Source organism: Schistosoma haematobium, chromosome 7 (genome assembly GCF_000699445.3).
Source record: "Schistosoma haematobium chromosome 7, whole genome shotgun sequence".
In the NCBI taxonomy this organism is placed as follows: Eukaryota; Metazoa; Platyhelminthes; class Trematoda; order Strigeidida; family Schistosomatidae; genus Schistosoma; species Schistosoma haematobium.
This window is the reverse complement of record NC_067202.1, coordinates 707,090-851,268: the sequence shown is the minus strand read 5'-3', so window position 1 is coordinate 851,268 and position 144,179 is coordinate 707,090. Positions and strand designations below refer to the sequence as shown.

General features: G+C 36.0%; 2 protein-coding genes across 3 annotated transcripts in view; both read left to right on the top strand.

Annotated features, from left to right (window-relative positions):
- The window catches only part of ELOVL7_1 (Elongation of very long chain fatty acids protein 7), a gene marked incomplete at its 3' end in the record, with an annotated part of 13,007 nt that extends 2,654 nt beyond the window's left edge, over window positions 1-10,353 (top strand). The window contains exons 1-2 of one of the 2 annotated variants that reach the window (XM_012936932.3): window positions 1-4,201; window positions 9,875-10,353. The exon at window positions 1-4,201 is cut by the window's left edge and continues 562 nt beyond it. In XM_012936932.3, coding sequence (XP_012792386.3) covers window positions 3,655-4,201; window positions 9,875-10,353 — 1,026 coding nt within the window. In that variant the 5' untranslated portion in view covers window positions 1-3,654. Of the gene's footprint in view, window positions 9,165-9,874 lie in introns of those variants that run through there. The other variant, XM_051217754.1, reaches the window with a different exon arrangement.
- Window positions 10,354-83,162: 72,809 nt separating this feature from the next.
- On the top strand, window positions 83,163-126,850 carry CHRNA7 (Neuronal acetylcholine receptor subunit alpha-7). The gene is made up of 6 exons (XM_051217753.1): window positions 83,163-83,526; window positions 111,437-111,481; window positions 115,973-116,082; window positions 118,159-118,356; window positions 122,922-123,000; window positions 126,334-126,850. The coding sequence occupies exons 1-6, from the start codon at window positions 83,188-83,190 to the stop codon at window positions 126,598-126,600; spliced, it is 1,038 nt and encodes a 345-aa protein (XP_051064177.1). The 5' UTR covers window positions 83,163-83,187; the 3' UTR covers window positions 126,601-126,850.
- Window positions 126,851-144,179: the final 17,329 nt, after the last annotated feature.

Below are 144,179 nucleotides of genomic sequence, written 5' to 3'. Positions count from 1 at the left end.
TGAGTTTGGCTGGTGGAAGATTTATTTTGGTTAATTGTTTCAGTCTTTCACAAATCATTCCAGTAAATTCACTTGTTATTGTTAGGCTTGTATCTTCCCATTGAGGTTTAAGACTGCAATTAATCAGTCTGTTATTGGCATATGTGCATACTGTGCGTATGCTTCGATATTGCCTTAATTCACAAGCTTTTTGTAAGCATTGATGGATAGTGGCTAGCAGTGGAATCGAGGACGCGCGTTTCGTCCTATTTGGGACTCGTCAGCTGGATGTACCTGCATCTCAGAGTTGATGTCCACTGCATACAGAAATTCCAGTAAATATTTTTCTTATCGTGTCAAGTAGGAATATACCTTGATATTTACTGGGAACACTGCATAGTCCTTTGATTTTATAGATGCTGATGATGCCTTCAGGGCCGCAATTTCATTTGAGTTTTGCCATACATTATTAATTAGTTGTAGTAGCATTGTTTCAGCTTTATTCAATCTAGCTTAATCATTTCTGTAGTTATGCCATTATAACCTGGGGATTTATGGTTTTTGATTTGATGTATGGAATGCTCTAGTCCTCTCAAGGTTAGTAGGGGTTCAGCTGTTTGCCTTGGTTGACCGGGATTTTCGATAGGAGTAGATATTTGGTAGTTGAGCAGTATTTGATAGTCTTATAAAAGTACTACTTCATTTTATAACTGTTATATGACTGGTTCCGTATGGTGGTCAGTATTTATTTGAGTAGCTTATATGATTGATGTTTTTCATGTCTTGAAAGAGTGTTTAGTTCATCCATTTCGTCCAGAATATAGGTTTTTTTCGCTTCTCCTGTCCTTTTGTAAACATTCTTGCAAGTTTTTTCGTTGTTTAGCTCACTCTCTTCGGCTGCCTTGTTTAACCATTCCTTTTTTATTATATTACAGCTTTCAACCGGTTATCTACTATCTCTTGCTAGAGTTTAGAGATTGACTTAACTGAAGAAGTAGTTCCATTTGCAGCTTGGATGAGGACATTCTCTATATGTTGTAGATTCTTAGTTTTATCTAGAAGTTGTACTAGCTTGACTGTGTGTGTTTTAGTTGATGGATAAATTGGTGTTTTTGCTGTTTGGCGACTAGTCTTAAGTTTACGATATCTATTATTTGGGGTTTTACCTGACCTAATCACTGTTGTCTGAATTAGCTTCAGTGGATTGACAAGCATGTATGTCACATACGACGTTTGACTTAAATTCAGCTGTTGTGAGGTCTATCATTTGACTTGTATTTACGCCCGGGTGGACCCACGTATGTCTCTTTATCTTAGGTTTGTTGATGGTGTTCATTATTTTTAAGCTTGTCTTATCACAGACGTTTGTCAGCCTGAGGTTAATAACTGACTAAAGCTTATGTAAAAAAATACTGTTTGACACATCACTGAACGGTAAGTCGATGTAGAGGGGTAATAATTTTGTGCCAAAGATGTAGTAGCTCTCAATATATTATCAACTTTCCATCGATTTATGAATATAGGAGAATAACCAATGTCCTGTCTGTCAGTCATCGAACGACTGAAAAATATTGTGACTAATACTATTTTCCAATTCACAATATCCTTCTCAAAATATAATAATGAACTATGTAACTAATGGTAATAACCGATTGAAATGAAATACGATTAACGACAATGTTCCACAAACCATAATTCTTCTAATTACTATCTAACAATCATTATTTCTTTTCTAATTTCTCACGAACAAGTGATCTTGATGGAGTTTTCTTCTCTGAGATGGATCGTTTGGTCGTGGAGATTTCATCCTTCTTCCCAACGATATTATCTTCACCATCTCAACAAGTGATGTACTAGACACTTAGAACTAAATTGTAAATTGGTGGACAGTCACGTTTCAATAATAGAAAGACGACTTTGGTGTCAAGTGATTGTAGTTTAACAATCAGATATATTTTCTCTAATTAACATTTATCATCCCTGGATTGTGAAATAGTCTTGAAAGGTGCAGTGCTGGGATTACTGCAGCTCAGCGTCTAAACTTTGTATAACAGATTTTTGAAATCCCATTTATCCTTGTTAGTTTTTTACGAAAACCATTAATATAACTTTTAATCAAGTCGATGATATTGGTATATCTGATGAACATGTGAACTTGACAGATATTTATAACCGATTGATCTCATTGATAAAACTCTGATAATCATTAATGCGCTGAGTGTAACATTAGTTACTATGATCAAGAAACAAGAAGAGTTAATAAATTAAGACGAAATGTACAACCTCAAGATATATATGTATTGACTATACGATTAACTGAGATATTACACTATGGATACAACCATTTGATAAGTAATGTACAAGTCAAATTAATATAAGACGATCCAATGCATATCATTTCCCAAAGAAATCTTAAACAAAAAGAAGATCAAAAGGGGTTTTGTGGAGATTTTAGAAATTTCACTGATTAAAGTCATGAGTCAGTTGGAGCTAAACCACCATGGAGAACCTTGAAGAACTGGACGGCCGTTTCGTCTTCGCATGGGACTCCTCAACAGTGCGCATCCACGATCCCACACCCCGCGAGATTCGAACCCAGGACCTATCAGTCTAGTTCGTCTAGTTGTTTAAGCGCCTGGTGCGAGACTGGATGCGCACTGCTGAGGAGTCCCATACGAGGACGAAACGGCCGTCCAGTGCCTCCAGGTTTTCCATGGTGGTCTAGCTTCAATTGACTCATGATTTCAATCAGTGAAAAAAAGATCGACAATTTCCACTTCAATAAGACGTTTTCATGAAATTTCTTTGAATTATACTTAGATTTGAAAAAGCTATTTTAGGGAAAACTATTAAGAATGGAGAGATAACAGAAAATTAACACTAGAGTTGAATATACTATTGACAACTACTATAACGTATATGAAAACACAAGTGTTTTACTTTTTGATTAAGATCATGAACTGAATGATGTTTGACTAACATTGAAAATCTGTGAGCACTGGACAACCGTTTTGTCCTAGTATGGGACTCCTCAGCAATACGCATCCACATTAACATCATTGGGTACCGGCTCAATGGTTTAGAGCTTAGGAGTTCGTGAGCGAGACCGAAGGTTCTGGATTCGAATTCCGCGAGCGGGATCGTGGATGCGCACTGCTGAGGAGACCAACAATAGGACGAAATGGCTGTTCAGTGCTTCCAGGTTGTCGATGGTGGTCTAATACCAATCGGTTCATGATCTCAATCAAACACATAATAATCTCTACAACCTCATACTGACAAGTGTTTTACATTAGACTAGTATGTTTACTTTAACAGTAAGATAAAATTGAGTAAAATTTAGAAGATATAACATTGCTTGCTTACTGACTTATTTATTTACGCCTGTTAACCCTCATGGAGGAGCATAGACCGCCCACCAACACTGTTAGCCATCAAAATATACCACGCTTACACTAATTTACTAACCTTTATTGATTTCTTTACTAATTTTGCACAGATAACATACACTTGAATTTGATTGGTTATTCATTTATGAGTCATTCAAAATTGACCAATCAAATATTAATTTATTTTAAGAAATCATTATCCAATTAAATTTAGACAAAAATGAATATTTAACACTTGGTCATCATAGATTTTCTGAGGTTTCAAATTAGTTCGTTAATTTTGTTTATGATGAACATTTTCGAATGGTTATCAAAAGGATTGTTACCACCGAAACCAGATCCTAGACTGGATACATTTCCTTTAATGTCTTCATGGACTCCTACAGCTTTAATTACATTAACTTATGTTATTGGAGTATATGCATGGAAAGCTGAATGTTTGAAAAGACATAAAAATCAACTTAAAAACAAAGAGGAGTTTAATTCTATGATGAAAAATACTAAAACATCATCGAATAACATGATTAAACAACTTATGATTCTATATAATGTGATAATGGTTATCTACTCTGCTGTTATCTCATTCAGCACTATGTGGGCTGTATATAATTTGGGTTATGGATTAGGTTGTGCAGAACTACCAGATCCTAATGATAAAAGAACTGATATACTTGTATGGGTTGGATATTTTTTCTATGTTTCTAAACTTGTAGAATTGTTAGATACTGTTTTTTTCTTATGGCGAGGTAAAGTTGATCAAGTCACATTTCTACATGTATTTCATCATGCAACTATGCCACCATCAATTTGGTGGGGAGTAAAATATGCACCGGGTAAGTTCAACAATCATCGTTTTCTTTAAATTAATTTACATTCATAATTAAACGTTGGAAAGTATTTACTTGTCTATATAGATAGTTAATATTGACTAGACCTAAGTGAGTATAGATTATGAGATCTAGTGACTTATTTATTTATTTGTTTGAACACATCAATATTTGTACAAACGGGCACCGAATACATATGTGTCACACAAGTCACTTAATATGTTTGCGGGCTGGGAAACTGCCCAGACCGAAACAGGCAGTTTTCTTAGTGGACAACACCCTGAGCCTTCGACTTAAAGGTCTAATCCGCAAAGCAGTGGAGCAATGGTAGCCGGTAACCGATAATAGGTTGATATGCCATTTGTTCCCTCAGAATCCTGTAGTCCATGTGCAGTATTGGTTTGTAGTCAGTGTTTTCCGATTCCCCTAAGTGGATCCTCCGTGTCTACCGATCCAGTTAAAGCGTCGGACATACTTTTTTCGTTCTCTCGATTTCGTAAACAATACCCTCTTCACACGAAGTCAGTGATTAGGACTTCCCTATCAGTGGCTGTATACGTGTGGCCATGTGAACGCATTTTGAGATGGAGATTTTCCAGATAGTGTGTGCGTGTGTGAAAACCATATTTAGCAAATTATTAAGTACTTCGAATATGATCAAATTAATTTCTCAATGTAAGAGTTAGATTCTGTTAGATATTGATAACTAACGAGAATCTTCAACTGACCCATTATTATGATGTATACTAAACATGAATTTGTTTAGACATACCTTTGCTGCTCATTTATTGTATTGGGTTTATGTCTTCATTACTTAAGGTGAAATGAGTATAGACAATGTTCCTTTTCTATGTAATCCATTTGATGAAAGGTGAACACGGAAATGTGCTTGATGAATAAGTTACATTACAGGTGACTTTCATGACCATTGGACAATTCAGGGATGATGAATGATAATTAAGGCAAATACATCTGATTGTGTAACTACAATCATCTGACACCAAAGTCGTCTTTCTATTATTGAAACGTGACTGTCCACCAATTTACAATTTAGTTCTAAGTGTCTAGTACATCACTTGTTGAGATGGTGAAGATAATATCGTTGGGAAGAAGGATGAAATCTCCACGACCAAACGATCCATCTCAGAGAAGAAAACTCCATCAAGATCACTTGTTCGTGAGAAATTAGAAAAGAAATAATGATTGTTAGATAGTAACTCGAAGAATTATGGTCTGTGGAACACTGTCTTTGTGCATATCTCATTTCAATCAATTATTACTATGAGTTTTATAGATTTTGAGAAGGATGTTGTAAAATGGTTCGATGATTGCTTATAGTATTTCATTGTTCACTTAAAAATCTGTAACATATATAGACCAATTGATTAAGTTGCACTCAAATTGTAATTGACTTTTGAGATATCACATGTTCTTCGATTGACTTTTCTATCTAATGTGACCTAGTAAGTATATCTTTTTTCTATTCATGATATGGAATACATGCTGCAGAACAAAAAGTGCACTGATTAAAGTGACCACTATTTGTAAAAACAAAATTGAAAATGTATTAAATTAGCGGAGAGAGCGAGACTGAAGGCCCTGGGTTCGAGTCCCGCGAGCGGGATCGTGGATGCGCGCTGCTGACGAGTCCCACAATAGGACGAAACGGCCGTTCAGTGCTTCCAGATTTTCAACGGTGGTCTAACATCAATCGGTTCATAATCTCAGTCAAAAACTTAATCTTTACAACCTCTCTACCAGAGAAGAAAAGACCGAGATCATTAAGAACCACAAAATTTACGTGCTCTAAAATCTCATCAGTAAATGCGTCATTGCGATAAACAATGAGTTGTATCATTTTAAAGAAAATATCCACTTCACTATCGTGAATACTAAGGAATCCATGATCTGATATCATTATAGACATCATTTAAAACCTTATTTCTTAAAATCCATGATTGTAGGAAGGTGATGAATTGTCATGTGTACGAGTGTTGATCATCTTGACTACTTGAAGTCGTGTATACTCACCACTTGATAAAGTGACTCACGTTTGTTATGTGAAATGCCCTTCTTGATGAATGTATATATATATTGTTGAAATAGTGGCTTTCACTTCATATGTAATAGTTATTGGTTAGTATTGTTGGATTGTGTGTTTTGTTGTTGAGGTTGTCCGTTATCAATGTTATCAGTCCTAGTTTACCAACCTACTCTTTATTCAGTATACCATTAATAAAGTATCTCTTTATGAGTTTATTAAAGGAATTGATATGAAAACTATATGATTCATGCCTTGTGTAATATCTATGCTTGGAAGTGATGACCTAAAATGTTTAACACTGTAATTTTTGAGAACTATGTAACGGTATTCCTGTTTCATAACTTATGTAACTACGAAGAGTTTTCAGTATAGGGTTGTGGAGATTATTAAGTTTTTGATTGAGATCATGAATCAATTGATGTTAGACAACCTTGAAAACGTGGAATCACTGGACGGTCGTTTCGTCTTAGTATGGGACTCCTCAACAGTGCGTATTGGTCGATTCATGATCAAAAACTTAATAATCTCCACAACCTTATGCTGATAATTACCATGTGCTCACTAGTGACTGGCTTCGTGAAGGAATTCTCGTAGTTCTAGTGAGAAGCTGTGACCAGTGGAGATAATCCGTGTCGGGTAGAGACAGGTACCTACCTCGGTACAATGGATGATGGTCGCGCGATTTCGTGGATTGGGTGAGTTTAGACATTAACACCATTAGATTGCCGACTCAGTGATCTAGAGGTTAAGCGTTCGCGCGGGATTGAAGGCCCTGGGTTTGAATCCCGCGAGTGGGGTCGTAGATGCTCACTGTTGAGGAGTCTCAAACTAGGATGGAACGACCGTCCAGTGCTTCCAGGTTTTCAATGATGGTCTAACATCAATCGGTTCATGATCTCAATCGAAGAATTTTCAGTCAGTTTTATCCCGAATCAGAAAACAGTCTTTTTAAGTGACTTATTTGTGTGAAAAAGACAATAATATTACAAAGAATTTTCAATAGATTTTTCTGCTTATGAAAGCATATGAATTCGTCTTTATGGATATGGATTATTGATCCTTTCCAATCCTTATAACGACCCGTATAGATTTTAACGAGTCCACATATTGTTCTTGGTTAGGGTTAGTTATTTAAGCTAATGATTAACGATTTAATGTTGGGATTTAGGAACAGAGTCGATTTATCTGTTAGATATAGTTTATATAAGAAAAAGCCAAACATTACTAGTTTTACTCTATTTTGCCACGAACCAATTTGTCGTTTTCATTTTAATCATTTTAAGCATTATTTGAAAGTATTATTTATATATTTATTTGAAAACATAAACATTGGTACAAGGAGGCATCAAATAGATATGCGCCACATAAATCATTCGATTTATGTGAGGACTAGGATATTGCCCGGGTACCAAGACCGAAGCAGGTGATTTTCTTAGGGGAACACACCTGGAGCCTTCCACCTAAAGGTCTGATCTAAAAGTCAGTGGAGCAACTTAAGGTGATGCAGTCCCATTGTAGTCGGTGACCAGTAATTGGTTCATACGCTATTTGTTAGTTTCAGTTGGAATCAGGGTTTTTCTACTTCCCTAGATGAACCTTCCATGTCCATCAACACGGTGAAAACGCCGGATATTCGCTTTTCGTTCTCTCAATTTCGTAAGAAACACCCCGGAATCGAAAAGGTAGTGAGGGGGACCTCCCTGGGCGTGGTTGTATACGCGTGGCCATCTGAGAGTATTTCGATAGGTAGAACGGACTCTCCCCACTCTCGACCGTACCAGGGGATATAGCAATGTAAACTGTGGTTTTATTAACAATGTCAAGTAAGTCAGTCTCAAGTTTGTCTGACTTTGAAATCGATTGACAAGGGATTATTCACAACGTTTTTCACTGTTCAATAAACGTGTTGTATGCAATAGTTGCAGACAATTTCCCATTCATTTAATGGGTGGATGTTGCATATCGGAGTGTGATTTTAACAGAAAAATTTCATTTCAAGTGTCTGTAAATGTACACAACTATCTTTGTCCATATTAGTTTAATGTAGTCCAATATTCCAGACGACTATCATATGCAGCACATACCCCCTAAGTATGCGGCAAATTTCCCGAAAACATGCAACATACTGATTTGACATTTATAATGTTGCAGATAACATCCCCGATTAATCGCACAAAGTCAAATCAACAAACATCGATTGATCGTTTCTAAAGTGAATCAACACTCACATTAGTCAGAATGGTGGCTGAGTTCATATTTGTAATTTTGCAACCCTTTAAATTACGTACCTGTGAAGCATCATCGATGAACAAGGAGAATCTCATGCAAACGTAAAGGTGAGGATTGGCAAAACAAGAGCTGCATTCCTACAATTGAATAACATATCGAACTCAAAACAACTGTCAACCAATATCAAATTCACAATCTTCAATACGAACGTCAAGACAGTTCTGCTGTATGGAGCTGAAACTTGGAGAACTAATACAACCATCATGAAGAAGGTACAAGTATTTATAAATAGCTGTCTACGTAAGATACTCAACATCCATTGACCGGATATTGTCAGTAACAGCCTATTGTGAGAGAGAACAAACCAGCTTTCAGCTGAAGAGGAAATTGGGAAAAGACGATTGAAATTGATAGGCTATACATTACGCAAATCATCAGACTACACCACGAGATAAGCCCTGACTTGGAATCCTGAATGGAATGTGAAAAGTGGAAGGCCAAAGAACAAATTACATTGGGAAATAGAATCATATATGAAAAGGATGAATAACAACTGGAAAGAACTGGAAAGGATTGCTGAATACAGGGTTGGATGAAGAGTGCTGATGGCCGGTCTATGCTCCTCTACGAAGAGTAACAGGTGTAAGTAAGTAAGTAAGTAAGTAAGTAGTAAGTAGTAAGTAAGTAAGTAAGTAAGTGAGTAAGTGAGTAAGTGAAGTGAAGTAAGTGAAGTAGTGAGTGAGTGAGTGAGTAGTAGGTAAGTGAAGTAGTGAGGAGTGGTGTGAAGTGAGGTGAGTGAGTGAGTAGTGAGTGAGTGGTGAGTGAGTGAAGTGAGTGAGTGAGTGAGTGAGTGGTAGTGAGTGAGTGAGTAGTGGGTGAGTGAGTGAGTGAGTGAGTGAGTGAGTGAGTGAGTGGTGAGTGAAGTGAGTGAGTGAGTAGTGAGTGAGTAGGTGAGTGAGTGAGTGAGTGAGTGAGTGAGTGAGTGAGTGAGTGAAGTGAGTGAAGTGAAGTGAGTAGTGAGTAGTGAGTAGTGAGTGAAGTGAGTAAGTGAGTAAGTAAGTAAGTAAGTAGTAAGTAAGTAAGTAAAGTAAGTAAAGTAAGTAAAGTAAGTAAAGTAAGTAAAGTAAGTAAAGTAAAGTAAGTAAAGTAAGTAAAGTAAGTAAAGTAAGTAAAGTAAGTAAAGTAAGTAAAGTAAGTAAAGTAAGTAAAGTAAAGTAAGTAAAGTAAGTAAAGTAAGTAAAGTAAAGTAAGTAAAGTAAGTAAAGTAAGCAAAGTAAGCAAAGTAAGTAAAGTAAAGTAAGTAAGTAAGTAAGTCAAAGTTCATATTGAAACATCCCATTGTCTTAATAATCAATTCCATAATCATATGTTTTTTCTGTTGTTGTTGTTGTTGTTGAACATTTCAGGTGGTATGACATTTATGTTTCCATTGATCAATTGTTTAATTCATGTTGCTATGTATACTTATTATGGATTAGCAGCTGCTGGTGCAAATCGTTATTTATGGTGGAAAAATTATTTAACGTTAGCTCAAATGATTCAATTTATTATTTTTATCTTTCATCAAGGTCAAATCTTTCTACAATCTACACCATGTAATTATCCTAAAATATTCCCAGCTGCTATTGTATTATATGCTACAGTATTTTTAATATTATTCTCTAATTTCTATATTAAAGCTTATTGGCATAAACAACGATTGGCTAAAAGTTTAGAGAAACGTCAACAGCAGCAGCAACAACAACAACAACAGAATGTTCATTTCATTGACACAATACAACATAATGGTGGACAATTGTTTCATGAGAAGAATGGTACCATTAAACAAATGAATGATTATGATAAATCTTATATAAATAAGTCAACATTACATAAAATTGATTAATAGTCAAAACATGATTTGTTTATCTTTCACAAAGTAATCAGTTTTATTTGTAACCATGTTTGTTTTTGTTTGTTTTGAAGAAGAAGAAGAAGAAGAAATTGCTTATTTTCCTTTGTCTCCCCCCTCCCTCTAAGTCAAATATATAAGTGATGAGTTCTAGGAGATTTGTAATTTCTCTTACAATTACTCACTAAACAATACATGTACACATATCATCTATTATTTTCTTATATCATATAACAATATGATGATATGAGATCTTTTTAAGAAAGGAATCAAAGTTTATTTAAATGACCCCTCTGTGAAACTGTAATCGGTATGTATGAGTTATATAAAGTAAGGAAGATACTTACTTTTTTATCTAATCGACTATTGTTTGACAAAAAAAAAGATCGATGAGGGTTTTGATCATCCATCTTCAAATAGACGACAGTATATCCACTGGAATATCTATGAATGTATGTATGTGTTTGCTTTGTTTGCAAATCTCCTTCACATTTCATTTGTTGCACTTTTTTCAATCTTTGTAAAATTGTACGAATTGTGTATAAATTATTAGTACTATATGTATCTCTTATCTTACGTCTGTTACTCCTAATGCAGCATAGGCTGCCGACCAGCATTCTTCAACCCACTCTATCCTGGGCCTTCTTTTCTAGTTCCATCCAATTCTTGTTCATGTTTCTCTTGTTTATCTCCATTTTCCGGCGTTAAGTGTTCTTTGGTCTTCCTATTTTCCTTTGGCCTTGAGGATTCCATGTGAGGGCTTGTTTTGTGACGCAGTTGGGTGCTTTCCTCAATGTGTACCCTATCCACTTCCAGAGCTTCTTCCTAATTTCTTCTTCCGCTGGAGTAGTATATGTATACATATCATAAAATATTGTAAGTATATGTATATGTATAATAAAGAATTTTTGATTTCTACTATTGTTAGGTTTGTTTGATTTTTCAATTCTGTAGGCGATTTTTTAAGCGTGGAGATGAACTGAAATTGAATATCCATGTGAACAAATAACGGATCACATTTTTTAAGTTATATGATCGGGTTCGTATGATTTTAAGCGCAGTCACTGGTGGGTGATACCAACAAGATTTTATGGAATACCAAGCATCTCACTAAAATATAATGATCAATAAATATGTGAGGATTGTAGAGATTGTTTGATTTGAACACAAGTAAGATCATGGACACATATCATCTATTCAAATATTATTTTCTTATGTCATATCACAAGATGATGATATGAGATCTTAATATGCCCCCAAATGCCCTGGTACGGCCGAGGTTGGGGAGATTCCGCTCTCTCTCTCTCGAAATGCTCTCACATGGTCATGCGTATATAGCCTCTGCCAGGGAAGTCCTACTCACTGACTTCTCGTAGCATTATTATTGTTTACGAAATTGAGAGGATGAAAAGCGAATGTCCTCCTCTTTAACCGGGTTGGTGGACATGGAGAATCCACCTAGGGGAGTTGGAAAACCCTGGTTTCAAACCAATGGTGCACATGGGCTCCAGTATCCTGAAGGGACAAATGGCGCATGAACCAAACGTTGGTCACTGGCTACCATGTGACTACATCTCCTTACGTTGCTCCACTTCCTTGTGGATTAGACCTTCAGGTCGAAGGCTCCAGGTGTGGTCTCCTAAGAAAACCACCTGGTTCGGTTTGGACACCTGGGTAGTATCACAGCCCTCACACATGTCAAATGAGATCTCTGTGGCGCATATGTATTTAGTGCCTTGTACCAATATCTTTGTGTTAAAATAAATAATAAATAAATGGATTAATATTAGTTAAGGACACTTGGAAGCTATTACTTTGTAGTATGGAGCTCGGTATTACAAATTTATGTAAACTGTCTTTAAATTAATCAATCCTTTCGATAGACTGGAGGAGTCTAGACATTTCACACCACTGTGCTCACATGATATCTCAAGGTTAAACAGTTGGTAAGATGATGAACAAAACAGTCTACTGTAAACTGATTATGTACCTAGTCAAGGTCTCAGCTAATATTATTGTCTTGATCACAATAAAAGATGTATGTGTGTACCTATCGTTTGTAGACCATTTTAGTTCATTTAACAATCTTAACTTTCTAGTCATTTCTTAATCTCATTGGTATCACTGAATCGGTAAGCGTATGGGAATTGTGTCTGAATTGAACGGTCACAAGAAGTTATATTTCATAAGTTTTTCATTATGATAATTATTGTTTGCTCACCAGAGGTAGGTTTTGAGACGTTTCAGTGAGAGAGGCAGTACCTGGAAAACCTCAATCATATTGAATATCTAACAAATGACACCAGTAATAGGGAATTATACTTGATAAATACCTCCAGTTGACTGAAGTTGGGACTGTGCCTCATTGTGTGAAAATTCCGATAGTTTATTGGGTTTGATCCCCACCTGGATTTAAGTTCGTACCGCTGAGGTGTTCTACATTGATTAAACGGTCATCTATTACTTCATAATTAAATTAAGGTCATAAGTGTGAATATATATTGAAAGATTCATCATGATAAGTACGTTTACAATGAATAAAAACAGGTCTGTATGAAAGCTGAACCCACAAACTTCAAACATTTGAATCATTGTATTCAGAGGGATGTAAGTATGAATTATATTGTATATTTCCACAGATTAACCATAGATTCTTCAAAGAGAAGGAACATATACATTCCAGAAAATGTCAATCCAACGTCTATATGTACGGGTGTATAAAGCCAGTTATATTGAACAGTCGTCAGGATCAAATTTTCTATATCAACTAACTTTTATTACGCAATGATGGACAGTGGCTAGCAGTGGAATCGAGGACGCGCGTTTCGTCCTATTTGGGACTCGTCAGCTGGATGTACCTGCATCTCAGAGTTGATTTTCACACTTTTATTACACTATTGTCAGAAAACTATAATTTAGATATTTCAAGCTTAGAAACCACATGGTACTCTTGAGTATGAAATGTTGAAAGTATATATCAATTTCCTTACGTTTTAAGTGCTAGATTCTCAACTAGAACAATCGGTATGATCATTGGTCCAAAATCCAAAAAATCTTATCATGGTCTTTTGTAACGTCCTTCATGATCATTTACATAAACTTTAGATCCACTCTTTACATATATCAAATTTCGAAAATGTTAATTAAGTATAGATGAGATTCACACTAGAGACGGTATTCAGGGATCAATTTTCTTCCTATTTGCAACTTATCTATTGGGTGTACCTGTTTCTCCATACTGAAGTTATCGTATGTACTCGATCCGACAAACTTCAGCTTTTAATCTCAAGACCTTTGTCTACTGAGTTTAGATAACCATTAATTCATTCAACATCCAAGGAGCGAATGTGTTAACGAAGATTCATTGTGATTAAGTCTTTCATCTCGATAACATGATATTTCAGACGTTTGCTACTAGTAAAAGACAAGTTAAAGAAATGGAAGGTCTGTGGAAATAACTAGATAATTATTAAACTATTCAATTGTACAATTTCACGTTCATTAGAATTTGTTTCAATCACTGTGAATTAAAACCGAAGTATTTAACAGACTATTTCTGAAACAATTCTCTATAAAGAATAACAGTTATGTGCTCACTAGTGACTAGCATCATGAGACAGTTCTCGAAGTTCTAGTGAGAAACTGTGTCCAGTGCAGCCAATCCATGTCAGATAAAGACAGGTATCTACTTCAGTACAATGGAAGATGATCGCGCAATTCTGTGGATTGGTTGAGATTAGACATTAACACCGTTGGGATGCCGGCACATTGGTTTAGAGATTAAGCGTTTGCACACGAGACCAAAGGTCATGGGTTTGAATACCGCAAGCGGGATAGTGGATGCGCACTACTGAGGAATCCTAGAATAGGGTGGAACGGCCTTCCGCTGCTTCCGGGTTTTCCATGGTGATCTAGCTTCAATGGACTCATGATCTCAGCTATTGAAATTACTACAATCTCCATAGAACCCTTTCTGATATTATGTAATTATTAAAAAAAATTTCGAACCAACAAGCTATTAACTATTCGAACTCAGTAGCTTAGTGGATAACGTTTTGATTTTGGAACAAAAGGTGATGGATTCATGTCTTAATAAGAATATTAACATGGGGAAAGAAATATATTCAACTGTCAAGTTTATAGGTTACTCTATTTGCAAGTCGGAAAAAGACCACGCTCATTCGTCGCTATGAATAAAGACTATCCATCTTCTCCAATCCTTAGAAATATACAAACAGACTTCTAAGAGATCACATATTGTTCTTGATTACGATTAGATATTTAGGGTAAGGATTAAAAGGTTAGGCTTTTTGTGTTGTCACTGTGATCTGACTAGCTATCATGCAAAATTACTTACTATGTAGCCAGCCATATATAGATGGAATCATTTCACACAACAATGTAACAGACTCTATTTGAGCAATTCATTCCTGAACTATTGGAACATTAGATTGAAGTTTTTCTAAGCATTAAATGTATCGAGTTAAGATTTAAGAATAGTGTTGATTTGTTTGTTTTATCCAATCAATAGATACAGAATTAAGCATATGATACATCTTGCAATATCATTTTTACTACATGTTGGTGGTTCAGTATTAGCAGTGAGATTAACTGAGGTATTAGGTAGGATTTGGGAACTGGACGCAATCACATCTGACTGGTCTTAATCACTGATTCTGCCAGTCTATAAGAAAGAACAAAAGTCCACTTGTGACAATAATAGAGGAATCAGTTTGACAAATATAGTGTCCAAAATATTAGCTTCAATAATACTTCGACGCCTAACTAAAGCTCGTGAAGAACAGACTAGAGAAAATCAGGTTGGTTTTCGATCTGGACGTGGTTGTATAGATCAGGTTCTAGAACACAGACACACATTCAGACGCCCCACAATGGTAGTATTTCTCGACCTTAAAGCAGCATTCGACTCTGTTGATCGTAAGGTTCTATGGCAGTGTTTCTCACTGAAAGGAGTACCAAAGAAGTACATTAACCTTATAAAGGCTCTCTACTCGAACACAACTGGTAGAGTGAGAGCTTATGGCGAACTGTCATCAGAATTGATTACCTCAAGTGGTGTTCGTCAGGGCTGTCCACTCTCTCCATTCTTGTTCAACTTTGTCATTGACGTACTTTTAGAGATAACACTCTCCTCATCTAAATTTCCAGGGGTTGAACTTCTACCGGGAGGTTCACTTGTTGACTTAGAATATGCTGATGACATCGTTTTATTTAGTGAAGACGCTGACAAAATGCAAAGTCTTCTGACCACTCTAAGCAACAATGCAAGCATGTTCGGGATGCGATTTTCTCCCTCGAAATGCAAAACGTTGCTTCAGGATTGGGTTACATCGACACCCGAACTAGTGGTAGGGAGTGAAGTAATTGAGCGTGTCGATCGCTTCACTTATTTTGGAAGTCTCATCAGCCCTTGTGGTCTGGTGTGTGACGAAATCTCAGCACGGATACAGAAGGCTCGACTAGCTTTTGCCAACTTGCGTCATTTATGGCGTAGGCGAGATATCCGTCTATCAACCAAAGGACGGGTGTACTGTGCAGCAGTTCGTTCCGTCCTACTTTATGGCAGTGAAACATGGCCGGTAAGAGTAGAGGATATTCGTAGGTTACTAGTATTCGGTCATAAATGTCTTGGAAACATTGCTCGTATATCATGGGACCATCGAGTAAGTAACACAGTTGTTAGGAAACGGGTACTAGGTAAGGATGGCAAATCGATTGATGAAGTAGAAAAACTTCACCAGTTGAGATGGCTGGGACACGTGTTACGTATGCCCAACCACCGACTGCCTCGATGTGCGATGTTCAGTGGTATAGGAGTAGGTTGGAAGAAAGCTAGGGGCGGCCAAACCAAAACATGGCACAAGTCCATGAAGTCACTGACAAGTGAACTGAGTCATGTTGATAGGTGTAGACTACCTGGTTGGGGACCGCGAGATGATAGCAACCGATGGTTAGAGACCCTGAATGACATTGCTAAAAATCGTTTGCAATGACGTAGGTGCATACACTCTTAGTGTTCTCCCAAATTCTAATCTCCTGAATCCTCCTTGTCTCTTTTTTCTTTGTTTCCAAATTTATTTCACTGGATTATACTCCTTGAATAACATCTCCAAACCCTAATCTTCACGATTACTGCTTATACTCTTGCTACCTCTACCACTACGGGATTTGAATGGACCACTGCATCTCTGTGCTAATGTGGTGTGGGAACTCGAACTGATGTACGTGCGTACGAAGTTCTACGTTGTTACTGACTGACTGACTGTTGGTGTGACGGGCTTGTTTGAAGGAGATTTTTGGCATGAATGTCAGATCTGTGACTTACAAGTAACTGAGCATCCTGTTGATTGATAGCTGGTTATTGATCGAATCATTTACTGAACTGATTGTGCTTTATAGACCTAATTGTACCTCCTAATTATTGTGTAAACAAAGGATTCTTAAATCAGGACTCCCTCTTCCCTAATTGTGACCGTATACCTCGTAGGAGAACTGTTACACATTACCAATCTCCATACCCCTATACTGATTACTATTGATTTGTTATCTTTCACTGTTATCTGACACACTGAAAACAATTTGTAAATGAGAATTCATCAGATACATCTCATGAACACATTTTCTTATTACCATCCATTCACATATTTGGTTTTAATGATCATTTAGTTGTAAAAGGACACACTTCCCTGTTTTAGAAAGAAGTTACATAATCACAATAATAACAACTAGAAATAACATCTAACGTTATTAAAACACAATAGAAGTAGGTGAAGGTGAACAATTTGTTTAGAATATTGTTTTGAATAACATTGATTCTGGCAAATTGTAAAGCAAACTATGTGGTTTTTCTTTTTCATAAGAACAGAACAGACAAAATGAAATGATTGAATTGATGAGTTGATTAGAGCTAGACCACCTTGGTAAACCTGGAAGCATTGGACGGCCGTCTCATACTAGTATTGGACTCGTCAACAATGAGTATCCACTATTCTGTTCGTAGGGTTTGAACCCAGGTTGTCTAGCTTTAATCGACTCATGAATTCAACTATTAAATTACTACAATCTCCATAAAACCCCCCTTTCTTGTGTTAATCATCATGTACTCACTAGTGACTGTGTTCAAGAGGTAATTGCTAGATTTCTAGTGAGAATCCTTTACCAGTGTATTTCAACCGTGTCTGTAGTCAGGCAGTAACCCACTGAAGATTGTGGTGGACGGTAATCGATTTCATGTATTGGTTGTAGTTAGACATTAACACAGTTTAATGATGGCTCAATGGTCTGGAGATTGAGTGTTCGCACACGAGACCAGCTGTCCTGGTTTCGCGCATCTTTGGTTTAAAATCATGGATGAGCAATGTTGAGATGACCCATTCTAGGATCAAACAACCGTTTAGTGCTTACAGCCTTTTAATGGTGGTCTAGCTTCAATCGACTCATGAATTCAACCAGTAGAATTGCTACACTCTCCACAAAACCCCTTCCTGATAAAATCAAATAAATTGATTAGATGAACAAATGTTAAGAAAAAAATATGGCGAGACTGTAATCTATGAATGAACCAATCACTTATAAGATAAATGGTCTTGGATTTTGGCGTTTCAGCTAATGTCAGTTCGTGATGAAAAAACCCTAAATTTAATTCCTAACCTTAATCATCAACTGTAAATCATAATCTTTATTCTTCACACACGTTTATAACTCTTATTTAGCCTTAGCAATTAGATAAACATTTCAAGGTTATTTTAATGTTGCTGAGAGGTCGTTCATAAATTATGGTTTCACTAAAAGTATTTCTGTTACAATCATAAAGAATAAAAGGAATTGTGGTCAAGGTCATTCACTACATTTATTGAATATTGGAAAGTGTTTAATCTTTCAAGAAAATATTTATTTAAACACATAAACATTGATACAATAAAGCACCAAATAGATATACGCAACATAAATCATACGATTTGTTTGAGGGCTGGGATACTGCCTGAGTGCCTAAACCGAACCAGGTGGATTTCTTAGGGGGGCCACACCCGGAGCTTTTAACCTAAAGATCTAATCCACAAAGAAGTGGATCAATCCCATGGTAGCCGGTAACCAACGATTCGCTCAAACGCTATTCGTTCCTCCAGGATACTAGAGTTGATGTGCACAATTGGTTTGTAATCATTGTTTTCCAAATCCCCTAGGTTGACTCTCCGTGTCCATTGTCTATTGGTGATTGAGGATTATTAACAGAAGTGGATATTTATAAAAATGATTTTTATGATAAATACATATAAATTGTATTATTGAAGTTGATTTTTTGTTGTTAACTTTATTCTTCAAAGAATAATCTCGGTTGAAGTACTATTGAGAATCATGGAATACTTGAGATGTGTTTCATCCCAAAGTTTGAGACTCTTCAACAATGCTTATCTATCAACACGCCGCTAATACATTCATATCTCGTGAAAAATACTTACCCATTAACATTAGTTGTATGGTGTACAGTTTTAGTCAATTTGTGGTATAGTTCAACGATCATGCAATACAATCGATAACAACTAATTTTCCGAATTCCATTAGTCACTACTTCTTACTAGAAATTCAAGAACATCTTTCAATAAATGACGAGTGGTTTGACTATCATAGATTATTTGCAGAATAGATTGATTTAATTTGTAGGTTAGATTTGACTTTGAATTCTTGAGATCGATCCCCGATTGGATTGTTTATGTGCACTGCTGGGGAGTCTCATGCTGTAACGAAACTGATATCTCGTACTGTCCGATTTTCAATGATTACTCAAATCAAATCAATCTGTGCTGAATTTCATCTACAAATGATACTAATCTTCATAAAACCTCTTTAATCATGCTAATAGAATTTTCTCTGAAGCATCAGAAACGCGCTCATACAATTCACGAGATGTTGAGATGTTTGAAAGAAGGTAAAAAGTAGATCAAACGGTCCAATTAGGGTTGTGAAGACTACAAAAATGATGAAATGTCTAGATGACTGTCAATTTTGTTGTATGAAGTATATACAGAATATGAGCGATTCTTTTCCATTTTTCAATCACCGTCCAAAATGTTGATTAATCTACTGAATTTCAGAGAATTATCTGAATACATGATTCCAGTAAAGCACATTAGAGATTAAGAAAACTTTATGAAATTAATGGCTATCTAAACAGTTTGACATCTGAGAACTTTCATAGATATTTTTGAACAGATGAAATGATCCAAGTGCATTGTCACAAATGGAAGTCAATTTCGATATGAACAATTTCAATGATTGAGATCATGAATCAACTGAAGTTAGATCACCATGGAAACCTTAGGCATCTATTCAACTATTAAACAAAACATCAGTTTTTGTGCTGCTGAGTTAGATCTTATCAGCAACATTACGTGAAATTTTTGACTTTGAAACAGATATTTCAGCGGACATAATCGACTATGTACAATGATTAAAACGGCAGATGGAATCTATTGAATCCATCAAATCATGAACACATAAAACAAGATCATTCATACTTAAAGATTTAGACAAATGCACTAAAAAATACAGTGGACAGCTCCGAACCAATTAGATGATTTGGACTTCGCAGATGATCTAGCCCTCCTATCGCATACACACGAACAAATGCAGATAAAGACAGGTAGTGTAGCAGCAGTCTCTGGATCAGTAGGCCTCAACATACACAAGGGGAAAACCAAGATCGCCAAATACAACATGGAGAACACCAACTCAGTCATACTTGATGGAGAAACTCTAGAAGGTGTGGAATCTTTCACTCACCTAGGAAGCATCACCGATGAACAAGGAGGATCTCATGCAGACGTAAAGATGAGGATTGACAAAGCAAGAGCTGCACTCCTACAATTAAAGAACATATGGAACTCAAACAACTTTCAACCAATATCAAATTCACAATCTTCAATACGAACGTCAAGGCAGTTCTACTATACGGAGCTGAAAATTGGAGAACCAGCATAAAGAAGGTACAATTATTTATAAATAGTTGTCTACACAAGATACTCAATATCTATTGGTCGGATATCATCAGTAACAGCCTACTGTGGGAGAGAACAAACGAGCTTTCAGCTGAAGAAGAAATTAGGAAAAGACGATGGAAATGGATAGGCCATACATTACAAAAATCACCAAACTACACCACGAGACAAGCCCTGACTTGGAATCCTGAATGGAATGGGAAAAGTGGAAGGCCAAAGAACATATTACATTGGGAAATAGAATCAGATATGAAAAGGATGAATAACAACTGGAAGGGGTTGGAAAGGATAGCCCAGTACAGGGTTTGATGGAGAATGCTGGTGGGTGGCCTATAGTCCTCCACGAAGGGTAACAGGCGTAAGTAACTAACTAAGTAAGTAATTCCAATTCCTTACTCTAATTTATAATCACATGTTGACCTTAGTGGGTGGTTAATAATGTTCAAGGTCACCTCATCATCGCTCAAGGTTATCCATAAATGCTAGTCTCCTTTATAACTATAACCCTAACAGTCAAATGAATTAATCCCACCCTTCCTATACTTTCCTAAGTTAAAAGTGACTTTGTTTATGTTTACCAAAAAAAAAATAGGGAAATTAATCTCCAAGTCATTAATGTCGATTTTGTTTTACTTCAGTTGTTGCCAAGTTAACATTTTTTAAAATTATTATGTAACATGGAAACATAAATTTTTCTTCTTCATGAAATCAATAAATCATGTTTTTATAAAGTGTAAAAAAGAAACGCCTAACATCATTCAATGATCTCTCTCTCTCTCTTTCTCTCGCTTTCTGTCTTTGTTATAGTGTATACCAATCGAAAAACCATTTTGTCTTAAAATGAATCCCTATTTGATCTCTTTATAAGGACAGTTAGAAAACCGTTAAATGAAGTATTATTAGTGTTTTTCTATTGTTTTATAGAAGGTAATATTAATAATGATTTTTCTTTTGTAGAAAAAGAAAGGGTATTGATGATAGATTTTTAGAAGAAAAATCTATTTTTTTTTGTTGTTGCATGAATGACAACAAGTGATTGATAAGTCATTTCAGTTGATTTTAAGCATGTACTAACGTCATGGCATAATCACCTACATCGCATCCAAATGTTATGGTACGACTGAGAGTGGAGAGAGTCAGCTCTCACATGGCCATGCGTATACAATCAGTGAAACAAAGTCCTACTTACTTACTTCTTGCTGCAGGGATGTTCTTTATGTTATTGAGAGGACGAAAAGTGAATGTCCCACGCTTTAAGCAGGTTGATAGGTATGGTGTATTTATCTGGAGAGCGGCTGGAAAACCCCGATTCCAAATCAATACTGCACATGGGCTCCAGGATCTTGAGCGAACAAATGACGTGTGAACCTATTGCTGGTCACCGACTACCATGAGACTGCATCTGTTTACGTTACCTCACTACCTTGTGCATCAGATATTTAGGTCGAAAGCACAGGGTGTGGCCATCTAGAAAAAACCACGTGCTTCAGTTTGTGTACCCGTGCAGTATTTCAGCCCGCACACAAATCGAATGATTTATTTGGCGCATATCTATTCAGTGCCCTCTTGTACCAATGTTTATGTGTTTTATTAGAGAATAAATAAATAAATATGTATCAGTACAGGGTGGTGAAGATGATTAAGTTTTTGACTGTGATCATGAACTGATTGATGTTAGAACATCACTGAAAACCTGAAAGCATTGGACGGCCGTTTCGTCCTATTGTGGGACTCCTTTGCAGTACACGTCCATGATACCGCTCGCGGGATTGGTTGAGGTTATATATTAACACCGTTGGATGCCAACTCAGTAGTCTAGAGGTTAAGCATTGGCACACGAAACCGAAGGTCCTGGGTTCGGGTCCCATGTGCGGGGTTGTGAATACACACCGCTAATGAATCTCATACTAGGACGGAACGGCCGTCCAGTGCTTCCAGGCTTTCCCTGGTAGTCTAGCTTCAATTGACTCATGATCTGAACCATTAACATTTTGAGATTTATTCATTCAAGATTTTCACAGCAATATCTCTTTTAAAATCAAGTTTAAAGGGTTACGCTTCAAATCTCTAAACAGTTTATGACGTGATCTCTTCCTATTCTTCTACAGATTCGTATGTTTTTAATGTAACATGAAAACAAATTCACTTGATATCGTTTACTTGAATCTTCCCATAGATGTTTAGGACTGCGATTTATCAGTTTCATGTTGGCATATGTGCATATTGTTCTCATTGCCTCACATCATAATCATTATAAGTAAAGATGAATAGTGGCTAGCAAAGAAATCCAGGACGCGCGTTTCGTTCTGTTTGGGACTCGTCAGTTAGATGTACCTGCATCTCAAAGTTGATGTTCACTCTGGGACTCGAACCCAGTACCATTCGCTTCAAATAGGTGATAGGTGAAGATCATAGATGAGGTGGTACTATCAAAACATTTGATATTATCCTTGGTATATTTAATGAACATTAATTAAGTAAAACATTCAAAGATATTTCTGGTGTATTATGTACATAGAGCTATGTCTCCGTTGAATTTGGAAATATCTAATAGATTAACAGTTTGTTTAATCCTTGAAGAATAAATGATGATCCAGAGTAAGATATTCTCTTCATATACTTATCTCTATATGGTTACAATTATAAATTAAAATTAATCATTTGGATGAAATATGAACATTTATGTCATGAATTGATATCATTTATATCTAAAGATTGAGAATTAGGAAGTACTAGAGAGGTATTTAGTCCTGTTATTGAAATTTATCCACGACCCCATCAAAGGTTGAATGAACTCTACATTTGTTAACGGTAGTCTGCACAAAATCCACAAGTCATTTGATTCCCACAATCACAAATAAAAGAACTTCTTAGTAGTCTCATTTGTTGTAACCGCTCAATGATCAGGTTTTCTCTACAATCTTATGTGAACCGGTCGTACATGAACGAACCTCAAATACTGAAATTAGCGCCATAACCTTGAAACCTCTGAAACGCTTCTGATTGGTTAGTCTATAAATTCTAATCTTGTCAATATATATCGATTGAAATGAATGAGATCAACAAATAAATATTGAAGATTTCGAAACTTACCGTTACAAACCGGTCAGAAATTCAATATTCATATTGATGAATAATGATCATGGTAAACTGTTCTCTATCTATGATTAGTATTATCATTATTATTACTATGACTATATAAACTGTAATGTATTGTATTGTATTTGATCATGTATAAACAATCATTTATTAGGCTAAAACATGTTTATACATGAATATAATATGGAATGTGTATCATCATCATGTATATTGGTTCGGTTATATTAAGTAGGGCATCATTGATAGATTGACCGTAATTGATAATAATCACATAATAGTCATATAAATATGAACAATATTCTTATATTTGAATCTAGTCCATATTAACTGGTCATAGTGACTAATGAATATTACACTAAAGAAACATCAGTTAGTTATTGAATAGAATGAACTTTCATTTTGTATCTATCCAATTCATCTTATGAATAGAATAAACATTTTGTGAAATGTTGATCATTTCTTATATGAAAGAATAAAATAAACATATTCTCATTGAAAGGCTATATAGTTTGTCATACATACATTTGGTTACTATGATAATCTATCTTATAAGACTAGAGTTTTACATCACGGAATGACCTTAGTTATACAATTGTACCGGTAAATAAATGCCCAAAATCAATAGCTCTGTAAGTCTTCGACATTGGATGCTGACCATATTAGTTTTAATAGACTCACCTTTAGATGAAGGTGCTCGATCATGCATCTGCACCAAGTCACAAGTGGGAACACTGTGCTCAACTTCTTCTGCAATTGCTAGGCAGGTTAGATCAGTCGATTATCGATATATTGATAGCCTACCAAATATATCTTCGAACCTTCTTGCTTCTGACTTTTGATTTCACTGGGTGGGCACGATTCATAGTAGAAGGTTGTTAAACTCCAAATACCTGTGGTATCTTCACAATCATTGAAAAATAGGAAGCATCGAACATTTGCTTAGTCTTAGTGTGAGAATCCTTAAAAAGGAGTCGAAACCAGAACCGTTAAGGTATAATAAAAGTGTTTAGCCTTCAGACTATTAGGGTGACATCTGATAATTTCCATTCCTAACTTCCGTCAATTCGCGATACTGATTAATCAATAGGTTCTAACCCAAATCCTTCCAGTGTTAAAATGATCGAATAAATAGACATTATGAAATAAAAACAGGGGCTGACAAACAGGACTTCGAATTTCATGGAGAACATCGGTCTCGTCTAGGCCGTAATTAGACCTTAATGACGAGTACCGAATCGACCTAAAGTCAAGGTGTAGAACTTCCTGTTAATTGGTTTCAATTAATTAAAATCAAACGAATCGCTCTATGAAATTCATTTTGTTAAATGAGTTGATTTAAGCTAGATCACCATGAAAAGCCTGGAAGCACTGGACGGCCGTTTCGTCCTAGTGTGGAACTCCTCAACAGTGCACATTCACGATCCTGCACGCAGGACTTGAACCGAGTACCTATCGGTCTCCCACGCGAACGTTTAACCTCTAGGCCACTGAGCTGGCCGCAGTCCAACGGTGTTCATGTCTAACTTCAATCAATCCATGATATTACGCGACCATCCACCATTGTCTTCATTGAGTAACTCACTCACAACAGACACAATTGAATTCCATCGGTCACAGCTTCTTATCAGAACTTCAGGAAATAAATCTTGAAGCTAGTCACTAGTGGGCACATTAATATAAAGAACATATTTTCTCTTGCATTACAGATTAGTTTATATCACTGACTTTAACTTTCCAGCCTTAAAACATTATTCAACAACGAATAATCGTTTCTTCCTAGCATAGGACTCATCAGTTGTACGTGCCCACTATCACAAATAAGAGTATTCTAATGGTAAGAAAGAAATTTCTAAGTTATTAAGGCATAATTCAATTATTCACAATCCGAAAATTCAGTTTCTATAATATATAGGACCATAATCATAAACTGCTTATGGCGAGACTATAATTTATGGACAAACCAATCAGATATAAGATAACATGTCTCGGATTTTGGCACGAAATTCACTCATCCATTTGGCAGTATAGAATTTTGGCATTATAGCTGATGTCAGTTTGTGATGAAAACCCCGAAATCTAATTCCTCGACATAACCATCAACTACAATTCAATCCTCATTTGCCCCTAGTTATTCGGCGGATACTTTCAAGATCAGTTTAGAGCCACTCGAAGGTTGTCCATATCTTATAGTCTCACCCTACTTATTATTGCCAAGAATAACATAATCATCATTATGATGCATTGGTTTAGAATACCTACATAACACTGAAGAGTTTTCTTATCTAATTTACACAAAACCTTATCAATTGTTGATTGATTAATTTAAAAGAAATGAATAAAGAATCAGTTAGGTGTGTTTAATTATACAAATTCTCTCTATAGAATGAAACTTTATTGAGGTCAATGATGTGAGAGAAAAGTTTCGATGAAATACACACACACACACACATTCACACATACATACTTAAGTGTAACAATGAATGAATATGGTACATACCTAGGTGCATGAACTAAGACCACAATCTAATCAATACATGGTCTAGTTCATGTTTGTGTATAATTGATAAATGTGATTATGTTGGTATAATCATGATAGTTGAAGGTGAATTTCTTTTTAAATGAATGTTTATTGAAGGTAGATAGAACTTTATAATGTACTGGATGGTTTCATTTTACGTTTTGGGTACCGGTTCATGTAACACTTGAATAATAAAATAAAATGCTATTCTCACTAGTAAAAGTGATTGAAACATTTATTTCTTGAATATCTGGTTAGAGAGCTTTATTCTGTAGATTTATCTTTTGTAAAGACTAATTGAATATCACATCATAGATTCGTTCGCTGTAAAGACCGGTGTCAGGCTAGGTTGTTTACTCTCCCTCTTTCTCATTCTTCTGGTGAACGACTGGAGTACAAAGACGTCAACATCTGGGGGGGGGGGAAGCACGAGATACAGTTGGACAATGAAGACTTCGCAGATGATCGGGCTTCTCTATCGCACACGCAACAAAAAATGCAGGAGAAGACCAGTGTAGCGGCAGCCCCCAAAACAGTAGGTCTCAACATACACAAAGAGAAAAGCAAGATTCTCCGATACAACACAACATTCACCAATCAAATCACATCTGACAGAGAAGCATTGGAGGATGTAAAAACCTTTACATATCTGGGCAGCATCATTGATGAGCACGGTCTATGATGAATTCGTCAGTTATGTGTATCTCTATTTCAGTATTGATATTCTTATCAAGTACCTGATACTTCTGAGTCCAGATAGTCACTAACTTATTCGATGGATTTAAAATTAAGGGTTTGTTTATTTTCCTGTTGTATTGTATGATACTGATGTCAATAGATATAAGTAGTATGTATCATCGATCGAAAGTGAAATACCTGACAGTAGAAAGTTAGGAAGATGGAAGAAAAGTGAACGAGAACAGAGAACGATTGGTATGGAAACGAAAGAACAATGAAGTCTGAAACAATTGATTGACATTTGGTAAAATGAAGTATTTACTGTATAGTTCTTAGATCTTTTTCTGGTTAGCGTTTTAGAAAAAATGTAGATAAAGACAGCCAGTGTAGCAGCAGTCTCGGCATCACTAGGCGTCAACATACACAAGGGGAAAACCAAGATCGCCAAATACAACACGCAGAACATCAACTCAATCATACTTGATGGCGAAACTCTAGATGATGTGGAATCTTTCACGTACCTGGGAAGCATCATCGATGAACAAGGAGGATCTCATACAGACGTATAGGCAGGGATTGGCAAAGCAAGGGCCGCATTCCTACAATTGAAGAACATATGGAACTCAAAACAACTTTCAACCAATATCAAAGTGAGAATCTTCAATACGAACGTCAAGACAGTTCTACTGTATGGAGCTGAAACGTGGAGAACTAATACAACCATCATGAAGAAGGTACAATTATTTATAAATAGCTGTCTACGTAAGATACTCAACATCCATTGGCCGGATACTGTCAGTAACAGCCTACTGTGGGAGAGAAGAAACCAACTTCCAGTTGCAGAGGAGATTAGGAAAAGACGATGGAAATGGATAGCCTGTACAGTACAGAAATCTTCAAACTACATCACGAAGCAGGCTCTAATTTGGGAAATTGAAGGGAAACGAAGAAGAGGAAGGTCAAAGAACACATTACGTCGGGAAATAGAATCAGACATGTAAGGGATGAACAACAACTGGAGAGGTTTCGAAAGGATTGCTCATGACAGGATTGGATGGAGAATGCTGTTGAGCGGCTTATGCTCCTCCACGAGGAGTAACGAGAGTAAGTAAGTAAGTCTTAGTATTTGCTAAGATTGTTTTCACTTGTGTATTCTCGTTCACTAGAGTATGAACACAATACTGGACTGTTGTTCTCAATATCGTTTGCATTAATATTAAATCAGTCAATCAGTCAGTAACAACGTAGAACTTCGTACGCACGTACATCAGTTCGAGTTCCCACACCACATTAGCACAGAGATGCAGTGGTCCATTCAAATCCCGTAGTGGTAGAGGTAGCAAGAGTATAAGCAGTAATCGTGAAGATTAGGGTTTGGAGATGTTATTCAAGGAGTATAATCCAGTGAAATAAATTTGGAAACAAAGAAAAAAGAGACAAGGAGGATTCAGGAGATTAGAATTTGGGAGAACACTAAGAGTGTATGCACCTACGTCATTGCAAACGATTTTTAGCAATGTCATTCAGGGTCTCTAACCATCGGTTGCTATCATCTCGCGGTCCCCAACCAGGTAGTCTACACCTATCAACATGACTCAGTTCACTTGTCAGTGACTTCATGGACTTGTGCCATGTTTTGGTTTGGCCGCCCCTAGCTTTCTTCCAACCTACTCCTATACCACTGAACATCGCACATCGAGGCAGTCGGTGGTTGGGCATACGTAACACGTGTCCCAGCCATCTCAACTGGTGAAGTTTTTCTACTTCATCAATCGATTTGCCATCCTTACCTAGTACCCGTTTCCTAACAACTGTGTTACTTACTCGATGGTCCCATGATATACGAGCAATGTTTCCAAGACATTTATGACCGAATACTAGTAACCTACGAATATCCTCTACTCTTACCGGCCATGTTTCACTGCCATAAAGTAGGACGGAACGAACTGCTGCACAGTACACCCGTCCTTTGGTTGATAGACGGATATCTCGCCTACGCCATAAATGACGCAAGTTGGCAAAAGCTAGTCGAGCCTTCTGTATCCGTGCTGAGATTTCGTCACACACCAGACCACAAGGGCTGATGAGACTTCCAAAATAAGTGAAGCGATCGACACGCTCAATTACTTCACTCCCTACCACTAGTTCGGGTGTCGATGTAACCCAATCCTGAAGCAACGTTTTGCATTTCGAGGGAGAAAATCGCATCCCGAACATGCTTGCATTGTTGCTTAGAGTGGTCAGAAGACTTTGCATTTTGTCAGCGTCTTCACTAAATAAAACGATGTCATCAGCATATTCTAAGTCAACAAGTGAACCTCCCGGTAGAAGTTCAACCCCTGGAAATTTAGATGAGGAGAGTGTTATCTCTAAAAGTACGTCAATGACAAAGTTGAACAAGAATGGAGAGAGTGGACAGCCCTGACGAACACCACTTGAGGTAATCAATTCTGATGACAGTTCGCCATAAGCTCTCACTCTACCAGTTGTGTTCGAGTAGAGAGCCTTTATAAGGTTAATGTACTTCTTTGGTACTCCTTTCAGTGAGAAACACTGCCATAGAACCTTACGATCAACAGAGTCGAATGCTGCTTTAAGGTCGAGAAATACTACCATTGTGGGGCGTCTGAATGTGTGTCTGTGTTCTAGAACCTGATCTATACAACCACGTCCAGATCGAAAACCAACCTGATTTTCTCTAGTCTGTTCTTCACGAGCTTTAGTTAGGCGTCGAAGTATTATTGAAGCTAATATTTTGGACACTATATTTGTCAAACTGATTCCTCTATTATTGTCACAAGTGGACTTTTGTTCTTTCTTATAGACTGGCAGAATCAGTGATTAAGACCAGTCAGATGTGATTGCGTCCAGTTCTCAAATCCTACCTAATACCTCAGTTAATCTCACTGCTAATACTGGACCACCATCCTTAAAAATCTCAGGAGTAAACCTATCAGGGCCTGCTGCTCTCCCTCGCTTCAGATTTCCTATGGCTTTTTCAACTTCATAAAGAGTCGGAGGACCTACAATTACTTGCCATTCAGGTTGACTTGCGATCGTGGGAAACCGAAGTGTGGCTGAAGGCCAGTTGAACTGATCCCTAAAGTGTTCTGCCCATCGATCCAATCTCCTGGATTGAGAATGAATAATATGTCCATCTTTCTCTGAGATTGTTTCGCTAACGGTCGGGTTCCTAATACCGGTTTCCTTGGCAAGTCTGGACAATTGTCTGCTATTACTTATTGCCAATGCCTTTTCCATCTCTCTTGCTTTCGCTACCCACCACTGTTCACGATCATTGTGTAGACTTCTTGTCAGCTCGCGCTTAAGCTGACTCCGGTCTTCATTATGCTCAGAGCCAGGTGGAATGAGTTTCCGAGCATCTATCAGTGCGATAGATGCTGCTGAGATCCACTGTTTCTCCCTAACCTTGTGGTTTACCTTACTAGCAGATATCACTGCTGTTTCCACAGCTTTTCGGATATCATTCCATGCTGCCTCGGGGTGGGCATCATATACATGGCTGCCTATCTGTTTTCCTAGTTGTTCCTGAAATATACTCTTAGCTTGACTATCATTAAGTAGGACCCTAAGAGGTTTCCTTGCAGCGTCTTTCCTACGTCCAGTAAGACGCAAGCAAATGCGCGCTCGCACTAGAGCATGACCTGAATCTAAGCATGTGCTCCAGAATGAGCGACAGTCTTCTATTGAGCCCCTCCATCGGTGGCTGATAGCGATGTGATCTATTTGGGTCCAACATTGGGACGAATTCGGGGGTCGCCATGTTAAAAGATCTTTTTCCTTAAGCTTAAAGTTGGTATTTGCAAGAAAGAGGCGGTTATCTGAGCATAGCTGCAACAGACGGTCGCCATTGTCTGTTCTTTGAGCCACGACACCATAAGATCCACCTAGGTGTCTTTCCCCATCGCTTAGTTTACCTACTTGAGCATTAAAGTCACCGGCCACTATTACTACATCAGAGTGCCTAGCTTTTCGGAGAAGGTCGGAGAGCTTTCTGTAAAACTCATCCTTTACATCATCTGAGCTGCAGTCAGTGGGAGAATAGGCAGAAGCGACGAAGAGGCAACGACGAGTGTCCCTATCTTTTCTGATCCTTACTGTTCCGTTTAGTCGGGCAGCGCACAAACGACTGTCTACTGGGATCCAGTCTAAGAGAGCTAGTTCTGCCCTAGGACTCAATGCGATACCTACGCCGGCGAGGCCACGGGAAGCAGAATCAGGGCTTCCAGATACACGAAGTGTGAATCGAGTTGGTTCTTTGTTTTGACATGGTGATGTCGAATGACTGACGCTACTCGGATCCTGTATGCGCGTTTTGGAGACGCAGCACACATCGATGGCGCGGGATTCTAAAGTCCTGTCTAAGGAAGCCTGCTGTCCTATTTGGCACAGTGTTCTGATGTTAAAAGCTCCTACGTGTAGTTTAGAGCGTGGTTTCAAGAGACCAGGAATAGCGTCCCGCGTACTCGAGTCGTTTGCCTCAGCGGTGCGAGGTGATAAAGGGACGTGAGAAGGGTTGGTCGTGGAGATAAGAGAGGTATTATGAGGTGTAGGAAGGATTTGAATGTGACCAACTTGGTCTCGTGTGCTGTTACGGATATGAGGGCTGATATCACTTCCCGGCTGCTCACACCGTGGAAGGGTATTTCTTGAAGATCCTGAAAAGGAAATCGGATTAGTGTTGGTCTTAACGACCTTAGCTCCGTTCTTCAAAAGGCCTTACCGCCGGAGACGGAAATCCGTGAGGTAAGGTGAGGTGTGACATTCTTAGGGTCGAACTTTTTAACCCCACCCCTCCTTGTGGGAAGGCAGCATCACTGCAGATGCTGGTTGTCTGAAGGAAACACCTTACTGCTGTCACACCCCTCTACAGTCAGAAGTACGACTTCGCCCTCAGACCTTGAGTTGCTGCTTTTAGTCCTACTGTTCTCCAATCGACCTGCCTGGCATGGGAGAACCTACAGGAACATATGTTCCAGCCAATATAGCTCGGTTGAGTGATCACGATAGTCAAGTCCGACCACCGCGTCAAGTTAGCAGCTTCGGTCGGGATTAATATTAAATAAGTGATTGCTGTTTACCGAAGGGAAATCATCAACTAGTCAGCCTTGATTAGACTACTGAAATTCCAATGTATTACACAATGATACTGTAAATTAAGAGAAAATTATTGAGATGAAAATTTACGAATGTTATATGAAGAACTGAAGTATTGAAATGATGATAATGTTATCATTTATTTGATAATGTATTTTGACGGAGTTTTGTTCTCTGAGCTGAATGATTTAGTCGTGGAGCTTTTATAGTTCATCATTAGCCTTCTATCTGAAGTTGATGCTGATGATGTCGTTCAGCATGAATGATGAAAGCTGCACGACCAAACTATCCAAATCAGAGAACAAAACTCTGTCGAAATCATCCACCTGAGCAACAAATCGTCACTATCTGATGATGTATTCCAAAGTGGTGTTAATGTCTCACTTTAACCAGTTCACAGTATTGCGCGACCATCTTCCATTGCCTTCGATGAGTAACTGTCTCATACCCAACACACTTGAATCCCACTGATTGCGGCTTCCCACTAGAACTCCGGAAATTACCTCTCGAACCCCCACTAGTGAGCACATGACATTTATCAGTATAACCTTGTGGTGATTTTTTGAGTTTTTACTGAACTCATGAAACGGTCGTCCATTGTTTCCAGGTTTTCAACAGTGGACCGACGTTGGTCGGTTTTTGATCTCAATGAAAATGCTATATACCTCAATGTAGATTACACAGGATAACACCAGACTCATTATTAATAAGAGAATAATTCAAATCCTTAACAAAAATGGTACGGATTTCACATTTGTCGAGCGAATTGTAGACTATTTGGACTTAATACTTCAATGAATATTGAGTTGTATTTTGAATTGGAAAGTACTTAATACGAGTCTTGAATTTCATTTCTGGTCACAATCTATTTATTCAATAGCGTCGTCACTTATTTGAACTCTGTGACGACGGACCACGGGTGAACTCGAGGAAGCTGTAGGAGGCTCAGAAGGAGCCGAAGATATTCCATCCATCCACCTTTCAGAAGAATATTCTAGAATTCCAACGTGTAGCCTCCTGATTGGACAATGCTAATAACCCCCTGTATGCGGATTGGAGGACTGTAATGATGATTTCGTTCTTACTAGAAACTATAAATACCTGACAATTTTGTACTATTATTGACACTGTTTGGAATAATATTCCTTTCATTAGTCTTCTGTCTTCTTATTGAGACTTGGAAGGGTTCTGGCGTTCTAGTGCTCACGTTATACGCGGTATACCAAGAACAACCTTCTAGATATAACAAACTCTTTTAAAACAGCTTTACGCACATTGTCTTAAGAATTACCTGAACATTATCTCATGAACGAAAATCGTAGAATCCCTCAAAAATATGTGGTATGCATGAAAGAATCAGTGTAATTGAGATATGCATTTGATTCCTACAACAACCATTTAAATTCAGAAAACAGCCATATACATATTTTGGTGGAGTTTTGTACTCTGGGCTGGACAGTTTGGTCGTGGAGCTTTCATCATTCTTCTGAATGACATCACCAGCACAAACTTCAGGTAGAAGTGAGGTGTTCGAATTTCACCACACATGACTTACAGTTTGTCCTGTAGACCTTTACACTGATTGGTTCTTGTTTATTTCTTTGTTTTGGTTGTATTTCCTATTGATTTGATTCTTAATCCTACATTTGTCCATAATTTTTCTGATTGGTTGATTTCAATGTGCTTGTTGATTGCTGATTGACCTGGGTACGAAGCCCTTAAAGATTCCCTAGTGGTTTTTTAGAATTGCAGTCGAGTGTGTGTCCACAGTTGTCCATATGCATTGATATAAGTGAGGATATATCATGACTTATGACCGCTTATTGATGTTCATGTCTGTGAAGATGAAGAGGGTATCCATTTTGTTCGATATAGTGTTCTTCACAGTTGGGACAATTTATTTTGTAGATGATGTTTGGTTTGTCTTCTCTTGTCATTTCTTTCTTTGGTTTGCATAGGATTGATTGAAGTGATTTTGTTGGTTCATGTGCTACACCTATTCCAAAAAGCTTCAACAATTTCATTGTAATTTCTGATATGCCTCTTATAATATGCTAGAATGATCCGTATATTGGTTTCTGTATTTGATTTTATTCAATAATAAGTCATTGATAGTAGTGGACGATCGTTTCTTCCTAATATGAGACTCAGTAACGTGCATCGATGACTCTGGATCCAGGAATCGAACACACACATGCATGAACACTCAAGCCCTCCATAAAACCCCATTATATCAGCGGTAATCATGTGCTGACTAGAAACTAGATTTGGGATGCAATTCTTGAAGTACTAAACACAAGCCATGACCAGCGGAGTTCAACCATCCCGGGTGTTTTTATTATTATTATTAATGGCTTTATTCAACATTCTATTATGGTACAACATAGAATTCTCAGCACCAGGTATTTCAACAAGTTTCTTTTACACAAAAACTAAAAAATAGGTGGAGAGGAGATCTGAATCTGTACAACATTCCAAATTAGAAGCATGTTTAGGGATACAGGTTATTGACTAGGTTAACTCTAATAACCTGTTCATCACAGAGTATGTTTGCTAGGTAAGGTATTATAGAACTTTTATACTTTTGCCTGCGTGCATGGATGTTAATGTAATTAAGTCTCGTTCTACCAGAAGAAGATATACAAGGAGAAAGATAAGACTGAAGGGGATGGTTAGTATCTGATAAAATAACACCTGCCAGGAGTTTGCATGACTTTAGATTTTTATCCAAAACCATTTTAATTATGACCTCAAAGATTCACCACACACCATGCTAACTGCCTTCAACACTCTCCGCAATACAGCAAAGTCTTTTCTCAAAAGCTCGAGAAAGAATAATGGAGAACAGTAAAGAATAATAGCAAGAATTGGCAAATTGTAAGAGTAAATGACGAGTAATCCCAAGAGCATGCAATCTCTTTATGTAGTAAGTCAGACGAAAACCTCCTTCATAACAATAAAACGTGGGAAGACCAATAGAGATCAGAGGAAAAGGTAACACCAAGATAGTTGACCCTCGACACTGTGTTTATCAAAGAGTCTCCAATGGTACAAGCATTATGGGATCCCAACATGGTGCTCTTAATTTCTCTGGTTAAATTAACAGCTTGACATTTAGACGGATTAAGTATGAGACCATTACCAACAGACCATTGGTGACACATTCATTTTCAATAGAACTATGACATTGATCTCAATGAATAACAAACTTAGGAATACCATTTTTGTAATGAGTCTATTCAAAATGGATAATGGAAAAGAACAATGTAGATAAGATGGTTGTCCAAATGTTTATGAAATATCAAAACAATATAATTTGATTCCAACTTTTTTATCAATCGGTCAAGAAAAAATTAAGTCATTTCATAATACTACTATAAAGAGTGGAATCAGTAGTTCGAATTTTAAGACTAAATATTATGTGAATGGGTTTTATGGAGATTTTAGAAATTTCACTGGTTGAAATCAATAGTCAATTGAAGGTAGACCACCATGGAAAACCTGGAAGCACAGGACGGCCGATTCGTCCTAGTATGGGACTCCTCAGCAGTGCGCATCCACGAAACGGCCGTCCAGTGCTTCCAGGTTTTCCATAGTGGTCTACCTTCAATTGACTCATGATTTCAACCTGTAAATATTATGTCTTGAGATATGTGATAATTTGTTTTAAATACATATCCAGCTATCCAGGCATACCAGTTCCCTTATAAAATCATTTCTGAACATGCTTCATAAATGTGTGAGTTCTTAATAGCCAGGTGAATACTCATTTACGTGTTGGCGTATGTTAACCCTCAAAGAGTATAAACCATTGACAAGGATTCTCCAACCAACTCTCTTTAGAACTCTCCTTTACAGTTGTTTCCAAGCACTGTTCATTCTTTTAATGTCTGACGGTAATTCCCTCCTTTATATATTCTTTGGTCTACTTCTCATTTTTTCCTTCAGGATCCCGTGATAGGGTTTGCCCCGTGATGCAGTTTGATGATTTCCACAATGTGTCATATCTGCATCCAGCGTCTTTTCCTAATTCCTTTTAACTGGAAGACAGTTTGATCTCTGTAACATTAGTCTGTCACTGACATGGTCTGTGCGGCAGACATGGAGTATCTTATATAAACGACTATTTATGTATACTTGTACATTTTTGATGATGGTTGTGGCAGTTCTCCAAGTATCAGCTTCGTACAATAGAACTATCATGACACTTGTATTGAAGAATTTGACTTTGATATTAGTTGACAGTTGTTTTGAGCTCCATATGTTCTTCTTCTCCTCATTCGTCGATGATGCTTCCTAAATACGTGAAAGATTCTACATCTTTCAGAGCTTCTCCAAGTATGATTGTGTTGGTGTTCCCTGTGTTGTATTTGACGATCTTGCTTTATCCTTTGGTATGTTAAAGCCGACTGTTGCGGAGGCATCTTTTACACTGTTTGTATTGACCTGCATTAAAAATTTTTGTATTTTAAATAGCTGGAACTAAACGACGAAATGGTATGAAGTCATATGATTTTACCTCAGTTGTTGTTCCGCCTTTATTCAAATTCGAAATGGGACTACTTTTATGAAAGATCATTATTACATCTAGAGGTTAGATTCTTACTATGCCGCGTATAAATTGAGCACTCAAACGTTAGAACCCCCCGAAGTTGCAAATGAGAAGACAGAAGTCAAGTGAAAGGAGTGTTATTGTGAACAGTGACAATTATAGTACAAAACTGTCAGGTATTTATAGTGTTTTTTGTAAAAACGAAATTATCATTATAGTCATCTAATCTGCATACAGGAGGTTATTAGCATTTGTCCAATAGGGAAGCTACATATCGAGATTCTGGAATATTCTTTCAAACGATGATTGGATGGAATATCTTCAGCTCTTTCTGAATTTCTTAGAGTTTTCTCAAATTCATTCGTGGACCATCCTCACAATCATGTATGTTTTCTATTCAACGAACTTATGATATTAATCATAAGTTTTATCACTATTTATGCAATTTCATTGAAATATTTACAATTTTGAATTGAATTGAATTGAATACTGAAGGTTTGTATCATGATTACATGAAATGCAAAATATCTTATTGAATCTAGATTGAATAGCCTATGGTTCAATTGTTAATTCAGATTATCAAATTGCTACATTAACTTGGGGAGGGGATTACTTCTACAAGTACTGCGGTGTTTTATTATTGTTGTTATGATTTTGCTATGAATTTTATTGATTGCTAACTAGTATGCATTATTATTAACTTTTTTTTTAGCATATTAGTGGCCAGAGGAAACCCTGCTTAACTAATGTTATCAAAGTAGGATCTCATATTATGTCATAGAGATGATCTGGAGTGCAGTAACTAAATCGATTGGGGTGGGAATGATGCATGGAATTGAATGTTATATATCTACTGTTAATTACAGAGCGTAGTGGCTGGCGCTATGTCAAGCCCATATAGATTGTTCTAGCCTCTGGACAGATCAATCTATTCATTCTTCTCAAGCCACACTTCAGCGTTGTCATTTATTCGCTTAATAATCATGTCTATCTTGTTTATATGATGATGATCCATCACATGTCCGTAATGTGTTTTTGTCTGATTATGAATATTGAGTCATGCTTGGTTAAATGAAGTCGGCTAACTCACCTTTACCACTGAGCGTCGATTCATCTTACTTCGCTTCCTTCACACCGTTTCCTTGATTGTCTATCCTATTCAACAATTGTATAAAATATACGTATTCGAAATTCATTCTCATATTTAACATATTTAATTCCGTTATTGACTAACGAGAGTTAATTCGATGGAAATATATGAAAGTTGGCGTCATGTACATTTCGTTAACAATCAGTAAACAGTTCAATTGAAGTCAGATACACGGCCACTAAAGCTGATGAGCCCATCGTTAACATAGTCCTCTGATCTATTTGACCTCTAAATAAAGGGTCATCAAAGGAGGAATGATTCCAATTATTCAGCATTGTACATTTAACAATAGAACTGTGATGCATGCTACTGATGTCGACAAATATAAGTATTATGTAACATTAGTCGAAAGTGAAATGCCTGGTGGCAGAAGATTAAGATGATCGAAGAAAAGTGAATGAGAACAAAGAATAATTAGTGTCGAAACGAAAGAACAATGAAGTCTGAAACAATTGATTGACATTATGCAAATGAAGAATGTATTGTATGAATTCACTTGGTGTTGTTTTACTTGTATCTTCCCATCATTATTTAGGATTGCAATAGATAAGTCTTTTATTGACATATTTGCATCCTGTCCGGATTGCCTCGACATTACCTTAAGTCACAAGCTTTTTAAACAAAGATGGATTATGGCTAGTAGTGGAATTCAGGACAAGCGTTTCGTCCTATTTGGGACTCGTCAGTTGGATGTACCTGCATTCCAGAGTTAGTATGGAAATGTAGAGACAATGAAGTCTGAGAGGATTGATCGACACTTGCAAAAGGAACAGTCAAGTTTGAGATCATTGATTGACATTTTTCAAAATGGAGTATTTACTGTATGGTTCTCAGATTTTACTAAGATCTTCTGTAATTTAGTATTCAAATACATTCGATTGTCACCCACACCTCACTTATGTGTTCTCATTCACTACAGGACTATTGATTATTTACTAGGAGTTTGTATAAACAGCCTTTAAGTAATGAAATTGATAGAGAATATATATGTATGTATCTATTGCATGTTTACAAGTAATTAATTATTTACAAGATAAGTAAACATTTAGTTAGATTAAATAGATTGAAATAGAATAAACAACAATAAGTCGATGGAACTAGAAAGGAATACCTTGGAAAAAGTGAGTTGGAGGAGAATGCTAGTCAGCGACCTATACTCCATCAGGAGGGGAGGGCGGGTAACAGGCACAAGTAAGTAAGTAAGTAAGCAAATTGAAATGTCCCCCTTTCGTTTTGATTAAATCTATTTAACATTGTTAATTAGAAATTTGTATATAAAAAAAAAACAAGTAATGAATATTGTGTTATTATTTGAAATAAACTAGAGGGGGGGGCGGGTTATATATGAAATGATGATGCAACATGATATTGATTATTCATCACCACCACCATCAGCATCATCATCGTCATCGGAAAAAATGGGTATACAATTTGTTGCTTTGTATAATTCTATCGGGGGGGGAGAGAGAGAAGAGATTGAAGGAAGAAAAAAAACGAAAGACGATATGAAACTATGTGAAAGACAATAGTGTGAAATTGTTATGATATGAGTTAACATGAAGGATCCATTTAAATAACTATGATTATTTAAACAGGTGAAAATCATATTATCCATTGTAAATCAAATAAATGTGATGTATCTTAGTGAAGATTAAATGACGGGTAACTTCTGAAAACTAGTAATGGACTAATATTTTATGTATATTCTTACTGTATACCTAATCAGCAAATACATTATGTATATCTACATTCCTCTTATTATAAGCTTCATTTTGATCTATAGATTATTATTATTATACGATTTACCGTTTTTACGTTATGTTCAGTTTATTGATTACAGTCTCCCACATTCACAACCACTTCCTATATTGTTGTGTAATGTGATCTGTTTGGATGGTATATAAACCAAGTAGATATGTTTGAAATGAATGATTTGCATAGTGGAAGGTGTTATTGGTGATTTAAACTCAATCGACAGGACTAGGTGGCTAGATTGTTCATGTTGACCGAACATCAGTGGTTCGACACAGTACTAAGATTGTATAAATCGTATTTCGACTGACGAATAAATCACATGATAATGAACCGGGTTTAAAATCACAACAATATGACTTTGCAATTCACTTATTTATGTCAATGGTAATGTTTATAATCTTTCAATACTTATTCATAATTAAACATCTTTCTCTTGAATGTATTCTTGTTCTCATTTTCACTTATAAATTGGTTGGATACGATAAGCTATTGATTCATCGGTTATGCGTTCAATTAAGTTATAGGTTATTAAAATATCCATACATGAACTAATGTAAGAGTCATCTATGTTAAAATAGGGTGCACTGGGATACAGTGTGGTGTGTGCTACTTATATCAATATAAGTAGTACATAGCGCTAGTCAGGAATACAATGAATAGCAGCAGAAGGTTGAGAAGATGGAGGAGGGAAGAACGGAAACAGAAAGCAATTGGTATGTACATGCAGGAACAATGAAGTATTCGAGTATGGTTTTTCTATTTTACCAAGTAACTGCAATTTAGTCCTCACCTGTGTTCTCCTCCACTACAATGGTAGGTAATCTATCTTTAATGGAGTTGGTATATTCGCCTTCTCCGTGTTACTTCATTTCCGATTTCTCCAACAACAATCACCGCTTCGATTCTCTATTCTACTTTTCATTAGGCTCTGCATTCGTTCGTGCATACTAGCTTTTCTGCTTGAATTCGCTTGACGTACTTGTGGCTTATTGAACTATGCTATTAAATAATAAACTGAAATCAGAGCTTTGTGTTACCTTCTGAATTCATACACTAATATAACTTGTGACCTTGTGCCCTATTAATATATGTAACGTAATGATGATTAGAGAACAGTGAGATTATCGACCGAACTAATTACAGATAAAACTCGTACGAGCAGTCGAAAGTGTTTACAGGTCACGCTTCGTGCCCAGCCCTGCCTGTTAAGTCCAGAACACCAATCTCAGCCTCGGCTATATGAATCACTTATTTCAAACATACTGGGTTTATATACACTATCCAAACAGACCATATAGTACCCCATAAAATAGGAAACAACATATGTACAAGATCTAGCCAAATGTGTCTGTGCATGTGGGAGACTGCAATGAATAGACTGGGCATAACTCAATAATGGTAGATCGTATAATAATAGTGTATGGGTCGAAATAAAGCTACGGTGGCCTGTTTGAATATCTGGGTAATCTGTTTCTGCCATCTAATTATTTCAACAAGTTATCTGTTTTTTTTTATTTTGTTTTAACGTCTCATTATGTCCGTTGATCGTATAACCTATAGAGGCGCGTTTATGAAATGTCTGTAACCTTTTGCTGCACAAGTTACAAAAAAGTACTATAAAAGACATCGTGGTGGTTGGCAATATGCGTTAAACAGAATGAACATCAGTCGTATGTCGATTCCCGAGCTACTAAATTCTAACTGCCGATCACTAATCAACAAAGTGGACTATCTGCAATTCCTGCTTAGTCAAAATACGTATCGTAATTGTGGTGTCATCACAATTCAAGAATCTTGGTTGAATGATTTACAGGATGACTGCCTTGTATCACTACATGATTTCAAAATTTATCGTCAGGATCGATCGAACAATAAAAAGAGGTGTGGTGGCTGTGTAGCTACGTTTGTAAACATAAACTGGTGTCGATCTTCGTTTGTGTGTTTTAAGTTTTCAAATGACTTTATCAACTGTCTAACTCTAAGATGTCGTCCAAAACATCTGAATAAATACAAATATGTTCATGTTACCAATATCTACGTGACTCCAGATTGCGCATCATCTGCACTATCTGTTTTTGCTGATGAATTCACTGAGTTCGCTGTTACTGCCTTCAGTGATTCACTTTCAGTTGTATGTGGTGATTTCAATTCATGTGACTGTAGCTTCCTTACGTCACTAGGTCACTAGGTATATATGCGACTCGTAAACGTGCCCCATTGTCTAGCTCGGATCACTGTATAATTCGTGTTCTACCTAAAGTATATGAAAAGCATGGGAAGAGTACACACTTACATCAAACCAAGAAAGTCAAATATAGGAATTACTCAGAAGAAAATATCCGAAATCTGAAAAACATATTTTATACAACTAACTGGGAATTATTTACAGATGACTCACTCGAAAACACTACTGATGTTATCACTTGTTACCTTAAATTCTGTTTTGATATTTGTTGTCCCACTGAAACCATTTTTTAAAAAGTTTTGATCGACTTACATCTACACAACCAAAACCACTACTGAGGATGAAAGAAAGAATGTACAAGGAGAAGAAGTCTAATGAAGTTCGTAGGCTAAATGGTCTAATAAACTTAGAGATTAGATGTCTCAACTCTATGTTTACTCGAAAACTCTTGTCTTGCAAAAACTCTCCAAGTATGTGGGAACTCTTTAAAGAACTTACAGGTGACAGACGGATTAGGAGCGATAACCAGCTGAATGTTTGTGACTTAAATAAATCTTTTTTCTTCAGTCATCTGATGTGATGCTCCCTTCATCCACAGGTTTAAATAATAGCTGTGTTCCCAGTTTCACTGAAACTAATGTCCGAAGATGTCTCCAGTCACTTAATTCATCCCGATGTTTAGGACCTGATGGTATCACAAACCCTCTTTTTAAAAAATGTGCTGACGTCCTATGTTATCCATTCACGACTATCTTTAACAGATCCTTCTCATCTAATCTCATACCGAAAATGTGGAGACAGATGAAGATAATTCATGTACCCAAGAATGCATCTGGTGATAAGAATGTGAAATTTAGACCTATTGCAATAACTTCACCCTTCCTCAAAACAATCGAGAAATTATTAATACTTCCACTTCAGTCTGCGATAAAAGGGCATATCGATCCATATCAGTTTGCTTACAGACGCAAAAGAAGAACTTTAGATGCTGTTGCTGTTCTGCATCACATTATAGTGTTCAACTTAGAAAAGGGTAACAAGTATGTTCGATGTGCTTTTCTTGACTATACTTCAGCTTTTGATTCTATACCACGACAACGTTTACTTAACAAGTTAATCGGCGTCAACACTGACACCTGGATAACCAACTGGCTATGTTCCTACCTCTCTGGAAGGGGAGAGTACACTGTACTGGGAGGAAAGTGTTCAGAGTCTCTACTGTCTCATGAAGGTGTACCACAAGGAGCTGTTCTTCCATCTCTTCTTCTGCATGATCTGCCATCTTCCACAGAAAACACTTTTGTGGAATATGCGGATGATCTCACTGTATGTATACCTATCTCTTTCTCTTTACATCCCATAGAAATGAATGAGTTTTTGTCTCGTATTGATTGTTGGTCTGTTGGTAATGATCTTATACTTAATCCGTCTAAATGTCAAGCCGTTAACTTTAGCATGAGACATGAACGGCATCTAAACACCATTTTGAGATCCCATAATGCTTGTACCATTGGAGACTATTTGATAAGCACAGTGTCGACGGTCAATTATCTTGGTGTCACCTTTTCCTCTGATCTCTCTTGGTCGTCCCACGTTTTATCGTTATCAAAGAAGGTTTTCCGTCTGACCTACTACATAAAGAGATTGCATGCTCTTGGGATTACTTGTCATTCACTCTTACAATTTGTCAATTCTTGCTATTATTCTTTACTGTTCTCCATTATTCTTTCCCGGGCTTTTGAGAAAAGACTGTTATATTACGGAGAGTGCTGAATGCAGTTAACAAGATGTGTGGTGAGTCTTTCGAGGTCATAATTAAAATGATTGTAGTTAGACATCTAAAGTCGTGCAAACTCCTGGCAGATGTTATTTTGTCAGATACTAATCATCCCCTTCACTCTTATCTTTCTCCTTGTATATCTTGTTCTGGTAGAACGAGACGTAATTACATTAACATCCATGCACGCAAGCGAAGATGTAAAATTTCTATAATACGTTATCCAACAAATATAGTTTGTGACGAACAGGTTGTCAGAATTAACCTAGTCAATAACCTGGATTCTTACTATTGAATAAAGCCATTAATAAGAGGAGCAATTATATAATAAAAATTTATGTATAGTATTAGTCCATGAATAGATCCTAATAGTTAACATTCAATATTCTGATCGGGATATAACATGCACCTTTGGGATTTACTTAATAACGATTGTTGAGGGCGATTGATATCCGAAGCTTAAAGAATTGTCTCGAAGCTAATTCAAAACAAAGTGGTGGTGACGTTGAGTGAGAATTCATTGAAAAAAGAGAAAAACATGAAGTTCATTGAAATGATGGTATAGAAATTCGGAGTATTCTATTGACTTAGTAGATTCTTTCAAGCTGCCTACAACATTCACATTCTGTGGTTTCATTTTGATTACCAAGAATTTCATATTATTAATAGAACCTGCTACTTGGTTTGTTCTGTTAAAATTTAAATTATATTCGTATTATCAGGATGTGATAGCGGTGATTGATGAGTTTTATTAAAATCACGAACTGATATCAGTTAGTTAGTAGTTGAATTCATGAGACAATTAAAGCTAGACCACCATGAAAAACCTGGAAGTACTGAACGGTCGTTTCGTCCTAGTATGGAACTCTTCTGTAGTAGGCAGTCACGACCCCGCCTGATGAGATTCGAACCCAGGACTTATCAGTCTCTTGCGCGAACACTTATTTTCTAGACCACTGAGCCGGAATCCAACGGTGTTAATGTCTAACTCATGAATTCAACTATTAAATTATTATAATATCCACAAAACTCCTGTCTGCTTATAATCATCATATGCTCACTAATGACGGTCTCTAACTGGTATTTCCTGGAGTTCTAGTAAGAAGCCGTGACCAGTGGAGTTCAACCGAGTCTGTTTTGAAATAGTAACTCACTGAAAATAATGGTGGATGGTCACGCAATTTCGTGGACTCCTTGATGTTAGACATTAACATCGTTGGATGGCATGTCAGTAGTCTAGAACTTGAGCGTTCACGCGCGCGAGACCCGTAGGTCCTGGATTTGAATCTCGCGATCGTAATCATGGATGCTCCCTAGGACATCCAGATTTTCCATGGTGTTTAGATTTGTAGATAACCTAATTTATAAATGATATACTTGATGAAATGTAGTATGTGACTTGTTGTTTTATCTTTAAAAATAAATAGGATCAATGTTTTGAAGTACTGTGCCAAATAAATTTACAAGATATACTACTGCAAAGCATAGTTAGTAGTAAGACAGTAAGTGTTTAAGTCAAACTGTTGGTTACTGTTAAAATAGAAGGGAACAAATTTCCTTCTAGCATTTAAGATTCTTGAGTCACACAAACAAGTGATAATCATATTACGATCTAATCTATTGAACTGAATCAAGCCTAAGAATTTAGTAAACATTTGGATTCTACAGATCAGTTACAACTCGAACTATTCAATAGTCATGTTTTTTGACTATGGGCTCTAGGACTCTAAAGAAACAAAAGACGTGTGAACCTATTGTTGGTCACCGACTACCATAGGACTGCATCCGGGCAGTATCACAGCCTACACAGAAATCAAGTGACTTTTGTGGTGCATATGTACTCAATGCCCCTTTGTACCAATATTTATGTGTTCAAATAAAAAAATATTTACCTAGCCCTTCAGTATTAGTTGTACTTTATTAGTTTAATAGCAACTTGGTCACCATCATAAATAACTCGACTTCGTTTGTATTTTGTTGAGGCTCTAAATGATTTAAGGTAATTGGTATAAAACCCTGAACTTAGGTTTCGTGATAGTTTGTACTCGTCAGCAAGGTATTCTTGTAATCTTGAAGGGACTGATGATTCTTCTAGGACTCAGCCCCTAGTCATCCAATACCACATTCTGAGATATTATTGTTGATTTATTTGAACTTCAACTGAGTTCCTATAGGATACACAAAGTCTCTCTCTCTTTCTCGATATCTCTATTGATTGCTGATTGATCCGGATGGAATTACTTATTGATTCTTTGAACATTTTTTCGATCTGTAATGAACATTTTGCTTTATTTATGATTTCATCAATAAGAATCTTATAATATCTATCATGTATCAGTAGTAAAGGAGTTTTAAGTTAGCAAGCATTCCTGTCATTATCCATTTCATAAAGCATTTCTATACTCAATAAAGTATACTTAACACTATTTGATTAATAAGGAAGAAGAAGATGATGATGATGATGAAGATGCATCAGAATAAATTACAATAATATTTTAAATACTACTTTAATCTAACATGGTGAAGAAGATTTATAGCCCAGATAGTGAATCATTTTGATAGAGTTTTGTTCTCTGAACTGGATGGTTTGGTCAGAGAACAAAACTCCATCAAAAACTTACACCTATAATTCCCAATAAAGCATAAACCGTTGACTAGAATTCTCCAACCCATTCTGTCCTGGGCCTTCCTTTCTAGCACTACCCAATTCTTGTTCATTCTTCTCACGTCTGTCTCCGTTTCCCGACGTAATGTGTTTTTTGGTCTTCCTCTTCTCATTTGGTCTTAATGATTCCAAGTGATGAAGGCTTGCCTTGTGAAGCAGTTAGCAAGAGGAAAAAAGAACTCTAACCATTATAAACTAATCTAATCTTAAATTTCATAATTGATATCATAAATTTAATACATAGTAGTAGTGTATTTCTATGGGCATATTGACTTTTTCCCTCTAATCACAAAAGTTGAAATCAATTCTCCCCTTCTTTCTTTCTTTCTTTCCTTCTTTTTATCCAAGACAAGTATATAAATAGAATTGAGACAGATTGATCTTTTTAAAATGATTAAAGTATCCATTTTATATTCGTTTCATTTTAACTGAATGAGTACTTGACAATAGTTGACTGTCTATCCATAGAGATATAGACATAGTTTACTTTATATTGGAGTAGATACAGGAGAGAAATAGTTTGGATTTCAAATCATCCTATTTATTGAATAGTAACAAAATAGATTGATTTAGGTAGGAATTATAATGCGAATATGTCACTACTACTACTACTACTACTACTACTACTACTACTACTACTACTACTACTACTACTACTACTACTACTACTACTACTACTACTACTACTACTGCTACTGCTGCTGCTGCTGCTGCTGCTGCTGCTGCTACTGCTGCTGCTGCTGCTGCTGCTGCTGCTGCTGCTGCTGCTGCTGCTGCTGCTGCTGCTGCTGCTGCTGCTGCTGCTGCTGCTGCTGCTGCTGCTGCTGCTGCTGCTGCTGCTGCTGCTGCTGCTGCTGCTGCTGCTGCTGCTGCTGCTGCTGCTGCTGCTGCTGCTGCTGCTGCTGCTGCTGCTGCTGCTGCTGCTGCTGCTGCTGCTGCTGCTGCTGCTGCTGCTGCTGCTGCTGCTGCTGCTGCTGCTGCTGCTGCTGCTGCTGCTGCTGCTGCTGCTGCTGCTGCTGCTGCTGCTGCTGCTGCTGCTGCTGCTGCTGCTGCTGCTGCTGCTGCTGCTGCTGCTGCTGCTGCTGCTGCTGCTGCTGCTGCTGCTGCTGCTGCTGCTGCTGCTGCTGCTGCTGCTGCTGCTGCTGCTGCTGCTGCTGCTGCTGCTGCTGCTGCTGCTGCTGCTGCTGCTGCTGCTGCTGCTGCTGCTGCTGCTGCTACTATACTACTACTGCTACTACTACTACTGCTACTACTACTACTACTACTACTACTACTACTACTACTACTACTACTACTACTACTACTACTACTACTACTACTACTACTACTACTACTACTACTACTGTGATGTGTGCTACTGATGTCTCGAGATATATGTAGTATGTATTATCAGTAGAAGAGAACAGTAAATGATTGATGTGGAAAGGAATGGACACTGAAGTCTGTGATGATCGGTTGACATTTTTGGAAATGAAGTATTTATTGTATGGTTCTCAGAATTTTCTAAGTTGTTCTGTAATTTCGTATTGAAATAGATACGATTCTCCCCATTTGTATGCTCTCGTTCACTACACTATAACCATTATTACTGTAATGATCGAGGACATAGGTGGGAACAACACGTTGTATTTTTAATCCTGGTTAATTATCATGTGATTTGGTAACTGATCGAAATACGACTTGTACAATCTTAGTACTGTGCTAAACCAATGAATTTCGACCGGTATGAACAATCTAGAATCCTTATTGGTCCTTTTTTGACTCCAGAACATTAATACCACATCACAGCACAAAATAGAAAACAACATTTGTACAAGATCTAGCCTAAAGTGGATGTGAATGTGGGTAACTTTAATGAATAGACTGGACATAACACAACCAAATGTATTTTAACTCGAAATTATGGAATTCTTTCATCAAATATGAAAACTATACGTTCAATACTTCATTTGAAAGTCCTCCATCAATTGCCTCTTTGTGCCCGTTCTCTTCGATTCGATCTTCCTAGACTTCTTTTGCTAGGCATATCATTTCTGATTGATGTTTTATACTACTTATGTCGACATAAGTAGCATACAGCACACAACTATTCACACTAATACTACTGCGGCCGAAAAGTGTGACTGATAGTAATCTTATCATATGGACCTGTAAACATAATGTATTACACAGGCCTAATGATATTCCATACTGATGACTATCAACTGATGAAAGAGTGTCACTCGGAGTTATCTAAATGTTGGCGACAACACATTCAGTAAATTTCTGAAATATGTGATTCATACAGCGGAAGATGATATTAGCGTTCTGAACTGGCTGAATTAGGCGTGAAGCTTCTATCTCGAAGATACAATATGAACTCTGAGTGACACTAGGCTGTTTGTACAGGTTTATACGTTATTGGTTTGGTTATATAAATTGGTGTTCTAATTAGGGAACATATCATATGATAATTAAAAGACATAACACATAACCCGTACCTCCTAATTGTCATTACTTTCACAATTGATACTACATTGTAATGTTCATTTATTTTATATGAAACAAACACTTGAAACAGCTCTTAATCTGAAGTGGACACTTCAATTAATGAGTTTAACAAAATAATTATTAAGAAATAATGATTTTTCTTGTCTCCTAGGAACTATGTTGTAGTGAATGAGAACACACAAGTAGGGACAACCAAGTGTATTTGAATACATCTGAGAACTATACAGTAAATACTTCATTTGCAAAATGTCAATCAATCGTCTCTGACTTCACTGTTCTTTCATTTCCATATCAATCATTCCGTGTTCTCGTTCTCTTCTCTCCAAACTTCTTAATCTTCTGCCTTCAGGCATTTCATTTCCGATTAATGATACATACTACTTATATCCATTGACATCAGTAGCATATATCGCAGTGTGACTTGAAGTTATCCATTTCAATCTATAAATAAGTAAATTGGACAAATGATTAATAGGATGTTGGAAATATTGTCAATAATATAATGGGAGTCGGTTATTACATTATGTTTTCGATGTATGTGTTATATTACGATGACAATAATGAATGTAACTGTTGGGATCTATTTATAGACAATTACGATATATATATCTGTATTGTGTACTTGTTAAGTAACTAAAGTACTCGTATTCATGTTCCTCTTATCATAAGCTTAATTTTGACTTATAAATTATGATTATACGATTTACCATTCTTGAGTCTATTCGTTACAGTCTACCACATTCACAGACACATTTGGCTAGATCTTGTACATATGTTGTTTCCTATTCCGTGGTACTGTGTGGTCTATTTGGTCGGTGTATATAAACCCAGTATGTTTGTAATATATGATTCATATCGCCGAGGCCGAGATTGGTGTTCTGGACTTAACAGGCAGGGCTGGGTAGGAAGCGAGACCTGTAAACACTTTCGACTGCTCAGACGAGTTTTATGTGTAATTGGTCTGGTCGATAATCTCACTGTTCTCTAATTGGCGTTTGAAGCGAACAGTACTGGGTTCGGGTCCTAGAGTAAAACTCAACGCTGTGATGCAGTTAAATCCAGCTGATGAATCCTAAATAGGACGAAACGTGCATCCTGGATTCCACTGCTAGCCGCTATCCATCTTTACTAACTAGAAAATCTTAAAAAATAACAAAAAATTGGATAGTTAGACAAAAGCAGATTTGTTTTTTCTCATCTGTTTTCGAAATCTAGTGGTGAATATTATTTATCATTCCTCAGGTTTTTCAAGAAACTCCGCCTGTAGCTCTTCTAGAGTTACTGCCGGTCCCAAGCCCGGGTAAAGGAGGAGGGTTGGGCATGGGGTTAGCGTCCCCATCCCGTAGAAAATTAACTCGCTAAAAAAACGCTTACCAGAAAAAATAATTCAAACCATTTTAACTCTGCCCTGAGAGTTAGAAGGTCTTCATTTAGAAGAATTATGACGCTTCATGGTGAAAGCCGAATTCCTTCGGAAGCCACGAGGCCGATGCCCCTTCTAACAACCAGAGCAAAAATTTTTATAGGTACATGGAACGTTAGAACAATGTGGGAAACCGGGAAGACCAGCCAAATAGCAACGGAAATGAGGAGATACAACTTGGCAGTACTGGGAATCAGCGAAACCCACTGGACCCAAGCTGGACAGAAAAGGCTAGCTACGGGAGAGATGCTGCTATACTCCGGTCACGAAGAGGAAAATGCTCCACACACTCAGGGAGTTGCTCTTATGCTGTCCAAAGTAGCACGAAATGCACTTGTAGGATGGGAATCCCACGGATCCAGAATCATCAAAGCATCATTCAAAACAAAGAAGGAGGGGATCTTAATGAATATTATCCAATGTTATGCACCCACCAATGATAGCAACGACGACATTAAAGATCAATTCTACGAGCGGCTGCAGTCAATCATAGAGAAATGCTCAAGAAAGGACCTCACCATTCTGATGGGAGATCTAAATGCCAAGGTCGGAATAGACAACACTGGATATGAAGATATTATGGGACGACATGGACTGGGAGAGAGGAACGAAAATGGAGAAAGATTTGCAAATTTGTGTGCATTCAACAAATTAGTCATAGGAGGCACAATATTTCCACACAAACGTATACACAAGGCTACATGGATCTCACCGGACCACACTACAGAGAACCAGATAGACCATATTTGCATCAACAAAAAATTCCGAAGGACAATGGAAGATGTGAGAACCAGGAGAGGAGCTGACGTAGCTTCAGATCACCACCTAGTTGTAGCCAATTTAAAACTGAAGCTGAAAAAGAACTGGACAAGTGGACAAACAGCACTACAAAGGTTCAATACAGCCTTCCTTCGAGATACTGACAAACTCAATGAATTCAAGATAGCTCTCAACAACAGATTCCAAGCCTTTCAAGATCTACTGAAGGAAGAAGAAACTAGTATGGAGGACAACTGGAAAGGCATCAAAGAAACATTGACTTCAACGTGTCAAGAGGTTCTGGGCCTAAAGAAACACCATCATAAGGAATGGATCTCTATAGAAACACTGGACAAGATCAAAGAAAGGAAGAACAAGAAGACAGCAATTAACAACAGCCGAACACGAGCAGAGAAAGTCCAAGCACAAGCTGAATACATAGAAGCAAACAAGCAAGTGAAGAGGAGCATTAGAGCCGACAGGAAGAAATACGTGGAAGAATTAGCAACGACGGCAGAAAAAGCTGCTAGAGAAGGAAATATGAAACAGCTCTACGATACAACGAAGAAACTAGCAGGGAAATACAGTAAACCAGAGAGGCCGGTCAAAGACAAAGAAGGCAAGCCAATCACTGAAACTTAACAACAGCGAAACAGATGGGTAGAATACTTCGAGGAACTCCTGAATAGGCCGGCTCCAATGAATCCACCGAACATCGAAGCAGCACACACAGATCTTCCTATAGATGTCAACCCACCAACGACGGAAGAAATTAGAATGGCCGTCAGACAAATCAAGAACGGGAAAGCAGCGGGACCCGACAACATACCAGCTGAAGCACTGAAATCAGACATCGAAGCAACCACAAGCATGCTTTATCTTCTATTCAAAAAGATTTGGGAGGAGGAACAAGTGCCGATGGACTGGAAAGAAGGACACCTCGTCAAGATTCCAAAGAAAGGAGATCTGAGCAGATGTGAAAACTACAGAGGCATTACACTACTGTCAATAACAGGGAAAGTCGTCAACAGAGTGTTGCTGAACCGGATGAAGGATGCAGTAGACGCCCAACTTCGAGATCAACAAGCTGGATTTCGTAAGGATCGGTCGTGCACAGACCAAATTGCGACACAACGGATCATCGTCGAACAATCAGTTGAGTGGAACTCGTCACTATACATCAACTTCATTGATTATGAAAAGGCATTCGACAGTGTAGATAGGAGGACATTATGGAAACTTCTTCGACACTACGGAGTTCCTGAGAAGATTGTCAATATTATCCGGAACTCATACGACGGACTACAGTGTAAAGTCGTGCATGGAGGACAGCTGACAGATGCATTCCAAGTAAGGACCGGAGTCAGACAAGGCTCTTTACTCTCTCCCTTCCTCTTTCTTCTGGTGGTCGACTGGATTATGAAGACCTCGACATCTGAAGGAAAACACGGAATACAATGGACAGCTCAGAACCAATTAGACGATTTGGACTTCGCAGATGACCTAGCCCTCCTATCACGTACACGTGAACAGATTCAGATAAAGACAGCCAATGTAGCAGCAGTCTCTGCATCAGTAGGCCTCAGCATACACAAAGGGAAAACCAAGGTCCTCAAATTCAAAGCGGAGAACAGCAATCCAATCACCCTTGATGGCGAAACTCTGGAAGATGTAGAATCCTTCACATATCTGGGAAGCATCGTCGATAGACATGGAGGTTCAGATGCAGACGTAAAGGCGAGGATTGGCAAAGCAAGGGCCGCATTCATACAATTGAAGAACATATGGAACTCAAAACAACTTTCAACCAATATCAAAGTGAGAATCTTCAATACGAACGTCAAGGCAATTCTACTGTATGGAGCTGAAACTTGGAGAACTACAACAACCACAATCAAGAAAGTACAAGTATTTATAAATAGCTGTCTACGCAAGATACTCAACATCCATTGGCCGGATACCATCAGCAATAGCCTTCTGTGGGAGAGAACAAACCAACTTCCAGCTGAAGAGGAAATTAGGAAAAGACGATGGAAATGGATAGGACATACATTACGCAAATCGTCAAACTGCATCACGAGGCAAGCTCTAACTTGGAATCCTGAAGGGAAGTGGAAAAGAGGAAGGCCAAAGAACACATTACGTCGGATAATCGAAGCAGATATGAAAAGGATGAATTACAACTGGAAGGAGCTGGAAAGGATTGCCCAGGACAGGGTTGGATGGAGAATGCTGGTGAGCGACCTATGCTCCTTCACGAGGAGTAACAGGTGTAAGTAAGTAAGTAAGGTTTTTCAAGAATCTCTTGATAAATCTTCTAATTGAAAGCTAGATTTAGTTTCCTAAGCTCTTCCTTCTATTAACACTCAAGCAAAATCTACACAGAGACTTGAACATGAGAAAAAAGGCACGAAATACAGAAGAAAATCTTTACTCCAAGGTTCGTTTATGTACGGAGAATGTGGGGTATTTATAGCATTTTAGATGACCATGGGCTTCTAGAAATTTGCACAACGCTACTCAGCATAGTAACAGTATAGGTAATCATCCAATCAGAAACGCGATATGTGAGTTTTCACATCCCAGATATTTCTGGTAAAACTTCTATTGAATGCTGATTGGATAAAAAGTTTCTCAGCGTTTACAGCTCCTTTTTTGGCGTATCGTAGAATTTTCTGGATCTTCCCAATACCTCTTAACAAGACAATTGTAATATTGATTAACAATTATAATTCATAATGACATTGAACAAACAACTAAAAAAATGTTTAATAAATCTAGAATTGATAGAGTTTTGTTCTCTGAGCTGGATTGTTTGGTCGTGGAGCCTTCATCGTTCTTCTGAACGACGTCACCAGCATAAACTTCAGGTAGAAGTGAAGTTTTTGAATTTTTCCATATATGACTCACAGGTTGTCCTGTAGACCTCGATGTTGATTGGTTCCTGTTGATTTTAAATTCGTCATTGTTTCCTTCATCAAAATCGTCCACATGAGTTACAAATCTTCTTCATCATCTCACATTTAAATGTATTCGTCTTATGAAGAAAATTTTATTCTGTAGATGGTAATCGTTACTAGCTGATTTCATTTGTAGCATCCTTGATAAGCAAAAATAAAACCGTTGAATGGTTGTTTCTTCATAATATGGAACTCTACAGTCATATAGATACAAAATACCTTCATAGGTCAATAGTACCCTAACTGAGATCAAACTTTGATGAATATCACTAAAATTTAATGAATTTGAGAAATATAGAAGAAAAAAATAGCCTTGTTTTCTAGTAAATAAATAATTCCAATCGTTGAGATCATGAGTCAGTTGAAGCTAGACCACCATGGAAAACCTGGAAGCATTGAACGGCCGTTTCGCGTTCTCTCACAAAACCGATAGGTCTCGAGTTCGAATCTCACGAGGCGTGATCGATGATGCTCACTGCCACAGAGGAATCCCACAATAGGATGAAACGGTCATTTAGTGCCTCCAGGTTTTCCATGGTGATATTTCCCTACAAACAAAATATACCATCTTATACGTGAAGCATTGACATTCAACTTAATTTTAAATGGATGAAGCTGACAGAAATCAACTAGATAAATGACAAACAAGTATGTATTTGTTTTTTGTTCAAACGATTATTTATTTTCAGAATGGGTTTTTGTGGATAGTATAGCGATTTCAATAGTTGAGATCATGAGTCAGTTGAAGATAGACCACCATGGAAAACCTGGAGGTACTAAATGGCCGTTTCGTCCCATTGTGGGATTCCTCTGTGGCAGTGAGCATCATCGATCACGCCTCGTGAGATTCGAACTCGAGACCTATCGGTTTTGTGAGAGAACGCGAAACGGCCGTTCAATGCTTCCAGGTTTTCCATGGTGGTCTATCTTCAACTGACTCATGATCTCAACTATTGAAATATGTATTAATCATATATAGCATAAATTTACATCTTAAATGGCTGAATTCATCAGTCAATCTAAGCTAGACAACATATGAAAACCTAGAAGAATTGGATGGCCGTTTCATCATAATATGGCACTTCTCAAAAGTGCACATCCACAATTCAACACGTGTGACTCGAACCCAAAATCTTTAGTCACGAGTGCAAACACTTAACCAGTGTACCGGTATCCATTGGTGTTAATGTCTAATTTCAATCCATCGATGATCTTGTGCAACCCTTCATTTATTCTCTGAAGTGTATAACTGTCTTATACGTGACATGTATTGAATTCCATTGGTCACAATTTCTCCCATGATATATTGACATTTAGATTAAATATAACAACAATGATAACAAGCTCATAAACTTCATATTTTCAGTAAACATGCCAAAAATGCAACTCTAAATATTAAATAACAATTGAAAAAATATAAGGAATTAAGATGACAAATTGAATGAAAAGAAGTTGGAAAGTTACAAGTTGATGGGTTGATCTCTCTCTCCCTCTCTCTTCCCACCTCTCTTCTTCCCTCCCTTCCTTCCTTCCTCTCCATCCCTCCCTCCGTTTCTGTCTCTCTCTCTCTCTCTCTTTCTCCTGTAATGCAACATTCTCAAGTTAATCTCATAAGATTATCTATAAATCAATTTGTAATTTAATTCTGTCAATTTGTTATAGTAATATTATCTATATTCATTATAATAGAGTAGATTGAGATTTGTTTAGCATCAATGAGTTACAAGAAGAATAAGGTTGTTGTTATCTTATCAACCACTTTGGTATGTACATCAATGAATAATCATATTCGAAGTGACGGTAGGTCGATCTAATGATTTATACATTATATCATTGAATTGAGAAATGGATGTTCGAATTAGGTATATTCGTTTATTATTCAGATATCACAGTCTTTATCAGGTATCATCGTTGTGTTTATGCTTCATGTTGGAAAGATCAAGAAAATTCCTCGTAAAAGCCAAAAAGAAAAGGAGCCGAAAACATTGAGAAACCCATTATCCAATCAGCATTCAATAGAAGTTGTCCTAGAAACATCTAGAAAGTGAAACGTCACATGTCGCGTTTCTGACTGGATGATTGCTTATACTGTTACTATGTTAAGTAGCGTTAAAGAACTTTCGGGAAGACCAAGGTCATCTAAAATGCTATAAATACCCTAGATTTTCTGTACATAAACGAACGTTGGAATAAAGATTTTCTTCTGTATTTCGTGCCTTTTCTCTCGTGTTCAGGTTGCTGTGTAGATTTTACTTGAGGGTACTAGAAGAAAGACCTTAGGAAACCATATCTAGCGTTCAATTAAAAAACTTCCGATGTAGCATTATTGTACTTCGTTATAGTATTTTAATGAACGATAACATAAGTGGGGACAATTGATTGTATCTAAATACAAAATTACAGAACGTTTTAGTAAAATCTGATATGGGGCCCTTTATTTTGTCATCATTTAGATCGAACGATGCTGTCGAAAGGGCCCTCCACTTTAGTGGACCGGGATCTGACGTCAAAGAGATTGTGATGATGATTGTTGTTGAAACATATATGTCGCCTATCCTTGTATGTAATCATCGATTTTAATCGCATTAGTCAATAATAGATTTAGAGAATGAACTTTTGAATACATATATTTTGTATATGAGGCGAATAGAATAGAGAGAACAGAAACGACACGCAGTGAGATGGCGCGTAAGCTAACTCCCCTTTAGTCAAACGTTAATCAATATTTATAGGCATACAAAAATAAGTTGCAGACATGTGATGAGTAATGGGTGAAGAAGTGTACACACACCAACACGCTCATACATAAACAATCAAGACTGATAGGCGAATAATTAACAAGGTTAAAATGTGACTCGAGTAAAATGAATAGATTGGGCTATCCAAAAGCTAGAATAAAATACATGGGCTTAACAATAATAACTGACACTACACTGAGAACTACACAGTAAATACTTCATTTGCAACATGTCAATCAATCGTCTCAAACTTCATTGTTCCTTCATTTCCACACCAATCATTCTCTGTTCTCGTCCTCTTTTCTTCGGTCTTTCTAACCTTCTGCCTCCAGGTATTTCACTTTCGATTGACGATATATACTATTTATATCTGTCTACATCAGTAACGCACATCACAGTATCGATTAATTAAATTAAGTGGCTACTATCAATTTCATATAAAGATTTGTTTAAATTTGGACGGATGGTTTCATGGCAGTTAGGAATCGAACCAGTCGAAAGGAATAAAAACAAATAGTAATTGTATAAACCTCAGTAATTAAATACTTACTTACGCCTGTTACTCCCCGTGGAGGAGCATAGGACCAACACCAGTACTCTACATCCAAACGTGCCATGGCAATCCTTTCCAGCTCTTTCCAGTTGTTATTCATTCTTTTCATATCTGATTTTATTTCCCAATGTAATGTGTTCTTTGGCCTTCCTCCTTTCCATTCCCAATCAGGATTCCAGGTTACGGCTTGCGTTGTGATGCAGTTTGATGATTTGTGTAATGTATGTCTTATACATTTCCATCGTCTTTTCCCATTTTCCTCTTCAGCTGAAAGCTGGTTTGTTCTTTCCCACAGAAGGCTGTTACTGACAGTATCGGGCCAATGGATGTTGAATATCTTGTGTGGACAACTATTTATAAATACTTGTACCTTCTTGAAGATGGTTGTGGTAGTTCTCTAAGTTTCAGCTCTATACAGTAGAACTATTATGACGCTCGTATTGAAGATTCTGATTTTGGTATTGGTTGACAGTTGTTTTGAGTTCGATATGTTCTTCAATTGTAAGAATGCTATCCTTGCTTTGACAATCCTCGCCTTTACGCGTGAATGAAATTCTTCTTGTTCATCGATGATGCTTCCCAGTTATGTGAAGGATTCCACATCATTCAGAGTTTCGCCATTACGTGTGACTGAGTTGGTGTTCTCCGTGTTGTATTTGAGGATGTTGGTTTTCCCCTTGTGTATGTTGAGGCCTACTGATGAAAAGGCTGCTGCTACACTAGTCATCTGCATCAGCATTTGTTCATGTGTATGGGATAGGAGGGCTAAGTCAACTACGAAGTCTAAATCGTCTAATTGGTCCTGAGCTATCAATTGTATTCCAGGTTTTCCCTCATATGTCGAGGTCTTCATAATCCAGAAACCTCAACATCTAGAATTTAAATAATTCCGAAATATTTCTCAGCAATTTTGTTCGTAGTTTTTTAGAAGAGTCAAACTGACAAACAAGACATTGGAGTTATTTTTTTGTTTCATTCAATGAATCTTTTACAAATATAATTTCTATGAAGTTTATCAAACATTTAATAGATTTGATAGTGGACACAGAAAAGGTCATAAAGTGACACTAAGCTGATTCACGTTGTACAGCTCTGATGGCCCTCGGTTCGAATTCCGCCAGCGGGATCGTGGATGAACACTTCTTAGGAGTACCATGATAGGACAAAACGGACGTCCAGTGCTTCCGGGCTCTCCATGGTGGTCTAACATCAATCACTTCATGATCTCAATCAAAAGCTTAATAATCTCCATAACCCTATACTGAAAACATAATTATCCTTAAATACGTTCATATAGTGAATAATTCCGTACGTTTTGCCGGTTCATTGATTAGTTAGGGGTTAATTATATGTTAATTATGTCGTTCAGTCATATAATAACTCATGAATTCACCTCATAACCTTAACGTTTTATGGTTAGATGTTTCAATGATGGATAATTAGTTTTGTGAGCAGATAGTTCCAATTTCCAAATGTACAGTATTTTTAGTTAACTGGAGGTGATGTGATAGAATGAAGAACTGCAATGAATTGATATAACTAACAGCTAATAGTTTGATAGTTTACTAAATTAGTATATCTGTCATATTACAAGCGCTGTTATGGGTGTTAAACAACAAAATTAAAAATCTTTTGGTATAGTGGCGGTCACAATACTTTTGGTCCGTATACATACTACTTCGGTCAGTTTATAGCATAGCTTGATCTTGTGTTAGATCCCTGATCGAGTTGTGAGTGCAAACTGATGAGGAGTATCGTACTAGCACAAAACAGAAATTCAGTACTTCCTCATTATCAACAGTTGTCCAACTTCAAACTGAATTAAGACAAAATATGTAGGTCATCACTGTTATAACTTGTGGTCTTGTGTCTCTATCAATATATAACGTAATGATACCGCCAATTAGAGAACAGTGATTTATCGACCGGACCAATAACATGTAAAACCCGTACGAGCAGTCTAGAATCCTTATCGGTCCTTCTCCCTACCTGTTGAGTCCAGAACACCAATCTCAGCCTCCTTGATATTAATCCTGTATTTCAAACATACTGGGTTTACATACAAACTAAACAGACCGCATCGCACCATAAAATAGAAAATAACATTTATACACAATCAAGCCAAAAAAGTGGCTATGAATATGGGAGACTTTAATGAATAGACTAGGCGAAACTCAAGAATGGTGAATCGTATAATAATAATCTATAGTTCGAAATAAAACTTGTAGTAAGAGGAGTATAGATATACATAATCTAGCTACTGAATAGTTATACATTAAGTATATACATATAATGTTTGTCCATCGTTTCCAAACGTTACTGTTCATAATTCTCATCGGGATATAACAATGACAAAGACCTACTGGTTTCGCGCGCGAGCACTTAACCAACGGTGTTAATGTTGTTCCTGGGTTCAAATCTCACAGGGAGCGAGGTCGTGGATGCGCACCGCTGAGAAGTCCCACAGTAGGACGAAACGATCGTCCAGTGTTTCTAGGTTTTCCATGGTAGTCTAGCTTCAACTGACTCGTGATCTTAACCATTGAAATTACTATAATATCCACAAAACCAATCTGATACTTATTGTATTGTTAAACATTAACCATATACTTTAAAAATGTACATCTATCAAATGACTTTAGACAGAACTCATAGTTACAATATACAAAAAGTAATCATCGAAACTACATAGATCATTTACATAGAGAATATCTTGTTCCAACTTCAATTGATGCCTATCCAGTAATAGCGTGACTGTCAGTAATTGGATTGAAAAAAAACAATAAACTTGTGTTGTTGTTTTTGTTTTTAATCTTGTTTACTTTCTGTTGATCCAAATTGACATTCATTGTGCCCAACTAACATATAATACAACACATACATACATACATACATGCATACATACACGCATACAGAGATACAATACAGTACATAAGATGTTCTGATAGAATGGAATTTCATTGACAATTAACTATCAATTTATCAACTTTCGACAACAAACAAACAACCAAACAACAATTAAAGATGAAGTGATCTTAATGTCAACAGTTGTATAAGAAAATAAACTTGATAAAAATATATGAGATTGTAACTTAAGACAATGGTGGATCGTAGCGCAATATAGTGGATTGGTTAAAGTGACTCCAGGCAATATCGATGCAGTCGGCACAGTATGCCCATATACCAATAAGAGACTGATCAGTTACAATCCTAAATAATAATGTGAAGATACAAGCAAACAATACCAAGTAAATTTAATAACTTTAATTCAACATTAAACCGTTATGTTTTTGTTTGACAAAACGTATGTAACATATTATGGTATTAATAGAAAGTTCCGGATTCAATTACCAAGTGCATGATTACGAGTGTGTACTGCTGAGAACGACCATCTACTATCATCAGGGCTTTAATAGTTGTCCAAAATAGATCTATTCGTCATTTCAATGATAATAATAAAACAGTCCTAGTCATCTGCCCCCAAATGCCTTGGTGCGGCCGAGAGTGGGAAGAGTCCGCTCTCCATCTCCACATGCTCTCACATGGTCACGCGTATATAGCCTCTGCCAGGGAAGTCCTACTCATTGCCTTCTTGTGACGGGGGTGTTGTTTACGAAATTGAGAGGACGAAAAGCGAATGTCCGGCGCTTTAACCGGGTTGGTGGATATGGAGAGTCCACCTAGGGGAGTTGGAAAACCCTGACTTCAAACCACTGGTGCACATGGGCTCCAGTATCCTGAAGGAACAAATGGCATATGAACCTGCTGTTGGTCATCGGCTACCATGGGAGTGCATCTCCTGACGTTGCTCCACTGGCTTGTGGATCAGACCTTCAGGTTGAAGGCTTCGGGTGTGGTCCCCTAAGAAAACCACCTGCTTCGGTTTGGGCATCCGAGCAGTATCACAGCCCTCACACAAATCGAATGATTTATGTGGCGCATATCTATTTGGTGCCTCCTTGTACCAATATCTATGTGATAAAATAAATAAATAGTCATAGTCACCTACTATTTTCATAATTTATCAGTAGTATTACTGGTTGTCAAAAAAAACAACCAACCAACTATTTAACAATAACAAAAGAAAAGAGGGGAGGGGATGAAAAACATCCCAATTTTCTCGAACAAATTTTTGTCAGGAAAAAAATTGGGTTCAGTCAACAAACACTAAAATGAATAAAACTTTGTTTTATTTAGATAAATTTTAGGCAGTATGCGATTACCTTGGTGACATAATGGTTCTTCTAACGGAAAAAAGGCATAGACACAGATGTTAACTAGTAATTTGTAAGTGAATTACCAATACATTACATTGTATTGACTCCATAGAAATTATAGACAAATTTCATATATATATATAGATACGTGTACAAATGTACAGTGTTGAAGCTGTGATGTATGCTACTGATGTCGACAGATATAAGTAGTATGTATCATCAATTGAAATTGAAATAGCTGGCGGAACAAGGTTAAGAAGTGGATGAGAACAGAGAATGATTGGTGTGAAAATGAAGGAGCAATGAAGTTTAAGACGATTGATTAACATTTTGCAAATAAAGTATTAACTGTATGGTTCACAGATTTGACTAAGTTGTCCTGTAGTTTGTGAATCAATCACATTCGATTGTTCCCATTTGTGTGTTCTCGTTCACTACAATACTACTGGCTACAATTGATTGCAAATTTAAGATAAATAAAATTTAAAACAATTAGTTCCATATGATAAGCTTCGATAATGCGAATGATAACGAAGACGATTTCAACAACCAGGGATAAAGAAAATCATACTGATCTAAGTGAAATTATAAATGAAATCAGCGCTACTACTGCTGCTAATACTACTTACTACTACTACTACTACTACTACTACTACTACTACTACTACTACTACTCACACTACTATTGTTGTGTATGCTACTTACGCAGACAGATATAAGTGGTACGTATCAACAACTGAAAGTGGAATGTTCACCAGCAGAAGATTGAAGAAAAGAAAAGAGAAAGAGAAACAAAGAGCAATCAGAATAACAACAGAATTGAAAGAAAAAATGCCGAATTATGTCAAGGTCAACTCAATAAAAATGTGTAAATGATGTATTCAATGAGGGATTTTCATGTTTTATAAAAGTGCTGTAAAACATCTAGTTTTTTTATGATTGATCAAATTCTATCGATTTTGTCTTGTGCACACTGCCTTTAACATGGTACACGTAACGTAAAGTCACGTGGTCAAATTACAGGTCGATCAATGATGTTTAATCAGTACTGTAAAACTAGAGAACTATCACATGGGTCATCACTTAACAACTAATCAAATGTGAACGTTTCAGTTTTCAGTAGCAACCAAATATCTCAGTTATCCATGTAAATATTTCACATAGGTTATTATTCACCCTGTGGTATGTGCTACTTATATTGATATAAGTAGTATATGACGCGAGTTGAAGAACGTAATGTCTGGCAGCAGAAGATGGGGGAAGATCAAGAAAAGAAGAGCAATGCAATTTGTAAAAAAACGCATGAACAATGAAATGTGACACAATGGAATGATATTTTGCAAATTAACGATTTACTGTTTGGTTTTTCTACTTTACCGAGTAACTCTGTAATTTGTGCGCTAAATACATTCGATTGTCCTCACTGGTGTTCTTGTTCACTACAACACTTCTTTTTACATAAAATTGTATTGATTATATGAACCAAAATATACTTCATTTGTATGCTATTTATATAACAACTGGTTGTTGTGAGCAATACCATAGTAACTAAAGTTATAACATGCGCTGAAAAATGAAATCGTCTAGGTAATTGAGTTATTAGAAGCCAAGTTATGAAGTCCAATTTCTAATGAGATTTTGGTTTGAAATGATGAGTAGTGTTACTGATCAAACTGTTTTTTGTTGTATGTGATTCGATGACATGAGTGTTTTCTTATTGTGACACACCAAACTTGTAGTATCGGTTACTATGTTATACTCACATAGCTTATTCTGGCTTCTGGACAGGCCAATCTATTCATTCTCCTTGAGTTACGTTTTGACCTTGTTAATAATTGGCTTATCGATCTTAACTGTTTTTATATGTGCTTATGTGTGTACACCTTTTGTCCTATTCATCACATACTTACTTACTTAAGGTTTTTCCTCCTGATGGAGCATAGGTCGCTGACCAGCATTCTACAACCCATTTTGTTCTGGATCTTCTTTTCTAGTTCTATTAAACTGTTGTTCATTCACCTCATATTTAACTCCGTTTCTCGGCGTAATGTGTTCTTTAGTCGTCCTCTTATACTCCTTCGGCCTTGAAAACTCCATGTGATCAGGGAATGACCTGTAACGCAGTTGGTCAATTTCCGCAATTTCTGTGTTTTCCACTTCCAGAGCTTATTCCCAATTTCTTCCTCCATTGGAATCTGGTTTGTTCTCTCTCACAGTAGGTTGTTGTTGATAGTGTCTGACCAACTGGTGGGAAATACTTTGCAAAAGACTACTCTTAATAAACACTTGTGTCTTCTGGATCATCGTTTTAGTGGTTCTCCAAGTTTCCACTCCATATAGTAGAACTGTCTTGACAGTTGTATTGAAAATTGTGAATTGTTTGTTGGTTAGCAGACAGTTGTTTTGAGTTGTGGATGTTCTTCAATTGTAAATATGCTGCACTTTATTTACCGATCCTCGCCTTCACATCTGCATCAGATCCATTGTGTTCATCAATGATGCTTCGCAAGTATGTAAACGTTTTTTCCATCCTGAAATGCTTCTCTGTCAAGTGTGATCACATATCTGTAACCTGTTTTTGTTTTGCTATAAATATTGAATAACATTTGATTAAAGAGAGTTAGCTAACTCATTTCGCTTCTTTCTCTTTTCTTCACTTCACCGCTCTGGTTGTTTGTCCAGATCAATGATTGTATGAAATATACGTACACGAACTCTTTTCTCGTATTTGACTTATTTAATTCTGTTAAGTCGATGATCACGTACGAGGATTGGTGATGTGTATATTTCAATAACAATCATTCATACAATCCAAATTGTAGTCAGATCTTGAGACACATAAAGACTACAAACGAAATGTTTCCATGATATTGTTATGTTAACTTAATACGACACTTCATAATTGTCTTCAATAAAAAGCCACATGAAAATATTCATATTCACATTTAACCATGTATTACAACATAGTTCATTCATAAATAAAAGAGGTGAAGAACTTTAACGGAAATAAAAAATAACTGATAGAATGGAAGTACTTATTACACGCAGGATATGTATGAACTCAAACCCATGTAAACATGTGGAATTAATTATATAGTCTACAATAGTTGCGTGCAATTCAGTATCTTTTTTTCGGGGGGGGGTAAGGGTTACTTTAGTTTCCACCATTACGAATATTATTATCAGTTATATATATATGGTGGCGTGTCTACAGAAGAGAAGAAACGGAATGTAGTGAGGAAGGAAAGAGAAGTATGAAATGAATGAATATCAAATTCGCTGTATTTTTCCCCATACCCCTACGGATTACTAGGTCAGTGTATTATGTGGTGTTTAAAAAAAAATTGAGAAAAACAAAACCGCGACAAATAATCATGGAGGAAAAAAAATTGAGAGAATTCCATAAGTTTTTATATTTTTCGGGCATAATATACACACTGTTGTTAGCTAAAGTCAATTTTACATCTATATAGAGTATTTCTAAAATTTGAATAGTTGGATTGAAACTAGACCATCATGGGAAACCTGGAAGCAAAAGAGAGCCTTTGCGTCTTATTGTGGGACTTTTCACGTCATACTCGAACCCAGGATCTATCAGTCTCATATGCGAACTCTCAACCTCTAAACCAGTAAGTCGACATTCAACGGTGTTCATGTCTAACTTCAACCAATCCACGATATTGAGCCAAAGTTCACTATTTTTCTTCAATGTGGGACTATCTCACAACAGAACTATAAGTGATGTAGTAGGATCAAAACATATTGATTATCAATTTTATTTCATACACATAGTTCCCTTTATCATTTTGAAAAGAGCAAGAACAAAGATTCTAGCAGAATAACATGAATTCATTTCTATTTCGTAGGTTCTCGTCAGCTTCTTACAACCTGTGATATTTAAAAAGATAATAATTACATAATGGATTTAAATTGCTTACATGAGAGGGTTTATATTGAAGAAATATTCGTGAAGTATGTCATGGATGTAAATGAAATTAATAGGCTGAATATTGTAAATATATACTTAATGTGAAAGAATATTCTAGAGCATTCATCGTAACAGCAGTTCAAAAGTGGGTTAGAAACAATTCATTACATAATGAATAGACATTGATAGGAATACAGTGATTAGAGTTCAGTTGAGAGATTATTAATTTGAAAGATAGTTGAAAAAATAAATTAGAATCAATGACGTAATAAATACAAAAGAAAAAAGAAAAAAATTTAAGGTACAGTGAAGGAATATTTGTCACCAGGGCAGAGAAAGATTAACAATCATCTCCTTTTAAACACATAAATCAGGTTTTTGGCGCCTGATAGCAACTGCTTCAACAAACTTCAGAAGACAGAAGTTTGGCTGCTTACTAATCACCTTGAATGATTTTAGGGTGTCAACCTGATGTCCTGTGTCAAGGAGGTGTTTAGTGATTGCACTACTTAGAGTCTTTCTTCCTCTTGTTCTGAAGCTTTTTGGAACATGTTCAAAAAATCAGAGATATGCTCTCCTTTCAGTTCGGCCGATGTAGCTGCTTTGGCAGGTACAAGTAAATTTATAAATACAATTGGCGGTAACACGAAAAGGATGCTTATCAACCTTTAATTGAGTTATTGAACAGGTTGCTTTATACAGAATTCGAAGTTTGGCCGCCTGATAGGTTCTGGCTTGCGCAGTATTAAGTCTCCTGTTGATTGTGTTAGCAACGTCATCACCTTTGAAGTTAAGACTTATAGTTATGGGTTTTTTATTGACAGTAATTACTTCAGTATTATTTTCTTTACGCTTTTTATATTTGTCAATAAACTTTTGTGGGTAATAGTTGTCTCGTAGGCATTTTTGCACGTTCATCAATTCTTCTTCCAGCTTATCAGTGGTATATATCTTTTCTGCCCTATAAAATAGTGTTTTAACTAGTGTCTTATTGTAACTGAGTGGACAAAAACTATCGAAATTCAGGTAATGGCCATTCCAAGTACTTTTTCGATAAACCGAACGTTAGACTGTCCTGTCTCTCCTACGTTTTATAGCAACATCAAGAAAGTGGAAAATGTCATTCTGTTCGTGTTCCATAGTAAATTGTATGTTAGGATGTGTAATATTGAAGAGTTCTAGCAGGTGGATTGCATGCTGTTTATTGTTGCAGACAATGAACGTGTCATCAACATATCTGGAATATTCCGTCGTTTAGCTAATCGCCTGATTAAGCACCATGTTTTTAAGATACCCCATAAAAATATCTGCCGGAATTGGACCTAGTGGGCTTCCCATTGCTACACCGTCGATTCGACGATATATGGTGTTAATAAACTGGAATTGGACGTCTGTTGTGCACATTAATAGTAGTTTTTTGAATTCTGGGGCTGGTAAAGGTAGGAGATCATAATTCTGACAAATCATATCAATAGTTTCAATTTTATAATACTGTTGGGATATTCAGGAAAATATCCCAAAAATTATTCTATTAAGTCTAATGCTATTCTTGGACTTGGAGATGGTATTATTCTCTTATTGGTCAGTGCTTATTTCACGTGTCATTTTCCTACTGGTCAATATTGTACATTGTTATTTTCTATTTTATGGTACGATGTGGTCTGCTTGATTAGTATATAAACAGAGTGTGTTTGAAATATAATGATTCATATATCCGAGGCTGAGACTTGCGTTCTGGACTTAACTGGCTGGGCTAGACAGGGAAGTGGGACCAATCAGAACCCTAGGTCGTTCTACGTGTTTGCGCGTCTTTGGTCCGATCAATAATTCGCTACCCCTTAATCAGCAGCATTTTCACAGTTATAACAAATACATATTGTTTCAAAAAGGTTATATATTATGGTTTGACCCAAATGTCTCCTATTATTACTGTTATTGAACACAATGAATGCTCTCATTTTTTTGGTATCACATTGATCAGATAGGTTCATATTCGATCATTTTAAAGCTAATCTCAGATGGGCTTTTGTGGAGATTGTAGTAATTTCAATGGTTAAGATCATGAGTCAGTTGAAGCTAGACCACCATGGAAAACCTGGAAGCAGTGGACAGCCATTTCGTCCTATTGTGGGACTCCTCATCAGTGCGCACCCACAACCTCGCCCCCGGCGAGATTCGAACCCAAGACCTACTGGTTTCGCGCTCGAGCAATTAACCACTAGACCACTGGGCCGGCATCCAACGATGTTAATGTCTAACTTCAACTAATCCACTAAATTGAGCGACACATTCACCATTGTCTTCAGTGAGTTACTATCTCACAACAGACCTGGTTGAACTCTACTGGTCACTACTTCTCACTAGAACTCCAGGATATACTTCGTGAAGCCAGTCACTAGTGAGCATATGTTGATTAATATCAGATGGGTTTTGTGGAGATTGTAGTGATTTCAATGGTTAAGATCATGAGTCAGCTAATCTGTTTTAATGGAATGTGACATTTATCTAATAATCACATAAGTAATATAAATAGTTGAATTCATAAGTCGATGTTAGCTTCAAGATGGATTCCCTGAAGCTCTAGTGAGAAATAATGACCAGTAGAGTTCAACCAGGTCTGTTTTGAAGACAATTGTGAACAGTGACGCAATATCATGGATTGATTGAAGTTAGACATTAAAACTATTGAATGTCGGCTCACTGATCTAGTGGTTCAGTGTTCACACGTGTGACTGAAGGTTATGGGTTCGAGTCCAGTATGCGGAATCGTGGATGCGTAATACTGAGGAGTTCCATACTAGAATGGAACGGCTTCTAGTGATTCCAGGTTTTTCATAGTAGTCTAGCTTTAATCAACTCATGAACTTAACTGTTTAATTACTAAAATCTCGATAAACCCTCATTTCGACATGAGTGATTAGTTGAAAGATACTCAATTTGAGTGATGCTTGTTTTAGTTTATTTTCAATGAGTTAAGATATAGAGTGTGAAACAAAACGTATAATTTCTCTGAGTGAACACATCATTCAATATATTAGTGTACAAGCAATACAGGTGAAACTATAATTTATGGACGACCATTGAGTAACACAAAGATGACCTTCTGAGTATCCACCTAATAACTAGTACTAAATGAAGGTTATACACCGGTGTGAGGAATTAGAATTATCATTTACAGTTGATGGTTAAGGTTAAGAATTAGATTTAAGGTTTTCATTACAAACTGACATCAGCTAGAATGCTAAAACGTCATTTGATCAAATGAAGGAATGAATTTCGCGTCAAAATCCAAGATGTGTTATCCTAAATTTGATTGGTCCGTCCATAAATTATAGTCTCGTCGGTGGTTCTACCCGTTAACTGAAATTGGCTGAGGAAAACAAAATATCAAATAGCATTGGACCATTGTTTCATTCTACTTTAGAACTTCTCATGATTGTTCACTTACAACTGAATTCACACCTCCTGGCTGATATATCTAGTCATTGAGAAGAAACCGTTTTCTTGAAAATCTTTTCTATGATTGGATTATGAGAGAAGAGCGATTCTCCGATACAACACAGCATGCACAAATTAAATCACAATTGACGGAAAAACATTTCAGGATGGAAAAAACGTTTACATACTTGCGAAGCATCATTGATGAACACAATGGATCTGATGCAGATGTGAAGGCGAGGATCGGTAAATAAAGTGCAGCATATTTACAATTGAAGAACATCCACAACTCAAAACAACTGTCTGCTAACCAACAAACAATTCACAATTTTCAATACAACTGTCAAGACAGTTCTACTATATGGAGTGGAAACTTGGAGAACCACTAAAACGATGATCCAGAAGACACAAGTGTTTATTAAGAGTAGTCTTTTGCAAAGTATTTCCCACCAGTTGGTCAGACACTATCAACAACAACCTACTGTGAGAGAGAACAAACCAGATTCCAATGGAGGAAGAAATTGGGAATAAGCTCTGGAAGTGGAAAACACAGAAATTGCGGAAATTGACCAACTGCGTTACAGGTCATTCCCTGATCACATGGAGTTTTCAAGGCCGAAGGAGTATAAGAGGACGACTAAAGAACACATTACGCCGAGAAACGGAGTTAAATATGAGGTGAATGAACAACAGTTTAATAGAACTAGAAAAGAAGGTTCAGGACAGAGTGATTTGGAGAATGTTGGACGGCGGCCTATGCTCCACTGGGAGTAACTGACGCAAGTAATTATCGAAGTAAAGACAGAATCTAAACATAGAAACTGTCTGATTAGTCTCCGAGTTGTCTGGTTTTTATCATTTTTAGTTCGTTTTTTTTCTAAAATCAACTCAATAAAACATAAATAACTCTAATCATAGTCATTCTAGTTATAGTTTGCCTTTTATAAATCTAAATTGATCTATACTCATCTAGATCATTCGATTAGATTATGTTAAATGAAGAGAGAATTTCAACGAGGAACTTTGTTCATTTGATTTATTATTGAACATTGAATGATCAATCTAATGAATTATGATCTGCCTATTCAGACTATAACTGATCAAAAGAATAAGATTCAATAAGTATTGAAAATAAATTATGATTAAGTATAGAAAAGATTAGATTAAATAGATATAAAATTAAATGATAGAAGAAAAGATGAATAGTGGCTGGAAGTGGAATCTAATATGAGTGTTTCGTCTCATTTCGAGACTCGTCAGCTGAATGTACCAGTGGCACAGTGTTGACGTCTACTTGGGGATTCGAACTTAGTGGTTATCAACTCTGAGATGACGATATATCTAAATGACGAGTCACAAATAAGATGAATTGCACTTCCTGGATTCCAATGCTAGCCCCTTTCTATATTCGCTTATACTGCTTGTGAATTAAGACAATACCGAGGCAGTAAGCACAGGATGCAAATATGCCAAAAAGAGACTGATCAATCGTAGTCCTAAACATCAATCAAAAGATTCAAGTAAACAATATCAAGTGAATTTAAACTTCACCCCATTTTACAAGAAAGTGGCTATCAGGACTCAGTAGGCTCAGTGAATAACGCGATGGTATTTGAAGCGGACAGTAATAAGTTCGAGTCATTGGGTGAACATGAACTTTGAGATACAAGTACATCCATCTGACGAGGCTGAGATAGGATGAAATGCGCTTCGTGGATGAGTTATTTCCATAAATTAGCTTGTTTAAAACCTAGGATTGCAAATGAACTGTTTCATTGTAAGATAGTTCAAGACGATTCTATTATATTGGTAATGTCAATGGTTGAGATCATGAGTCATTTGAATCTAGACCATCATGGAAAACTTGGAAACACTGGACGGCCGTTTTGCCTTATTGTGGGAGGACTCCTGCATGGCATGGCGATTCCGCCTTACGAGATTCGAACTCAATTGATTCATGATGCAACCATTGAAATCACTATAATATCCACAAGAACCTTTCTGATATCAGTAATGAATAAATAAATTCACCATGTATCGATTTCTTGATGAGATTACAAATCATCTTATTCAAATGTAAAAACTTCTATTGCGTGTTATGCATCCTCTTAATTAAATTCTCTCATTAGAGTAAGAATAACACATAGATGATTAAATTCTTGGTTGCTTTTTCTTCTAATCACAGACGGATCTTAATTAGATATGCATTGAGAATTAGAGAGAAACACTAGACAGATAGGACAATCGATGAATGTATACTTGTTGTGTGTCTGCTACTTATATCGATATAAGTAGTATATAACGCTAGTCAAGAATACAATATCTGGAAGTAGAATCTCAAGAAGATCGAAGAGGAAAGAATGGAAACAGAAAGCGATTGGTATGGATATGCATGAACAATGAAATCTGAGACGATTGACTGATATCTGCAGAAGGGACAGTCAAATTTGAGACAGTTGATTGACATTTTTGCTAATGAAGTATTTAATATATGGTTCACAGATTCTACCAAGTTATTCTGTTATTTTCTGTGCTCAAGTACATTTGATTGTCCCCACTTGTGTTCTCCTTCACTAAATACTTACGATTTCACCAGAGAATCGTCCACTGTTATACTGAAATAAATTTCCACTTATCTATGCCTATCTTCAATGATGTAGTCGGTTGACAGTCCTCATATTTACGAACAATATGGTGACAGGTAGGAGTTATTATTTTGTTTACATACCTTTATGAAAATGCTGAATGATTTGCTGCTGGCATCGAAGTACTATTTAGAGTTATGGATCTAATGAAGAAGTCACTTTTACCTATTATGTAATCAATATATCATTGATAAAGCGTCAAGAACGACGAGGGTTTTACTTTCACATTGTCTACCTTCTTAGTAAAAAAACTGTTTTGTTCGATACAAATAATTTTGTCAGAAGGGGTTTTTGTGGATATTATAGCAATTTTATTAATTGAGATCATAAGTTAATGAAATCTAGACCACCATGAAAATCCTGGAAGTACTGGACGGCCGTTTCGTCCTAATTCAGGTCTCGTCTGTGTCAGTGCGCATCCATGACCTCGCCTAGTGAGGTTAGAAGTTGGACATTAACACTGTTGGATGCCAGCCAGAGCAGTGGTCTAGTGGTTAAGCGCTCGCGCGCGAGACCCTAACGTCCTGGGTTCGAATCGTGCGAGGTGAGAACGTGGATGAGCGCTACTGAGGAGTCTCACAATAGGACGAAACAGCCGTCCAGTGCTTCCAGGTTTTCCATGACGGTTTAGCTTTAATTGAACAGATGAGTAATTCATTGCTAACCAATTGTGCTTTTATGTAAATGAATAAAAATAAACAATCAAACAAGACGACTAATGAGTATTTTGATGATTGAATAAAGTAATAGAATAATGTAAACTGTTTATTATTTTGATTTTGAATGAAGTGTTCTTCATGAATTAGAAAAAGTGATTTGTGATTCATTTTTCCTGATATACTTTCATCTTTGTAATACAATCAACCAAGCAGATCACGGCTAAATGATGTACTCACACTGTTGTCTTAAATTTGACCTCATTCTCTAAGGGATACGATGAACGCTATTGGTTGAACACATGGCTCAAATCTCCAATAGAACAAATATATCTATTCACTTGGTATTGTTTTACTTGAATCTTCCCATTGATGTTTTAGGACTGAAATTGATCAGTCTCTTATTGGCATATGTGCATACTGTGCGTATGCCTCGATATTGCCTTAATTTACAAGCATTATAAGCAAAGATGGATAGTGGCTAGCAGTGGAATCCAGGACGCGCGTTTCGTCCTGTTTGGGACTCGTCACAGTATGCACATATGCCAATAAGAGACTGATCAATCTCAGTCCTAAAACATCAATGGAAAGATTCAAGTAAAACAATACCAAATGAATTAAACTTCATCTCATTGCACAAGCAAGTGGCTATCAGGACTCAGTAGCTAAGTGGATAACGCGATGGCGTTTGAAGCGAACGGTACTGAGTTCGAGTGACGAAGTGAACATCAACTCTGAGATGAAGGTCCATCCAGCTGACGAGTCCCAAACAGGACGAAACGCGCGTCCTGGATTCCACTGCTAGCCACTATCCATCTTTGCTTATAAATATATCTATGTATAGATATATATATCATTGAGTGTACCAATGTTTCTTATCTGGATTTGACCAATAAAGTTTCATTCACATTTTCAGTGTTCTCACAACAAGTAGTTGGCCAAAATTGTTTATGAGAAGCGCTGAATAGAAAAAGGTACTCTATTTTAAAATTTGTTGTGGAATCTATGGGATTATAATCAAAAAGGTGTAATTAAAGTGTTAAATAGTTTATGTAAGCTTCTGAGCATAGTTGAACATTATGTTATTGACTGAAGCTACCAAGATTCAAAAAGGTATATGTTTGAAATATTGTGAATAGAACGAAGATAATGATTTTAATATACCATTTTCTGTGGTTTAAAATTATTTAGTTACTTAATAGACTGATTGATTAAAGAATTTCTCATCCTCATCATGTTACAAAATAGATATTTGTTTAGGTTATTGATTATCCAGTTTGTAGTTTTCATCACGAACTGATCATTATCAGGCATAACCTAATCTAAAGCCTTTAAATCTTGTAGTATTCGCGGTGGATACAGACTTTTTGGTGAGACGACTTTCGAGCGACGCTAAGGTGACCTTGAGAATGTCCACCTACATACTACGGTTAAATGAAAGTTACAAACCTGTTTAAGGAATCAGGATTAATATACACAGACGATAGTAAGGGTTAGGAACTGGATATTAGGGTTTTTAATCAAACACTGACTAGCTATATCAATTTCGCTCCAATATTCAAGACCTATTGTCGTAAATCTGATTGGTTTGTCCATAAATTATAGTCTCTCCGTTTTTATTTTTAGCCAAATATTAATGATCTTCATTTGTATTTTAATCAAATTGAAAGTGTGGCATATAGAATAATGATTATTCAAATGGTCTAAAGTTAAAAATCATAAGACTATATGGTAAACTGAACTATTTACAATGGAAAAGATGGATGATGGCTAGAAGTGGAATCCAGGACACATATTTCGTTCTATTTAGGACTCGTCAGCTAGATGTGCCACATCACAGAGTTGATGTCAATTCCGGAACTTAAACTTTATCCCATTGTACAAGCAGGTGCCCAACGGGACTCCGTAGCCAGAGGGATGACGTGATGGTGTTTGAATCGAATGGTACTAGATTCGAGTCCAAGAGTGAACATCAAGTCTGAGATGCATAAATATTCAGCTGACAAGTCCCGAATAGGACGAAAGGCGTATCCTGGATTCCATTCCCAGCCACTATTCATCTTTCCTTATAAAGTTTGTGACTTAAGACAATATCGAGAAAATCCATACACGATGCAGTCCTAACCATCAATGTGAACATTTAAACAAACAATGCAAAATGTAGTTTCAATAGCTTTCTACAATAAACGAAAACATCTTTGCATTATATCCTTCAATGAATTTATCACTTGATCAACATGCTTATTACACTTATATCTGTTATAACTTGTGACTGCCGATTAGAGGGCAGTGAATTATCGATCGGACTAAGGACGCGTAAGACACGTGCGAGCAGCCTAGAGTCTTGATTGGTCATGCTTTCCGCCTAGCCCAGTCAGTTAAGTCCAGAACACCAATCCGAACCTTTGCGATATGAATCATTATATTTCAAACATACTGAGTTTATATACCGATCAAACAGACCACAAAGTACCAATAAAATAGGAAACAACATTTGTACAAGAATTAGCCAGATATGGCTGTGAATGAGGGAGATAGTGATTAACAGACAGGGAATAGTTCATGAATGGTAATAATTCATAGGTCAAAATAAAGCTCATAAAAAGAGGGACATGAATATGCATAGTTTAGTTACTTAATAATTATACAATAGAAATATACGTTCAGTATTGGTCCATCAATAGATCCCAAAAATTACCATTCATTAATCTTGTTGGGACATAACAATATCACAATTGACTAATCGATATTCCAATAATGAAGAAACAATCTGAAAATATTATGGTTGATTCTATCAGTTCTGTAATATCAATCAATAATATTACATAATCTATGTGTACATGAATCTGTTGCACCACACAAACAAACAACCATTCAATGGTGATTATAATCATCATCATCATCATCATCATCATCATCATCATCATCATCATAATAATAATAATAATAATAATAATAATAATAAACAACTTTACCACATATTTCTACATTCATTTATCATTTTCATTTACACTTGTATTCTTACCTCATTCATTCATTCATGGGAACATCAACAATAAAACTAAATATCTACTACTTATCATAAATAACATTGATTTTAGAAGAACTAAAACTGAACTAGTTAGAAACATTCATAAATTTAGTGTTGAATTACTTCCTTACTTGCTTATCTGTTGAGTTACGTCGATCACCCCTTATGGAGGAGTATAGATCACTTACTAATAATGAATAGAAAGATTTATTTCTCTTCTAAATGAAGAAAAAAGAAGAAGAATCTAATCAAAGAGTTTCGCCTGAAGTAATCGAAGACAATTGTTTCATTGACCTTTATATTGAGAAATAAATAATCATAAGTTGGAGAGGGGGGGGGTTGTAAAAGTAAGGTAATAAATAAATAAAATAAAGAATGATTTGGAAGCGGTTAAATTGAAAAAAGAGGGTAGGGGAGGTGAATATATAGAGATTAAGTTAAAAAAATAATCAAGTTTTTTAGGCATGACAACAAACATTTACTAGACTTAGAAACAAACAAACAGTGTTCATATGAAATCGAAGGAAAAAAATATGTGTTTCTATGCATCATATGTGTTAAAGGAAGTTCATTTTTATTCTTGCTTGGTAATAATCTCACTTTACATTGTTCTAACATTTCAAATTCTTTAAATTACTAAGTAAGTAATGCAGTTAAACAAAATAGTTCAATGTATTAATAGTTTTGTAATCATCTACAATAGAATGAATAGATTCCATATAACTTAATTTATTCGATCTATGTAACAACTGATAGATCATAGGAGAATATTAAACTTACAGTTGATTGATCACTGGGTGGTGGGTGAACAATGTCATGTATATCAGGTCCTTCTTAGTGCAGATCGAACTCTATCGACTAAGTTGCGATGTGGCCACCAATCTCGGTGCACTATGTTAAAATTATATGGTGGTTGGAGTTAGTCAAAAGAAAACCCTGAATCTAGGTTTCGTGCTACTTGGCACTCGTTACATACCTGCGAAGCATCATCGATGAACAAGGGGAATCTCATGAAGACATAAAGGCGAGGATTGGCAAAGCAAGGATACCATTCCTACAATTGAAGAACATATGGAACTCAAAACAACTGTTTGTTGACCAATATCAAAGTCACAATCTTCAATACGAACGTCAAGACAGTTCTAATATACGAAACTGAAACTTGGAGAACTACCACAACCGTCATCAAGAGAAAACAAGTATTTATAAACAGTTGTTTACGCACGATATTCAACATCCGTTGGCCCGATACTGTCAGTAACAGCCTTCTGTGGGAAAGAACAAACCAGCTTCCAGTTGCAGAGGAAATTAGGAAAAGATGACGAAAATGTATAAAATATGCATTACACAAACCATCAAACTGCATCACGAGGCAAGCCGTAACCTGGAATCCTGATTGAAAGCGGAAAGGATGAAGGCCAAAGAACAGTATTTCGGGAAATAGAATCAGATATGAAAAGGATGAATAAAAAATGGAAAGAACTGGAAAGGATTCCCCATGACAGAGTTGGATGGAGTGTGCTGATGAGCGGTCCATGCTCCTTCACGAGGAGTAACAGGCGTAAGTAAGTAAGTAAGTAATTACTGATTACATAATCTAGTTTTATGCCGGATTATTGATTTTTCAATCATTAAGTAAAGTTTTTGTCATTTACATTTAATTATATAATCTGTTATCATCCGAACAAAGAATAAATGAATAGTGGCTGTTAGGAACTATTTATCTATTATTAGTGGGTGGTTTTCTTAAGTGAGGCACACTGCTAGCCTTTGACGTAAAGGTCTAATTCACAAGGTAGTGGAACAACGTTAGGAGATACAGTCCCATGGTAGCCGGTGACTAACAATTGGTTCATATGCCATTTTTTCCTCAGGGTCTTGAGGGCCATGTACACCATTGGTTTTGAATCGGGGTTTCCCAACTCCCTCTGGCAGACCCTCTGTATCCAACAACCGGGCAAAAACCCCTGACATTTGCTTTCCGTCCTCTCAATTTCGTAAAAAACACCCGTGGTGCGAGAAGGCAGTGAGTAGGACTTCTCTGTCAGTGATTGTATGCACGTAGACATTTGAGAGCATTTCGAGATGGATAGCTGACTCTCCCCACAATCGGCCGTACTAGGGCATTTAGGAGCACACATTTTTTTAATGGATAACTATTCAGTAATTATATTATATCTATATTCATATTGCTTTTATCATAAGCTCCCATTTAACCTAATGGCTACTGTTATACCATTCATTAATCTTAAGTTAGTTATGGTATCTCATACTCACAGCCACCTTTTAACTTGATCTTGTATAACTGTTATATTCTATTTTATAATATGATACTATCTAATTTGTTTGTACGTCTACGACATGTGTCTGAACTCTATTCTTTATACTATGTAGGCTAACAATGTATTCTAAATTCAGAGAACAGAGTTTAGGTGAAGAAGGACCAATCAAGATCCAGACTTGTTATATTACTGCTAATGTTAGCTGATATGTCATTCGTTCATCACAAGAATAAAGTCATATTCGTTGATATTCTAATGGAAGATTTGGTTATGTAATAGTTGATAGAGATAAATGTCAATATAATCTTTTATCTCTACGATGTATGGCATTGTTTCTAATGTTGTTTTATATGTCATAATCTTTACATCAGCTTCAATCTAGTCGGTTAAATTATATCAGTTGTTGACTGAGATCATGAACCGATTGATGTTAGACCACCGTCGAAAACCTGGAAGCACTGGACGGCCGTTTCGTCCTATTGTGGGACTCCTCAGCAGTGTGCATCCACTACCCCTCTCGCGGGATTCGGACCCTGGGCCTTCAGTCTCGCTCCCGAACGCTTAACCTACTGAACCACTGAGCCGGCATCCAATGGTGTTAATGTCTAACCTCAACCAATCCACGAAATTGCGCGACCATCATCCACTGTACTGAGGTAGATAGCTGTCTCTACCCGACATGGCTTAGCTCCACTGGTCACGGCTTCTCACCAGAACTCCGAGAAATTTCTCACGAAGCTAGTCACTAGTGAGCACATGGTAGTTATCAGTTTAGGGGTTGTGGGATCTCACAATAAGACGAAACAGCCGTCCAGTGCTTCCAGGTTTTCAATGGTGGTCTAACATCAATCGGTTCATGATCTCAATCAAAAACTTAACAATCTCCACAACTCCGAAATTGATACATCAGTTGTGTCCTTATTATCTTGTTGATTATCGTAACTGTTTACCATTGATAATAGAACATCAAAAAGAAACATAGAATGATGATGTGACCCTTAACAGTTCTTTCTTATTTATATATTAGAAACAATCGACTATCAAGGGGAATCAACAGTCTGATTATTTTAGATTGACATATTATTTATATTATTGACAGATTGACAGATAAAATGCGACAATTAGATATAGCTATGAATATGGATAATTTATTAGTAAATTATTCAAAGATTATTAGATATAAATAACATACAAAATAAACTATACATGATAAGCAAAGGAAGATAGTAGTTAGTAGTGGAAGATAGGATACGTGTTTCGTTCTATTTGATACTCGTCAAATGAATGTACCTAGAGCCAACAGTTGATGTTCACCCCGGGACTCGAATTCACTACCGTTCGCTTCAAAAGTTATCACGTTATCCACTTAGCTACTAAGTATTTATTGACTTGAACTCATTACCGTTTGATTCAAACACAGTCGCATTATCCACTTGGCTATCGAGTCTAGATAGCCACTTGCTTGTACAGTGGGGTGAAGTTTAATTTCACTTAGGATTGTTTAACTTGAATCTTCCTATTGACAATTAGGATTACAATTGATAAGTTTCTTATTGGCATATGTGCATACTGTGCGGTCTGCCACGATATCACCTAAAGCCATTCTAAGCAAAGATGGATAGTGGTTAGCAGTGAAATCCAGGATGCGCGTTTCGTCCTACTTGTGACTCTATAGCTGTATGTACGTACATTTCAGAGTTAATGTTCACTCTGTGACTCGAATTCAGTATTGCTTATTTTAAACGCCATTTCTGTATTTTGATTTTTACTGACAAGTTACATACAAAACGCTGTTCATTCTAACGCCCCTTATATTTATAGTCACAAAATAAGATTCAAAGTTTAGTGAAGGAGAACACAAATGGGGACAATCGAATGTATTTGAATACAAACTTACAGAACATCTTAATAAAACCTGTCAACCATATAGTAAATACTTCATTTGCAAAATCTCAATCAGTCATCTCAGACTTCACTGTTCCTTCATTTTCTTACCAATCATTCTCTGTTCTTGTTCTCTTTTCTTCAAACTTCCTAACCTTCTACCACCAGACATTTGACTTTCTATTAATGATGCATACTACTTATATATATCGACATCAGTAGCATACAACAGAAGAGTACATCAATCTTATTCTATCGAACAATTCTCCTAACTTCTATTTGTTAAATTTCGTTTTTCATCTGCTAAATCAAATTTTTGTTGCTTCAGTTACTGTATCCTAATGAAACAACACTCAGTACAACAATATACATTACCTTAACAAATACAATATTTCTACAATTGATAATAAATATATTTTTTTGTTATTTATTTGTCCTGAAGAAGTAACTTATATTAAGGGACGAAACTTCCGTAAGACAACTTTTCTACTCATTGGGATATAACAAAATATAGATTTTTCTTTATTGATTTTCTACACAATACTCAATTTCTTTGAAACTGTCAAATTCAACCCTGGTCTCTATAGTTATGTTTCACTTTATTTTAAGATATAAATTTCAATAATTGAAATTATGAGTCGATTTATCCTAGATCACTATTGAAAACCTGGAAACATTGAACGGCCGTTTTGTCCTAGTATAGGACTTCTCAGCATCGGAAATCCACGATCCCATACACTGAGATCGAACCTAAAACTTTTGATCTTGTGCATGAACATTTAATCTCTAGACCACTGAGCCGGCTTCCAATTGTATTAACATCTAATTTTAACCAAATGTTATACTTTCTTCATAAACTATTTTTACATTGACAAGTATATACTACTTAACATATACAGTGAGAATGTTGGTTTGTGGAAATTGTAGTAATTTAATGGTTGAATTCATGAGTTGAATAAAGCTAGATCACCCTAACAAACCTAGAATCACTGAATGGTCGTTTTTTTTTCTAGTATGGATTTCCTAAACAGTGCGCATCCGCGATTTCGCACATTAGATTTGAACACAGAACCTTTGGTCTCGTGCATGAAAACTTAACCTCTAAACCACTGAACTGCCATCCAATCATATTAATGTCTAACTTCAACTAATCTACGATATTATACGACTATCCACCATTGTCTTCAATAAATCATTCCATTACAACAAACCAGGTTGAACTCTACTGGTCACATCTACTCACTAGAACTCCAAGAATCACATCTTGAATTAGATATTTATTTAAGAAGATGATAAATGACATAGTAAATTACAAAGTTGATTACTGAATAAAAATAAAGAAGCATCTGGTCCAGATCCAAACTGTTTTCAGTGACATATGTTAACAAATCAGTTTAAATGTTCTATATATTCAAATCATAAACAAACTTTAAAAACACATACTACTAATATAAATAATCAAATTCTAATCTAATAATAATAATAGTAACAAATCATTTATCAATGATAGATAAGGTATTCAACTAGTTGAAAGGGAATAATGATAACATAATGTGTACAGGGATCTAGCTTTAATCAATATTATATCCTTTTGGTACAATATAGAATTCTCCACTTAAAGTATCTCAACACGATTCCGTTACTTATTGATTGATTGAACCTGACGATAAAATATTGAGCGGTCGTCAGTTAGATGTGAGCAGTTCAGGAATCAACATTTGATTAATGTATATTGTTTTCGATGCATACTGTTCCAAAAACTACGAGGTCTCTGGTTGAGCTCTTTTGTAACTTGTACAGCGCAATGTCGTAAATGTTTCATTAAAACACACTTGAATAGATAATGCAACTAATAGGCATAATGATGCGCGAACGCTTAACCTACTCGACCACTGAGCCGCTCGAGACTGAAGGCTCTGGGTTCGAATCCCGCGAGCAGGATCGTGGATGCGCACTGCTGAGGAGTCCCACAATAGGACGAAACGGCCGTCCAGTGCTTCCAGGTTTTCGATGGTGGTCTAACATCAATCGGTTCATGATCTCAATCAAAACTTAACAATCTCCACAACTTCTATACTGACATATATTTTTATTGTATAATCGCTAAGTAACTAAACTATTCGTATTCGTGTTCCTCTTATTATGAGTTTATTTTCGACCTATGAACCATTATTATACGATTTACCAGTCTATTAATTACAGTCTCCCACATTCACAGACTCATTTGGCTAGATCTTGTGCAAATGTTCTTTCCTATTTTATGATATGATGTGATCTGTTTGGTTTGTATATAAACGCATTATGCTTGAAATAAATGATTCATATCGCAGAGGCTGAGATCGGTGTTCTGAAGTTAATAGGATCGATAAAGTTTTTAGATTGTTCGTATGGGTTTTATGCGTCATTGGTTCAGTTGCTAAATCACTGTTCTCCAAATGGTGATATCATTACGTTATACATTAATAGGATACAGCGTACAAGTTATAATATGGTAGAATCAGGTATCCTAGATATTCAAAAAGGCTACCAATTTGAGTTGTGATTTCTGTAAATCTGTGAATGTTATTTAAATAGATTATCATAGGCTACTCACCAGCATTCTCCATCAAACTCTATACTAGGCAATCATTTCTTTTTTTTCAGTTGCTATTCATCATTTTCATACCTGCCTCCGATTCTCGGCACAGTTTTTTAGTCTTCTTCTTTTGCGTTTCCTTTCGCGATTCCAAGTTAGTGCTTGCCTCGTAATGCAGTTTGATGATTTACTCAGTGTATGTCATATCGAATTCTAACATCTTTTACTAATTTCCTCTTCATTTGAAAGCTGGTTTGTTCTCTCCCATAGTAGATTGTTACCGATGGTATCCGGTCAACGGAAATTGAGGATTTTGTATAGACAACTGTTTATAAATTCTTGTACTTCTTTGGTGATGATTGTAATAGTTCTCCAAGTTTCAGCTCCATATAGTAAGGCTGTTTCGACGTTCGTATAGAAGATTCTGACTTTGTTATTGATTGATAGTTGTTTTGAGTTCCATATGTTCTTCATTTGTAGGAAAGCGGCTCTAAATTTGCCGATCGTTACCTTTACATCTAAATCAGACTATCCTTGTAGATCGATGATGCTACCCAAAATAAGTGAAACTTTATACCTGTTTCAGAGTTTTTCCATCAAATGTGATTGTGTTGGTATTCTCCGGGTTGTATTTGAGGATCTTGGTTTTTCCTTGGTGTATATTGAGGCCTACTAGTGAAGAGACTGTTGCTGCACTTATTTTGTTACCTGCATTTGTTTGTGTGTATGTGATAGATGTGGTAGGTCATCTGTGAAGCCCAACTGTTCTAATTCATTCCGAGCTGTCTATTGCATTCTATGTTTCGTTTCAGATGTAGAGGTCTTCATAATTCAATAGACCACCAGGAGAAAGGAGAAAGGGATAAAGTAAGCAACCTTGTTTGACTCTGGTCCTTACTTGGAATGTATCTGTCATCTGTCCTTCTTGCATTACTTTGCACTTTAGTCCATCGTATGAATGTCGGATGATATTGACTATCTTTTCACGTATATCATAGTGTCGATGAAGGCTCCATAATGTTCTCTTATCCACACAATTAAACATTTTCTCATAATCAAGCAAGTTGATGAATATATTGACGAGTTCCATTCCATTGGTTATTTAACGATGATTTATAATGTCGCGATTCGGTTTGTGTACAACCAAGCCTTACGGAATGCAACTTGTTGATCTCGAAATTGGGCGTCTATTGAATCTTGTAACACAACATATGACTGGTAATGTGATAAAAACTTAACATTTTTGTTTATGAATCAGTTCTATAAAAAAAAGGAAAATTTCAATTTTCAACTACAATCAGTCAATATCAACGATACATTTCCATATTGAAAATCAAATCTAAGTACCATTATGACAATACACTATACGATTACAATGAACAGAGAAGAAAAACATTCATTGATCATAGTTTCCTTCGTGAACTTTTCCGTTTCAAAATTGACAGAACCATTAAAACGTTTATGTTAAAGTCAATAATAATAATAATAATAATAATAATAATAATAATAATAATATCTGAAATCCTATTGGTTAAATACTATCAACCAATCAGATAATTCCTCTTTTCATAAAATCACTTTCGACTTTTACCATATTTCATTAAACTGGTCTTTTAATACATACGTATACATATATGTAGATGTAACCATAGCAACTATTTTTTTTTATAAATTCTGATCAGTTACAAAGAAGAAGAAAAAATTTTTCCAGATCAAGATCAACTTAATCATAAATAATGAAATGGATATATTACTTATTTATTATACTTATCAATTATTTAATACCTATTAACACTATAGTATATGATGAAGGAATTAATATGAATGTAGATATGACATCATTCAATGGGAATGAATATGAAGAAGCCAAGAATTATAGGAATAATACTAATATAGAAAGTAATCTATATGAAACAGATATATCAACTACATTAATTCTACCTATTATGACAGATGAACAAAGATTATTATCAAAAATATTAAATGGTTATGATACAGCATCTAGACCAATATTTAATGCATCTAAAAGTGTACAAGTTGGATTTCAATTTACATTAATACAAATTAGTCAATTGGTAAGTTGAATTTATATTAATTTATAGAACAATAATGATAGATAGATATATATATAAACTACCGAAGATAATAATGGATATGTCACTTAGTTTAGTGAATTATTTAAAGTTAGATATTAACACCGTCGGATACCGGCACAGTGGTCTAGACGTTAAGCGTTCGCGTGTGAGATCTATATGTTTTGAGTTTGAATCTCGCGAAGCGGGATCGTGGATGCACACTGTTACGAAGGTGTCCAATAATAGAACAAAACAACAGTCCAGTACTTTCAGGTTTTTCATGGTTGTCTAGCTTCAATTGACTCATGAATTTAACTATTAAATTACTATAATATCCATAAAACCCCTCTCTGACTAGCTTATTTCCTAGATAATCCATATATGAAGATCAGAAATCATGTAGACATGTCACATCATTATAATATATGGCATTGATTTGTCTTTTGAACTACCATAGACTTATCATCAATGGATATAAATGATGTAAAAGAAGAAAAGACATTAAATTATTGTATTAAGTCAGTTGAGTGATTCGTTTAGTTGAATTCATGGATCAATTAGAGCTAGACCATCATAGAAAACCTGGAAACATTGGACAACCGTTTCGTCCCACTACATGACTCCTCAGTGGTAGTACGCATACACGATCCCGTTCTTGAAAGATGCGAAAAATGAGTAACCAAGATGATGGAATAAAAAGATTATAATACTAGTTGCGTATTGTGAATAATGACAAAAGATCTAATAAGTTAATAACAAATTATAATGTGATTGTAATTCGATGATTAAAATTTTATTGTTACAATAATTATAGGTAATTAAACGTAATTAATTACCTACATTTATTGATTATTCCTTCTTCACATTTATTCATGGAACTAGTATTTACCGATAGATAGATAGATAGATAGTGGCTAATAGTGGAATTCAGGACACGGGTTTCGTCCTATTTAGGGTTCATCAGCTGGATATAATTTATCCGCTTACTTTGAATAAATATCCTCAATATTATAATAGTAATATGTCAGTAATAAATTAAAATACAACCGATTTATTCTTGATTCCATGATTAACAATTGAGCTTAGCATTTAACATTTAGAATCTTCTTTTTAATAAATGCCCATCAGTTTTAAATGTTATCAGTTCAAAGTAATGATACAAGAAGATGATCAAGTTTACCGGTTTTTTTTAAAGTATAACATATAAATATAGAATTATAAGCAAAGATCATTAGTGGCGAGCAATGGAATCTAGGATAAGTGTTTCGTTTTATTTGAGACCGAACTGCTGGATGTACCTGCATCACAGAGTTGATGTTCAATCCATTCATAGCCACCACCCATCTTTGCTTATAAAGCTTATGACTTAAGGCAATATCGAGGCTCTCCGAACAGTATGCACATATGCCAATAAGAGATTGATCAATTGCACTCCTAAACAACATTGGAAACATACAAACAATACCAAGTGAACTGAATATAGAATTATTTCTATAAAGTAGTTTTTAATGTTACATGTAAGTAGATTGCAAAGTTTCTTTCATCTTATTACAGTAACAATGGTAAGATGGAGGAGTGTTTTCTGTTGACTACCTTCAACTACCATCTTATCTCAACATCGTGCACGTAATGTCGATTCACCTAGACTAATGGCCATATTACAAATTGGTCAATAGAATTTCATCTGTATCAAGAAAGACCTGAGACACATGACATTGATCACCACCCAGTGATCAATGAATCATAGTAACAATGGTATTTCATTGTACAACACAATCATTCAGCAAAGTGTTCACTATCATCGTATATACACATATAGGATTGTATAGCTCTTTCTTTATTATTCAATAGGTATTTCATTATGTAAAGAATTTCTTTAGAGAAAACTTTGAAAAGATTTAAAACTATTAGAGGTAATAGTTATATATAAATTGTGAACACAATATAGAGATAATTGCATCCATAAACGAAACTTTCTAAAGGTTGCCAGGTGGGAAGTTAAAACTATTTAAAATATACATTTCGTTTTTTAATGTACGTGCGGGTGGAGGGAGGGGTGTAGAATAGTTGAAAACTAGTAACATTTCTACTTTTGGAATGCACCATTTAAATTCCTGTGGTACAATTTGTTTATATCTTCTCATTGTTGTTAATGAATACAATATCGAACCACTCCAAACAGAATTTACATATACCAACAATATACTGATCGATTGCAGACCTTAACAACAATGGGAGTGTACAAGCAAATAATACGAAGTGGATTTAAACATCACTCGATTGCAAAAGCAGTTGACTATCAGTATTCAGTAGCTAAGTGGATGACAAGATGGTGTTTAGAGCGAGCGGTAGTGAGTTCGAGGTTCGGAGTGATTATCAACTCAGATCCAGGTATATCCAACTGACGAGTTCCGAATAGGACGAAAGATGAGTCCTGGATTCCACTGCTAACCACTATCCATTTTTGCCTATAAAGACACCCTTTAGTTTCATTTTATAGACTATCATTTATTGGCATAAATGTAATAAAATATAAGTAATAAACATATGTGACAAGTTCTGCCATGTTCATAGAGAACTAACTGGTAAATGTGTTTTGTAATTTAAAATCATTAAATGTAATAAAAACTGACGTATTCACTTCCTTCATTGTCAAATATTTGAAGTGAATCCATGTAGATTATGATTAAGTGAATTGACAACCTAATTTTCAGCAATAAATAGATAAGTATTTTTGAACTGTATATTATCTTTGTCTCCGTCTTTCAAATGGACTGTTTAACGTTTAAAGCAGAATACATTTTACATAGTATTAAGACTAGATGGCCATTTCGTTCTAGTATGGGACTCCTCAACAGTGTGCATCCAAGATCCCGTTCGCGAGATCCGAACACAGGATCTTTGACCTTGCGCTCGAGTGCCTAACCTTTAGACCACTGAGCTACAGTATTTATTACATAGATGTATATGTTGGTCTTTTTTTCACCTCACTTGTGATTGCCTTTTATAATTTTACATCATACTATTTGTAAATTATAAGTAGTCTAGGTATGTTCTAAGCTTTTTTTAAGTTTCACTATAAAATGATTGTTATTGCTTTAAGGCAATTAGCCCTTTTGATTAATTTCGATACTGTAATAGGAAGTATGTGATGATGTATTAGCAAAATACATTTCGAACAATCTGATCACACATACACTTGTTCAGAACATTTATATATAAAAATAGAAGGTCAACTAGTCTAGTTGAAGGTAAGAGGAAACAAAAGTAATGAAGACAGTAACGTGAAAACAATTTGATACCTTTGGATAATAATTTAATATTACCAGGATAAGTTTAAGGCGAGAACAAACTGTTTTTGAATACATACAAAGGGGTTTGAATTTTTGTATGGCTAAGGCTTCAATAAACCTTAGTATAGGTTCTGGGTTTGAGCACGGCTGAGGAGTCCCATGCTAGGACGAAACGGTCGTCCAGTGCTTCCATGTTTTTTATGGTGGTCTAGCTTGAACTCAGCTTATGAACTCAACTATGAAACTAAGTAGACGCCATTTTACACTTTTGTATAGCATCACAAAAGCCGAGTTAAGATCAATCTTATGACCTGTTTCAATTATGTGTTTAGCAATAAAAGATACTGTTATTGGGTTATTTGTTTCTACAACCGTTTTTGTATATGTTAACACATCCTAATTTGGAGATCGTGATTACTTCTTTCTATGTACGTGTGACCCCACTTACACATTTAAATTGGTAAAGGCAGTGGGATCTGACGCAATCATTTTCATGTCTTTTAGTTCTTCGGAGAAGTATGAACCTTGTTCTTCCCTTGATAATGGCCTTTGTTGAGTCATACATCTTTTGTTTCAATCAAAGGCTATTTGAATCATCTCATTAGATGGTAAGGTGATGTCTCACTATACCATGAACTTTCCATCTATTTATGTATGTAGAAGGGATAACCATATTCCATTATTGATTTGTCTATACAAGAAGCTACTTATCAATTCTTTCTTATTTCTTTATTTGGTTGGATCTTTTCTACCGATACGTTTCTTGTTTTGTTTTTGTTTGTTGGCTTGTTTTTCTACTGTTTTATCTTACTGATTTTATATGCCATTTGTTCAATATTGTTTTAGTTTACCATATGTTTCAATTTATATAAGAAAATAAATAAGAGTTAAGGCGACTTTTTAGTGTTTTGATAATATTTTAGTGGAGCCCATTCATTGTGACTTCTATAAGGTTGGACGATGTTATTGACGGGCTCATCATTTTAGTGGTTCGGGATCTGACTCTAATTAAATCGTATGAATGATTGTTGTCGAAATATGCATCCTGACTATTTTCGTATATAATTATCAATTTAATCCGCTCTAATGTATAATGGAATTAAATAAATCAAATACGAGAATGCATTTTTGAATACGTACAATTTGTACACATACTGATCTGGACAGGGAATGAGAAGGATGAAGCGAATAGAAGAGAGCGAAATGAAATGACGCTCAGCTCTTCGACTCTTTCCGAGCTTCTTAGAACTTCCTCGAGTTCACCCGTGGACCGTCCTCACAGAAGCAAAACGACGTGTAGTAGAGAAGGCATGTGAGCAAACTATTTAATCAAGCGTTAATCAGTATTCATAAGCCACAGACATGTGATGAATAGGATGAGAAGTGTACACACAATTACGCTTATATAAAAACAGTTAGGGTTGATAAGTGAATAATTAACCAGGTCAAAACGTGACTGATGAAGAATGGAGCTAGAATAAGTTAAATGGGCTTAACATAGTAACCGACACTACAATATTACTTGTTTACATTGTTGAATCTTGTCTTAATCACACTTAAAGCTTGAAAATGTAATTTGTGCTTTGAAATCATTTTATGTTTCGTATCTCTAGGGTTGAAACTGGTGATAGTAATTGTTATATCATATCATAGAGGCTGAGATTGATGTTTCTGAACTTAACAATCAGGGCTAAGCAGAACGAAGGATCGATAAGGACATTAGTATGCTCGTACGAATTCTATGCGTCATTGATTCAGTTCATAAATCAATGTCCTTTAATTGGGAGTATCATTACTACTTACTTACTTACGCCTGTTACTCCTCGTGAAGGAGCATAAGCCGCTCACCAGCACACTCCATCCAACTCTGTCATAGGCAATCCTTTCCAGTTCTTTCCAGTTGTTATTCATCCTTTTCATAGCTAGTTTTATTTCCCAACGTACTGTGTTCTTTGGCCTTCCACTTTTCCGCTTCCAATCAGGATTCCAAGTCACGGCTTGGCTCGTGATGCAGTTTGATGATTTGCGTAATGTATGTCCTGTCCACTATCATTGTCTTTTCCTTATTTACTCTTCAGTTGGAAGCTGGTTCGTTCTTTCCCACAGAAGGCTGTTGCTGATGGTATCCGGTCAATGGATGTTGAGTATCTTGCGTAGACAGCTATTCATAAATACTTGTACCTTCTTCATGATGGTTGTATTAGTTCTCCACGTTTCAGCTTCGTACAGTAGAACTGTCTTGACGTTCGTATTGAAGATTGTGACTTTGATATTGGTTGAAAGTTGTTTCGAGTTCCATATGTTCTTCAATTGTAGAAATACTGCCCTTGCTTAACCAATCCTCGACGTTAAGTCTGCATCTGAACCTCCTTGTTCATCGATGATGCTTCCCAGGTATGTGAAGTATTCTACATCTTCCAGAGTTTCGCCATCAAGAGTGATTGGATTGTTGTTCTCCGTTTTGAATTTGATGACCTTGGTTTTCCCCTTGTGTGTGTTGAGACCTAGGCAGTATCATTACGTTATATATATTAATAGGTCACAAAGCCACAAGATATAACAGTAATTGTTCTATTCATTGATAATATTGAAAATCTATAAGCAAAATTATACAATATCCGAGCAACATTCCATTTATTATTTACTTAATTTAGTAGTATTCACAATATATACGAAGTCCTAAATAACAATGGGAAGATACAAGTAAAAACAACACCATTAAATTTAAAACTTCACTCCATTGCACAAATAGGTGGCTATAAAGACTCAATAACTAAGTGAATAATTCTATGGCGTTTAAAGTGAACGGTACTTGATTGGAGTCCCAGAGTGAACATCAACTTTGAGATGTGCATACATACAGTTGATTAGTCTTAAATAGGATGGAACCTGCATCCATGATTCCACCGCTAGTCACTATCCATCTTTGCATAAATATATGAATTAGGTTTTGAATAGAGAGTAGCTAACATTCATTTGTATATGATTTATTGGTCAGTCTCACTCTTATTACATAACATATATATATATATATGAAAGAAGAAAATAAATGTCGTTATTTCATGTTTCAAAGATCATATGACGAGGGACATTTCTCATCAACTGTTATGATTTCATTTGAATCTAATAGCAAATGACATTGAGATTTGTCGTGAGGTTTTGTACATTAAATTGTGTCAGTCTATAATTTGTGCGCGACCATTGAGTGACGCCAAAGTGACCTTGAGAGTGTCCTTCTACATACTAGTATTAAATGAATGTTATAAACCAGTGTGAGGATTTAGAATTATGATTTATAATTGATATTTAAGATAAAGAATTAGATTTAGAGTTTACATCATGAACTGATATCAGCTATAAAGCCAAAACTCTATGTATCCGAATGATTAAATATCGCGCCAAAATCCGAGATCTGTTATCTTATATCTGGTTGGTTCGTCCATAAATTATAATCTCGCCTTAAATACAGAAGGGATTTTGTGGATATTATAGTAATTTCAAATGGCTGATAAGTCCAGGGTTCGAGTCTCGCGGGGCGGGATCGTGGATGTCCACTGCTGATGAGTCCCACAATAGGACGAAACGGCCATCCAGTGTTTCCACGCCACACTCAAATTCAGAATCTATCTGTCTCAAGCGCAAACACTTAACCTCTCGACCAATGAGTCGGCGTCCAATGGTGTTAATTTCTAATTTCAACATCCACCATTGTCTTCAATGAGTTACCATCTCACAGCAAATCCGATCGAACTCCACTGGTCAATGATTTACACTAGAACTTCAGAAATACCTCTTGAAGCCAGTCACTAGTGGGCAAAACCAGGTTTTCCATGGTAATCTAGCTTCAAATGACTCATGATCTCAAGTATTAAATCACTATCCACAAAAACCCCTTTCTGATATTAATAAGATAAATTTGAAAAGACTAATATAATCAAATAATAATCTTTTAATATAATTGTGATCTTTAAACAATCAAAATATTGTAAAGATCACAAAAGATCGTTTGTATTACGTATTTACAACTTATATAGGCTATTAGTACAAACTGACCCATTTATGATTAATATGACTTGATATACTGAATAAGATAAATAATTGAAAACTCAGTTTTCGACCAGGAATTTCAATGCTTACACTATTAGGTTATGAAGATTGTTAAGTTTCATTGAAATCATGAACCAATCTAAATTAGACAACTATTGAAATCACGGAAGCACTGGACGGTCGTTTCGTCTTAGTATAAGGCTCCCCAGCGATGCGCATTGACGAACCCTTGAGCGAGAACCGGTTTCAGGACTTTTGGTCTCACGCGTGAACACTTAACCCCTCGAAAGTTTAGTTAGAAATCATAATCAGCGAAGTTCATTTGTGCTGTATTTGAAACAATTACCCATAGAAAACAAAGGAACATGGTCGCGCAATATCGTGAATTGATTGAAATTAAACAATAAAACCGTTAGATGCCGACTCAGTGATCTAGAGATTAAGCTTCCGTGTGCGAGACCGAAAGTTCTGCCTTATAGTCCCGCTTTCACGATTGTGGAAACTCACTGCTATGGAGTCTCATACTATGACGAAACGATCATTAGTGGTTTGTCATTGATCGGTACATGACCTCAGCTTAGAGTTTACCCCTTCCATCAAATGCACTCATTATTTGACCATTAAATCAATAGTTTAGTGCTTTGTAATCAACGATCATAGAAAACAATTTAAGTTGCTTAGGATCGATTAAGATCAGCTCATAATTTGTTCAGTTAATATAGTACATGACGAATTAAACGTCTAGTCAAATACAATACTTACTAAATAAAGCAGAAGATAGTTTGTACTTTGCTGAATATAAACGTCACGATTCTGGCAATATTTCATAATAGTAATTCTTAGACAACAGTTTCATCAGTAGAAAATCAACCGGTTTTGAAACGAGAATTCATTTATAAAACATTTGTGTTAATGGTACTGGGTTCGAGTCTTGGAGTGAACATCAACTCTGAGTTGCAGGTACAAACGGCTGACGAGTCCTAAATAGGACGAAACATGCGTCTTCGATTCTACAACTAGCCACTATCAATTTTTGTTTATATTGTGTTAACAGTTTATCGTAAAGCACTATTCGCTTTCTAAAGAAACTTGTCATTGAAATCTAACCGATCACATAAAATCTTCAAGATTATTAGAACTTTATTGTTACTTCATTATTTACCAGACTTTTATTGTATCCTTAAGGCATTATCGTCCAGCTTTAATAAAATGTTAGTAATTATCTTTTCGGTCATTTATTTACCAGTCATTGGGTTAATTCATGCCTGAGATTTTATCAACAGCTGAATGACATAAGTTCAGCTTTTCTGTCTTAATGTGGGACTCTACAGAAGTTTACATCTAAGAGTTCACCACTAGGAATGGAATTCAAGATCGCCTACGAACTCATGGGGTTCTGATCATATTTGATAAGGGTACGATAAAGGCTTTTTAATCACTAATCAACCAGTTAGATCACCATCCGACATACGAGATCGTGGATGTGCACTGCCGAACAGTCCCATACTGGAACAAAACGGTCGTCCAAAGATTCTACATTTTCAATGCTGGTTCGTAAGCACAAACCCTTTTGTATTATATGGGCAGTACGCGGAGAAGCAGGTCGGACTTAGCTTGAGATATTTGTGATGTCCTTTTCATGCATGAAGGTTTGTGAAGACTTTTGGAAAGCTGATTTACTCATTTGGATAATGTTTATTTATTTTATTGGCATACAAATCGAGATGTAATATATTTTTTCAGTGGAAATCTAATCATTATTAAACCCCAAGAGAATGTTTACTATTCTTTTTGAAGGTATGGATTACATATACACACCGAAACTGCAAAGGTCCAATAATTGTACACTCCATAGAATACACATGAGTAATAATGCCATGATTAGGAGAGTAAGATGATCTTCAATTCCATGTTAATTTTATTATTCCTATGATGACGTTTTGTAGGTATATACTACACATATAAAATTCGAGTACCAATGTATCCGTCAGATACACATTCTCAGATGCATCCATATATCTGTTACGAGTAAACAGTTTTTATAAAGTTTTGTTTGTAGAAGTTGTTTCTCCTTTTTTTTGGGGGGGACCACGTGGAGGTATAAGTTGGACTCTACTTGGGATAACTATGTTACCATCTCTGACACCATCTGATTAAAGCTTCATAAAATAGAACATTTGATAAACGTTTGTCAATTGATTTTACATCAGGATCATATCTTGAATGAATTCATGATTAGAAGTAACAGTTGTCAGTTAAAAGATGATCAAGAAAGATTTGTGTTCATTCTGACAATTGTCAGGATATTATTTTAGAAAAATCTTTGTATACAAATGCAATACGATTGATTAAGATGGTTGAAAATACGGTATGAAGATGAATTAATCACAATGGAGGACATGAATCTAATGTGCTAAATACCATGTATAATAATCATTAGAAATACTTCTATCTGTAATCGTTAAGTTATTACAAATTTAATATCAGATGGGTTTTGTGAATATTATAGTAATTTTAATGGTTAAGTTCATGAGTCAGTTGAAGCTAGACCACCATTGAAAACCTGGTTTTGTTCACTAGTGACTGACTTCAAGAGGTATATCCTGGAGTTCTAGTGAGAAGTAATGACCAGTGGAGTTGAACCAGATCTGTTGTGAGATAATAACTCACTGAAGACAATGGTGAATTTGTCGCTCAATTACGTGGATTAGTTGAAGTTAGGCAATAACACCGTTGGATGCTGGCCGGCTCAGTGGTCTAGTGGTTAGGTGCTCGAGCGCGGAACCAATAGGTCCTAGGTTCGAATCTTGCAAGGACGTGGATGAGCACTGCTGAGGAGTCCCACAGTAGGACAAAACGGTCGTTCAGTGCTCCTGGGTTTCCATGGTGGTCTAGCTTCAACTGACTCATGATTTTAACCATTGAAATTATTACAAAATAGTTCTCCCTATCATAGGGTAAAAATGCTAATATTGAACCTATTTAATGCTTATTTGTTTTTCTTTTGTGGATTGTATGTAAAAGACATATAGATATTATAGTTTAATCTTAACACTTCATCCCTAAACAAAACTTTATATTTATATCAGACGAGGTTTTTGTGGGTAATTTTAATAATTGAAATCGTGGATGTATTGAAGCTAAACCAGTATGGAAAACCTGAAAGCACTAGACGGCCGTTTCATTCGTACTGCTGAGGAGTCCCACAGTGGGACGAAACGGTCATCCATTGCTTTTAGGTTTTCCATGGTGATCTAGCTTCAATTGACTCATGATCTAAACTATCGAAATTATATTTCTATAATTAATTTACGATAAACTAGTCAGTTAGCGTCTGTTACGAGTTTACTTATCGTTTTTTCCTTACGATTTACAGGCAGAGTATGTTGTCGAAAATATTAAAGGGACTTAATAACTGTTTAAGGTCAATTCACACTTTTCAGTATCTGTTATATCCCGATGAGAATACTGAATGATAACTTCTGGGATCCATTTATGGACCAATTCTATGCGTATATTTTGTATTGTATAGTTGTTAAGTAACTAAACTATTCATATTCGTGTCCCTCTTATCATAAGCTTTATTTTGACCTATGAATTATGATTATACGATTTACCATTCTTGAGTTATGCTCAGTCTGTCAATTACTACGTCCCACATTCACAGCCACTTTTGGCTAAATCTTGTACAACTGTGTATCTCCTATTTTACTGGTACGATGTGGTGTGCTTGGTTTCTATATAAACTTTGTATTTTTGAAATACATGTTTCATATCACAGAGGATGAGATTGATGTTCTGGACTCAAACAGGCAAGAAGGTCTAAGCAGGACATTAGATCGCTCGTACAGGTTTATGTATCATTGGTCCGATCGATAATTCACTGTTCTCTAATTGTTGGCATCATTACGTTATATACCTTGATAGAAGCAAAATAGGTACAAGTTATAACAGTATCGTTGTGTTTTGTGTTTTTTTTTTGTGTCCCATCTACGATATCCACTTCCAAAAGCTGTTTTATTTGTTGTTGTTGTTGTTGATTGGATAAGAACTGGATGAAAATTAGTTGCGATGCCGTATACTCAATACATAATTCATTAAGTTTTAGTTATCTACTGTCATAATTAGATAAACAATTAAGATGAATATCAAAGAGTAACACATACATGTTTAACTAGAATATGTCAATGTAAATTATTCTAAGTATCAATAACTAATCTTATGGTATATATTACATGTTTGAATGCTGTCAAACTTGTCTTGTATAGTGAATAATAATGTATATGTAGATTGGGTAAGATGATAATGAACATCTTGTCAATGTTTCCACAAATTTATTTATTTAAACACATAAATACTGGTACAAGAGGGCACCAAATAGATATACACCACATAAATCATTCGATTAGTGTGATGGCTGGAATACTTCCCGGGTGCCCAAACTGAAGTAGGTGGTTTTGTTAGGGGATCACACACCGAACATTTGACCTAAAGGTCTAATTCGCAAGGTAGTAGAGTAACGTCAGGAACTGCAGGCCTATGGTATCCGGTGACCAGTAACAAGTTCATATGTCTTTTGTTTCCTTAGGATGTTGGAACCCATTTGCACCATTGATATGGAATCAGGGTTTTCCAACTCCTCTAGGTGTATCCTTCATATCCACCAATCCGGTTAAAGTGCCGGACGTTCGCTTTTCGTTCTCTCAATTTCGTAAACAACACCCGTGGTGCGAGATATCAGTGAGTAGGATTTCCATGTCAGTGGTTGCATGTACGTTTTGGAAATGGAGACCTGACTCTCCCCACCCCCGGCCGTACCAGGGTATTTAGTGGCTGTATATAACCTAGAGGATTTGCATGCATTTAACATGCAGTTCACTTTGAACCTAGCATACAACAATACCGTTATGCATTGACTTATCTCCTTTGGCAGATCAGGCATTCTGAAAGTCATATGAACACCATCAGGGCATACAACAGGCTATGTATAGATAAGCATAATCAATTGTAAAATTTAGTTCATGCACTTATACGTTTTGTAATACCATTATAAATGGATATTTTTAATGGATTCAAATGGAAATAATTCACTAATACTTTTAGAGTTATGAAAAAAACTTCACAGAAGGAATATGAATCAATCTTTAGAATATCAGGACTGTTGTTTGTAAGGCGAGACTCTAATTTATGGACGACCTTTGAACGAATCCGAAGTGATCTTGAGAAATATTAACCAATCAACAAACAGTCGGTATAGAGTAAAAATGTGTTATACAAAACCAAGGAAATAAAGTGGATACACTTCTGATACGTGGTTCAAAAACTTGTCAAGGTTAGAAAGAGGTTTACAGGTTCTAAAATCGTAATCCATGCAGTAGAGGAAATCATCCATACAGCTACAGTATAGTCGGCCTCTGGAGTCATGATAAAGTCTCAAAAACTCTTTCAGCCTCGAACACATAGCTTCAATATTGTTTATGTGCACTCAAGTTGTTGAGTACACAAAATTCTACTTGTGGATAACGACACGATGCACATAACCAAGCCTATGTAGGAGTCTGTACGCTCCCCAAACATCTGTATATATTGTAGTACCTGACTGCAGCCAGTGTTACTGCTGCTTTTATTATCCAGTTCGCGATAATTGTCGTATTTTGCCTTAGTTAAGAATTATATATGGGGTTTTCATCATGAACTGACATCAGCTATAATGCCAGAGATTTATTTAGCCAAATTGATGAAAGGCTTTCGTGTTAAAATCCGAGATCTATTATCTTATACCTGATTGATTGATCCACAAATTATAGTGTTGCCGTTTTATTTGTTATAGCCGCTCAGTTATCACGTTTAATACAAAATTCGTTGTGAACCCATCGTACGTTAGCATTAAGCACTGAAGTTGGCACCGTAACCTTGAAATCTCTGAAACGCTTCTGATTGGCTCGTCCATAAATTAGAGTCTCGCATTTGTAAAATAGTAGAGATGACCATTGTTGAACAGAGTTGAATGATGGAGATTTAGTAAAATTTATTTAGCCCCTATCTAACATAATTTCTGAAGATGTACTGAAGTGCAACTGGAGGGTTAGAAAATGTTTAGTTTGTGATTGAGTTTGTAACAATGATGTCAAGATGAACTATTGAATTCTGTAATTATAATAGAATTCAGATGAAGTGACTTTCTGAACTGATGAGGATGAATTAATGAGTAGGTTATTTAGTTTACATGTAAGATTAAATTGGCTGATAGGTGAACTTAGTTGTCACTCATAGTAGCACTTTTAATAGTTTCGACAACCTCTGCAAATAATATATGTTTATTATCGTATCAGTTTGGTGTGCTGATCCTCATCGCCTGATCTTCTTATCTTCAACACGTCAAACATGTTCTGGATCTACTATGATGATGAGGTGATGTAAAGTGGACAATAACGATTCAATAGACTGATAAGCATGAATTATACAAAAGCAACACTCATCATGGTCAACAGTTAATAAAAATACTAGTCATTTAGAATCATTAGATACGTTGTCTAGGTGAAATTCTTTCGTCACAATCGATTGATCATTGGATGGTGGCTGATTAATGTCATGTGTGTCAAGTCTTTCTTAGTGCAGATCGAATGCTATTGACTAAGTTGCAGTGTGGCCACTAGTTTAGGTGATTCAATACTGCGTACACAATGTAAAATGAATTATCATTGTCGAACTTCATTATCATTTTACAGGTAGTCGGAATCATGAAATCATTAGACTGAAACTATATAACACTGTGAACCGTAATTATGATTTAAATGTTTAACTGATTGTTTCATATACAATTTAACAGGTATTTAAGATATCTTATCAGTATACCACTGAAAATACCTGTGGTATATGCTACTGATGTGGACAGATATAAGTAGTATTTATCACCAATTGAAAGTGAAATACCTGGTAGTAGAACGTTAAGATTGAAGAAAAGAGAACGAGAACAGTGAATGATTCATATGGAAATGGAAGAACAATGAAGTCTGAGACAATCAATTAACATTTTGCAAATGACGTATTCGTTGTGTGGTTCTCCGATATTCTACAATTTTGTATTCAAATACATTCGATTGTTCTTCTCAGATTGTTTTCCATTATATAGTAATCCTAAATTATTCAATATAGAAATGAAAGTTTAGAATTTAAAGGTCAAGCCAATTAGTTGTGAATGAACCAATCAGATTGAAGTTGGGAAGCCTTGGATTTTAGCGCGAAATTCATAGTATTTTGTTACTATAGATATAAACAGTTGGCAATGAATATCTGAACTTTAATTCTTAACCCTAACTCTTTATTTTAATTTTCCACATTTATTTATGGCGTTTTTAGACTCCATTAGGCAGGTGAATGTTTTCAAGGTTACTGGCGTCGATTGAAGGTCGTCGGGGAAAAATTCTAGTCTCAGTCATTTATAGATAACACCTCAAGACCACCAAGTCAGCTTTTAACTGTGTTAATGTCTCATTTCAACCAATTCACGATATTGCACCAGTGTCCACCATTGTCTTTAGTGAGTAACTGCTTCACAACAGACACGGTTGGACTATACTGGCCATGACTTCTCACTAGAACTTCAGAAAATACCTATTGAAGCTAGTCACTAGTGAGCATATCATATCGTGGATTGGTTGAAGATAGACATTAACACTATCGGACACCTGCTCAGTGGTCAATAGGTTAAGCGTTCTCCCGCAAAACTGATAGTCCTAAGTTCGAACTCGAGATGGTGGGTGTACACTGCTGAGAAGTCCTATTACTACGATGAAACAGCCGTCCAGTTCATTCAAACTTTCAAACTAAATTCAATGAACTCATGAATTTAACTATTAAAATTACAAAAGTTTCTATAAAACCCTATTCTGAAAAGAAACAATATATTAGTTTCAGAAGGGGTTTTGTGGAGATTGTAGTAATTTAAACAGTTGAGATCATGAGTCAGTTGAAACTAGACCACTATGAAAAACCTGGAAGCACTGGACGGCCGTTTCGGCTTAGTATGCGGCTCCTCAGCAATGCGCATCCACGACCCCGCCTCGCAAGATTCCAACCCAGGACCTATCAGTCTCGCGTCAAGCGCTTAACCTACTACACCACTGGGCGGGCCCGCATCCAACGGTATTAATGTCTAACTTTAACCAATCCATGAAATTGAGCGACACGTCCACCATTGTCATCAGTCAGTTACTACCTCACAACTGACCCGGTCCCACAATAGGACGAAACGGCCGTCCAGTGCTTTCAGGTTTTCCATGGTGGTCTAACTTCACTTGACTCATGATCTCAACTGTTTAAATCTATTAGTTCTTTATCTTTATTATCAAACTTTATGTTTTTCTTTTTTTTATCCTTCCAACGGTCAATTGTTAAGTAAAGGGATTCAAATGATATACAAATAAGGTCAATCATCTATAGATAAGTGCTATGATTTGGTTTAAATCGTTACTTAGTTAATGTATAAGTTTAATCTACATTTATCATATTTTCCTTATCGATGTATATTTATATATGGGTATACAAGTGTGTGTGTGTGTTGGGGGGGTATTGTGTGAATAAGCCAGTTTGCTTTCATTGTTTCATACTACACTATTGAACTTATTATCATAATTAGAATCAATTGGTTAGTACTTACTTACTTTATTCTTGAAACCTTTGTCATATATGATTCTTTATAAGAGTTTTATAAACCAGTTGAAATGTAGATTCATTTATCTTAGAAACTGTTTTTCCATAATTGAAAATGATATTAGAAAAAAATTAATTCAATTGATGAGTCTCAAAATGGGACGAAACGACCGTTCAGTGCTTCCAGTTTTTCTATAGTGGTCTAGCTTCAATTGATTCATGAATTCAACTATTGAAATTAGATAATTTGCTTAAATCTCAAGATGGCAGAAACAGATAGTCCAGATGTTCTTCTAAACAACATCGTCAGTTTGTGCTGAGAATGTTGTTTAGAAGATTGACGAAAGCTTTGATTCTAGTTCTTATGCAAACAAACAATACTCCTCTGTTTTTATTGAGGAAAAATACCCTACATAATTTAATTAATAATCACGGTTAGTTAAGTTTTATGGTAATGAATTGACACAGACTGATGTACTAATGAAGTATTGTTTTTTTTTAAAAATTGAATAAAGACTAAGGGATGTGCATTTTAAGGTCTATTAATCATCCATGTTTACTAGTTAAAAGGAGCTATTCTTCATTTACCAAAACATAAATTAATAATTTTCAAAGTTGAATTTACGAGTCGATCTAAGCTAAACCTGAGAGCGTTGGACTGCCGTTTCGTTCTAGTATGAAACTCTTTGACAGTGCACCCTCCGTCTTGTAAGAGAATGCCCAACCTCTAGACCACTGATTCGGTATCTAATGCTGTTAATGTTGAACTTCAGTCAATTAATGATATTACAAATCCATTCGTCAATTGTCTGAGTTGGATAACTGTCTCACACATGACATGGTTGAACTTCACTGGTCATGAATTCTCGCTGGAACTCCAAGAAATTCATCATGATGCTAGTTACCAGTGAGTATATGATTATTATCAGTTTGGGAATCGGTGAAGATTGTAGTATTTTTGGGGTTGAATTTACAAGCCGACTCAGTGGTCAATATGTTAAGGGTTCGCGTTCAAAGCCGAAGGTCCTAAGTTAGAGGCCCACACGCGTGATCGTGGCTGAGCACTGCTAAGGAGCCCATACTAGGACGAAACGGCCATCCAGTGTTTCAAAGTCTTCAGTCGTGGTCTAAACTAAATTGACTCGTGAATTCAACTTTGGAAATACCACAATCTCCAAAAATTCCATACTGAAAAATTGACAACTGTTTCAGTGAAAAGGAATTTGCAATAAACTTTAATGGTTATTATTCTCAATGGTCTATTTAACACAGTCAATCAGTTATATACATTTTGATTTGATAAAAAACGATACAAATATTCTTGACCTTATGAAATATAATAAGAAATATCACTTATGTGGGATAATGTAAGTGATATACGCCACATAAACTACATGATTTCAAGCAAGATACAAAGTCTACGCTCTTAAATTATTAACAGTATAGGGATGTGGAGATTGTTCAGTTTCTGATTTAGGTCATGAATCAATTAATGTTAGACCACCATTGAAAATTCGGAATCACTGGACAGCCGTTTCGTCATAGTTTGGGAGTCTTCAGCGGTGTATATTGAGCGACTGATGATCTCAGTCAAAAACTCCACAATCTCCACAAACACACATTGATAATTACCATGTGCTTACTAGTGACTGGTTTCGTGAGGTAATTCACGGATTTCTAGTAAAGAGCCGTGATCAGTGGAGTTCAATCCGTGTCAGGTAGACACAGACATCTACCTCAGACAGTGGAAAATGTTTGAGCAATATCAGGCACTGGTCTAAGTTAGACATTACCACCTTTAGATATTGGCTCAGTGGTCCGTATGTTATGTGTTCGCGCTCAAGACCGTAGGTCATGGGTTCGAATCCTGCATTCATCGTCATGAATGTGCACTGCCAGGATGTCCAATACTAGGAGAAAACGGTCGTCCAATGCTCACGGGTTTTCAATGGTGGCCTAAGATGGTTCGATCCATGATCTCAATCTTAAATTATTGATAGTTTCTAATAGTGAAAGTGAAGATCAGTGATTTTTAAACAGGAACCATAATATTAAATGTTATTTAATGAATAATAAGCACACTTGACCTAATCATACAAGAGCTTCATTGTGATCTGAATGATTCAGTAAACACATTTTGAAGTTTAGTGTGATATTTTCTTAACTTGATATTTTAACAGTCTTACGTTGACTAATTCAATCTAAGTCGAAATTAACTATAAGACTAATCATGTTTCTTTCAAGTTTTTTGTTATTCCAATCACTTTCTGTTTCCCATCTTGTTCTCTTCAATTCCATATTCTTCTGGTTGGTATTCCATTTTTGATTACTGTCACATACTACTGATATCTATCAATTTAAGTAGCATATGTCGCTATGCTGGTATAATCAGTATGTCTAAGTGATCGTTACAAATTAACTGAAGCTGAAAATATAAACTACTTGATTCTAACAATTTGATAATATGAAGAACTGAACATACTGACCCCCAATCCCTGGTTCCACATTGTTCAGGAATCACAAAGCAGGATGAAATAACTATCCAGTCTAGACTAGTGACTATATTGCAACTTGATCGACAGCATTCGATCTTCACTAAGAAAAAACTGAAACACATGACATTGATCACTACACGGTGATCAATCAATTGTGATTACATCTCAGTCCTACAGGAGGTCAGTCGCGTCCTGGATAGCCCAGTGGTAACGTCTCACTGTGAAGCTGGGTGGCACGGGATGGAAACTGTCAGAGAGCACTAGTTCCTTCAAGATTACAGGTACACCTTGCTGACGAGTACCAAATAGCATGAAGGCTGAGTCCAGGGTTTCCTGTTGATTACTTTCAATCACCATTTTATCTCGACATAGTGTACACAATGTCAAGTCATCTAGACTAGTGACCACATTGCAACTTGGTCGATAGAATTCGATCTGCACTATGAAGGACTTGACACACATGGTATTGATCACCCACCGCCCAGTATTCGATCAATTCTGAACTGTTCAGTCTTTTTTATTCAACTGAATTCGGTTTTAAACGTTGTTGTTATTCCGCCAGATAGTTGATTAAATTCTGGAACAATTCTTTTACGCTTAAATGAGAGTTTTAATTAGATGCATTATATAGACAGGAAAAAGTAGTGAATTAGGTCAGTTTTTCGAATATTTGATGAACTAAAATCTCTTCGATCATATTTATATTATGAAGATAATTAGGATTTTTATAAGAACTATGTTAGTTGACTTAACATTATGCAAATGATGTGTAAATGAATGATATGGATGATTAAATTTGTTGATCATGTACGGACAATGGCTAGTTATTACCAGTTTACGTGATCGGTAACCTTAAAGAATGTGATTATCTTTCTTGAGATTTGAAGACATATTATCTGGAGTTAGAGTCATAGATATAAAGGTTTACTTACAATCTTGGGGGAATCAAGATGTTCTTTGGGATTCCAAGCCGCTTCAAACCAGCTTTACGTTCTAAAATGTTAGAACAAAGGTTTTTAGACTTTGGGCTTATCTCCTGTTGAATTAATCATTGGTAATCGAAGTATTTTTGTCTAGCTCTCACAAAAGATCGATGATATTCGATCAATGCTAAAGGCTAGGAAAACATGACATCAGTCTTTACTCAGTGATTGGTCACGGTCTGGTGGTCAGTGAGATTCTTTTAAAATTCAATAAAGCTTAAAATCCTGGATCATTTCCTATTGAAATTAAGGGCGACAATTTTCAAGAACTAATTGGCAGTCACCAAGTTAAAAAATTACTGAAGAATGTTAGCAAGCACATTAAATTCTCGAGTACTGCTACATACTATTTATATCTGTCAATATAAGCAGTATATATCATATTATCATGAAGATTTCCTGATATTTTCAATAGTTGTATTTTTGATTCAATCAAAGCTAGACCACCATGGAAAACCTGGAAGCACTGAACGGCCGTTTCGTCCTATTATGGGGCTCCTCAGCAGTGCGCATCCACGATCTTGTCTCGCGGGATTCAAACCCAGGACCTATCGATCTCGCACGCGAGGGCTTAGCCACTAGATTACTGAGCCGACATCCAGTGATGTTAATGTCTAACTTCAACTAATCCACGGAATTGAGCGACATATCCACGACAAATCCATTCCTGATATCTCGTGAAAATAACTGAATAATATACATTATGTTGAATGTCAAAAATATAAGTCACCTCAGTTGTCCGACAAATGTAAGCTCTTCATGAGCATGTAATTCATTGGATTTAAGTAAGAGATAGATTTAGGTCACAATAACATTTTACAAAAATGTACTAGGGATTATACTGTGTAAATATTTAAATTCTACGAAAGTTGATACCACATTATTGAATACAATATGGACGTATCGTTAACAGTCTGGACATCTCAATGGTAACATCTATGACATTGATGTTACATGATCGAACATGGTTAACTAATTAGTATTAACTAGGATGAAACATAAGTTAAGAACTGTCTACTAACTTTCATTAAAGAGCATACAACATAAAAGTATAGGTGAAATTGATTGTTACATTGGTACCTAATGTGATGCAAAGATAAGCTTAGAAAGTATATAATTTACTGATATGTCATAATGAAACTAAATTATGATTGGTCACTAAGTATGGACAAATTGGCGCTTAGCCTACTGACGATTAAATATATTAGAAGGGGTTTTGTGAAAATTTTAGTAATTTCAATAGTTAAATTGATGAATCAATTGAAGCTAGATCATCTTGGAAAACCTGGAAGCACTGAACGGCCGTTTCGTCCTAGTATGAGACTCCTAAGCAGTGCTCATTAATGCAGTACAGTAAGGGTGTAAATATACAGGAAGCACAGTCAGCAGAAGGCCTAACACTGTAATAGCCAGAACTTACTCGGCAGGTAGATATAATATGTTTAATAACCTGACCAAAGGTCGAAAAGCACCACTTTCATGTTACCACCAACTATGTTTATAAGTTAACATTTACCTGCCAAAACAGCTATATTGGCAGAACAGAAAGAAGACCACAGATGCCTTAGAAATATTGCTCGCATCTGCTGGGATCACCGGGTAAGTAATAGGGAGGTTAGACGCAGGGTATTAGGAAATGATGGTAAATCAGTTGATGAGGTTATGAATCTTCATCGACTGAGATGGTTGGTCCACGTGTTACCTATGCCTGAACACCGATTACCACGACGTGCAATGCTAACCGGTGTTAGAGATGGTTGGAAGAAAGTTAGGGGTGGCCAAATCAAAACGTGGCGTCAGTACTTGAAGACACTAACTTCTGGTCTGAGCCATGTTGGTAGATGCGAACTACTTGGTTGGGGTCCGCGTGACTATTGTAACCAATGGTTGGAGACTCTTAGTGACATGGCTCAGAATCGATCACAATGGCGTCGGTGTATACACTCCCTGTCTTCCCTTAAACTAAGAGATTAAAATCACTTCATATCTTTCTTTTTACGAACCAATTCTTTCTTCTTGTACTATATTTCTATATGCAATCTTTCTCCTATATATATTACCACCTTTGACCTAACCACTGCTATGAATCCGGTGTTCATATTGTTGTGCTGATGCGGTATGGCAACCTGGACCGATGCACATATGTGCCTGGTCCTACGTTGTAGCTGACTGACTTACTGACAGAAAGAAGAGAATATGTTAACTACTTCAAACATGTTCCAAAAAGTCTTAGAATAAGAGGAAGAACGAGTTTAAGTATCTCTTGAACACAAGACATCAGGTTGATGCCTTGGAATCTTCAAAGGTGAATAATAAACAGCCAAACTCCAAGATTACTGAAGTTGTTACTATCGAGCGTTGAAACCTTAATTTATGAGTTCAAAGGGAGATGGTTGTTAATTTTTGCATACTTTGGTGACAAATACTACTACATTGCATCTAAAAACACTTTTTAAACTCTCGTGCATTTATTACACCATTATGTCTATTTATTTTGTATGTCTTGCAGATTACTTACTTTACTTTCTTGTACTTGTTACTCCTCTTGAAAGAGCATAGGCCGCTCACCAGCATTCTCCATCCAACTCTGTCATCGACAATCCTTTCCAGGTCTTCCCAGTTGTTATTCATCCTTTTCATATCTGATTCTATTTCCCGACATAATTTTATTTGTCCTTCATCCCTTCCGCTTTCAATCAGGATTCCAGGTTATAGCTTGCCTCGTGATGCAGTTTGATGATTTATGTAATATATGTCTTGTTCACTTCCATCGTCTTTTCCTTATTTACGCTTCAGTTAGAAGCTGGTTTGTTCTTTCCCACAGAAGGCTGTTGCTGGTAGTATCCCGCCAGTAGATATTGAGTATCTTGTGTAGACAACTATTTATAAAAACTTGTACCTTCTTGATGATGGTTGTGGTAGTTCTCCAAGTTTCAGTTTCGTATATTAGAACTTTCTTGACGTTCGTATTGAAGATTGTGACTTTGATATTGGTTGAAAGTTGTTTTGAGTTTGATATGTTCTTCAATTGTAGAAATACTGCCCTTGCTTTACTAATCCTCCCCTTTTCGTCTGCATCTGATCTTCCTTGTTCATCGATGACGTTCCAGATCACTAATCTTATTTTATTAACTTAACTTTATTCATTTTATTCTTATAAACGTTTACTCATTATGTAATCAATTGTTTCTGACTCTTTGAACTCATGTCACAATTAATATTGTAGGATGTTCTTTTACGTAGTGTATACATTTACAATATTCAGTCTATTCAATTTATTTACACTCTTACTATACTATACTAATGTGTCTTTAAGATAACTTCCAACTAAACTCTTTCTTGCGAGTAATTCTAAACCCATTTTTAAATATCACAGGTTATAACCAACGAAATAGAATGAATAATGAAACTATAATTTATGGACCATATTTGAAGGACGCTAGACTGACCTTGAGAGTGTCCATCTAATAACCAGGTTTATAAACCTGTTTGAGGTTCTTCGAATTATCATTTACAGTTGATGGTTAAGGTTAAGAATTAGATTTAGGATTTTAATTATGAACTGATATCAGTTATAATATCAAAACTCTATTAAGCTAAGTGAGTGAATGAATTTTGCGCCGAAATTCAAGACCTATTATCACTTGTCTGATTGGTTCGTCCATAAATTATAGTTTTGCCACTTATTTCTTTATCAACTTGATAAATTTAACTGATTTACACTCAGTTTGTATGGTTTACTCATCATTGAATCAGTATTTAATATAACTCCACCTGGAGTCCCTCCGGGGGCTACTGCCAGTTCCAGGCCCAGATAAAGGAGGAGGGTTGGGTATGGGGTTAGCGACCCCATCTCGTGGAAAACTAACTCGCTAAAAAAACGCTAACCAGAAAAAATTATTCAAACCTTTTAAACTCTACTCTGGGAGTCAGAAGGTCTTCATTTAGAAGAGTTATGACGCCTCATGATGAAAGCCGAATTCCTTCGGAAGTCACGAGGTCGATGCCCCTTCTGGCAACCAGAGCAACCATTTATTTAAGTACATGGAATACTCATACAATGTGGGAGACCAGAAGAGTCTTTCAAATCGCTGCGGTAATAAGGAGATATAACCTGGAGGTGCTTGGGATTGGGATCATAAACTTAAATAATCTTGGTATTCTATATTTCATTTATTCATTTTTAACTAAGGACAGATTTAAGATATTTGAAATTCTCTTGTATCATTTCTGCTTGTTATTGAAGATTATGGCATGTCGTAACTCTTCGAATATAATCATCGACTTCAGTTGCATTAGTGAACAACGGAATTAAATAAGTTGAATACAAGAATAGATTATCGAATACATATCTTTTGTTCACTCATTAATCTGAACAGGTAATCAGAGGGACGAAGCGAAGGAAACAAAGAGAAGAGAGTGAGGCGAAATGATGTGCAGTAGAGAATGTGTGTGAGCCAACTCGAGTTGATCAAACATTAATCAATATTTATAGTCACAGAAAAATAAGTTACAGATGATATGTGATAAATTGGATAAGAAGTGTACACATATATATGCTCATATAGGAACAGTCAAAGTTGATAAGCAAATAATTGATAAGATCAAAAGGTGACTGAAGAACAACGAATAAATTGGCCTTTCCAAAAGCTAGGATAAATTCTATGGATTTAACATAGTAACTGTCCCTATACATCATTTCACTGTATATGATGAATACTATAGATAAACTCAGAATAATTATTTGAATACATTCAGATATGTTTGATGATTAAATCTTCCTAGTAATTTAGCAACAAAAAGCGAACGTCCGGCGCTTTAACCGGTTTGGTGGACATGGAGAGTCCACCTAGGAGAGTTGGAAAACCCTCATTCCAGTATCCTGAAGGAACAAATGGCTGAGGAACCAATCGTTGGTCATCGGATACCATGGGACTGCATCTCCTAACATTGCTCCACTATCTTGTGGATCAGACATTCAGGTCAAAGGTTCCGGGTGTGGTCCCCTAAGAAAACCACTCGTTTCGGTTTAGGCACCCGGGCAGTATCACAATCTTCACACATATCAAATGAGATCTGTGTGGCGCATATGTATTTGGTGCCTCTTTGTACCAATATCTATGTGTTAAAATAAATAAATAAAGTAATCTGAATGATTTATTTTCATCGTTATGAATAAAAAATATTTTCCTATTTTCTGATTGGTTGATTTTATTTGTTTACATTCTATTACTTTACTCTGATTGGTTGAAATATTTTCGTACTAGAAATTTAGGGGATTTATGGTGATTGTATTTTCAAAGTTGAATTCACAAGTCAATCGAAGCTAGATTGCTATATAAAACCTGGAAGTATTCAAGTTCTGATGAGAAATCATGAATAGTGTAGTCCATTCTGCCCAATCTGAATTGACAACTGCATCTCTGTGCTAATGTGGTATGGCAACTTAAACTGATGTACGTACGTACGAAGTTCTACGTTGTTACTGACTGACTGAATCTGTGTCGAGTGTGAGATAGTTATCCACCTAAGACGATGGATGAAGTGTTACTCAAAATCATGCATTGATCCAAGTCGGTCTGCTTGAATATCTGGGCTACCTGTTCCTGCTATTTAGATATTTCAACAAGTTATCTGTTTTCGTGTTTGTTTTAACATATCATTATACCTATTAGTCTCATAACTTATTCAGTTGAGTTTTTGAAATGTTTACTGCATTTCGCTGTACAAGTTACAAAAGGGCCTAATCAGAGAATTCGTGGTTGCTGGCAATATGCATGAAAAAGAAGATGCATTATTCGGATGTCGATTCCTGAACTACTAACACCTAACTGGCGATCACTCAACATTGATCAAGAAATAAGAAAAAATCTTGTTGTAATACATTGTGCTGAGAATTTTATATTGTACCAAAAATATAATATTGAATAAAGCCAATATTAATAATAACAATAATAACTATAGTTAGACATTAACACATTTGGATACCAGCCCACTGGTCTAGAGATTAAGCGTTTGAGCCCGAATCTGAAGGTCCTATGCTCGAGTTCCATGTGCGTAAGTCTCATACTAGGACGAAAAGTTCCTTCAATGATGTTCTAATTTAGATCGACTCGTTAATTTAACTACGAAAATGATATTACCACGTCTTAAACATAGGTGATTATGTAACATTATAAGCATATCACTCTATATAGATAGCATTAAACTGTAGTATAGCATGAAACATTAGTTATTATTTTCAGAAAACTTATACAAATTACAATTTGCTACTTATGATTAATAGTTATAGATACTCAGGTACTTATCATGAAAGAATAGTACAATTTCTTGGCAATTAGTACTCGATTGAAGACTTGAGTAAAATTTGGCATAAATGAAGTGAAGGAGAATACAGGTATGGACAACTGAATCTTATTTATCACAAGATTACATAGTTACGTAGTAAAATAGAAAAAAATACTATCATACTTCATTTGCAAAATGTTCATTAACTGTCGCAGACTTCATTGTCCCTGCATTTCTATACGAATTACTTTCTATTCCCGTTCTTCCCCTTCTTGATCTTCTCAATCTTCTACTGTCAGACATATTCCCAACTCGGGTCATATTCTACTTATGTCGATATAAGTAGCACATACCACACAAGTAACGTCGTAATACTGTAAACTTATGAACAAATACACTGAATTATGTTTCCGGTTGAAATAAGAAAAACATGAGAAAAAGGGTAGTCACCTAAGGACTAGACAAGCATGACATTGATCACCACTCAGTGATCAATCAATTGTGACCTATGTTTATTCTATTTTACTTCGGTACTTACTATCAACTATATCAGTAGTATTTTGAATTGATAAAAGAATTTTAATGAGATCAGCATTGTAAACTGATTATTTCTTTTTGATAAATCATATCATGAATCGATTTTAGTCAGACAAATATTAGAAATCAAAAATAACTGTAAAACGTTTTTGCTCAACGGTGAGACTCTTCAGTGGTGAGTATTTTTTTGACCTAATCACAGGGGATCGAACCCAAAATTTAGAGTTTTGACTGTTTATCCTCTAGATAATTCATCAGCCTTATAATGGTTTATATATGTAACTCTGATCAATTTACAGCTTTGTACAGTGGAGAAGGCAAGTGAGCCAACTCTATTTAGTCAAGCGTTAATCAATATTGATAGTCACATAGAAATAAGCTACAGATATGTTATGAATAGGATAAGAAATGTAAACACACATACGCTCATATAAAAGTAGTCAGGGTTGATTAGTGAATAATTAACAAGGTTAAAAGGTTACTCAAGAAGAATGAATAAATTGGCCCGTCCGAGAGTTAGAATAAAGTATATGAACTTAACATAGTAAGTGACACTACATGCTTACACTTATTTCAAATTACAAGTTGAATACAAGTAGAATTCATTAAGAGATGTATACAATGATTCGCATATGGGGTTTAAATGTACAGATAGTCATAAACTTGACGCTAGAGGAAATATGTCTGCAAAGATCAAATAAACTTATGACAGGGTGACCATAATTGAAGCTATTTTGATTTGAAAGTGAGCACAACATATTCAATTAGTGAGTGAGAGTTCTGTATAATTATTTAGTGAGAAGCTGTGACCAGTGAAGATCAAGTGTGTCTGTCGTGAAGCAGTTGCCCATTGAAGACAATGGTGAATCGTGACACAATTTCATGGGTTGGTTAAAGTTAGACATTAACACCATTGGTGCCGATCTCAGTGGTCTGGAGGTTAAATGTTCGAGTGCGAAGCCGAAGGTCCTGGGTTCGTGGGATCGTAGATGCTTACTGCTGAGTTCCATACTAGGACGAAACGGCCGTCCAATTCTTCCAGGTTTTTCATGATGGTCTAGCTTTAATCGACTTATTAATTCAACTATTAAATATTTAAGTTAAAACCAATTTATTGGGTAGAGTGTTAAATAACTACTGATACTGCTTATTCTATAAATTGATAATTTTCACTGAAATGTCTGAAGATGCCAGAAGTATTTGAAGTTTGACAACACCTTAACCAGTAACCCCTTGTATAATTGAAACGTTTCAACCCAATGAAATCAGAAGTCAAAAGCAAAGAAGTTCAAAGATATATCTGATAGGCTATCGATATATTATGAAGTGAACGATCTAAACTAATTATCAGTTGTAGGAGAAGTTGAGCACAGTGTACCCATTCGTGTTCTGATATGGACGCATGACAGAGTGCCTTCAGCTAGGTGAATCCATTAAAACTAATATAGTCAGCATCAAATATCGAAGACTTACATAATTATTGATTTTTGGGAATTATTTACCGCTACATGTCTCTCTGTATGATTAATGTTAGTGATTAATTCAAGTATAAAAAAATCTTTATTCATAATTGTAACTATGGTTCAAGTTCACTTTTTGTTTCTTTGTTTTATAGGATGAAGTAAACCAAGTACTTACATTAAACGTATGGATTGAACAGGTAAACAGTAAATTCCTGTTATATTTTAGTTTTCTTTTCTTTTTTTCTAATCGTAAAAAATGAAATTAAACAGATTTAATGGTAGTCAGTCAAAGAATCCAGGTATCCAGGATTCCAGCTTTTTCCTACATCGGACTAGTTAATCAGATGTATGTGAATCTGTCATCCAATGTGTCAAGATATCCAACAGTTTATATACTATCGGTATATGACAAAATCCGCGTATTTTTTGCGGGGGGTGGGCTTGATTACTTGCTATTATTCTGAGTTAATGAAAACTAGTGACTAAATAACAGGTGGTCTATGCTCCTCTAGAAGGGGTAATATACGTAAGTAAGTAAGTAAGTAAGTAAGTAAGTAAGTAAGTAAGTAAGTAAGTAAGTAAGTAAGTAAGTAGTAAGTAAGTAAGTAAGTAAGTAAGTAGTGAGTAAGTAGTGAGTAGTAGTAGTGAGTGAGTGAGTGAGTGAAGTGAGTAGTGAGTAGTGAGTAAGCGTAGTGAGTGGAGTGAGTGAGTAGTAGTAGGTAAGTGAGTGAGTGAAGTGAGTGAGTGAGTGAGCGAGTGAGTGAGTGAGTGAGTGAGTGGTGAAGTGAGTGAGTGAGTGAGTAAGTGGTGAGTGAGTGAGTGGTGAGGTGAGTGAGCGCGCGTGGTGAGTGGTGAGTGGTGAGTGAGTGAGTGAGTGAGTGAGTAGTGTGAGTGAGTGAGTGAGTGGTGAGTGAGGCGAGTGAGTGAGTGAAGTGAGTGAGTGTGAGCAAGGAAGTGAGTGGTGAGTAGTAAGTGAGTAGTGGTAGTGGTGAGTGAGTAGTGAGTGAGTGGTAGTAGGTGTAGTAAGAAGTAGTAGTAAGTAAGTAAGTAAGTAGTAAGTAAGTAAGGAAGTAAGTAAGTAAGTAAGTAAGTAAGTAAGTAAGTAAGTAAGTAAGTAAATAGTCACACAGAGGAAATTCACTTACTGTCATACGAGACTGATTAATCTCTATCTCTTGACATAAACGATAAACATATTTATTTATTATTTGTTGGAACACATAAACATCGGTACATGGGAGCACCAAATACATATGCGCCACATAAGTTACTTGATTTGTGTGATGTGTGATATTGCTTGGGTGCCCGAACTGGAGCTTGTGGTTTTCTTATGGGTCTATACCCGGAGCCTTCGACCTAAAGGAATGATCCACAAAGCAATGGAGCGACTTCAGTAGATGCAGTCCCATGGTAGCCGGTGACCAATAATTGGTTCATTCGCCACTTGTTTCCTCAGGTTCCTGAAGTCATGTGCACCATCGGTTTGGAATGAGGGTTTTCCAACTCTCCTAGGTGGACTCCCTGTGTCCTTCAAACCAGTCAAAGTGCCGGACATTCGCTTTTCTTCCTTTCAATTTTGTAAACAACAATAATGCCACTAGAAGGCGGTGATTAGGACGTCCCTGTCAGTAGATGTGTACGTGTGACCATGTAGGAACAGTTCGACAGAGGGGGCTGACTTTCCCCAACCTCGGCCGTGCCAGGGCATTTGGAGGCGATATAAATGACAGTAAAATATAGATCCTTACAAATTTATACTGCATAGCTTAATATTGTTTCGACAGTGAAATCAATTAACAATCAAAATTTTAATGACAACATTTTACTCCTACATAGTTATAAGACTAATGAATAAGTTCTCACTTGATAAGTCTTAAAACAAATTGATCTTCAGGATTTCTACAATACAAACAACTTTATGCGCCATTCCTAGGAACTGTAGTGAACGAGAACACCAGTCCGGACAACCGAATATATTCGAACACAACATTGCAGAACATCTTAGTCAAATCTGAGAACCATGCAGTAAATACCGTATATGCAAAATCAGTCAGTCGTCTCAGCCTCCATTGTTGTTTCGTTTCCGTAGCAGTCCTTCTTTGTTCTCGTTCTCTTTTCTTCAATCTTCTTAACCTTCTGCTGCCAGGTATTTCACTTTCGATTGATGATATATACTACTTATAATTATCGATATCAGTAGCACACACTACAGAATGAATAATTTTTATATTATCTAGTCAATTTTAAGAGAAATATTAAAATTAGAATATCACGATAGTCAGTAAACGTGGTTGCAGAAAATAGGTGTATTTCACAATCTTTGTTTAAGTCTTCATCTACAAATCTTCTGTATTGACTTTTACTTTAATGATAATGACAGCCTAAACGCGTAAACTTCTAAGAAACACATGTAATTATAATGTAAAGTGACTTGAGTACAACCCTTTGACCATTAGACAGTTCCGATATGATTTCAAAATGATCATGTTGGTAAGTGTAACTAATCAAGGAAACAATTATTTAAGGATTCTTAAAAGACTGCTAATAAGAACTTGGTCTGTTATATCCTAGTGAAGATTACATTACGAGTAACGTCTGAAACCTAATAGTGGACTAATATTATCTATATATTCTTATTGTATAACTATTTAGTAGCTAGATTATATATATCTATATTCCCCTTATTATAAGCTTCGTTTTGACCTGTAGATTATTATTGTACGATTTACTGTTCCTAAGTTATACTGAGTTTATTAATTACTGTCTCCCACGTTCACAGCCACCATTGGCTATATTTTGTACGAATGTTATTTCCTATTTTATGGTGCGTTGCGGTCTGTTTGGTTGATATATGAACCCAGTATGTCTGAAATAAATGATTCGCATAGTGGAGGCTGTTGTCGGCATTCTGGGCTCAGCTGGACGGGTTAGGCAAGCAAAGGATCAATAAGGACGCTAGGCTGATCAGACCGGTCGGATGTCATTGGTTTAGTACAGTATAAGAGCGAATAAGTCGTATTTTGATTGGCGAATAGATTACGTGATAAGTAACGGGGCCATAAACACATAACATGTCCCCTATTCCATCTCGCATGAAAACTTAAACATGTACATCTGTTATGAACGGGGAATTAAGAAGCCCAGACAATTACGAAAGCTATTTTTTTGGGACGTTATTGCATTTCATTCAAAACCTGTAAAACACTTATATTTATTTTTGTCCCTATCTTATTCTACATAACACGAGCTTTCGTTCTATGTATCATTCACTAGCATACCCTTTTTTGTTCCAAAAATATTGTAATTTAAACATTATATTTTGCACTATATTTTCTACCCTAATTCCCTGTTTCGGGCATAACTGTATTTTTCCAAATTATCGTACGTCGTGGTCAAGATATGCACTTATTTATTCATGTACATTTTTGAAGTAATCCGAATTCAGAGAATCCAGAGTTCAGTGTTCCAACTGTCTTGTCTTCTTTCACTTGTGTGCTTGCCAACCAATCAGGATTTAGAATAGTTCTCTCTACCCCATCTCGAACTCACGCGTATTAGACTCAAGGTTAAGCACTCAGCCTAACGCGTCAAGGTCATAATTTAGACTAGACAGACCAAGGCCAAGTCATAACAAGTATCACGGGGTAAAAGCGATTCAAGGTCATAACAACATCATATAACATATTAAGTTACTTGCCATGTTTTAAAACAACACGAGATAAGTCTAGTATCATACGTTAAATTCAAAGATGTTACTTACTTGCTTAGGCCTGATACCCCAATGAAGCATAAGTCACCGACCAGTATTCTCCAGCACACTCTGTCCTGGGTCTTTCTTTCTAGTCCTGCCCAATTCTTCTTCATTCTACTCATATCTGCCTTCATTTATTGGCGTAGTATATTCTTTAGTCTTCCTCTTCTCCTTTGACCTTGGGGATTCCAAGTGATGAGAGCTTGCTTTGTGACTCAGTTGGATGCTTTCCTTATTGCGTATCCTATCTCAGTCAGTCAGTAACAACGTGGAACTTCGTACGTACGTACATAGGTTCGAGTTGCCACACCATATTAGCACAGAGATACAATTGCCGATTCAAATCCCATAGTGGTAGAGGTGGTAAGAGTATAAGCAGTAATCGGAAAGATTAGAGTTTGAAGATGTTATTCAAGGAGTATAATCCAGTGAAATAAATTTGGAAAGAGGAAAAAGGGACATGAACTCAGAAGATTGAGATTTGGAAGAACACAAAGACTGGATTCACTTGCGCTATAGCAAACGATTTTGAGCCATGTCACTCAAGGTCTCTAACCACCGGTTGCTATCATCTCGTGGTCCCCAACCAGGTAGTCTACACCTACCAACATGTCTCAGTCCACTTAACAGTGATTTCTTTCTCTGCTAGAGTTTGATTTATTCTCCCCCACAGCAGGTTGTTTTTTCTCTCTCAAAAACGCTATTCTGAACTCAAGGATCTACTTTACATTAATCAGGTACATATTGATTAGTATTAATGAAAGATTATATTCAATAAACAACTTATTTTGACTGAGTTTTGTTCTCTGAACTGGATAGTTTGGTCGTAGAGCTTTCATTGTTCTTCTGAACGACATCATTACCATACAGTTCAGGTACAATTATATATATATATTCTTTGTTTGTTTGTTTGCTTGCTTCTTTTCTTTCCTCATAGGAATGGGTGGATGAAAGACTTACATGGAATCCTCAAGATTATAATAATCTTTCAAGAATAAGAATTCCATGTCAAAAATTATGGTTACCAGATATTGTATTATATAATAGGTAATTGATTACATAATGAATATCAAATGAATGAAATAAAGTTTATCAATGATCACTTTGTAAAAAGACATTGATGATGATATTTCGATTTTAATTGAAAACACAATTCCTTGAATAACTAGATCCATCAGAATCACAACTAGATATAAATCACTTTTCACGATTGTTTAGGAGAACAATTGCTTAGTCTCTTCTTGGTATTTATGCATTTTGTACGAATTACCTCAATGTTGTCTTTCAATCCTCAGATATGGATGACGACTATCATCAATGTATATAAATGAAAAGTCATCTCGGCGAGACTCTAATTTATGGACGAGCTAATAAGAGGCGTTTTAGAGATTTCAAGGTTACGGCGCCAACTTCAGTGCTTAATGCTAACGGACGTTCGGTTCACAGGGTTTTTTATACAAAACGTGATAATTGAGCGGCTATAACAAATAAAACTATAATTTGTGGACGAATCAATCAGGTATAAGGTAATAGATCTCGGATTTTAACACGAGAGCCTGTCAACCATTCGGCTAAATAAATTTCTGGCATTATAGCTGATATCAGTTCGTGATGAAAATCCCATATATAGTTCCTAACTAAGGCAAATTATGACAATTATTGCGAACTGGATAATAAAAACACCAGTGACACTGGCCGCAGCCAGGCACTACAATATATACGGATGTTTGGAGAGCGTACAGACTCCTACATAGCCGTGGTTATGTGCATTGTGTCGTTATCCACAAGTACCATTTTGTGCACTCAACAACTTGAGTGCACATAAACAATATTGAAGCTATGTGGTTGAGGCTGAAAGAGTTTTTGAGACTTTATAATGACTCCAGAGGCCGACTATTCTGTAGCCGTATGGATGATTTCCTCTACTTCATGCATTACGATTTTAGAACCTCTGAACCTCTTTCTAACATTGACAAGTTTTTGAACCACGTATATGAAGTGTAACCACTTTATTTCCTTGGTTTCGTATAACATATTTTTACTCTATACTGACTGTTTTCTGATTGGCTATAATTTCTCAAGGTCGCCTAAGATTCGTTCAAAGGTCGTCCATAAATGAGAGTCTCGCCAATAACCCCATGGTATTTGAGGCAAAAGGCACTAAGTTCAAGTTCTAGAGTGAATGTTGACTGTGAAATGCAGGTGCATTATAGTGACGAGTCCCGAACAGGACAAAACGCTCATGGCGGATATCATTGTTAGCTACCATCCATCTCTGCTTATAATGATATATATTCAATGTTGAGTCATTTAGTGTGATAAATAAGAATTAGAAAAAACCCCAATCAGATCTTAAATTGTTAGTGAATGTATCACGTACTAAATGAATATCCTCTAATTTTAGCTAATAATTCATGTATGGAAATATCATTTAAAATGATAAACGAGCATAGTTTACAGGCTATTTATCTTATCTTTGATCAAAGTTCGTTTGACGGTTCACATTAGGATCTAGTCATGTGAATCGGTATCACTTTTACAATTGATTGATCATTAGGCGGTGATCAATGTCATGTGTTTCAAGTCCTTCTTAGTGCAGATCGAATCCTATCGACCACGTTATAATGTGCCCACTAGTCTAGGTGAGATGGTGGTTGGAGGTCCAAGGTTTTTTGTTGACTACCTCCAACAACCATCTTATGCCAACACGTATCACTTCTATATATCGTTATAATAAGTTTATCTATCTACTAACATTCTATTATTTTATGTTAAAATACAAAACACATTAATTAAATTATAATATCCTCCCTGACAGTATTTATAAACTGTAGCATTCTATTTACCTAAATTAATGGTTGCTCTGGTTGTCAGAAAGGGTATCAGTCTTATGACTTCCGAAGGAACTTGGCTTTCACCGTGCTCACTGCTGAGGAGTCCTACAATAGGACAAAACGGCTATCCAGTGCTTCCAGGTTTTCAATAGTGGTCTAACATCAATCGATACATGATATCAATCAAAAACTTAATAATCTCCACAACCCTCTACTGATAAGTTCTAATATAGTTCAAAAAACAAACCATATTGCAAAACGTTTTAACAATATTTTTTTATAATTTTAGTGCAGATGATTACAAAACAGATTATATGCAAAGTAAAGCAATGGTACAATTCAATGGAAATGTATTTTGGCCACCACCAGCTAAATTACGATCAACTTGTAAAATTGATATTACCTATTTTCCATTTGATGATCAATCATGTACTATGAAATTTGGTTCATGGACATATGATGGTTGGCAAGTGAATGTAATTAAAAGGTTAGTAACAAAACGACAGTTCAGTACTTTACATAGTGGTCTAGCTTCAATTGACTGATGCTCTCAACTATTGAAATTACTATCAAATCCACAAAAACCCTTTCTGTTATTAATCAACATATACTCACTAGTGACTGGCTTCAAGAGGTATATCTTGAAGTTAAAATGAGAAACAGTGACCGATGGAGTTCAACCGGGTCTGTTGTGAGATGGTAACTCACTGAAGATAATGGTGGATGTGTCGCTCAATTTCGTGAATCGGTTGATGTTAGACATTAACACCATCGAATGCCGGCTCAGTGGTTTAGTGGTTAAATGTTCGCACGCGAGAACCATATGTCTTGGGTTGGAATCTCGCGAGTCAGGGTCGTGGATGCGCACTGCTGAGAAGTTCCACAATAGAACAAAACGGCCTTCCAGTGCTTTCAGGTTTTACATGGTGGTCTAGCTTCAAACGACTCGTAAATACAACTATTGAAATTACTGAAATCTCCAAAAAAACCCTATCTGATTGTAAATTTGTTGTTTTAAAAATTGATCTGTTTAACGACTTAATAATTATAATGTACTGTGCAAGCTGTTTCAAGTCTAAGGTTAATCTTACTTCAATGTTTTAGTTATTCAGAACTTCCTATTAATGTATGAAACTGCAATCGATCATTCTTTCATTGGCATATATTCATCCTGTGTGAATCGTCTTTACCCTTAAGTCACAAAAATTTACTGTATGCAGAAATGGAAGATGGTTAGAGGTGGAATTCAAGTGGCGCGTTTTGTCCTATTTGGGACTCTTAAATTGTATATATTACATCGATAACATTTATTTCAGTAATCAAACCCAATACTTTAGTTTCAAGCTCTATCATATTATCCACTTAGTTACTAAGTCCAGATAGTCACTAGTTTGCTCAATGGAGTTAAGTTTAATTATCAGCAATATCAAGGCAATCCTTACTAGCCAAATGAGACTGACCAATAAAAATAAATTAGGCGTCCACCACGTAGGATAAGTCAGTAGATATTTGAACTCAGTAGCTAACTAATTAATACGATGGTGTTTGAAGCGAACTGTTCTGGGTTTGAGTCTTAGGATGAATACCATCTAACTGATGAGTTTCAGATAGGATGAAAAGCACATTCTAGAGTCCACGCTAGCCAGCATTCATCTCTGCTTGTCAGATTAATCTTTATTGTAAATTAAGACTAGGTTATGGGTTAATGGAAAGGAACTAGATCAAGATAGCCGTTTAGTGCTTTGTAAAACTTATGACCTTAAAGAGTAAATTTTAGTGGGTCACAGGGTTTTAGGATTTTATAGTTGAAGCTCGAACACCGTGGAAAACCTAGAATCACTGGACGGCTGTTTCGTCCTAGTGCGTGACTCCTCAGCACTGCACATTCACTGTCCCGCCCCGCTAGATTTGAACACAGAGCCTATCAGTCTCGCGCGACAACACTTAACCTCTTGACCACAGTATATTAAGCAGTATATATTCGACTTCACTTTCAATTTGACTTTTACTTTGAAAACTAAACTTTGAATGTGAAATTTACACATCGATTTTCTTTTTCGGTAAAGTGTCTGGCTTTAATGAAGTAACTTTAAAGTTGTTTGATTAACTTTATAAAACTGAACAGTAAAAATGTAAACTAATGTAGAAACTTACTTTATGAAATCCTAGCTACCAGTATAGATTCAATTTTAATTAGGATTTGTAGTGTGACGTCGAGTCGCTGTTGACTGTGATCACCACTACAGGAAGACTACCTGCCAGTTACTAGGTTAGATCCCTTCGTGGATCAAATATCGGGAGGCAATTGAAGGTTATAGTAAGATGAAAGATGTTGGCAATCTCGTGGTATAGAAAGAATACTGAGATCGTGCCAAGTTACAAGTGCGGTTACCGAGCATAACCGAATTCTTGCAAGGTTACAGTCAAAGGAAGAAAGTATGTGTTTTGGTACAGTTAAACAAACAAGTACGGTAAAACAACCCGTAGTACAATTGGTTATAATAATAATTGTTTCCATTACACCAATCGCGTTCTCTTGAAAAAATTAGGTCATTACAGGATTATGATTTACAATTGATGGTAAGAGTTAGGATTTAGATTTATGGTTTTCATCACGAACTAACATCAGCTAAAATGCCAAAACACTATTTGTCCAAATCAGTGAGTGAATTCCGCGCCAAAATCCAAGATCTGTTATCGTAAATCTGATTGGTTCGTTCATTAATTATAGTCTTACTATTGACATTAAACTTCTGGCATTCAGATTACCAAATGACATCAATATGGAATCACATTTTCAATGATATAACTATATATGAGTTTATATTCTATATGAAAGGAAACTTACTTACTTACGCCTGTTACTCCTCGTGAAGGAGCATAGGCCGCTCACCAGCATTCTCCATCCAACCCTGTCCTGGGCAATCCTTTCCAGCTCCTTCCAGTTGTAATTCACCCTTTTCATATCTGCTTCTATTATCCAACATAATGTGTTCTTTGGCCTTCCTCTTTTCCGCTTCCAATCACGATTCCAAGTTTAGGGCTTGCCTCGTGACACAGTTTGATGATTTGCGTAATGTATGTCCTATCCATTTCCATCGTCTTTTCCTAATTTCCTCTTTAGCTCGAAACTGGTTTGTTCTCTCCCACAGAAGGCTATTGCTGATGGTATCCGGTCAATGGATGTTGAGTATCTTGCGTAGACAACTATTTATAAATACTTTTACCTTCTTGATTGTGGTTGTAGTAGTTCTCCAAGTTTCAGCTCCATACAATAGAACTGCCTTGACGTTCGTATTGAAGATTGTGAATTTGATATTGGTTGAAAGTTGTTTTGAGTTCCATATGTTCTTCAATTGTAGGAATGCTGTCCTTGCTTTGCCAATCCTCGCCTTTACGTCTGCATTTGAACATCCTTGTTCATCGATGATGCTTCCTAGGTATGTGAAGGACTCTACATCTTCCAGAGTTTCGCCATCAAGAATATGAAGGAAAAGAGAAGATACAAATTGTGAATAAGTTCTTGCTTGAATATTTATTTGCAAATATCTACGGTCAAATTTATTACGATCGTCAATGCTGTGCGATTTCGAACCTCACCTATATTGATTGATGACAATTTAAGCTCAACAGTATGGTGAATAATTTCTAAAACTGACATTGTAGTCAATTGACAAAATCTTCAAAATAAATTGAACTGATGGGGAACAGCTGAGGTGGTTGTTGGATTTCACATACCCGGTCAGCATTATCGACGAACAAGGAGAATGCGATGCAGACGTAAAGGGAACGATTGGTAAATCATGGGCTAATTTCCCACAGTTGAAGAACATATAGAACTCAAAATAATTGTCAACCAATATCAAAGTCAAAATCTTCAATACGAATGTCAAGACAGATCTACTGTACGGAGCCGAAACTTGGAGAACTACTACAACTATCAGCAAAGAAGTACAGGATTTTATAAACAGTTGTCCACACAAGATACTCGATTTCAGTTAACCGCATATCATCAGCAACAGCCTTCTGTGTAAGAGAACAAACCGGATTCCCGATGAAGAGGAAATTAGGAGAAGACGATAGAAGTGGATAGGACAAACATTGTGGAAATCATCACACTGCATCATAAAGCAAGCATCAACTTGGAATCCTGAAGGGAAATGTAAGAGAGGACAACCAAAGAACACACTACGTCAAGAATTGAAAGAAAACATAAAAAGGATGAATAACAACTGGAGGGGATTGCCCACGACAGTGTTGGATAAAGAATGCTGGTAGGGGACTTATGCTCATCGATGAGTGGTAACTGGCGTCAGTAAGTAAGTAAGCAAGCAGTGTTCAAGTAAGACACAATCATATCTTGATTCATTTCAGCAATTATCTTTTCATATTATTATCACAAACAGATTACTATCGTATTATCATTATCATTCAATAAGAACTAGAATGAACATTAGTGAGTATTTAGTGTCTATGAAGTATTAACCTAATCACTGAATGTCTACCGCTAATCCATTGGGGTTTTCCCGCGTGGGTCCGAATCCCATTGCCGTCGCCAAATTGTTATGTTCGTTGACTTGAATGCTACTACTGATTCGTCTTACTCGGAACGGAACGAAGAATCAAGCAACTAGAGACTCGATAGGCTATACTGGTCCGTTGTCCCCGACTCAGCTAATTCAATCCAGAAGTCTTAGTAAGATGTAAATAGTGTATTCTACACACAACCAAAAGATACCTTGTTCATCAAGCGCACAAATCAAGCGTCTTTATACAAAATATATATAATCGATATTGTTATGGAAGTTTTTTTAAACATTTAATCGATAAGTTCGTCAATCGACTATGTGGGTGGGTGGTCTGAAATGCCCAAGCATACATCTGGATACAAGCTCCACAAAGATAAAATTACAAAATATGAGTTTTTCGGGGATCTAACTTCCCCAACAATTATACATCTGAAGAAAAAGAGTTATTCTTTATTGAGATTCTATTCTTTCAATAGAGATTAGATTTGTTACTTGTTCCTTTTTTGTTTATATTCTATTTTAGACATGATGAAGTAGATATATCGAATTATGTTGAAAATGGTGAATGGGATCTACTTAAAGTTGTCGTAGAAAGACATGAGGTATAGAGTTCTATGGTACTATTTTAATGAATATATGAATATATTATAACATTGAAATATATTATGATCATCTATCAAATTTAGTTATTCAGGTTATATGTGATATTTACATAATCGAAAATAATACACTCGTTCTACGTTGATGTTTGTCAATGCATAGGTTATTAATGACTCGAGATCTGACTCCATTTGGATCGTACGAATGATTGCTATTGAAATATATACGTCGTCTATTCTCGTATATTTTGTACATCCACAGATCGGGATAGGTAATCAGAGGGATGAATCGAAATGATGCGCCGTGGAAAAGGCGTATGAGCCAATCAAGCGTTAATCAATATTTACAGTCACACAGAAATACGTTACAGATATGTGATGAGTAGGATAAAAAGTGCATACACATACGCTCATATAAAAGCAGTCGAGGTTGATAAAGAAATAATTAACAAGGTTAAAACGTGACTCAAGAAGAATGAATAAATTTGCCTGCCCAGAAGCTAGAATAAGGTATATGGACTTCACATAGTAACCGATACTACTGGTTGACTGATCTAGTTTTAAGAAGATTCAAGAAAGAATCTAATACATATTTATGTTGATCCTTTATTTTCAACGTTTTAACCACTTCAAGTTTAAAAGCTATACTCCTCCCTCCCAAAAATCTCATTAGTGTTAATAAAGTACCATCAAGCTTTCATATGTAAGTCAGTGAGCTGATTTAATAACAATAGGGTTTTCATTTTCCTTGTGATCATAACTGTCTAATTTAGTATTGTGGTTGGATTGAAGTGTCGGTGTGGTCCCCTAAGAAGAGCTCCTGCTTCAGTTTGCTCACCCGGAGAGTATCCCAGCCCTCACATAAATCGAATGATTTATATGGCACATTACCATTCGGTGCCCCTTTGTCCCAATGTTTATGTGTTTAAATAAATGAAAAAATAAATAAATGTATAAGTCAGAAGATGAATACGAAGCGTTGATTACGTTTATTATCTCATCACAAACAGATCACGGAAATCACAGATATAGGAAGCGAGAATGATATACGAGTGCTGAAGAGTAAGCGAGTGAGTGAGTCAGTGAGTCTGGATCAACGATTGTATAAAATATACATATACGAAATTCATCCTCATATTTGACTTATTTAATTCCATTATTCACTAATGTAGATTAAGTCGATCATAATGTAAGAGGATTGACGATATGTCTAGTTCGATGACAATCAATCATACTATCTAACTTCGTTCAGATCACTAACCATTAAACAGTAGTTTATATTCAGAGAGGGGTTTTGTGAAGATTGTAGTAATTTAACAAATAAATTCATGAGTCAGTTGAAGCTAGACCACTATGTATGTCAGCTCAGTGGTCTAAAGGTTAAGTGTTCGCGCTCAAGACTGATAAGTTCAAGGTTCGAATCTTGCGGAGCGCGATCGTGGATATACACTACCACTGAGGAGTTCCATAATAGGATGAAACAACCGTACAGTGGTTCCAGGTTTTTCATAATGGTCTAGCTTCAACGGACTCATGAACTCAACCATTAAATTGCTAAAATCTCCACTACTATTGATTAATTGGCCTTGAGGTTGGCCAGGAGAGGAGTGGTTGAAGCTATTTCTTCTGTACGCATAGCTCAGGTTTCTTCATCCAGATGGCTACTACCTATTTCGGCCGTTTGAAAGACTTTAATTCTGAATAGGTTTGGCAAAAAATTACGGACCCGATAAATAATTGAAATGGATTGGTTTATACTGGCACAATGACCAGTTTGCGCTAAATGGGCTAATATCGAGCTATTAACTTTCTTCATCAAACCTTTGCTTTGTTTGACAATCCTAAATTCATACGCTTTAAACGATGTACTTGGCCCTTAACTTGACCACATTTTGGATTATTAATTTGGATATACAATTATAGAACCTGAGGAGAATTTATCGAACAGAATATCCTTCCCTCATAGATAAGTCTTATAGTATGAGGAGGATCTTTAAACAACACAAAGGATTGTTTAAGAAATTCTATATTGAGTATGTTTTTGCATAGAATAAAGCATTTGTAAATTAGATGTTTAAGGCGTGGATCGGCAAATCAAGAGCAGCATATCTACAATTGAAGACCATCTACAACTCAAAACAACTGTATGTCAACCAACATCAAAGTCGGAATTTTCAACACAAAATGTCAACACACTTCTACTGTATGGAGATGAAACTTAGAGGACTACGGAAGTCATCATCTAGAAGATACAAGTGTTTCTTAACAGTTGTCTATGCAAAATACCTCGGATCCGTTGGCTATACACTATCAGCAACAACCTACTGTGTGAGAGAAGAAACCAGATCCCAGTGTAGGAAGAAATCAAGAAGAAGCGCTGGAAGTGGATAGGACACAGGGCAATTCCTCATCACATGGAATCCTCAAGGCCAAAGGAGAAAAGGAAGATCAAAGAACACATTACTCTGAGAAATGGAGACAGATATGATAAGAATGAACAAAAATTGGTTAGAACTAGAAAGGAAGGCTCATGACATAGTGTGTTGGAGAATGCTGATCGGTGGTCTATGCTCCATTGAGAGTAACAAGCATAATTAAGTAAGTAAGTAGGAAATTAGATTCTTGTTAGAGAGAGCAAGTAGATGACAGATTAAGAACGGATAAAATATGTGGTCATTCAGAACATTCAGAACATTCGAGTTATGATCATGATAAGGAAATCTATAATCCCATCATAGAAATAAATGTAAATCCATCATAGTGAAGTATTACCAATCTGGATGACTTTCTGACTCAATGTGATATGATAGAAAGAAAAGTCAATTTACGATTGATTTACTCATTATGAGTTTTGATCAAGATTACTTCGGTTTTAATTCAATGTAATGATTATTCAATGTAGTATTTGTTTCCTTTTCTGGTCGTCGTCGTCGTCGTGTTTTGGGGTTAATAAATCTTCATTAACACCATTCTTTGTGTTCTCAATTTCGCGTCATGGAAATTGCAAAAGTCCCTCGTTCCAAGTATAAGTGATAAGCGTTTCCGATACAACCAATCAGCGACGATCAGATACAAAAAGTAGCATTAAAAAAGCCAAGACAATAAGCATTCAAACGACAAATGATAACACAATCCTTTGTGTTTCACAATTGTTAGTTAGTTACCATGGTGATAAAATTAGTTTCTATATCAATCAGCTGATTTAAAATCGAATTCAATCAATATAAATCTATCACTTCATGAATCATTATAAATATATATTGGAAATGATACTTCATTGTGATCTGTGATCACTCATTAAATGTTACCTTATTTCTATTTCTATATTCTATATAGATATTTTATCCATGCTGTAATGAACCATATCCTGATTTACGATTTACAATTTATATGCGTCGACGTACACTTTATTATTTATTTAATATCATTTTTCCATGTTTATGGTTAACTGTATTAAGTTTAGTTAGTTTTTGGTTACCTCCTGATTCTGGTGAAAAAATTACACTTGGTATAACTGTATTATTAGCATTCAGTGTATTTATGTTATTGATTGCAGAGAATATGCCAGCTACAAGTGAATTTGTACCCTTAATTGGTAAGTGATCAATCATGAAATTGATCACAATTTTAACTTTTTTAAAAATTTATTTTTTTTATTGAGATCTTGAACTGATTGATGTTAGACGATCATTGAAAACTTGAAAGTAGTGGACGGCCGTTTCGTTCTATTCTAGGACTACTCAGCTGTGTGAATCCACAATCCTGCTCATGGGATTCGAAACCAGAGCCTTCAGTCTCATGTATGAACGGCATCCAAGAATGTTAATGTCGAACCTTGATTTAATCATGAAGAATTCAAACCAAAAATGACGAAGAAAATTTATACTACTTAATAAAATTATCAGTAACTCAAATGAAACTAGAAAATATCTGACAAAACATCAATATATGATGGAAGAATATTCAATTCAGTAAAATCTCTTCAAGTTCTCCTATTACATATTCAAATTAATAATCCAATAATGGCTAAGTTTAAGGTAAATTACATCGTTCAGAACAAATATGGATCAGATAAAGTGAGAGAAATAATAGTACAAGTTAGAATTCCATCAAGTGTTTAATAGAAGACTATGTTAAATAGTTAAGTGTTCGCATGCGAGACTGGGGGTCCGGGGTTCGAATCCAACCAGAGGGGTCGTGAATGATCACTGCTGAGGGGTCCCATACTAGGAAGAAATGGCCGTCCAGTACTTCCAGGTTTTCCATGGTGGTCTAGCTTTAATTGACTCATGAATTCAGCTATTAAATTAAAATTATATTTAACAAAGAAAGGTTGACAATACACTTGTCAAATTAGGTCATTCTATAATTATGTTTACTATTTATTAATAAGCCCTGAAGTTGGTCAAGGTAAAAGAAGGGGTCGAACATATTGCTTTTGCATATAGAACTGGTTATTGATTTTGCCATTTGAAGGAAGTCGAGTCTAACAGACTCTGGCAAGAATTATTGATCTGATAAATAATAACCGGCTTTTTATTCAGTCTGCAACGAATGAGCCAATATCGAGCTGTACACTTTCTTAACTCCACCTTTGCTTAGCAACGTTGAGAGCTACTTACGAACATGAAAAAGTGAATGCCTAGAAATTCAACCAATATAACTTGCTCCGTAAGGTCAATCGAATTGTTCGATACAAAATGAAATGACCATTCAAGAACATCCATTTGTTGAGTAATCTTAAGTAGTGTCATTTAAAGCTTTGACGTATGTTATCTGATACGTTGTATAGTTATTATGTGTTTATTCTTACAGTCATATCGTAAGAGAATCTTATGTTTCACTTTACAGTTGGAGATTCGAAATACATATTGTTTAGTTCTGGATAAGACCAATTTGCCACCGAACAAAAGCCCCTCCTTGTAAAATAGTACGGTTTGAATGTGAACCACTAGAGTTTGAAAACTGAATCTTGATCTTTCAAGAATGAATTTAAACGATTTCTAGTATTAAAATTTGTATTAGTAGTAGGATGAAGTTAGTACTTAATCCTCTGGAACAACGGTTAAATGTTGTTCTCTTTATCTTGATGATATATACAACTATATGAAAACGTGAATCGTTTCTCAAAATCTCCAATTGTTATGTCTTGTCGACAGGTAGACTAATATAACATCTCAGCTAACGAATCAGAATCTTCATTCTAACTTGATCTACCATTTAGTATATAGCTTAGTGTCTTTGACATCATCTGTTCCGTCGTGGACGGAAACCATTGATGTTAAGCTGACAAATAAGCTCTTATTAGTTCATTATTTTCAAGCTTGTTTCTATACCCAGCTTTGAGTCTTAAAGTAGCAACCAACCTCCACCATTTGATATTCCAATCAGACGTGATCTATTTACAGACACATAAGGCCACACACAATTATATATGAACAAGCTAAACGTGGTTGTGAATGGAAGAGACAAATAAGGAACAGTAGGTTATATGACAGTGGCTTATAGATTAACTGAAAGCTTATGAAAACCGGAATACATATATATAATGATCTAGTTATTCAGTAATTGTACAATAAAATAATAATTAGCAACCGTTCGAAAAAACCAGTTTTAACAGCGAGGCTGTAATTTGTGGATGAACCAATCAGGCGTATAAGATAACAGATCTCGGATTTTGGAGCGAAATTCATTCATCCATTTGGCTGAATACCATTTGGGCATTATCATGGATATCAGTTCGTGATGAAAACTCTAAATATCATTTCTAACCTTAATCATCAACTGTAAATCATAATTCCGATTCCTCACACAGGTTTATGATCCTCATTTAGTTACCAGGTTGACAATCTCAAGGTCAGTCTAGTGTCGCTCAAAGGTCGTCCATAAATTACAGTCTCATCAATCATCATAACGACGAAGTCATTTACCAATGCTGTACATTCATATTTATAATTGCATTGGTAGATTGTATTGGCTGGTACTAAGTCAAGCCCATACAGATTATTCTAGCTTCCGGACAAGACAATTTATTCATTCTTCTTGATTCGTATTTTGACCTTGTCACTTATTCGTTTATTAACCCTGATTATTTTTATGTGATCATATGTGTGGTAACTACTTACCCTATTCATGATATGTCTTTTGGGGAAGTTAGATCCCCAGAACTCACTTGGGAAAGAACCTAATTTTGTAAATTTATTTAGAAAATTTCAATTTGTTTGTTTTCGCGCCAAAGGCGCTCTTGTCATCTTCATGTTGTATTTCCCACTGGGAAACATCTTAAATGCTATTGGTTCGTTGCGTCTTTTAGTATGCTATTTGCTAACTTTCCTCAAGGACGGCTTTGCACTGTATATATACGTTTTGAATTGTGTTTGTTGTTATAGCTCGTTTCTGGCTGTTTGCAGATTATATTTTCCCATTCCAAGCTTGAACTTCTCCCTCTAGTTAGTGGGACTGGGACGCATGAAATAGCTAGTTTACTGGTATTGGTCACTGAGTCTTGTTCTCGTTCGCAGACCAAGTGAACTCGTGTTAGCTTCAAACCAAAAGTGTCTGTAACTTATATTTGTTTGACCATAAATATCGATTTATTCTTGGTTAAATGGGAGTTGACCCACATGCCTTCTCTGGCTCGGTTAGTTTCACTCTTTCCTCTTCCCTTTATCGCTTCTTATTCTGAATCTCTGTTAGGATAAACGAATACGTGAAATAAATCCTTTCAACGCCACCCCTATTTGGGTTTTTATTATCGCCGTCATACAAATGGTATTGGCCTAGGTAATATACGGAGTTAAATGGAAGATTTATATTTATAGTCAATTCATACTTTCGTCCAACTTGGAGCCAAGTCAGTCAGCACCCCATAAGATAAACGAGTCTAAAAAAGGATAAAAGAAATGGTATCCTAAAGTTATTCTTTAGATATTCGAAATAACCAACCCTTTTATGGTATCGGCTCTTCTATTCTTCTTTAGACTCATTTATTTTGGCAGCTGAATTCGCGTTCGCGAAGGTCCTGGGTTTTAGTCTTGTGTTGGACTACTCTGAGGAGTCTCCTGCTTGGACAAAACAGTCGTCCATTACTTCCGTGCTTTCAATGATGGTCTTAGCTTAGATAGACTCGTGAATTTAACTGTGAAAATATTACAATCTACACAAATCTCCCTACTCATTTATCTTTCAGACAACTATAAATACGAATGTTCAACATAAATGAACGGTTTCATTGTGAAGAAAACTTTGTTCACTGAATTGTCTATGACGCAATCGGTTTTTTTATTTAAACACATAAACATTGGTATAGGAAGGCACCAAATAGATATGCGACTTATAGATCATTCAGTTTGGGTGATTGCTGAGATGCTGCCCGGGGGCTCAGACCGAAGTGGGTGGTTTCATTATGGGGCCATAACCGGAGCATTCAACCTAAAGGTCTGACCCACAAAGCAGTGGACCAACGTCAGGAGGTTCAGTCTCATGGTATCCGGTGACTAATAATTGGTTCATACGCCATTTGTTCCTTTAAGATACTAGAGCCCATGTGCACCACTGGTTTGGAATCAGGATTTTTCAACTCCTTTAGATGGATCCTACATATCCACCAACCGGGTTAAAGCGCCAGACATCCACTATTCGTCCTCTCAGTTTCATAAACACCAATAATACCTCGAGAATGCAGAGAGTAGGACTTCCCTGTCAGTGGTTACATGCATGTGGCCATGTAAGAGCATTTAGAGTTGGAGAGCTGACTCTCCCCACTTTCAACCGTACCAAGTCATTTTAGGGGCTGGTTATTTTGAAGTTATCAATCATACTGTAGTTCATTTATATTGTATTCATGATTTTTTTTCCAGGTGTTTATCTTACAGTAACCATGACAATGACATCATTATCAATTATATTAACTGTATTAGTATTACATCTCCATCATACTGGATCTAATCGTCAACCTGTACCAAAATATATTAAAAAAATATTTTTTAATTTTATAGCAAAATTATTATGTTTAAATATTGTCTATCGATATCAAATGAAACAGGATCAATCAATCAAGTTAACGAAACAAACAAAATTGATTTTAGATCAACTTCAAAATGATCAACAGAATGATCAACAGAATGATCAATATTTATCTTCTTCTAATCATTATTTACCATCGGATGTTTCAACTTCTAATAGACAAACAAAGAAACAAGTATCATCTAAACAGTATAAAGAAAATTTTATTGAACAACATCATCATCATGAGGAACAATATGAATCCATAATAATGGATCGATTGAGTTCCTCTAATTTAAATCGAATTCATTCAATCAATGAACCTAAACCAACTGTACATGTCGTTCGATTAGTTGATAAAGAAGAAGATCAACAATCAACTTCCATAAAGAAGAAGAATTCAAATCAACAAATGATTACTAAATATAGACAATATGAAATGTCCTATGATCATCGTACATATTATACAAGATCTACAGATGATCTCATGGATAATGATGCTGATGATGATATCACACTACTGAATTCTTTTACCAAACATCATCATACTACTCACAGTAGTATAAATCATTTTAAAGAATTTCAATGTTTATTAACAAAATTATCAAAAATTTTACAAAAAACAGAAAAACAACAAAAAATTATAGAAATTTATTTATCTAATTTATATTATAAACAATATCATGAACAATCCATTATTGATATCATTAATGAATGGCGTATATTAGCTGTTATTGTTGATCGTATGTTATTTTGGTTATTTTTATTTATTGCTATGATAGCAACCATTGTAATCTTATTAATTATGCCGTTATTTAAACCAACTTTTGCATAGTACTTACTGACTTACTTATGCCTGTTACTCCTCTTGAAGGAGTATAGGCCGCTCACCAGCATTCTCCATCCAACCCTGTTCTAGGCAATCCTTTCCAGCTCCTTCCAGTCACTATCCATCCTTTTCATATCTGCTTCGATTTCCCGACGTAATATGTTCTTTGGCTTTCCACTTTTCCGCTTCCCTTCAGGATTCCAAGTTAGGGCTTGGCTCGTGATGCAGTTTGACGAGTTGCGTAATTTATGTCCTGTCCACTTCCATCGTCTTTTCCTTATTTACTATTCAGTTGGAAGCCGGTTTGCTCTCTCCCAGAACATACTAACCAAAATAAATAATCAATATGTTATCATGGTGAGGTTGAAGTTGCCTTCACGTTATCCTGAATCTTCTTTTCTAGTCCTATTCAATTGTTGTTCATTCTTCTGATGTTTGTCTCAATTTCTTGGTGTAATGTATTCTTTGCTCTTTATCTTCTCCTTTGGCATTTGGAGTTTGCTTTGTGACGTAGATGGATGCTTTCTTCAATATGTATCCTATCCATTTCCAGTGCTTCTTACTGATTTCTTTCTCCATTGGAATTCGATTTGTTCACTCTCATAGTAGATTATTGTTGATAGTGTCTGGCCAATGGATCCGAAATATTTTGTGTAGATTCTTTCTCAGTGTTTATTGTACAAGATTTAAATATAACTCAGATCAGGAATAGGTGTGATTAGTCTAATTGGAAACGGACAACAATCACAGTAATAATAAGAATACCTATCAGACTACTGTCTACTAGTCTGATTGAACAACTAACTAAACATTATCATCTTTGCTCATACATTAAAATGGTAATGATTTGCTTTGTTTTTTGCGAGGTGTGTAGTTATGTCACCGTTTATCATTAATGATGTACACTTTTCAGTTATTTCTCTTCATTCTAATTTCATCTAAGATTCTATTCATTTATGAATATATAAACAAATGATGCCTTGAAACCTATTGAATGTTAGAATATGAATCTTCTGTTGAATGTTGCATCTATTCAACTATTGTACAAAACAAAATCAGATTTATGGCAAGACTATAATTTATGCATGAACCATTTACGTATAGGATTACAGATCTCAGATTTTGACGCGAAATTCATTCATCCAATTGACTTATGTCAGTTCGTGATGAAAACTCTAAATCTAATTCCTTAAACAAGTTTATAACCCTCATTTGATATTGATTATTAGTTGAACACTCTCAAGGTTAGTTTAGTATCGCTCAAAGGTTGTTCATAAATTATCGCCTCACCGAGATTTTGTCCCTCAATCTAGGCTACTTACCCCCTACCCCCCACGAAATTATTGATTATTAACAGTAAAAAAAAGTATATTTTGTTACTATGTGACTCCTTCATAATGATCCCTTCCTTTAAATACAATAAGCTCAGTGATTCGCTTTTATATTTGATATATTTTCTATGAATAATTTACCCTACCCTATAATGAATTGTACAAATACAGTTTTATTACTTTTGGATTATTATTTTTTTTAAAAGAAGAAAAGAATAAACAACAGAAGATCTTCTTTTGATGATGACTTACATTTTAAATGAATCACACTAAATGGGTAATAAAATAATGGATAAGGGTTGTAGTTCAGTTGGATGATTTTGATGGAGTTTTGTTGTATGAACTGAATGTATTGATGATGGAGCTTTCATCGTTCTTCTGAACAACATCATCAGTACAAACTTCAAATAGAAGTGAAGTGTTCGAATTTCCCAACATGTGGTTTACAGCTTGTCTTGTTTAAGGTCAAGAAGAACCAATCAACTACGAGGTTTATAAGACAAGCTGTGAACCATAGATGGAGAGATTCGAATACTTCACTTCTATTTGAAGTTTGTACTGATGATGTTGTTCAGAAGGACTATGAAAACTTCACGACCAAACCATCTAGCTCAGAGAACAAAACTCCATCAAAATCATCCAGCTGAGCTAAAAATCTTCACCACCATTTCAAAACTAGACATTAGATTGATATGATAATCAGGAGTATTTGAGTTATAGTACGAACAAAGAATCCTAGAAATAACGCCATTGAATCAAGAAGTACAAGATGAGCACGAATGAATGTACTGTATTTGGAATTCGAAATCAAGTATTCAAAAAGTAAAAAAGGAATCGATAGTTAATTCAAACACCACAATTGATCAACTTTTGTGTGGCCTAAGATCTGACTCCAATTAGAACAGACAAATGATCATGACTGAATGATTACTGTTGAAATATACATCTTTACTATTCTTGTATATATGCACCGACTTCAATCATCTTAGTGAACAGTGGAATTAAAATAAACCAAATACGGGAATAGATTTTATGGTTCAAAAACTTTTCAAGGTAAGAAAGATGTTCGGAGGTTCTAACATCGTAGTTCATGCAGTAGAGGAAATCATCCATATGGCTACAGAATAGTCGGTCTCTGGAACCATGATAAGGTCGCAAAAACTCTTTCAGCCTCGAACACATAGCTTCAATACTGTTTGTGTGCACTCCGGTTGTTGAGTGCACAAAATTCTACTTGTGGATAACGACACGATGCACATAACCAAGCCTATGTAGGAGTCTGTACGCTCTCCAAACATCCGAATATATGGTAGAACCTGACTGCAGCCAGCGTTACTAGCGCTTTTATTATCCAGTTCGCGATAGTTGTCGTAATTTGCCTTAGTTAGGAATTATATATGAGGTTTTCATCACGAACTGACATCCGCTATAATGCCAGAAATTTATTTAGCTAAATGGATGAAAGGTTTTCGTGACAAAATCCGAAATCTGTTATCTTATACCTGATTGTTGCGTCCACAAAATATAGTCTCGCCGTTTTATTTTTTATAGCCGCTCAATTATCATGTTTTGCATAGAATCCTCTGTGAACCGATCATACGTTAGCACTAAGTACTGAAGTTGGCTCTGTGACCTTGAAATCCCTCGAACACTTCTGATAGGCTTGTCCATAAATTAGTGTCTCGCCATGTATATTTCATGCACTCGTTATTGATTTGAACTGATAATCAACATAATGAAGCAAAGTAGAAGAAGCAAAAAGAGAAAAGAGTTAACTATAATGACTTGCAATGAAGAAGATAAATGAATCAACTCCCTTTAATCAACCGTTAATCAATAAATATAGTCACATAAAAATAAGTTTCAGATGATATCTGATGAATAGGATAAGAAGTGTATACACACAAATATACTCGTATAGAAACAAGGTTAGAACATCATAATTCAAATAGAATAAATAGAGATTATCCTGTCTAGAAACTAGACTAAGTTTTATAGGTTTTCGCATAGTAACCGACATAACATGGTTACATTATATACAGATGGTAATTCAAAAAAGACACATGTTGTCGGAATAAATTTACACTTGTTTCAAGACAATAATTTGTAATTTACTTATCATTCGTTTCTTTCTTTTATTCATATTAGAATTATCCATCAATATGGTGCCAAATAAACACAGGTGTATAAAATGAACAATTTCAACTGTGATTATATTCCAGAGATTTGTATTAGTCTTGTTTCATTTCTACCTTGCTGTTTAGTGTTTTGTTCTTAGTAAGGTTGTTTTCTATGGGATCATGTTGCCGACCACATGTTTAACCCTTCTACTTTACCTGGGCTTAAGAAGACTGGCATTAACCTTAGAAGAGCTAAAGGAAGAGTTAATAATAATAAAACTGTTATAACTTGTGGCCTGTGTGCCCTGGTTAATGTATAACGTGATGATACTGTCAATTAGAGAGAAGTGAATTATCGGATGGACCAATGACATACAAAACCCGTGGGAGCAGTCTAGAGTCCTTAATGGTCCTGCTTCTTGGCTAGCTCAACCAGTTAAGTACAAAACACCAATCTCAGCCTCGGCGATATGAATCATATATTTCAAACATATTAGATTTATATACCAGCTGAACAGACCATTTCGTACTATAAAATAGGAAACAACATTTGTACAAGAGTTAGCTAAATGTGGCTGTGAATAAGGGAGATAGTGATTAACAAACTGGGCATAACTCAAGAATGGTAAATCGTATAATAATAGTCCATGGGTCAAAATAAAGCACATAATAAGAGGAATATGAATATGAATAGTTTAGTTATTTAACAATTATACGATAAAAATATACATGAAGTATTGGTCCATAAATGGATCCTAAAAGTTACCATTCATTATTCACATTGGGATATAACAAAAACAGGTAGGCTAGATATTCAAGCAGTCAACGAATAAGTATGAACACTTACGTGATATTTTCTTTTTAAATTGTTTTTATATAATAACTGAATTCATGAGTTGATTAAAGCTAAACTACTATGGACAACCTGAAAGTATTGGATAACTGTTTCATCTTAGTATGAAACTACTCAGTGGTAGCGCATATTTATGATCCTGCTCACGAGATTCGAACCTATGACCTTTGGTTTAACATTAAAAATGTATAGAATATTTCAGAGGAAAATTATTGAACTAATCTATCTGATTATGAAATACTTACTTGCTTATGCCTGTTACTCCTCGTGAAAGAGCATAGGCCGCTCGCCAGCACACTCCATTCAACCCTGTCCTGGGCAATCCTTTCCAGCTCCTTCCAGTTGTTATTCATCCTTTTCATATCTACTCCTATTTCCCGACGTAATGTGTTCCTTGGCCTTCCTCTTTTCCGCTTCACTTCAGGATTCCAAGTTAGGGCTTATCTCGTGATGCAGTTTGATGATTTGCGTGATGTAAGCCCTATCCATTCCCATCGTCTTTTCCTAATTTCCTCTTTAGCTCGAAACTGGTTTGTTCTCTCCCACAGAAGGCTATTGCTGATGGTATCCGGCCAATGGATGTTGAGTATCTTGCGTAGACAGCTATTTATAAATACTTGTACATTCTTGATGATGGTTATTGTAGTTCTCCAAGTTTCAGCTCCGTACGGTAGAACTGACTTGACGTTCGTATTGAAGATTGTGAATTTGATATTGGTTGAAAGTTGTTTTGAGTTCCATATGTTCTTCAATTGTAGGAATGCTATCCTTGCTTTGCCAATCCTCTCCTTTATGTCTGCATCTGAATCTCCTTGTTCATCGATGATGCTTCCCAGCTACTTGAACGATTCTACATCTTCCAGAGTTTCGCCATCAAGAGTGATTGGATTGCTGTTCTCCGTTTTGAATTTGAGGACCTTGGTTTTCCCTTCGTGTATACTGAGGCCTACTGATGCAGAGACTGCTGCTACACTGGCTGTCTTCATCTGCATCTGTTCGTGTGTACGCGATAGGAGAGCTAGGTCATCTGCGAAGTCCAAATCGTCTAATTGATTCTGAGCTGTCCATTGTATTCCGTGTTTTCCTTCAGATGAAATAAATGTAGATTAATTCATGTTCAGAATTTATTATTTCAAAATTGTCAATGATTCTGTGACGTAACTATAATTTATAGATGAACCAATCAGATTCAGGATGACAGGTTTCGAATTTTGGCGCGAAATTTACTCATCCATTTAGCCAAATAGAGTTTTGGCATTTTAACTAATGTCAATTCGTGATGAAAACTCTAAATCTAATTCGTAACCTTAATCATCAATTGTAAATGAGAATTCTAATTCCTTACACACAGGTTTATAACCCACATTTCTTCCTAGTTATCAGGCGAACACTCTCAAAGTCACTTTGGCATTGCTCAAAAGATCGTTTGTGTAATTAAATATTCTTACAATCATTAGTCAAATTATAAGTAATAAATAACATGGAATGCGACCTAGATATGAATGAGTTTAAATTATACAGTAGTATACATTTAATTAGGATGAATAGCGAGGTAAATAATATTACATTAGTATCGATGATAGTTTGTTGTTTGGGTTAATAAACGTCTAATCTCATACATGATTACTTTATTGATTCATTAGACAGATTCATATATATATATATATATATATATACATATATATATATATATATATATATACGGGATCGTGAATATATCACTTCTGGTGAGTTCCATACGACGACGAAACGGTTATCCAGTGATTTCAGGTTAATCATAGTGGTCTAGAGTTTAATCGACTCATGAATTCAACTATTAAAAATTACTACAATATTCACAAACCCTCATTCTAATAAGATTCATATGTGTTTACAGATATGGATTTAAGCCCAGTGCTACTTTTGACAGAACGACTTTAAACCTAACTAGATAATCAATGCCCTTTGAATGTTTTTGATTGAGATCATGAACCAATTGATGTTAGACCATCACAATTGAAAACCTGGAAGCACTGGACGGCCGTTTCGTCCTATTGTGGGACTCCTCAGCAGTGCGCATCCACGATCCCGCGAGCGGGACTCAAACCCAGTGCCTTCGGTCTCTCACGCGAACGCTTAACCAACTGGACCACTGAGCCGGCATCCAATGGTGATAGTTTCTAACATCAACATCTAACATCAGCCCTTTGAATGTCTTCTTTAGTTTATAAACTATCAAGTCACATAATGATAATGTGACAACAGGTTAAAAGCCTTCCACTAAACGAGTTTATTAGTTGGTAAAAACGTTTGTCACTAAAATAATTCTTAACTTCTTACGTTAAGAAACCGAAAATGATAATCTAACTAATTATTACGTAATGAGGTTACTTACGCCATTTACCCTTCATGGAGGAGCACTCTCTATTCAACCCTGTCATGAACAGTTCTTTCAAGTTCTTTCCAGTTGCTATTCATCCTGTTCATATCTGTTCCGATTCTCGGCGCACTGTGTTCTTCAGACTTCCACTTTTCTGTTTCCATCCAGGATTACAAGTTAGCGCTTGTCTCGTGATGAAATTTGGTGATTTCCCTAATGTTTGTCCAATCCACTTCCAACATCTTTTCCTAATTTCCTCGTCATTTGGAAGCTGGTTTGTTCTCTCCCACAGTAGGCTGTTTCTGATAGTATTTAGTATCATTTGTAGATTATTTTTTATAGATACTGGCACATTTTTGATGATGATTGTGGCAGATCTCCACGTCTCAGCTCTGTATAGTAAAACTATCAAGACGCTCGTATTAAAGATTCTCACTTTGATATTGGTTGGCAGTTGCTTTGAGTTCCATATATTCTTCAACTACAGGAATGCTGTCACTGCTTTTCCAATCGTTTCCTTTACGTCTGCATAAGATTCACCTTGTTGATCGATTATACCGACCAGGTACATGAATGTTTTCAAGTCTTCCATAGTTTTTCTATGAAGTGTGATTGAGTTGTTGCTTTCTGAGTTGTATTTGAAGGTCACAGTATTCCTTTGTCAATGTTGAGGCTTACTGATGCAGATGCTGCTGCTACACCAGTTGTATTTATCTGTATTTGTTCGTGTCTATAGGATAAAAGTGGCAGATCATCTGTTAAGTCCAAATCTTCTACTTGTTTCTGAGCTGTCCATTGTATTCCGTGCTTTCCTTCAGATGTGAAGGTAAACAACCTTGTCTTACTCCGGTTCTTACTTGGAATTCAAGTGTCAGTTGTCCTCTATGCTCCACTTTGCAGTGTAGTCCGACGGTATAAATTCCATATGATATTGACAATTTTCTCAACTAATAACACCAAAATATCAAAGATATTTCTATAAAGCTCTCCTATCTACACTATCAAATGCTTTCTTATAGTCAGTGAAGTTGATATAATGCATTACTACAAAGAATTCATCTGTTTTTCTTTGTGTGTCAGTAATTTCTATAATTGCACAAAATAAGTGAATACTTATGTTTAACTGCTAGACATAGTAAAACATTCATCCAATGATACACAATTTCCAGATTCACTCTATTCAAGTTTAAGCAATAAAATTCATTAAACAGAGGAAATATTTAGGTTATTTAATACGATTTGAAGCAATTCATTGAACAGAAATCTTTACTTCCACAATTAACCCATTACATATGAAGCGATAAGAAATATAAAATATTTCATTAAACTGTGGTGTGTCCTACTGATGTTGACAGATATAAGTAGTATGTATCGACAATAGAAAATGAAATACCTGGCGGTAGAAGATTAAGAAAGTCAAAAAAAAAATCGAAAGAAAATAAAGAATGATTGATGTGTAAACGAAAGAACAGTTCAGCCAGAGAAAATTGATAAATATTTTGCAAATGCAGTATTTATTGTATGGTTTTCAGATTTCACTAAGATGTTCTGTAATTATGTATTCAAATACATTCAATTGTCCCCAATTGTGTTCTTTCATTTGCATACAAATTATTCACTGTTCTTGTTCACTTTTCTTGGAACTTCTTAACCTTCTGCCGTCAGGTATTTTGCTTTCCGCTAATGATACGTACTACTTATATCTGTCGACATCAGTAGTACACACCACAACATAATTATTTATCTTGTATTTAATGGACTAATAAATATTTTGTGAGTTGAATTCATGAGTCGATATAAACTAGACAACCATTTAAAGCCTGAAAAATACTGGATGGTTATTCCACCCTATTATGGGATTCCTCAATAGTGTGCGTCCCACATATGACCATTCAATTCATCAAGGTTTTGAACGAATTTAACAAACGCCCAACACTAATGTTATGTATTGTTAGGTAGCATTTTAAATAGTATAAATTAACTGTTTCAATATGATTTATGGTAAATTAGTATCATTCGTCACCTAAAATCTCATAGGAATAGACGGTAAATACTCATTTATAATCAAAATATGAAAAAGTAGTTCAGCAAAGAGACTTGTTTTCATCAATTTCATTTTGACTATGTTAAATAATAATATATTTTTGTAATTTAAATCACTAATTGATCTCAGATCAATCTTAACTATGAGGCTGTTCAGCTGCACAGATTCACAATTTCACCTCATTGGTCCTACACACAAGTGCTTAACTCTTAGATCACCAACTTAACATACAATGATGTATTTATCTAACTTTGTTTAATGACGATTCAAGAAGTTCTCAAGTCCCAGTTCTCGTGGTGCAGTTATGGATATGCACTGTTGAAGAGTCCTATCATAAGATCAAACAGCTTTTTAATACTTCTTCGTTTCCAATGGTAATCTAGCTAAGATCAATTAGTGATTTAATTTACAAAACATCTACAATGTTTATAAAATTCGAGACTGATAATCATGTTTTCTTAATCATCACAACATATATTGGTGAATACAGGAACATAGAAGCCACAGAAAACGGAAATAAATAAACATGATATTCTTATTAAAAGTTTATCTACTGAATTGTTGAAACTGGAATGAAATATAATCAGTCACGATATGAAGAGAGAAAAATTTGTTTAGATGTAAAAAATCAAACAGAAAAGGAAAATTGGGTGACGGCTTTAACAAAACTAAAGATTGAAACTATGGGAGAAGGATTCGATTAGGTCTCTTATGTGTTAATAGTTATGGCTTCTCTAAATGTCATGGAGACCGAAGGTTACTATGAATGATTTTAAGACAATCTATATGAGGTAAATGGACAGTATCTTTAGAGTGTATTGTGCATCTTATAGTTTTATGCTAAGTATTGATTGATAAACTCTTATGCTTTCCATGCATATCGTTTAATCAAGCTTTAGATGTGTTCTGCTGAGAACCGAAAACATACTTCATGAACGCTCTATATTTATTCGGTAGACAATCTAAACTAGGATCAAGTGTACAAAGTACACTCTCCAAGCTTAGTAATGTAGTGAACGTGGACAAAAATGGGTACAATCAAATGTATTTGAATAAGAAATTACAGAATATCTTAGCAGAATCTGTGATCCATACAGTAATTAGTACATTTGCAAAATGTCAATCAATCGTCTCAGACTTCATTGTCCTTTCGTTTCCACATCAATCATTTTCTGTTTTTGTTCTCTTTATTCCATCTTCCTTACTTTCTGCTACCAGGTATTACAGTTTCGATTGCCGATATATACTACTTATAACTGTCAACATCAATAGGACACACCACAAAAAGACTATGACTATTTGATACACTAAATTATCACTCTTCGAAACTGATAGGTTCAGGGTTCGAACCCCGCGGGGAAGAGTCGTGGATTCGCATTTCCGACGAGTTTCATACAAGGGCGAAACGGCCATTCAATACTTCCAGGTATTCCATGGTAAGAACTCGGCTTTCACCATGCAGCCAGTGTAGCAGCAGTCTCTGCATCAGTAGGCCTCAGCCTACACAAGGAGAAAACCAAGGTCCTCAAATTCAAAACGGAGAACAGCAATCCAATCACTCTTGATGGCGAAACTCTGGAAGATGTAGAGTCCTTCACATACCTAGGAAGCATCGTCGATGAACAAGGAGGTTCAAATGCAGACGTAAAGGCGAGGATTGGCAAAGCAAGGATAGCATTCCTACAATTGAAGAACATATGGAACTCAAAATAATTGTCGACCAATATCAAAGTCACAATCTTCAATACGAACGTCAAGGCAGTTCTACTGTACGGAGCTGAAACTTGGAGAACTACTACAACCATCATCAAGAAGGTACAAGTATTTATGAATAGTTGTCTACACAAGATATTCAACATCCATTGGCCGGATACCATCAGGAACAGCCTTTCGAGGGAGAGAACAAACCAGTTTCTAGCTGGAGAGGAAATCAGGAAAGGACGATAGAAGTGAATAAGACATACGCAAATCATCAAACTGCATCACGGGACAAGTGCTAACTTGGAAACCTGAAGGGGAGGAGAAAAGTGGAAGGCCAAAGAACACATTACGTCTGGAAATAGAAGCAGATATAAAAAGGATGAACAATAAGTAGAAAGCTCTGGAAACGATTGCCCATGACAGGTTTGGATGGCGATTGCTGATGGGCGTTCTATGCTCCTCCACGAGGAGTAACAGGCGTAAGTAAGTAAGTAAGTAAGTAATTTCATGTTAGTCTAGTTTCAATTGATCAATGAATTCAACTACTAAATGACTATAAATTTCCCCACACATCCCTATTCTGATAATATGGGATATCAGTTAGAAACATTTTCATACTAGACCGATCATAATTTATTTATAAAATTAATGATTTTATTTAAGTAATATCTTTATTTAAATGAATAGAGTTATTAAATAATTCAAAGATTTATTGAGAAAGTAATAATATCACGAATATATATACACACACACCCACCCAGCTCCACCCTCATGATCATTTACCCCATATGTGGTCTATATAATTTTATAAAAATAAACGGATATCGGAATGAAATCTTCGTTTCATTTAAACTATACATAAAAATAAGACTTGTCAACTAAATAGAAAAATAGTTACCATGACTACTAATATCAACTTTAAATGATGATTTTTCAATAGTTGATTGGTTATATTACAAAAAAAAATCATTAAAATATCCTGGATTTATATTTTGTGTCTTAATCAAGGTAATTTAATTTAGTGTATATTAGATTTCTAACGGAATATTATTCCTTTATATGGAATTTAAACTGTCATTGACAAGAAATGAAAAATAACAGCCTTGGATGAAATTAAAAATGAAATTCATTTGATGTTGTTTATTTGTATCCCAGAATCTACTGAAATCATCGGGTAAGTAATGGTGAGGTTAGATGCAGAGTATTAGGGGATGATGATAGTAAGTCAGTTGGTGAGGTTGTGGATCTTCATCGACTGAGATGGTTAGGTCACGTGTTACGTATGACTGAATACCGATTACCACGACGCGCAATGCTGACTAGTGTTGCGGATGGTTGGAAAAAAGTTAAAGGCGGCCAAACCAAAACGTGGCATCAATCCTTGAAGTCACTAACTTCTAGTCTGAGCCATGTTGGTAGACGCAGATTACTTGGTTGGGGTCCTCGCTGCTATTGTAACCAATGGTTGGAAACTCTTGGTGACATGGCTCAGAATCGATCAAAATGGCGTAGGTGTATACATTCTTTGTATTCCCTTAAACTATGGGATTAAAATTATTTCATATCTCTTTCTACGAACTAATTCTTTCTTCCTGTACTATATCCTTACATAAAATGTTTCCTTTATATATTACATCATTGAGTTATCTGCTTCTATGAATCCAGTGTTCGTCTTGCTGTGCTAATGAGGTATGGCAACTTGCACCGATGTATGAATGTGCTTGGTCCTACACTGTAACTGACTGACTGACTGATTGACTGACTGACTGACTTGTATCTTCGCATTGTTATTTAAGACTAAAATTGATCAGTTTCTTATTGGCATATATGCATCCTGTGCGGATTGCCTCGATATTGCCTTAAGTCACAAGCATTACAAGCAAAGATGGTTAGTGACTAGCAGTCCTAAATAATAATGGGAAGGTACAATTAAACAACATC

Excerpts from the sequence above, each read along its gene's own strand:
- CHRNA7 (XM_051217753.1), top strand. The coding sequence starts at position 83,188 with ATGAAATGGATATATTACTTATTTATTATACTTATCAATTATTTAATA. Across the intron at positions 118,357-122,921 it reads CAAGTGAATGTAATTAAAAG|ACATGATGAAGTAGATATAT; the intron begins GTTAGTAACAAA and ends ATTCTATTTTAG. Across the intron at positions 123,001-126,333 it reads TTGTCGTAGAAAGACATGAG|ATATTTTATCCATGCTGTAA; the intron begins GTATAGAGTTCT and ends TATTCTATATAG.